The sequence below is a fragment of the Elephas maximus genome, chromosome 3 (genome assembly GCF_024166365.1).
Source record: "Elephas maximus indicus isolate mEleMax1 chromosome 3, mEleMax1 primary haplotype, whole genome shotgun sequence".
In the NCBI taxonomy this organism is placed as follows: Eukaryota; Metazoa; Chordata; class Mammalia; order Proboscidea; family Elephantidae; genus Elephas; species Elephas maximus.
In genome coordinates this window covers 106826674-106948569 of record NC_064821.1, presented here as the reverse complement: position 1 = coordinate 106948569, position 121896 = coordinate 106826674, and the positions used below count along the sequence as shown (strand labels likewise).

The 121896-nt window shown below is 39.7% G+C and overlaps 1 protein-coding gene across 5 annotated transcripts; it reads left to right on the top strand.

The window, feature by feature from the left end:
- Positions 1-5129: 5129 nt before the first annotated feature.
- TM2D1 (TM2 domain containing 1) lies at positions 5130-83679 on the top strand. 5 transcript variants are annotated; one of them, XM_049879437.1, is made up of 7 exons: positions 5130-5349; positions 7249-7319; positions 36142-36250; positions 43657-43748; positions 53789-53862; positions 64607-64732; positions 83578-83663. In XM_049879437.1, exons 1-6 carry the CDS (start codon positions 5180-5182, stop codon positions 64715-64717), a joined length of 627 nt encoding a protein of 208 aa, XP_049735394.1. In that variant the 5' UTR covers positions 5130-5179; the 3' UTR covers positions 64718-64732; positions 83578-83663. The 5 variants fall into 5 exon arrangements, with proteins under 5 accessions (XP_049735394.1, XP_049735395.1, XP_049735391.1 ...); XM_049879438.1 differs by lacking the exon at positions 83578-83663 and adding an exon at positions 67751-71984; XM_049879434.1 differs by lacking the exon at positions 83578-83663 and adding an exon at positions 67212-71984.
- Positions 83680-121896: the final 38217 nt, after the last annotated feature.

The following is a 121896-nucleotide window of genomic DNA, read 5'->3' as shown; positions in this document are numbered from 1 at the left end:
AAATAAGTCATCCACAAAAAGACAAATATTGTATGAGACCAGGACTGTAAAAACTCATGAAAAGTTTTACATACAAAAAGAAACAATATTTGATGGTTACGAAGGAGGGCAGGGGTGGGGATGGAAAAATATTTAGTAGACAATAGGTAAGTGGTAACTCTGGTGAAGGGCAAGACAGTACACAATACTGGGGAAGCCAGCACAACCTGCACAAGGCAAGCCCATGGTCGCTCCATAGACACATGGACCTGAGGGACCGAATTGCTGGGCTGAGGACTGTGGGGGCCATGGTCTCCAAGAAACTCTAGCTCAATTGGCATAACAGAGTTTGTAAAGAATATGTTCTACATTCTACTTTGCTGAGTAGCGTCTGGGGTCTTAAAAGCCTGTGAGTGGCCACCTAGGATACTCCACTGGTCTCACTCCTTCGGGAACAAGAAAGAATGAAGAGAACTAAAGACATAAGGGAAAGATTAGTCCAAAGGACTAATGGACCACATCTACAGCAGCCTCCACCAGAATGAGTCCAGTACAACGATATATTGCTCGGCTACCACCACTGGCTGCTCTGACAGGGGTCACAATAGAGCTTCCTGGACAGAGCTGGAGAAAAACGTAGGACACAATTCTAACTCACAAAGAAAGACTAGACTTGCTGGTCTGACACAGACTGGAGAAACCCCGGGAGTATGGCCCCCAGAAACCCTTTCAGCTCAGTTGTGAGGCCACTCCTGAGGTTCGCCCTCCAGCCAAAGACTGAATAGTCCCGTGGAACAAAACAAGACTAAAAGGGCTCACCAGTCCTGGGGCAGGGACTGGAAGGTAAGAGGGAACAGGCAGGTGGTAACAGGGAACCCAGGCCTGAAAAGGGAGAGTGTTGACACGTCGTGGGGTTGTTAACCAACGTCATACAACAATGTGTGTACTGTTTGATGAGAAACTAGTTTGTTCTGTAAACCTTCATCTAAAGTTTAGTTTAAAAAAAAGTTAAAAAAGGAATGTCGATCATAAAAAGACAAATATAGCATGGTTCCACTATTATAATAAATTGAGAATAGATATACATACAGAAAGCAAAGTTTTTTGATAGTTACCAGAGATGGGAGGGAGAAGGAGGAAGAGGCACTTTCTAAATAGTAGACCCTTGATACTTTTGGTGACGGGAAAGACAAGACAAAAAAATGGGTGAAATTAGTACAACTTGACCAAGACAAAGACACTAAGAAGTACAGGAGAAAAGGTGACAATTTCAGTAAATGGGATATATAATATATACAATTTTGCAACAAAAGTAAAAACAACCAAAAAATATGTGTGCGTGTACATGGGTAGATATGGATGCATACGTGTATAGAAAGGCATACGCAAGTAATCGCACAGGCCTATATAGGTATATCTGTGGGTGTGTGTATATACACGTTTGTGTATGCTGCATATTAAAAAAAAAAAAACAAACCCACAGCTGTCAAGTTGATTCCGACTCATAGCGACCCTATAGGACAGAGTAGAGCTGCCCAATAGAGTTTCCAAGGAGCACCTGGCGGATTCAAACTGCCAGCCTCTTGGTTAGCAGCCACAGCACTTAACCACTACGCTGCATGTATACTCACATAAGTAACAAACCACGTACAGAGGCTTCCTAGACATATGCAAACAACTCATGGGATTGGGTTATAGGGTTGGAAGAATTGGGACTATAGTCTTGGGGGACAACGTAGTCAATTGGCATAACATAGTTCACAAACATAATGTTCTTTATCCTAAATTGGTGAGTAGTAGTGTCTGGAGTCTTAAAAGCTTGAGAGCGGCCATCTAAGATACAACTATTGGTCTCTACTCATAAGGAGCTAAAGAGAATGAACGCAATCAAAGGCTCAAAGGAGAAACTAGTTCGTGGAACTGACAGCCCACATGAACCACAGCCTCCTCTAACCTGAGAACAAAAGAAATAGATGGTGCCTGGGTACCACTGTTCACTGTTGTTCTGACCAGGGACAAAATGGAAAGTCCCAGGTAGAATGGGAGAAAAATGTAGAATAAGACTCAAATTCCTAAAAAAGGCCAGGCCTACTTGACTGACAAATATGGCACAAATAACCTTTGAACTTCAATTTGAAGCTATTCCTGCAGGTCACTTTTCAGCCAAACAACAGATTGGCTTACAAAATAAACACTATCACCCGTGAGTAATGTGCTCCCTTAAACAACTAAATGAGATCAAATGGTCAACATTTCCCAAAAGCAAAGATGAGAAGGCAAGGAGGGGAAGCTAGATCAATGGAAACAGAGCTAACAGAAAGAAAATGAGAATGCTGATACATTGTAAAAATTGTAACCAAAGACACAGAACAATTTGTATAAATACTGTTAAATGGAAACCTAATTTGCTGTGTAAACTTTCACCTAAAACACAATAAAATATTATTAAAAAATAAATCAGCCATTGAAAACCATATGGAGCACAGTTCTAGTCTGATATACAGGAGTATCTATGAGAGGGAATCAACTCCAGAGCAACTGTTTTTTGTTTGTTTTTGGAGTTGTCATGGATTGAATTATGTCACCCTCAAAATGTGTGTATTAACTGGTTAGGCCATGATTCCCAGTATTTTGTGGTTGTCCTCCATTTTGTGATTGTAATTAAAGAGGATAAGGGTGGAGTTGTACCACCACCCTTACTCAGGTCACCTCCCTGATCCAAGGTAAAGGGAGTTTCCCTGAGGTGTGGCCTGCACCACCTTTTAGCTCTCAAGAGATAAAAGGAAAGGGAAGCAAGCAGAGAGTTGGGGACCTCATATCACCAAGAAAGCAGCACCGGGAGCAGGGTGTGTCCTTTAGACCTGGGGTCCCTGCACCTGAGAAGCTCTTCAACCAGGGGAAGTTTGAGGACAAGGAATCTTCCTCCAGAGCTGACAGAGAGAGAAAGCCGTCCCCTGGAGGTGACACCCTTAATTTGGACTTCCAGCCTACTTTACTGTGCGGAAATAAATTGCTCTTTGTTAAAGCCATCCACTTGTGGTACTTCTGTTATAGCAGCACTAGATGACTAACACAGGAATGAATAATCAGTGTCATCACAGAAACAGATTTTGTGATGCGATTAATAAGCAAAGCATACCCATTTTCAGAGTTAATTATTCAAAATCTGTATTAACAATGATGCAAATATAAAGATCAGCAATATTCCTGGAGTCAGTAAGAAAATACTTAATTTTATCATAATTTCAATCAACTCAAACTAAAATGTTGCTTCCTTAAATCTTCCCATTTTCTTTACATGGCATTTTCAAAAATCAAACCAAAATCTTTTAAAAGGGAGTCAAAATAGTAGTCAAAATGCAATCACTATTTTTTTTTATTATGAGGTAGAATTCTTGCCTTCCATGTTGGAGCCCTGGTTTCAGTTCCTGGCCAATGCACCTCATGCACAGCTACCACTTATCTACCAATGGAGGCTTGCTTGGTGCTATGATGCTGATCAGATTTCAGCAGAGCTTCCAGACTAATGTGGACTAGGAAGAAAGGCCTGGTGATCTCTTCTGAAAATCAGCCATTGAAAACCCTATGGAGCACAATTCTACTCTGACATGCATGGGATCAACATGAGTCAGAGTCTACTCTGCCGGAACTGGTTTTATATTTTATGAAGACACATCTTTGTTGCTACAGTTTGGCCTGGATTTTTATTTATTCTGATACTAATGACAAAATACGGTTGGAGTCAACTGGATAGCATACAACAATAATGTGGATGAAGGAGCACCAATCAAACTCAAAACATTTTTACAATTTTAGAGGAGGATTAAACTTTGACTTTGAAAATACACTTTTTTTCGTTATAAAAGATAGTTCCACCAAACTTTAGAATATAAAATTTAGAAAGATGATATGGAGGAAAAAACTCAACTTTTCACTTAGTGTAACTGTAAATTCTTTGATCTCTTGTTGTATGCTTTTCCCCATGTAAATTTCCATTATTAAAGAACGTTGTAAATTCTATCTTTGTGATAGAGTTCCTAAGTGATGTTCCTAATAGCCTTCCAGAAATTCTAAGGTAATGCCAAATCCAACCAAAGTCATTACCATGGAGTCCATTCAGACTCATAGAGACCCTATAGGACAGACTAGAACTGCCCCACTGGGTTTTCCAAGGCTGTAATCTTTAAGGACCCGTTCCTGTAGAGTGGATTCCGACTCCTAAGAACCCTATAGGCCTAAGGTTACTTTCCAAGGGGCGGCTGGTGCATTTCAACTGCGGAACTTCTTAGTTAGCAGCCGAGCTCTTAACCATGGCGGTACCAGGCCTGGTGCCATGGTGGTTAAGTGCTACAGCTGCTAACCAAAAGGTCGTAGTTCCAATCCACCAGGCCCTCCTTGGAAACTATGGGGCAGTTCTACTCTGTCCTATAGGGCCGCTATGCGTGGGAATGGACACCACGGCAACGGATTTGGTTTAAGTTTTCAGGAAGCAGATCGCCACATTTTTCTCCCCCACAGGGGCTGGTGAGTTCCAACCATCGACCTTTGGGCCTACCTTTTGGTTAGCAGAGCGCTTTCACCACTGCGCCACAAGGGCGCCTTTTAAGGTAACAAGGAGGCATTGTATCACAATTAGTAAGAGCAGAGATTCTAGAATCTGGCCAACTTGAATTTTATTCCAACTCAGTCACAGTAACAAACGGCAATGTGTTTTTAGCGTCTTTGAGCCTGATTTTTATTTGTAAACCCAAACCCTACCAAGACACTGAGACGAAGTAAGTATAGCGTTTATCACAGCGTCAGGCGCCGATGGCACTTCTGGAGGACGGAAATGCCGCAGCCAGGTTAACTCGGGAATGAGGAGTGGGTGGAGGGCAGCTGATTCCGAGGGTTTTTCCTCCTTCCTGCCCTCAAAAACCAACCTTCCCTTCAGCTCCTTCCAAGGATTAGTAGGGAAATCCCCCCCCGGGGTGGTGGTGGTGGTGGTGGTAAGGGACCCAGAACTCGCATTTTCTTAAAATCTCTTCCAGGTGATTTCACCGGCTGACGTAGATGGGGAACTCGCGAGGTGGTGGAACCGGTCCCTTTAAGAATCTCCCTTCCTGGTCCCTTTAAGAATCTCCCTTCCTCCTCCCTTCTCTCGCCTACGTCTAGACCGAAAGCGGAACCGGAAGCCGTGGGGGACACTCCGGTTCCCAGTATGGCGGCCACCTGGCCCTCAGGGCTTGCGGCTCCGGAGTCTTTAGCCGTCCAGCTCCTGGGTGTGCTGTGGTTCGTGTCAGTCACCACGGGACCTTGGGGGGCTGCTGCCACTACCGCCGCCGGGGGCGAGGAGACGCTTAAGTGCGAGGACCTCAAAGTGGGACAATATCCTGTGTGGGACCTTATGAAGTGGCGAGGTAGATTTGGGTCACGAGTGGATCGCAGACCTCAACACCGGCTAGGGCTGTACTGAAGGGAACGGTGACTCCTGGCCTTTAATGACAGTAGAACCCTGGGAGGGGAAGAGTGATGTGGTGAGAGCGGCAGAAGCCACTCTGTGATTTCCTCAGGATCTCACTGGTCTTAGCCCTTTCCCTTCTGAGCCATCTGTTTTTACTGGTGGGCCTATTCAGCACTTTGTGGGTGTGCCGGGGCCTGTTTCAGGCACTGCTAATACAAAGATTGCTAAGACCGAAGCTGACCCTAGAAAAGTTTGCCAGTTTTAGGGAAGAGAAAGAAGTAATAACGATATAGCCAATGTGTGTCGCCTTTTTATCATTAATTTTACATATATTACCTCAATGTAGGAAACCCTGGTGGCGTAGTGGTTAAGTGGTATAGCTGCTAACCAAGAGGTCGGCAGTTTAAATCTGCCAGGCGCTCCTTGGAAACTCTATGAGGCGGTTCTGCTCTGTCCTGTAGGGTCGCTATGAGTCAGAATCCTCTCGAGGGCAGTGGGTTTGGTTTGGGGTTTTTTACCTCTTATAATCCTCAAAGCCCAGACTTCCAGAGGGGTAATTCCTGCTTCATTTTGTGACTTTGGGCGAATTATTTGAACTCAGTTTTCTCATTGGGAAAATAATGGTACTAATTAAAAGGGCCGTTCTGATGCTAAAAATGAGTTAGTACAGGTAAAGCACTTAGAATAGTGCCTGGCACACAGTATGGGTTGAATGTCTTAGCTATTTATTTGCAGATAAAAATCTAGAAGGTGAAATTGTTAACGGGAACAGCCCACTATCACCCAGCTCTGATAAAGGCAGGAACAAATGCAATGGGAGTTATATTCAAATTAACATAGATATTTTTGTACAAAATAACAAACTGTTACACCAATTCTAGAACAGAAAAACTAATAACAGAAGCCTGAGATTTAAGAAGGATTCTATGAGAGAATTTCTTAAGATTAAGAAAACTATCTCACCGTATTTTTATGTGTATTGGGAAAAGGTAGCCATTATTTGGTTTTCACAGAATAGCTCTAACTTGCCGAACACCATTATGCTAGAAGTTTGAGAACCTATTGAGTTTTTTTTTCTTGGCAAAAAATGCTGGATGATTCTAAGAAACTAACTGAGCAGTATGAAAACCAAACCTGTTGCTGTCCAGTCGATTCTGACTCATAGCGACCCTATAGGACAGAGTAGAATTGCCCTATAAGGTTTCCAGGGGTTTACAGGGGGAGCCCTGGTGGGACAGTGGTTAGGCTCTCTGCTGCTAACCAAAAGGTCAGTGGTTCAAACCTACCAGCTGCTCTGCAGGAGAACAGTGTGGCACTCTGCTTCTGTAAAGATTAACAGCTTCGAAACCCTATGGCAGCAGTTCTGTTCTGTCCTATAGGGTCGCTATAAGTCAGAATCAACTGAAGGTCAGGGGGTTTGGGTTTTGGTTTAATCTTAACGGGAACAAATAGCCAGGTCTTTTCTTCTGCTGAGCTGCTGGTGGATTCAAACCTCCCACAGATTAGCAGCTGATCATTTAATCATTGTGCCACCAGTGCTCCTCTGAGTTAATAAACTTTACCTATAATAAGTTAAAGCAGGTTAGCAGCTGATCATTTAATCACTGTGCTACCAGGGCTCCTCTAAATAGACTTTACCTATAATAAGTTAAAGCTCAGATATTTAGTGACACTAAAGGTGTATTTGCAGTTGTGCTCCTTGACTTGGACAAATTAGCATCCTCTCTTTACATGTAAATGTAAACATGAGTACATAATATGAGTTATTTAAGACAAGATGTTTTGTGTTGAAATGTAGATCATATTTCCTTAACTTTTCTTACATACATTTGTAAAGATCCAAAAATAAATGAAGCCACGCAAGAACCAGTTAACTGTACAAACTACACAGCTCATGGTAAGACTTCCAGAAACATCTTTAAAAATAATATAATAATATAACATAAGCTATTACATATATCAATATATGGTCACTAAAATTAATAAATGTGTTTTTTTCTAAGTTATAAATTATTAGCTCGTTTCCATAACAACTTAAATATGGATAATTGACTGGGAGTTGTCAATATTTAATTTAAAAAAGAATCTTATTATCTTAATTATATAAATTGGGGAGTTTGTATTTCCTTTTTTTTTTTTAAACTTTGGAATTTGTATGGCTGTTTTGATGATCCTTTATCAAGTTATGTTATGCAAAGATGCTTCTTTTGTTAGATTTTTAATTACTCAAGTAGAGTAAGAGACTCTTAGTGTAATAAGGTACAGTGAGAAACTGTATCTCTCCTGTTCTTATAAAATATATTGAGGAACATCTGAAATGTGAAAATAATGTAAGGATTTTAAGTATGCATCACTATTTTCTTGGTGGGGTGTTTTGATAATGGATAACAATTTACTGATTTGGAGGAGCTTCTAAAATGTGTATTATACTAGATAAAAAGTAATAAATTGTTCCCTGTTTAGCCTTTTCTTCTAAAGGGGTATACGTTGCTGTGGGGGAGGTAAGGAATAGATTTAGGTTGGGGCTAATTAGCATCATATTTGTCATGGTTCCTAATGATGGCAATTAAATAGTATTATTTTGAGAAAGAAATAGCCATTGAATATATTATTGCTTTACCTATTAGACAAGAAATAAGCTTATATTGATATGTTCTTTATTTGTAAGTAAAAGCTATTTTTGAAGAGATTCACTGTGTAAATGAATTAAAGAAAGTGTTAGAGAACTTTTTCAGGGATGGCGTATATATGTGATGTATATTCAAGTAATTGATTTCTCAATTATGAATTTGTATATAAAAAGCAGATGTCCTTCTATCTTTTTATATTTCGGCATACTATCAGCCTAATTCTAGTCAACAGAAATATTTGAAAGTAAGTTGTGTTAAAATTTTGTATTTTAGACTTTTTGTCGTGGTCCTAAAATAGTTTTTCAACAGTAAGTTTATATATGTGATTTATGTAGCAGATATTATGTAATATGTACACATCTATGTATTTTATATGTATTAAGCTTAATTAAAATAACTGCAAGGAATCTTTTAGTTAATTAATAAATATGTTTTGCCTGTTTTACAGTTCAAAGTCTTTTATATCGTGCTTTCAGAAAACAGGGAGTAGAATTAACACAAATAAAGAAGAATCAGCTTTCAAATGTAGTCAAGTTCCAACCATTCATTTGAGAGATAATGGAAATCTGTGAATACAATTATGACTCAGGTATCTAACCTCAAACTAGGAGGCAGGAGCTAGCTATCCCAAAAAAAGCATTTCCTAACCTGCAGAGTTCTTAGCAGTTACAGAAATTTTGAAGGAAACTGTACAACTAAAAAGAATAATTTCTGCTGGAAAAGTGCTCTGCCCTCCAGTTAGATAGTTCTTTTGTATAAAATAAATTTGAATCCACTTAAGGATAATAAGTTTTTAAACATACACAAAATCAATAAGTGATCAAGTTGCTAGTAAGTGTAAAGGACTTGGAGGTGTTTTGATGGTTAAGAGCTTGGCTGCTAACCAAAAGGTCAGCAGTTCAAATCCACCATCTGCTCCTTGGAAACCCTATGGGGCAGTTCTACTCTGTCCTATAGGGTCATTGTAAGTCAAAATCGACTCAGTAGCGGTGGGTTTGTTTTTTTTTTTGTTTCAGGGCCTATCAAGGTAAGTATTCCTAGATGAGCGGAGAGCTACAAGAAAATAAAAGGAAAGCGTTCCATAAAAGAGAATGATAGGTTTACTTGTTTGGAGAGAGTAAATCGGTTCCTGTAAAGTATAAATATATTTGCCTGATTGAATCTGGGGATGTATATAAAGTTTGTAGATAAATAAATAAATGACTTTAAATCATTATCCTGATTTTTAAAAAAATTTCTGAGACAAATGTGACTCGCAAGGCTTCTGTAAATGGATGTGCAGCTTACTGCACAAAGGTGCCCACCTGAAAGTTGGAATGGGTTCCACCTTCCTAACATAACACCCATGAGGCTGTGGCCCTCCGGAGGTAGTGCCTTTTCTATGTTCCACTTTTCAAACATACAAAGACTAATGGGGTGGTGTTGGTGAGTCACTTCTAAGTCCTGATCAGAGAGGGACATCAAAATGATGCATGAAAAATTCTGGTCCTAGCATAGAATGATAGAAGAAAAATATGAGAGTTGTGAAAAGTGTGAGCTATGTAATCTCCAGCCAAAATGATTCTTCCTTTACTTTTTTCACTGAGGACATGCAGGACTATAGCAGAATCCTCAAACTAAGTTTCATTTTCTTGAACTATATGGGTAGGGATGAATGGGGGTAGTTTTTTGAAAGAGAGGAACGTTGGGGGTGGGTGGCAAGGAATTGAGACCAAAAAAAAAAAAAAAAGGCAAAGGAAATTCAACTAAGATAGATATCATTTAAAACTGTTGCAGTTAAGCCCAATGTCAGTTGACATATACATTACTTATTTAGAATTTATTATGTGGCAGGCTTCTGCCAGGTGTATGGTTGATATATAAAAGAAGACATAATCCATGCTCTCAAAGTGTTCTTTCTAGATTATGTAACATATATAAGGAAAAGTGTTTTCCATTTTTCTATCCATGCAATGCAAAAGCATTTAGATTCCAGTTCTAGAAGATTTTGCTGCGATCTTTTGGCAAATGGTCTTTTTTAAAACTTTTTATTGAAGTACATATACAGAAAAGTACATAAAATGAATTTTCACAAACTGAACATACCTCAAGAAACAATATTACCATCATGCTAGAAACCAGTTGTTGTGGAGTCAGTTCCAACTCATGGCAACCCCATGCGTGTCAGAGTAGAGTTGTGCTCCATCAGGTTTTCATTGGCTGATTTCTCAGAAGTAGATTCCCGGGCCTTTCTTCCAAGGTACCTTTGGGTGGACTTAAATCTCCAACATTTCTTTTAGTGTCGTAGCCTTTTGCACTACCCAGAGACTTCAGCGTGCCAGAGGCCCCCCTCGTTCTCTCTTACCACTATCCTGCCCCAAAGGGTAGCCACTATTCTAATTTCTAACAGTGTAAATTAGTTTCGTAAAGGATATTTTGTTAACTTGTTATTTGGAGGTAATTCCAAGGTTACAGAAAAGTTGCAAGAATAATAGTAGTATAAAGAACATCCAGATTCACCAATAGTTAACATTTTCTCTCTTGCTTTATCATTGTCCACTTTTGCATGCCTCTGCCTGTCTGTTTTTATGTATATATACATAATACATATACACTGGTCCTTTACCCCTAAATACTTCCGTGTGTTTTTTCTAAGAGTAGAGATACTCTGTTAACATAAGCACAGTTCAGTTTTAAACTTCAGTAACTTTAATATTGATATACATACTTCAATCTATGGTCCATAATCTAGTTTTCTCAAATGACCCAGATAAAGTACTTTATTTTCTCCTAGTACAGGATCCCAGGATCAGGTTTTGCATTTAGTCTTTAAACTTGAACATTTCCACAGCTTTCTCTGTCTTTGAAAACTACAACTACCTGCCCCCCCCCCTTATTTTAGTAGACTGTTCCTCATTTGGGATTGTCTGATTTTTTTTATGATTAGATTTAGGTTATACATTCCAGACTGGAAAATTACATAATTGATAGTGTCTCCGTATCTCAAATCTGGGGATACAGAATGTCCGCTATACAGTTAATATCTTTTCCTTTGCAACTAATAAGCAGTCTGTGGGGAAACACTTTAAGACCATATAGATATCCTGTTCCTCATCAAAAATTTTCCCATAGGTTTATCATCCTCTGATGATTCTGGCTTGAACCATTCTGTAAAAATGGCGTGGGGGCAGTGTCTGATCTCCTCCAACCCCACAAGGGAGGAGAACCAAGATCAACAGCGCAAGGCTGACTCCCATGAGGTGGAAGCTAGACAAGCCTCCTCTTTCCCCCATCTTTACTAATTCTTACACCAACCGTTCCCCCCACAGCACTCTACTTCTCTGCTGGGTTTGATAATTCATTTCAATGGCCATACAGAACTCACAGACCGTACTCACAATTATGGGGTTTATTAGGGAAGTACCAGTTATGATTCAGGCTCAAGAATACTCAGGATATAGTTCTTCCACCAGGATAACCTCTCCCAAGCTGTGCTCACAGGCAGGCCTCTCCCTGGCCCTCAGTCTCTGCCCAAAGGCACTTAGCTTTCTCTTTCTGTGAGCCAGGAAGCCCACCGTGCAGTCTCCTTTGCTGGATCTCTCTTGCTGGTCTTTCCTTCCTTGATGGTGGTGGGCTCCTCTTCTCTGCTCTGGAATTGGCTATCTTTAAGGCAAAACTGACCAATCCTCTTGGTAGGCCACAATTACCCTATCACACAATCACTTGTGTGGGAGTTACAAGCCCATGGCTAGAAAGACCATGCACAAAAGTAATTAATCGCACTGCACATTCTTTGATGGTTGCAAAATGGAGATTTTCCAATTCAGCATTCCCAGAGGAGAGCTATTTTAATGGTGGAAATAGGAAGATGGGGTTGTCTCTTGCTAACTATTTCTCCAGCTTTTGCTTTCACCCAAATTCTAGATTGGCATATTAATAATACAATGTGTTTTAGAGATCTTATCTAGATTGATACTTATTTTGTGAATCAAGACTGAGGTCCAAAGGCATGATGTTAACTGGAATAGGATCCCAGACCACCTACTTCGTAGGTCAGTCTTCACTATGAAATATCATTGGTTTTCTGATTAGTTTAGCATTTTCACATTAAAAAAAAGTAGTGCTGCTTTTTATAATTGAGAAATAGTGGGAAGTTATTTGCTTGAATTGATGCCAACTAAATAGTAAACATTGGCCAGAACGAAACCTTTTACAAGAGAGCTGCAAATTGAACAGTTTTCAGGCTCATAACATGCTGCTTAATTTTGTCTACTAGTTGATATTTATTTGGTAACTGGCTTCTTTAATCTCATCATATTGATTTTTTTTGTGTGTGTGTGCTTTAGATGAAGGTTTACAGAGCAAATCAGTTTCTCATTAAACAATTAATATATGTACTGTTTTGTGACACTGGTTGCCAACACCATCATGTGTCAATACTCTCCCTTTCTCGACCTTGGCTTCCCCATAATCACTTTTTCTGTCTCCTCCTGCCTTCCCTTCCTTGCCCTTGGCTTGGTGTGCCCATTTAGTCTCATTTTGTTTTATGGGCCTGTCTCATCTTTGGCTAAAGGGTGAACCTTGGGAGTGACTTCATTACCGAGCTAAAAAGGTGTCTGGGGGCCATACTCTCAGGGTTTCTCCAGTCTGTCAGGCCAGTAAGTCTGGTGTTTTTCTGTGAGTTAGTTTTGTTCTACATTTATCTTCAACTCTGTTCGGGACCCTGTATTGTGATCCCTGTCAGAGCAGTCACTGGTGGTAGCTGGGCACCATCTAGTTGTGCTGGACTCAGTCTGGTGGAGGCTGTGGTAGTTGTGGTCCATTAGTCCTTTGGACTAATCTTTCCCTTTGTCTTTGGTTTTCTTCATTCTTTCTTTCTTCAGATAAGGTGAGACCAGTGGATTATCTTAGATGGCAGCTTACAGGCTTTTAAGACACCAGACGCTACTTACCGAAGTAGAATGTAGAACATTTTCTTTATAAACTGTGTTATGTCAGTTGAGCTAGATGTCACTTAAGACCACGGCCCCCAGCCCTCAGCCCAGTAATTCAGTCCCTCAAAGAGTTTGGATGTTTCTATGAGGTGTCCATAACCTAGGCTTGGTCAAGTTGTGCTGACTTTCCCTGTATGGTATATTGTCTTAACCTTCAGCAAAGTTACAGCTTATCTGTTGTCTGTTTGGTGTTTTTCCATCCCATCCCTCCCCTACCTCATAACTATCCGGCTGTTTTCTTTTTGTGTGTAAATCTTTTCATGCGTTTTATAGTAGTGGTCTCATATAATACTTGTCCTTTTGTGATTGACTTATTTCACTCAGCATAATGCCTTTCGTATTCATCCATGTTGTGAGATGTTTCACAGATTCATCATTGTTCTTGATCGTTGCATAGTATTCCATCGTGTGTATGTACCATAGTTTGTTTATCCATTCGTCTGTTGATAGGTACTTAGGTTGTTCCTGTCTTTTTGCTATCGTAAATAATGCTGCAGTGAACGTGAGTGTGCCATATTGATTTATTTTTGCTTTCTCCTGAAATCATTGTAAGTGTGGAATTATCATGGTATAATGGAAAGAATACTGATTAGGAATAATGAGCGTTGGTCTAGGACCTCCTATAAGACTTTGATTAACTCATTTAATTTATTGAAATCTGTTTTCCTGTTTATAAAGGGGGAAAAAAGGATATTACTAGCCCTGCTTACTTGACAGTTTTTTTTGTTTGCTTTTTAAATAAGGATCAAATGAAATTATAATTCAGACTCATAGCAACCCCATGTGTGCCAGAGTAGAACTGTGCTCCATAGGGTTTTCAATGACTGTGATCTTTCAGAAGGCCTTTCTTCTGAGACACCTCTGGGTGGATTTAAACCGCCAACTTTTCGGTTACAGGCAGAGTGCTTAAACATTTGGGCTACCCATTGTCTTAGTCACCTGGTCCTATCATAACAGAAATACCACAAGTGGATGGCTTTAATTTATTAAAGAGAAATTTATTTCCTTACATTAAAGTAGGCTAAAAGTCCAAATTCAAGGTGTCAGCTCCAGGAGAAGGCTTTCTCTCTCTGTTGGCTCTGGAGGAAGGTCCTTGTCCTCAATTTTCCCAAGGTCGAGGAGCTTCTCAGGTGCAGGAACCCCAGGTCCAAAGGGCACACTCTACTCCCAGTGCTGCTTTTTTAGTGGTATGAGGTCCCCAACTTTCTGCTTGCTTCCCTTTCCTTTTATCTTTTGAGAGAGTAAAGGTGATACAGGCCACACCCCAGGGAAACTCCCTTTATCTTGGATCAGGGAGGTGACCTGAGTAAGGGTGGTGTTACAATCCCAACCTAACCCTTTCAACATAAAATTACAATCACAAAATGGAGGACAACCACACAATATTGGGAATCATGACCTAACCAAGTTGATACACGTATTTTTAGGGGGACATGATTCAATCCATGACACCCATGGACTCCAAAATTATAATAAAATGTGTAAAAATAAATAAATTCTAATGTCATAGCCTTTCTTTTGAATTGGTTTCTTTCATTTTACAAAAATCTTTGGTTAATTTTAATCACTCTCAGTGTTGTACCCTGATGGCGTAGTTGTTAATACGTCTGCTAACCAAAAGGTCGGTAGTTCAAATCCACCAGGTGCTCCTTGGAAACCCTATGGGGCAGTTGTACTCTGTTCTTTATGGTCACTATGAGTCAGAATCGACTCAATGGCTGTGGGTTTCTTTTTAATGTTATACAATCAGTCCCCTGGCTACAAACAAGTTACGTTTCTAAGTCTGTCTTTAAGTCAAATTTGTACATAAGTTGGAACAGTTAGGTATGGTTTGTGTCTAACGTCAGTTAGTCAAATGTTTGTCTTAGTGTGTAGTATATAATGTACCTTTCTATGCATAAAAAACATTAAAGAAACAGTTCCAAATACACTAAAACATCAGTAACATAATACAGTAGTAATAATAATAATAATAATGTTTTGGTGTGTGTCGCAAAGTAGCACCCGTTTGTACCTCAAATTTTAATATAATAGGCTTTATGATGGTTGATTCATAACTAGGATTGTACTTAAGTTGAATGTTCATAACCGGGGACTGCCTGTATTCGTTCTCTTGTCAGATTTATTCTTTTAATCTTCTTGCTGTTGAAGTTTTCTAATTTCTTGGAGTAGGAACCTAACACTTTTTGAATACTTACTAATCAACACCATGCTTTATATACCGTATTGTTTTATATATACATATGTATACACACACACACACTCATATATATGTAGGAGCAATATAAAGGTAAGGAGCTCTGGTGATGCAGTGGTTAAGTGCTTGGTTGCTAGAAAAGTCAGTGGCTCGAGCCCACCAGCCACTCTGTAGAAGAAAGATGTGGCAGTTTGGTTCCATAAAGATTTACAGCCTTTGAAACTCTATGGGGCAGCTCTACTCGCTCCTCTAGGGTCTCTGTGAGTCAGAATCACCTCGGAGGCAAAGGGTAATATAAGGGTATCATCCCCATTTTACAGATTATGAAATGAGATTCTGAAAGGTTTTACAACTTGCCCAAAGGAATACAGTAGTTAACTCAGGTTTAATACTCAATCCCAACTTGGTTCATGTCTAAAGTTCTGCTCTTTAAGAGTAATTTATTGTCACAGTGATTAGAGTTCAACAGATGGGAGTTAAATCTGATCACTCTCAATGCTCCTTTTATTTATTACTTTCCTAGGTAATCTCTCTATAGACTTGGAGTAGCAGCTTATTTTTTACTCTGAAGTACATAATTTTCATTGCTTAAAATAAGTAGCTCATACTTTTGTTCAAATTTCTCTAGAATAGTTGTAGCAATGTGGTTTCCCCTTCACTCTGGTTCCTCTTTCCTACTATCTTTTTTTTTTTTTGAGGTTTTACACCTGTAGCATTGGGCATTTGTCTATGGCTTATCTGTCTCATATTGAATACAAAGCAGCTAGTAGAAATGATAAAATGTTATTGAAAAATAAAACTCTTCCATCCAAATTGGTAATGAAGAATTAAGAGTATCCTTATTTGTGGATGATATGATATTGTACATAGAAAACCCAAAGGACTTGAAGAGAAAATTCCTGAAACTAATAGATTCAGCAGAGCAGCAGGATACAAGATAAACATAAAAAAATCAGTTGGATTCCTATACACCAATAAAGAGAACAATGAAAAGGAAATCAGGAAAACAAAACCATTTATAATAGTCCCTAAAAAAATAAAATACTTAGGAGTAAATCTAACCAAGGATGTAAAAGACCTATACAAAGAAAACTGTAAAACGCTACTGTAAGAAACCAAAAAAGATCTACATAAATGGAAAAACATACCATGCTCATGGATAGGTAGACTCAACATTGTTAAAATGACAATTCTACCCAAAGCAATTTACAGATACAATGCAATCCCGATCCAAATACCAACAGCATTCTTTAAACAGATGGAAAAACTAATCATTAACTTTATATGCAAAGGGAAGAAGCCCTGGATAAGGAAAGCACTGTTGAAGAAGAAGAATAAAGTAGGTGGACTCACACTACCTGACCTCAGAACCTACTATACAGCTACTGTAGTCAAAATAGCATGGTACTGGTACAACAGATGCATTGACCAATGGAATGGAATTGGGAACCCAGATGTAAATCCAACCGCCTGTGGTCACCTGATCTTCAACAAGGGCCCAAAGTCCATCAAATGGGGAAAAGACATCTTTTTGACAAATGGTGCTGGCAAAACTGGATGTCCATCTGCAAAAAAATGAAACAGGACCCATACCTCACACCATACACAAAAACTAATTCAAAATAGATCAAAGACCTAAATATAAAGCCAAAAACTATAAAGATCATAGAAGAAAAAATATGATCAATGCTAGAGACCCTAATACATGGCATTAACAGAATATAAACCATAACTAACAACACACAAACTCCAGAAGATAAGCTAGATAACTGGGATCTTCTAAAAATTAAACGCTTTTGCTTGTCACAGAACTTCACCAAAAGAGTAAAAAGAGAATCTACAGACTGGGAAAAACTTTTTGGCTGTTACAAATCTGACAAAGGTCTAATCTCTAAAATCTACAAGAAAATCCAACACCTCTATAACAAAAAAATAATCCAATTAAAAAATGGGAAAAGGAAATGAACAGACACTTCACCAAAGAAGACATTCAAGCAGCTAACAGCTATTATAGAAATGCAAATCAGAACTACAGTGAGATACTATCTTAGTTATCTAGTGCTGCTATAATAGAAATACAACTGGATGGCTTTAACAAAGAGTAATTTAACCTCTCTCTGTATAATAGGCTACAAGTCCAAATTCAGGGTGTCAGCTCCGGGGGAAGGCTTTCTCTCTCTGTCAGCTCTGGAGGAAGGTCCTTGTCATCTGTCCTCCCTTGGTCTGGGAGCATCTCAGCGCAGGAACCTGAGATCCAAAGGATGTGCTTTGCTCCTGGCGCTGCTTTCTTGGTGGTATGAGGGTCCCCCCTTCTCTCTGCTTGCCTCTCTCTTTTATATCTCAAAAGAGATTGGCTTAAGACACTATCTCATCTTGTAGATCTCATCAGTATAACTGCCACTAATCCATCTTATTACATCATAGTGATAGGATTTACAACATATAGGAAAATCACACAAAATGGTGGACAGTCACACAATACTGGGAGTCATGGCCCAGCTAAGTTGACAGATATTTTGGGGGCACACAATTCAATCCATGACAGATACCATCTCACCCCAAATTTACTTCAAAAAAACAGAAAATAACAAATGTTGGAGAGGCTGTGGGGAGATTGGAACTCTTGTGCACTGCTGGTGGGAATGAAAAATGATAAAACCATTTTGGAAAACGATATAGCACTTCCTTAGACAGCTAGAAATAGAAATACCGTATGATCCAGCAATCCCACTCCTAGGAATATATCCTAGAGAAATAAAGGTTGTCATAAGAATAGACATATGCACAGCCATGTTCATTGCAGCATTGTTCACAACAGGCAAAAGATGGAAAGAACCTAGATGCCCATCAACAGATGAATGAGTAAACTGTAGTACCTGTACACAGTGGAGTACTAGACAACGATAAAAAACAATGATGAATCTGTGAAGCATCTCACAACATGGATGAATCTGGAGGGCATCATCTGAGTGAAATAAGTCAATCACAAAAGGACAAATACTATATGAGACCACCACTATAAAAATTCATGAAAAGGTTTACACACTAAAAGGAACAATCTTTTTTTTTTTTAATTAACTTTTATTAAGCTTCAAGTGAACATTTACAATTCCAATCAGTCTGTCACATGTAAGTTTACATACATCTTACTCCCTTCTCCCACTTGCTCTCCCCCTATTGAGTCAGCCCTTTCAGTCTCTCGTTTCGTGCCAATTTTGCCGTCTTCCCTCTCTCTCTATCTTCCCATCCCCCCTCCAGTCAAGAGTTGCCAACACACTCTCCAGTGTCCACCTGATTTAATTAGCTCTCTCTTCATCAGCATCCCTCTCCCCCCCGCTGACCAGTCTCTTTCACGTCTGATGAGTTGTCTTCGGTGATGGTTCCTGTCCTATGCCAACAGAAGGTCTGGGGAGCATTGCCTCCGGGATTCCTCTAGTCACAGTCAGACCATTAAGTATGGTCTTTTTATGAGAATTTGGGGTCTGTATCCCATTGATCTCCTGCTCCCTCAGGAGTTCTCTGTTGTGCTCCCTGACAGGGCAGTCATCGATTGTGGCCGGGCACCAACTAGTTCTTCTGGTCTTAGGATGATGTAGGTCTCTGGTTCATGTGGCCCTTTCTGTCTCTTGGGTTCTTAGTTGTTGTGTGACCTTGGTGTTCTTCATTTTCCTTTGCTCCAGGTGCGTTGAGACCAATTGATGTATCTTAGATGGCCGCTTGTTAGCATTTAGGACCCCAGACTTCACATTTCAAAGTGGGATGCAGAATGTTTTCATAATAGAATTATTTTGCCCATTGACTTAGAAGTCCCCTCAAACCATGTTCCCCAGACCCCAGCCCCTGCTCCGCTGACCTTTGAAGCATTCATTTTATCCCGGAAACCTCTTTGCTTTTAGTCCAGTCCAATTGGGCTGACCTTCCTTGTATTGAGTGTTGTCTTTCCCTTCACCCAAAGCAGTTCTTATCTACTGATTGATCAATAAAAAACTCTCTCCCTCCCTCCCTCCCTCCCCCCTTCGTAACCACAAAAGTATGTGTTCTTCTCCGTTTTTCATATTTCTCAAGATCTTATAATAGTGGTCTTATACAATATTTGTCCTTTTGCCTCTGACTCATTTCGCTCAGCATAAAGCCTTCCAGATTCCTCCAAGTTATGAAATGTTTCAGAGATTCATCACTGTTCTTTATCGATGCGTAGTATTCCATTGTGTGAATATACCACAATTTATTTACCCATTCATCCGTTGATGGACACCTTGGTTGCTTCCAGCTTTTTGCTATTGTAAACAGAGCTGCAGTAAACATGGGTGTGCATATATCTGTTTGTGTGAAGGCTCTTGTATCTCTAGGGTATATTCCGAGGAGTGGGATTTCTGGGTTGTATGGTAGTTCTGTTTCTAACTGTTTAAGATAACGCCAGATGGATTTCCAAAGTGGTTGTACCATTTTACATTCCCATCAGCAGTGTATGAGAGTTGCAGTCTCTCCGCAGCCTCTCCAACATTTATTATTTTGTGTTTTTTTGATTAATGCCAGTCTAGTTGGTGTGAGATGGAATCTCATCGTAGTTTTAATTTGCATTTCTCTAATGGCTAATGATCGGGAGCATTTTCTCATGTATCTGTTGGCTGCCTGAATATCTTCTTTAGTGAAATGTGTGTTCATATCCTTTGCCCACTTCTTGATTGGGTTGTTTGTCTTTTTGTGGTTAAGTTTTGACAGAATCATGTAGATTTTAGAGATCAGGCGCTGGTCTGAGATGTCATAGCTGAATATTCTTTCCCAGTCTGTAGGTGGTCTTTTTACTCTTTTGGTGAAGTCTTTAGATGAGCATAGGTGTTTGATTTTTAGGAGCTCCCAGTTATCTGGTTTCTCTTCATCATTTTTGGTAATGTTTTGCATTCTGTTTATGCCCTGTATTAGGGCTCCTAACGTTGTCCCTATTTTTTCTTCCATGATCTTTATCATTTTAGTCTTTATGTTTAGGTCTTTGATCCACTTGGAGTTAGTTTTTGTGCATGGTGTGAGGTATGGGTCCTGTTTCATTCTTTTGCAAATGGATATCCAGTTAAGCCAGCACCATTTGTTAAAAAGACTATCTTTTCCCCAGTTAACTGACACTGGTCCTTTGTTAAATATCAGCTGCTCATACATGGATGAATTTATATCTGGGTTCTCAATTCTGTTCCATTGGTCTGTGTGCCTGTTGTTGTACCAGTACCAGGCTGTTTTGACTACTGTAGCTGTATAATAGGTTCTGAAATCAGGTAGAGTGAGGCCTCCCACTTCTTCTTTTTCAGTAATGCTTTGCTTATCTGGGGGTTCTTTCCCTTGCATATGAAATTGGTGATTTGTTTCTCTATCCCCTTAAAATATGACATTGGAATTTGGATCGGAAGTGCGTTATATGTATAGATGGCTTTTGGTAGAATAGACATTTTTACTATGTTAAGTCTTCCTATCCATGAGCAGGGTATGTTTTTCCACTTAAGTATGTCCTGTTGAATTTCTTGTAGTAGAGCTTTGTAGTTTTCTTTGTATAGGTCTTTTACATCCTTGGTAAGATTTATTCCTAAGTATTTTATCTTCTTGGGGGCTACTGTGAATGGTATTGATTTGGTTATTTCCTCTTCGGTGTTCTTTTTGTTGATGTAGAGGAATCCAAGTGATTTTTGTATGTTTATTTTATAACCTGAGACTCTGCCAAACTCTTCTATTAGTTTCAGTAGTTTTCTGGAGGATTCCTTAGGGTTTTCCGTGTATACGATCATGTCATCTGCAAATAGTGATAGCTTTACTTCCTCCTTGCCAATCCGGATACCCTTTATTTCTTTGTCTAGCCTAATTGCCCTGGCTAGGACTTCAAGCATGATGTTGAATAAGAGCGGTGATAAAGGGCATCCTTGTCTGGTTCCCGTTCTCAAGGGAAATGCTTTCAGGTTCTCTCCATTTAGAGTGATATTGGCTGTTGGCTTTGCATAGATGCCCTTTATTATGTTGAGGAATTTTCCTTCAATTCCTATTTTGGTAAGAGTTTTTATCATAAATGGGTGTTGAACTTTGTCAAATGCCTTTTCTGCATCTATTGATAAGATCATGTGGTTTTTATCTTTTGTTTTATTTATGTGATGGATTACATTAATGGTTTTTCTGATATTAAACCAGCCTTGCATACCTGGTATAAATCCCACTTGATCAGGGTGAATTATTTTTTTGATGTGTTGTTGGATTCTATTGGCTAGAATTTTGTTCAGGATTTTTGCATCTGTGTTCATGGGGGATATAGGTGTATGATTTTCTTTTTTTGTGGTGTCTTTACCTGGTTTTGGTATCAGGGAGATGGTAGCTTCATAGAATGAGTTGGGCAGTATTCCATCTTTTTCTATGCTTTGAAATACCTTCAGTAGTAGTGGTGTTAAGTCTTCTCTGAAGGTTTGGTAGAACTCTGCAGTGAAGCCGTCCGGGCCAGGACTTTTTTTTGTTGGAAGTTTTTTGATTACCGTTTCAATCTCTTTTTTTGTTATGGGTCTATTTAGTTGTTCTACTTCTGAATGTGTTAGTTTAGGTAGGTAGTGTTTTTCCAAGAATTTATCCATTTCTTCTAGGTTTTCAAATTTGTTAGAGTACAATTTTACGTAGTAATCTGAAATGATTCTTTTAATTTCATTTGGCTCTGTTGTGATGTGGTCCTTCTCATTTCTTATTCGGGTTATTTGTTTCCTTTCCTGTTTTTCTTTAGTCAGTCTAGCCAATGGTTTATCAATTTTGTTAATTTTTTCAAAGAACCAGCTTTTGGCTTTGTTAATTCTTTCAATTGTTTTTCTGTTCTCTAATTCATTTAGCTCAGCTCTAATTTTTATTATTTTTCTTCTGGTGCCTGATGGGTTCTTTTGTTGCTCACTTTCTATTTGTTCAAGTTGTCGGGATAGTTCTCTGCGTTTGGCTCTTTCTTCTTTTTGTATGTGTGCATTTATCGATATAAGTTGGCCTCTGAGCACTGCTTTTGCTGTGTCCCAGAGGTTTTGATAGGAAGTATTTTCATTCTCGTTGCTTTCTAAGAATTTCCTTATTCCCTCCTTGATGTCTTCTATAACCCAGTCTTTTTTCAGGAGGGTATTGTTCATTTTCCAAGTATTTGATTTCTTTTCCCTAGTTTTTCTGTTATTGATTTCTAGTTTCATTGCCTTATGGTCTGAGAAGATGCTTTGTAATATTTCGATGTTTTGGACTCTGCAAAGATTTGTTTTATGACCTAATATGTGGTCTATTCTAGAGAATGTTCCATGTGCACTAGAAAAAAAAAGTATATTTTGCAGCAGTTGGGTGGAGAGTTCTGTATAAGTCAATGAGGTCAAGTTGGTTGATTGTTCTAAGTAGGTCTTCCGTGTCTCTATTGAGCTTCTTACTGAATGTCCTGTCCTTCTCCGAAAGTGACGTGTTGACGTCGCCTACTATAAATGTGGAGGTGTCTATCTCACTTTTCAATTCTGTTAAAATTTGATTTATGTATCTTGCAGCCCTGTCATTGGGTGCTTAAATATTTAATATGGTTATGTCTTCCTGATCAATTGTCCCTTTTATCATTATATAGTGTCCTTCTTTATCCTTTGTGGTGGATTTAAGTCTAAAGTCTATTTTGTCAGAAATTAATATTGCTACTCCTCTTCTTTTTTGCTTATTGTTTGCTTGATATATTTTTTTCCATCCTTTGAGTTTTAGTTTGTTTGTGTCTCTAAGTCTAAGGTGTGTCTCTTGTAGGCAGCATATAGATGGATCGTGTTTCTTTATCCAGTCTGTGACTCTCTGTGTCTTTATTGGTGCATTTAGTCCATCTACATTCAACGTAATTATAGATAAATAAGTTTTTAGTGCTGTCATTTTGATGCCTTTTCATGTGTGTTGTTGGTCATTTCATTTTTCCACATACTTTTTTTGTGCTGAGACGTTTTTCTTAGTAGATTGTGAGATCCTCATTTTCATAATGTTTAACTTTATGTTAGTTGAGTCGTTACGTTTTTCTTGACTTTTTTCTTGAGTTATGGAGTTGATATTCCTTTTTGTGGTTACCTTATTATTTACCCCTATTTTTCTAAGTAAAAACCTAACTTGTATCGTTCTATATCGCCTTGTATCACTCTCCATCTGGCAGTTCAATGCCTCCTATATTTAGTCCCTCTTTTTGATTATTGTGATCTTTTATCTATTGATTTCCATGATTCCCTGTTATGTGTATTATTTTATTTATTTAGAATTAATCTTAATTTGTTTGTTTTTGTGCTTTCTGTATTTGAGTTGATATCAGGACGTTCTGTTTTGTGACCTTGTATTGTGCTGGTATCTGATATTATTGGTCATCTGACCAAACAATCTCCTTTAGCATTTCTTGTAGCCTTGGTTTGGTTTTTGCAAATTCTCTAAACTTGTGTTTATCTGTAAATATCTTAATTTCTCCTTCATATTTCAGAGAGAGTTTTGCTGGATATATGATCCTTGGTTGGCAGTTTTTCTCCTTCAGTACTCTGTATACGTCGTCCCATTCCCTTCTTGCCTGCAGGGTTTCTGCTGAGTAGTCTGAACTTATTGATTCTCCCTTGAAGGAAACCTTTCTTTTCTCCCTGGCTGCTTTTAAAATTTTCTGTTTATCTTTGGTTTTGGTGAGTTTGATGATAATATGTCTTGGTGTTTTTCTTTTTGGATCAATCTTAAATGGGGTTCGATGAGCATCTTGGATAGATATCCTTTCGTCTTTCATGATGTCAGGGAAGTTTTCTGTCAGGAGTTCTTCAACTATTTTCTCTGTGTTTTCTATCCCCCCTCCCTGTTCTGGGACTCCAATTACTCGCAAGTTATCCTTCTTGATAGAGTCCCACATGATTGTTAGGGTTTCTTCATTTTTTTAAATTCTTTTATCTGATTTTTTTTCAGCTATGTTGGTGTTGATTCCCTAGTCCTCCAGATGTCCCAGTCTACATTCTAATTGCTCGAGTCTGCTCCTCTGACTTCCTATTGCGTTGTCTAATTCTGTAATTTTATTGTTAATCTTTTGGATTTCTACATGCTGTCTCTCTATGGATTCTTGCAACTTATTAATTTTTCCAGTATGTTCTTGAATAATCTTTTTGAGTTCTTCAACAGTTTTATCAGTGTGTTCCTTGGCTTTTTCTGCAGTTAGCCTAATTTCATTTGTGATGTCTTGAAGCATTCTGTAAATTAGTTTTTTATATTCTGTATCTGATAATTCCAGGATTGTATCTTCATTTGGGAAAGATTTTGATTCTTTTGTTTGGGGGGTTGGAGAAGCTGTCATGGTCTGCTTCTTTATGTGGTTTGATATGGACTGCTGTCTCCGAGCCATCACTGGGAAACTAGTTTTTCCAGAAAATCCGCTAAAAAAAATTGCAGTCAGATCCCTATCAGAGTTCTCCCTCTGGCTCAGGCTATTCAGATGTTAATGGAGCCGCCTGGGGAGGGTGGGGGAGGGATCAGAGAGCTAGGAGAGTAACACCTCAGAATATAGCCAGAGTTGTTTGTCTTACTTGGAATGACTCTTACATCTGAGATTTCCGTGGGGCGCGTCGCCTATATGTACTGGCCGTGTGGAGATTGCCCCCCGGGGGTTCTGGCCCGCTGGCGTCACGGTCGGATCCTCTGCTGTCAGCCCTACCCCCAAGGTTAAGGCTCCCCTACTGGGATGGTGCACTCCCGTCTCCAAAATCAGTCGCTGCCTCCCGGGGACTCCCCGTCCCGCCAGCCATGTCGCGCGCCGCTTCAGCGAACCGGGTGGGCTCCCCCGCCCCGGGGTCAGCTCAGGAGAGCGGAGCAGGTCCCCGTGCCTGAGTCGCGACTGCGCGTCCTGGCTGGGGCGCCGCTTTCCCCGCTCTAAGTGCAACCACTGCCTCCCGGGGACTTCTTCCACTGGCTGCTCCGCCACACTGCCCGCGCGAACCGGCTGGGCCCATGCGAACCGGCTGGGCCCGCGCGACCTGGTTGGGACCACCCTGGGGTCAATTCAGGGGAATGTAGCTGATCCCCGTGCTCACGCCCCGCCCGCACCCGCCAAAATCCCGGCAGGACGGCTCCCCGCCTGGGACCCTGCTCTCCCCGCTCCAAGACTGGTCACTTCCTCCTGGGGACTTCTCCCTCCGGCGCACCTTGCCGCTCGCGCGAACTGGGTGGGCGCCGCCCACACGAACTGCTGGCTTCCCCCCCCCCGGTGTCAATTCAGGGGAATGTAGCTGGTCCCCACGCTCACGCCCCGCCCATGCCCCCCAAAATCCCGGCGGGACGGCTCCCCGGCTGGGACGCCGCTCTCCCCGCTCCAAGACCCGTCACTTCCTCCCGGGGACTTCTCCCTCCGGTGCGCCGCGCTGCTTGCGCAAACTGGGTGGGCGCCGCCCGCACGAACGACTGGGCCCCCCCCGGGGTCAATTTGGGGAAATGTAGCTGGTCGCCGCGGTCGTGCCACGCCCGTTCCCTGCCAAACTCCCGGCGGGATGGTTCCCCGGGTGGGACGCTGCTCTCCCCGCTCCAAGACCAGTCACTGCCTCCCGGTGACTTCTCCCACCGGCTGCGCCGCCACTCCGCCCGCGCTAACCGGCGGGGCTCTCTTCCGGGATGAGTTCGGGGGCTAGGGCTGGGCCCCTTGTCTGTGCCGTCTGCCCCCCTGGGCTCTGCCCCGAATCGGGCTCCGAAGGTCACCTGCCTGGTACGCTGGCTCCTGGCTCTGAAAGCAATCGCTGTCTCCCCATATTTGTTCGTTCTCCATCTCTAAATCTGTGTTTGTTGTTCAGAGTTCGTAGGTTGTTATGTATGTGATCGATTCACTTGTTCTTCCGAGTCTTTGTTGCAAGAGGGATCTGCAGTAGCATCCACCTAGTCTGCCTTCTTGGCCCTGCCTTTCAAAAGGAACAATCTTTGATGGATATGAGGGAGGGTAAAGGTGGGGATGGAATAATACTAAATAGGCAACAGATAAGTGGCAATTTGGTGAAGAGTAAGACAGTACATAATAATGGGGAAGCCAGCACAGTTTGTACAAGGGAAAGTCATGGAAGTCTCATAGACACATCCAAACTCACTGAGGGCCTGAATTGCTGGCCTGAGGGGTGTGGACACCATGGTCTCAGGGAATATCTAACTCAACTGGCCTAACATAGTTTATAAAGAAAACATTCTACATTCTACTTGGTGAGTAGCGTCTGGGGTCTTAAAAGCCTATGAGCGGCCGTCTAAGATACTTCACTGGTCTCACCCCTTTGGGAGCAAGAGAGAATGAAGAAAACTAAATATGCAAGGGAAGGATTAGTCCAGAGAAGTAACTGACCACAACTACCATGGCCTCCACCAGACTGAGTCCAGTACAACTAGATGGTGCCTGGCTACCACCACTGACTGTTCTGACAGGGATCACAATAGACCATCCTGGACAGAGCTGGAGTAAAATGTAGAACAAAATTCTAACTCACAAAAAAAGACCGGACTTACTGGCCTGACAAAGACTGGGGAAACCCCAAGAGTATGACCCCCCAGACACCCTTTTGGCTCAGTAATGAAGTCGCTACCGAGGTTTACCCTTCAGCCAAAGATGAGGCAGGCCTGTAAAACAAAAAGAGTTTAAGTGGGCCCACCAGCCCAGGGGCAAGGACTAGAATGCCAGAGGGGCCAGGAAAGCTGGTAATAGGGAACCTAGGGTCAAGAAGGGAGAGTGTTGACATGTCGTGGAGTTGTGAACCAGTGTCATAAAACAATGTGTGTACTGACTGTTTAATGAGAAGCTAGTTTGTTTTGCAAACCATCTAAAGTATAATTACCAAAAAAAAAAAAAAAACTGTCAAAATATGGTGATTTGAACAATTAATAGTATGTAATTTAAAAAAATGGAAGGATATGATTCCTTGGTTTTTAATATCTTTACAAGATATTTTTAATATCTTTACAAAATATTTTTTAATATCTTTCCAAGATATTTTTTAATATCTTTACAAGACTTTTTACAGCTTACCTATGAATGTTTGTTTTTTAAAAAATCGTGTACCGGAACTTAACTTCTCAAAGAACAGTACATTTCTATTAGGCAAGGTTGATTGGGTAATAGCCCCGACTGTTATTACAGTGTTTTGTATTGCAACCATCTCTTTAAGACCTGATTTTAGATAGTCTGAAGGAAGATCTGACAAGTTTGTATGACAGCTCCATACTGAGCAAGTGCAAGGTAATACTCTTAAAGAAAAATTATTCAAACTTCAGTAATGTAATTCTATGTTTATAGCATAGATTTCTAACCCAGAACTTGCTGGTTTGATAATTTAAAAAGATTTAAAGCTGCTTTTTGAGGAAAAATCTGTATTTACCTATAGATATTATGTAGCTCACTTCTTTTTATGGATGTGGGGTTGTCCTCATCAAGGCAAAAATTTTAACTTTCTTAGACAGACATTTCTTTGACTTACTTGCCTGATACGTAAACCGTTGATATTCAACCTGGGGTACATGTGCCTGTGGCGGCAGACAAGTTTTCTAAGAGGTAAACAGTTACAGATGTCTTTAAGGAAATTAATTTTTAGACATGTACTCTTTCTGATAATTGATCTCCTGAGAAAAATGTGAAGTTTCTGAATTTTAAAGAAGAGCTTGTTCGTATATTTTCTCAAATGGGTGATGGTTACTGTCAAATTGTTGTAGTATTTAGATTGCATTGAACACATTTAGTAAAGTGCTATAAGCTTTTTAATATAATGGCAATATTTATAATATGCTGGAAATTACATTTTTTACAACTGTTGAAATCCATGGTGAAAATTTTTAGATGTTGGGTTCTCCAGAGAAGCAAAACCAGTAAAGTGTATAAATATCTATAGAGAGAGATTTATATCAAAGGAACGGCTCACGCATTTGTAGAGACTGGAATATCCCAAGTCTGTGGATTAGGATAGTGGCTTCTCCCAATTCACATAGCCGCAGGGGCTGGCGAGCCCAAGATTGGTAGGTTGAAAAGCAGGGCTCTTGCTCACAGGCTGTGAATATCCATGAATACCAGGATTGGCAGATAAGCTTATATAGCTCAAGTCCCAAGAACCAGAGGTCAGACAAACAGGAGGCAGCCACAGGATCCAGAGTGAGCAAAAAGCCAGAACGTCTGCTTATATTTGGATGCACACCCCCAAGAAAACTCCCTTTCGACTGACGGGCTGCTCACAGCAGATGCCATCATGGGGTAATCACATATAAACACTGAGAATCATGGCCCAGCCACATTGACACACAATCTTAGCCATCACTGTCCACCCCTTGTCAACTTGGCACATGTACACATCTCCTTAAACCATACATAATCTCTGAATAAAGACAATTATAAAGTCAAACTTGCTGCAAACATGATACAGCTAACGTGTATAACCAAAAACACACTACTCCCATTTACATCTTGTATTTTATAAATGAAGAAAACGAAAGTATTTGATGCACACATACAAAGCAGAAATACTCATAACAGTTGTAGTCCTTGTTGCTGCAACTGGTCATGTGGCCCTAACTGGTGTTTAGAACTCCCTTCTATCACATATTCCGTATTCCCTTTGCCCTCAGCAAATACCTCAGCTGGTCATGGTTCTTTGCCTGGTGGAATGACCCAAACCATTCCTGAAGGGTCTGGGTCATTAGTAGTCATGTCAGAATTGGGTTGCTGTAGTTTTCCATTGACTTTAGTCACAGGGCATGGTAGTACTAAGAGATGCCCTAAGGGATCTCCTGCATTCCAGACATACGCTTCTTTACCTCCATTATGTAATATCAATCCGATTTCCTCTTGGTAGTCAGGATCAATCACACCAGCCAGTAACCCAGTGCTGCCGAGTCGATTCTGACTCATAGCGACCCTATAGGACAGAGTAGAACTGCCCCATAGAGTTTCCAAGGAGCGCCTGGCGGATTCAGACTGCCAACCCTTTGGTTAGCAGCCGTAGCACTTAACCACTATGCCACCAGGGTTTCCCACCAGCCAATATGGTGTGTTAATCCAGAGGCATGAGGAGCCCAGAGTGGCCAGGTGTCATTCTTAGCTTCCAGTTTAACGGAATCAGTGATATGTCTCCAGACGGGAGCATTCCTTCTTTTGAAATGAAGACCTCTAGACCTGCAGAGCGTAAGGTTGCAGGGACAGGAAGCAAGAATCTTGCAAGTGGGTGGCTAGGGGTAATAGTCAGTGGTGCCACTCCCATTTACACCCCTTAATTCCTAGACTCATGAATCCTGCCTATGGGAGAAACAGCACCATATACTGGATGCTGGTTTAGAGCATATACAGCCTCCTGGAGAACATTGCCCCAACCCTGTAAGGTATTGACACCTAGCTGGCCCTGTAATTGTGTCTTTAGAAGGCCATTCCATTGTTCTCTCTAGCCAGCTGCTTCAGGATGATGGGGAACATGGTAAGACCAGTGAATTCCTTGAGCATGGGCCCACTGTCACTCTTCATTTGCTGTGAAGTGAGTCCCTTGATCCAAGGCAATGCTGTGTGGGATACTTTGACGGTGGGTAGGTCATTCTGTAAGTCCACGGATGGTAGTTTTGGCAGAAGCATTGCATGTAGGGAAGGCAAATCATATCTGGAGTGTCTGTTCCAGTAAGGACAAAACACTGCACTTTCCATGATGGAAGTGGTCCGACGTAATCAACTTGGCACGAGGTTGCTGGCTGATCACCTTGAGGGATGGTGCCATATCAAGGACTCAGTGTTGGTCTCTGGAGACTGGATGCTCAGCAGTGGCTGTAGACAAGTCAGCCTTGCTGAGTGGAAGTCCGTGTTTCTGGGCCCACGCATAACCTCAATCTCTGCCACCATGGCCACTGTGTTCATGAGCCCATTGAGTGATGATGGGAGTTTTCCATAGAAATGTCATCCTATCCAGCTGATTGTTAAAATCATCCTCTACTGAGGTCACCCTTTGGTGAGCATTCACATGAGACACAAATGTCTTCACTTCTTTGGCTCATTCAGAGAGGTCTATCCATATACCTCTTCCCCATAAATGCTTGCCTCCAGTTTTCCAATTGTGTTCCTTCCACGTCCGTGACCATCCAACCAAACCATTGACCACAGCCCATGAATCAGTATAAATCACATATCTGACCATATCTCTTTCCAAGCAGAGTGAACAGCTAGGTGCACTGCTTGAAGTTCTGCCCATTGAGAGGATTTCCCTTCACCACTGTCCTTCAGGGAGGTCCCACAGAGGGGCTGTAGTGCTGCCACTGTCCAATTTCAAGTGGTTCCTGCATATTGCATAGAACTGTCTGTAAACCAGGCACCAGTTTTGTCTTCTACAGTCAACAGATCATGAGGAACTCCATGAGGCTGTAGGTGCACACTGGGAGATGGAAGGTAATTCAACAGGAGTGGAGGCCATAGACGTTTGGGCTACTTCCTCATGCAACTTACTTGTGTCTTCAGGTCCTGCTCAGGCCTGATCTTGTATTTAATGATGGAGTGCTGCTGTGCATGTCCAACTTTATGAGTCTGTGAGTCAGAAAATACCCAGTTCACCATAGGCAGCTTAGGCTGCATGGTGACTTGGTGTCCCATGGTTAAGTGTTCAGTCTCTACTAAGGTGCAGTAACAAGTCAAAAGCAGTTTCTGAAAATGAGAGTAGTTATCTGCAGAGGGTGGCAATGCCTTGCTCTAAAATCCTAAGTGTCTGTACAGTGATTAATCAGTAGGGTCCTGTCAAAGACTCCAGACAGCATCCCTATCTGTCACTGACACATCAAGTACCATTGGATTAGCAGGTTCATATGTTCCAAGTGGCAGAGTGGCCTACACAGCAGCCTGAATGTGTTGCAGAGCTTTCTCTTGTTCTGGGCAGCATTCAAAACCAGCAGCTTTTCAAGTCACTTGATAAATAGGCCAGAGTAGCACACCCAGATGATGGATATGTTGCCTCCAAAATCCAAAGAGTCCCACTAGGCTTTGTGCCTTCTTTTTAGTTGTGGGTGTAGCCAGATGCAATAACTTATCATTCACTTTAGAAGGAATATTTTGATACGCCACACACCTCGGGACCCCTAGAAATTTCACTGTGGTGGAATTTTTGTGGGATTAATTTCCCACCCTCTAGCATGCAAATGTTTTACCAATAAGTCCAGAGTCATGGACACTTCTTCCTTACTTGTTTTAATCAGCATAGTGTCATCAATGTAATGGATTAGTGTGACATCTTGTGGAAGGAAAAGGCGATCAAGGTCCCTGTGGACTAAATTATGACATAGGGCTGCAGACTTGATGTAGCCCTGAGATAGGCAAGTGAAGGTGTATTGCTGGCCTTGCCAGAAGAAGGCAAACTGTTTCTGATGGTCCTTCGAAACAGTTATGGAGAAAAAGGCATTAGACAGATCAATAGCTGCATATCAGGTACCTGGAGATGCATTAATTTGCTCAAGCAGCGAAACTACATCTGGAACAGCAGCTGCAGTTGGAGTCAGTGCCTGGTTAAGTTTTTGATAATCTACTGTCATTCTTCAAAATCCCATCTGTGTTTTGCACAGGCTGGATAGGCGAGTTGAATAGGGATGTGGTGGGAATCACCACCCCTATATCCTTCAAGTCCTCTATGGTGACATTAATCTCTGCAGTCCCTCCAGGAACATGGTATTGCTTTTGGTTGACTATTTTCCTAGGTAAGGGCAGTTCTAATGGCTTCCACTTGGCTTTTCCTACCATAGTAGCCCTTACTCCACTTGTCAGGGATCCAATGTGGGGGTTCTGCCAGTTGCTGAATATATCTATTCCAATTATGCATTCTGGAACTGGGGAAATGACTACAGGATGGGTTTGGGAACCCACTGGACCTACTGTGAGATGGACATGAGCCAAGACTCCATTAATAACTTGACCTCCATATGCCCCGTTCTGACTGGTGGCCCACAGTGACGTTTTGGGTCTCTTGGAATTAGCGTCAGTTCAGAGCCAGTATCCAGTAATCCCTGGAGAGTTTGATTATTTCCATTTCTCCAGTGAATAGTCAGTCTTGAAAAAAGCAATAGATCCTTTTGGGAAAGGCTGGGAGAGAAATTAACAATATAAATTTTTGGCAGTGTATTGGAGTCCTTCCTCAAGGGGACCTGGCCTACTCTTCATTCGGAGAGTTGTGGATCTTTAAACTCGCTCAAGCCTGGGAATTGATTGAGGGACCATGACTATTCTGTTGATTGAAGTTAGACTGCTGATCACCTGACCTAGAATTCGTCCATTCGTACAGATCAAGTGAATAGTAGATTTCCTATCTATTTCATTCCTAGGGACACCATGACTAAGTAGCCAATTACTGCTTTGACTCCACTGTCCATTACTGTAACCACACCCACCTTGTCTTTGTTAATTGAGTGCAGCCACTTGGCCCTTACTACCACAGGGTCCAATCATCCCCATTGTAGTTAGGTGTCTTAATTCAGTTAGGGTAGTTCCCGCTGTTCAAATCTGATTTACATAAAATAGCAATCACAGCAGCCTTCAAGGATGCTGGGGCTCCCTTCACAAATTTGCTTTTCACGGTTGTGGTAAAATATGTTTTCTTTGGGCATTCCATGTATGGGTCTGTGGGTTTAACCTAATAAGTTTCCCTAAGCCTTTGGATACTTTCTTCTACAGTGTACCAACGCACGTCTGGTACTTCAACTTGATTTAGTGTAGGCCACCTCATCATCCATGCTTCAGCAACCCAACCAAATAAAATATTAGATCCTAACTTCTTGAGCTGAAACACTGAATGAAGAATCTGTGCTTAGTGGATCCATATCAATGAACTCAGACTGATACATCTTTACGTTCCTTCCACCATTATCCCACACCCTTAATAGCCATTCCCACACATATTTCCCAGGTTTCTGTTTGTACATATTAGAAAAGTCAAGCAGTTCTTTTGGAGTGTAGCATACCTCCTCCTGGGTCCTACTTTATACTTTACTTTTTGGGGCTCACTGGGGCTTAAGTCTAGTTATAGGTCTAGAAGCCAGAATTGGTAGTATGGAATTGTTTTGAGAACATTCAGCATTGTCTTGTAAAGCGTCTGCCTCAGGCAATGCCCCAGGCAATGACTCCAAGCAAGGGTTCTTTAGAGTCAGCTGAGCTAGGACTAATCTCATTAGATGGAAGTGGAGGGCCTAATGGTTTTTCTGGGCAGGGTGGTTTAGCAGACAAACATTCTGACAAAACTGTAGGAAGATACCACACATGTGTTCACCCAGAGCCTCGCCTTTCACCAGTACCTCATCTTTTGGTGGTGTTATTTTATGTATTTGCATTGTCACCTCATGCCATGGATCAGCAGTGTCCTCTTTATTGCTGGAAGCAGAGTTATCAACATCTTTAAGACTAGCCAGACTTGAGAACCGATTTAGAAAACTCACCCTTACAATTTTATTTCTCTAGAACCACTCTCTGTACCAAATGTCTTTGGCTGAGTTCTCTAGAGAAGCAAAACCAGTAAAGAGTGTAAATATATATAGAGATTTATATCAAAGAAATGGCTCACACAATTGTAGAGGCCGGAACGTTCCAAGTCCACGGGTTAGGATAGAGGCTTCTCCTGTTTGGCGTAGCTGTAGGGGCTGGTGAACCCAAGATCAGCAGGTCAGAAAGCAGAGCTCTTGCTCACAGACTATGAAGATCGATGAATCCCAAGATCGGCAGATAAGCGGATAGCTCAAGTCCCAAGAACTAGAGGTCAGATGAACAGGAGGCAGCTGTAGGATCCAGAATGAGCAAAAAGCCAGAATGTCTGCTTATATGCGGATGCAGGCCACACTTCCAAGGAAACGCACTTTCAGCTGCTTGGCTACTCACAGCAGATCCCATCATGGGAGTGATCACACATGAACACTGAGAATCATGGCGCAGCCAAGCTGACATATCATCTTAACCATCACAGATGTCAATTTAAATGTGTAAGAGAATACATAGTTTCATAAAAAATATTTTAAAGGGAAGTGTGAACAAAATGTTTGAAGACTGATAATCTAGAGCAAGGTTCCTCAACCTTGGCACTATTGACATTTTGATGTGGATAATTTTGTTGTTGTGGGAGGCTGTCTTGTGCATTATAGAATGTTTAGCATCATCCCTGGCCTCTACTCCCCTAGATGCAGTAGCATTCCCCGGTGTTGACAGCTGAAAATGTCTCCAGATACTACCAAATGTTCCCTGAGGAGCAAAATAATTTCTGCATTCTCTCAAAACAAAACAAAAACTGAGATTGTTGATGCTAAACAAAGGGATAAGCATATGCTGAAACTCACCTAAAAACATTAGCGTCTTTCAGTGTGAAATGGTAAAGGCGGAAAAGGCACTGTCTGGGTCTGAGTTGTCTAGAGGAGCAAAGCCAGTGAAGGGTATATAGATGTCTATATATAGAGAGAGAGAAATTTACTTCAAGGAAGTGGCTCACATAATTGTGAGGAAATGGTTCATCCCAAATCCAAGGGTTAGGCAACAGGCTGAAGACCTCTGCTGGTTCACATGGTTACACGGGCTGAGGAACCAAAATCTGCAGATCAGGTCACGGGATTGCTGGGGTTGGCAAATCCAAAATCTGCAGGTCAGGTGGCAAGCCAGAGACTGCTGTAGACTTGTGTCCCGAGAACCAGAGGTCAGGTGATGAGAAGAGTGCAGAGATGAGAAAGAGTGAGCTTTGCCAGAACATCCATCTATATACTGGACCAGGCCACATCCCCAAGGAAGCTCTCCTTTCACCTAATTGGTTGCTCACATCAGATCACAAAGTGGAAGGTGATTTGCCAAACCACTGAGTATCATAGCCTAGCCAAGTTGACACAGCATTAACCGTCACAGGCTCTACCATTTACTGAATACCTACTATATGCTATGCCCTGTACTAGATACATTATACCTTATTTAATCCCCACAATGGTCCTGTGAGATAGGTGATTTTAGTGCCATTTTTACCTATAAGGAATCCAGGGTTCTGAAAGGGGCAGTGCCCAGATAAGAAACTAGATCATTCTCATTCCAAACTTCTGGCTCTTTACATCGTGAGGCTGTAAGTTCTTTAGGATAGTGTTTGCCTGGCACATAGTAAGTTCTATAAGTTTTACTTCCTCTTATTATCATGTCACCAGAGGTCTGAATAAAGATCAGAATTGCTAAATGCTGAAATGATATACTACATCAAATCTTGGAGAAAATCTAGAAACAAATACATTTAGAGTAAATAAAAAGAGCCTTAATTTATGACAGCCGTTATCTATAAGAGTTGATAGAAACTGGAAATACAAATTCAGATAAAGTTAAAATAATGGATAAATTACCCAGTGAGTTACCAATAAAAACTCAGCAAACATTCTTTATCCTTGAGGTGAAGTAGAAAGCCAGTTGCCATTGAATCGATTCTGCCTCATGGCATTCCTGTTTGTGTCAGAGTAGAACCGTGCTCCATGTGGTTTTCAGTGGCTGATTTTTCGGAAGTAGATGGCCAGACCTTTCTTCCATGGTGCCTCTGGGTGGACTCGAACCCCCAGCCTTTGATTATCATCTGAGCACTTTAACCATTTGTACCACAGACTCCTGAGATGAAGCAAAGGGCAGTAAGATTGTACAGTGCTTCCCTCGCCACCTTTGCCAGAGGCAGAAGGTAGGACTAGGTAGGCCATGCAGTCTAACCCACTGTGGCAATTCTTATATTTAGTGTTAAGAGACCAGCATAAAATATTACCTCTATCTTGTATGTGAATATACCTATACCATAGTTGTTCCTGTGTAAATTTAAGTCTCATGTCAGATGCTGTGTGGGGAGGTGGTTTGTCCTAACACTTATTTCCTTACGTATTTTGCTAGTCTTAGATAAAACATAGTTGCATATCCTTTATACAGAAAAAAAAAATAATAATGATTTCTTGACTTTCTGCCTTCAGTTCTGTGTTTTCCAGCACCGAACATAACTTGTAAGGATTTCAGTGGCAATGAAACACATTTTACCGGAAACGAAGTTGGTTTTCTTAAGCCCATATCTTGCCGAAATGTGTAAGTATATTGCTGTAGTTTAAATTTTCAGATTATTTGCCTATGTGATATCTTGATTGCATGGAGAGAAGAGATAAAGAGTTAACTTGTGGGGAACATCCTGCACTAATAGAACTTCCTGCTTATGTCAGAAACCTTCTATTTTAAGTGTGCGTATTTTTTTGTTAATAAATGTGATTCCCCAACCAAGTAGAGCTGAGATGAATAAAGACTGTAAACGGCCACATGTTTTGTCAGTTCAGATCAGTTTATGTCACCAAGCGAATCATTAAAAATTCTGTTCTCAGAGTTTGGGGGATTTCTAGAGTGCGGATAAGGAATTGTGTAGTTGTAGTATTAGAGGAGTGCCAACTATTGTTAATCATTCACTCATTAAGGTCATTTTGCAAACTCCATTTCATACTTTGTAATAGATGCAGATGATGAGTGGCAATGTTAAACAGAATTCAAAAGTTACCAGTTTGGAATATTCTAACAAATGGCTCTGTCTTGTTAGGAATGTTCTTGTTTAAAGGACTTTTGCGTTTGCTTTATTTTTGCTACAGTAAAATTTCTACTTTGTACTAAAAATATGATTTAGTTTTATCCATTCTTATTAATTGCTAGAGCCATATTTTTATCTTATTACTGTATATTGTTACATTTTATTTGATGGTACTTTTTTAATCACTATTTGTATCATTGCTGTTTCTACTAGAATTCTTAGAAAGAGCCCTTAGAGTCCTTTTTTTTTTTGGATGCTACTTAATTGAGTTAGTGAGGGATTTTAGATTGTATCTTGCTGTGTAATCCTAAACCAATCACTTAAGCTTTTTGGGTCCAAGATTTCTCATTAGTAAAGTAAAAATTGTTAAAAGGAATTATTTTCAAAGTACTTAGATGATTTGGTTAATTTTTAAATTTATGGATTGATATTTCTACCTTCAATATTCCAAACTACAAGTAATAATTAAGTGCTGGTCCAAGATACCAGAGGTCATAATATAACATTTAAGAAAATCATGTGTTGAGAATAGCTAGCCATTCAGGTTGGACCTTTATAGGTTCATATTGCATTTGTTGGGTCACTGCAATTCAATTGTCTGTTACTTAATTTCCAAGGTAACTCTGATTTTTCTTACACTGTCTCAGGGTAGATTAAGCTTAGTGCTACTGAATTGTACTAATCATAATCATGCTTATAAGACATTGATGTCAATTATGATAAGAAATATAACCATCAAGGAAACCAGATACTCCCCGTCTACTGGTCAGCTTTTTCTCCTTCTATTTTGAAATCTACAATTCCAGAGTAGAATTTGCTTGATACGAGTTGAATCAGAACAAGGGGAATTAGACTCATGGATAATTTTAATGGGAAGAGTCACAAAACTAAGATGATCTGATACATCCTTTTCCTTTATCAGGATATTCAGTGCATGGCCACCAAAGGGCCAGCTGCTGGCCAGTGATCTAGTCTCCTATAAACACTACTGAATAAAGATCCGCTGACAAATGATTATTCTTTGGGTGTCCCCTTTCCAGTTTACATATTATCCTTCTACTCCTGTTAGTATATTCTTTTTCAAATTGTATATAATATTAATACTTAATTAAAACTCCATCTTTAATATTGCAAGTATGGCCATCCTATAATGCATTCTTTGGAAATTGTGGCCTGGTAACCATATCTGATTACCAAGGCACCCACTTATTTATTTGAGTAAGCTAACTGCAATAACAGATGTCTCCAGAATTTTAGTGACTTAACATAAGTTATTTCTCACATATATCACAGTTTAATTTGGCTTGATTCAGGAGTCAGGATAGGGTGATAGGATGATAGTTACTCCGTACAGTCTTGCAGGAACCTGCTCTTTTCATTGGGTGGCTTTCCTTCCTCTATTCCTTGGAGTCCTTTCCATTCAGCAGCAGGTGGGAAAACCTCTTACAGGAAGATTTCTTGGGCCAGACATGGAAATGGCATACATCGCTTCTATCTTTATTCCATTGGGCAAAACTTGGCCATGGCCGCACTTAACTGCAAGATGGGCTGGGGAATGTAGTCTAGCTGTATTCCAGAAGAAAAATTGAGATGGTTTGATGAGTAACTAGATGGTCTCCTCCACACTAATTTTCAGATTATTCATCAGACTGATTTTGTAGATAATTGCTTTTCTAATTTCATTCCCCTCTCCAGCCAGGATTCTTGAAAGAGTTGCTTCTGTAATACTTACCTTTCATGAATTTCTTTGTTGAGTGCAGTATGTGTGGGTTTTGGTTATACTGAGATTTACCAGTGATCTTTGTTATAAGTTACTATAATTAAATGGATATTTACAGTGCATGTCTTCATCTTTCTAAAGCATTTGGCTATTCTCTTCTCAAAATACTTTCTTTCCTGGACTGATAAACATGTAACACTCCTGTATTTCCCTTGATTCCTATTGCTTTGCTTGTTCCTTAACTCTTGATATCCCCAAGACTATATCCTTGGTTGTTTTCACTTTCTCATGCATCTACCAGTTTGGTTTCTCTCACAGTCTTTATATATTTTAAGGTCCAAAACTGAATCCATCATTTTTTCCTTCAAATCATTTTCTCTGTTATCTTAGTGAATGGCATCTGTTTTTTTTCTTTCAATTGTTGTAAATATGTATATAACACATTTGCCAATTCAGTGGTTTTCACATGTATAATTTAGTGACACCTGTTACCTTAGTCATGTTGTGCCACACCATTACCAACATCTCCCTTGCCAAATTTTCCATCACCATGAAAGAAACTCAGTGCTTCCTAAATAAGCTCTCCCCCACCCCCATTCCCTCTCCTTCCTGCTCTTGGTAACCACTAATAAGCTTTGGTTTCTATACATTTCCCTATTCTAGATATATAAGTAAGATCATATGAAATTTTTCCATTTGTTATTGACTTACTTCATTCAGCACGTTTTCAAGGTTCATCCTTGTTCCCACCCAGTTTTGTAAGCCAGAAATTTTAGAATCATTCTTGGCTTCTCCTTTTCTTTCATTCCCCATGTTTATTCTGGTTTCCTCTACTTTTTTAATATTTCCCAATTTGGTCCTCTCTGCCACTGTTTCTGTCCATCAGATTAGAGCATGAGTTTCTATAAAGCCCCCTAAGTTATTTCTCTACATCCAGTCTGCTGCCCCGCTTCAAGGTAAATGGGGCACCACTCTGCATAAATTATGACATCCTTATAATATTAGACACAAAAACAGTATCTCTGGCCTATGTTTCAGTTTATTAATCATTTATTGTAGGTTCCAAGCTCTTTCTTATCTCTGGGCCATTTGCTACTTCCACCAAATCCCCCCAAACCAAAAAACCCATTGCCGTGGAGTCGATTCTGACTCGTAGTGACCCTATAGGACAGAGTAGAACTGCTGCATAGGGTTTCCAAGAAGTGGCTGGTGGATTTGAACTGCCAACCTTTTGGTTAGCAGCTGAGCCCTTGACCACTGTGCCACCAGGGCTCCCAAATCCCTCCAAACATCTTATTTGTAAGTACAATGCAAAAGTATTAAAAGATTGTAAGCAGGGACTAACGTGATCAAATTTGACTTTAGAATGGTAACTTTGCCTAACTATTTTTTTACTCATCTTTGCAACAAAGCTGCTTGAAAGAGTTGTCTAATACTTCTTTTCTTTAATTCATCTCCTCCCATTCTTTCTTAAATCTACTCTGTTCTATCTTTTTGTCCTCACCACATCACCAAAATTGCTCTTGTTGAGGTCGTCAGTAATCTCCTCTTGGTTAAACTTAGTTGTAAGCTCTCAGCCATTATCCATCAACCACATTGGACACGGTCACTCTGCATTGTCTTCACTTGATTTCCAGGATACTACACTCTTCTAATTTTACTTCTTCCTTACCATTACCTTCTTCTTAGTCTCCTTTCTGATTTCTTCCTTCTCCCTGTCCTCTTAATATTGGAATACCTCAGGGCTCAGTCCTTAGATCTTTTCTTTTTTTCTATCTAGCCTCACATGGCAATCTTGTGGCTTTAGATACTATCACTATGTCTATAACTCCCTAATTTATATCCCTAGCCCAGAACTCTCTCCCTAACTCCAAACTTGTCAGCAACTCTATATGGATGTCTAATAAGCATCTCAAACTCAACAAGTCCAAAACTGAAATCCCAGTCTTCCTTTCAAGATCTAACCTACCCTTAGCCTGCCCCAACTCAGTCGATGCTAGCTTCATCCTTCTAGTTGCTTCAGCTAAAGAGTTTAGCATTATTCTTACTCCTTTCTCTTTTTCATACCCTATGTCTAATATATCGGGAAATTCAGTTGGCTGTACTTCAGAATATATCCAGAATCTGATCACCTCTCACTACTTCCTTTGCTATTACTCTGGACCAAGCCACTACTATTTCTCACCTGGGTTGTTATAATAGCCTCCTAACTCTCTTGTCCCCTGTGGTAGTTTGAATTTGTTTGGCAGTAATTTATCTCTTCCTCCCACCGACTGGGCAGTGTATACCTCCCTACTCCATTGATTTGGACATGACCATGTGACTTAATTTGGCCTATATGCTGTTAACAGGTGTGAGACAAACACAAGTAAAAGCTTAAATGTGTTTGTGGGCTTTGGCTTTCTTCTTGTACTTTAATGATGTGACCTGAAAAGAACTTGCTCCAAGTAGCTGTGCTTCTTTAGCCTGGGCCCTAGAAATACTTAGGTGGAGCTGACTTGAACTGAATATGCAGCCTAGATTCAAGCTCAGCCAAACCTCAACCTGAAGCAGAATCTCTTAGCCAAACCTGGCCTAAATGAGCTATTCTGTAATCTACAAGTGTGAGAATAAATTTTGTTCTAAGCCACAAAGTTTTGGGATATTTGTTACATAGCATTATTGTGGCAATAGCTGACAAATTGTCTATTTTCAGTGCAAGAGTCAGAGTGATTCTTTTAAAGTCTAAATCAATTCATATCATACCTCTACTTAAAATTATGCAATAGCTTCACATTTCTGTCCACTTAAAAGCCTTAGCTTTTCCTCTGCATAATCTGCCCTTCTTTCTCTCTGTTACCTCTCCAACCTCATCTCCTAATCGTCTTCCCTTCACCTACTACACTTGCCTCCTGAATAGTTCTCAAATATGCCTCCTGAACATGGAATAGCTGAAACAAATGGAAGAAACGATGAAGAGCTGAACAGAAGATTTCAAAGGGTAGTTCGAGAAGACAAAGTAAAGCATTATAACAAAATATGCAAAGACTTGGAGTTAGAAAACCAAAAGGGAAGAACATAGTGGCATTTCTCAAGCTGAAAGAACTGAAGAAAAGATTCAGCCTCAAGTTGCAATATTGAAGGATTCTATGGGCAAAATATTGAATGACGCAGGGACCATCAAAAAAAGTGGTGGGAATAGGCATAGTCACTGTGCGAAAAAGAACTGGTCGATGTCCAGCCATTTCAGAAGGTAACATGTGATCAAGAACCAATGGTGTTGAAGGAAGAAGTCTAAGCCGCACTGAAGATATTAGTGAAAAACAAAGCTCCAGGAATTGACAGAATACCAACTGAGATGTTTCAACAAATAGATGCAACACTGAAGTGTTCACTCATCTATGCCAAGGAATTTGGAAGACAGCTGCCTGGCCAATTCACTGGGAGAGATCTATATTTATACCTATTCCAAAGAAAGGTGATCCAGCAGAATGTGGAAATTATGGAACAATATCATTAATATCACACATAAGTAAACTTTTGCGAAAATCACTCAAAAGCGGCTGCAGCAGTACATCAACAGGGAACTGCCAGAAATTCAGGCTGGTTTCAGAAGAGGACATGGAACCAGGGATATCACAGTTGGTGTCAGATAGATCTTGGCTGAAAGTAGGAAATATCAGAAAAGTGTTTACTGTGTTTTATTGACTATGCAAAGACATTTGACTGTGTGGATCATAACAAATTATGGACAACATTGTGAAGAATGGGAATTCCATGAGGAACCTGTATATAGAACAAGAGACAGTTGCTCAAACAGAACAAGGGGATACTCTGTGGTTTAAAATCAAGAAAGGTAGGGGTCAGGGTTGTATGCTTTCACCATATTTATTCAGTATATATGCTGAGCAAATAATCCTAGAAGCTGGATGATATGCTTGCTGAAAGTGAAGAGGACTTGAAGTACTTATTAATGAGGATCAAAGACTACAGCCTTCAGTATGGATTACATCTCAACATAAAGAAAACAAAAATCCTCACAACTGGACCAATAAGCAACATCATGAAGAAGAGAAAAGATTAAAGTTTTCAAGAATTTCATTTTACTTGAATTCATAGTCAACATCCATGGAAGCAGCAGTCAAGAAATCAAACAACGTATTGCGTTGGGCAAATCTGCTGCAAAAGACCTCTTTAAAGTGCTAAAAAGCAAAGATGTCACTTAGAGGACTAAGGTGAGCCTGACTCAAGCCATTATATTTTCAATTACCTCATATGCGTGTGAAAGCTAGACAGTGAATAAGGAAGACCAAAGAAGAATTGATGCCTTTGAATTATGGTGATGATGAGGAATATTGAATATACCGTGGAATGCCAGAATGAACAAATCTGTCTTGGAAGAAGTACAGCCAGAATGCTCCTTGAAAGTGAGGATGACGAGATTTCATCTCACATACTTTGGACATGATATCAAGAGGGACCATCATGCTTGGTAAAGTAGGGGGCCAGCAAAAAGGTAGAAGACCCTCTATGAGGTGGATTGACACAGTGACTACAACAATGGCCTTAAATATAGCAACAATTGTGAGGATGGTACAGGACTACACAGTGTTTTGTTCAGTTGTACATAGGGTTGCTATGAGTCAGAACCAACTCAATGGCACCTAACAACAACAGCAATAGTACCAGTTACGCTGCCTTTGCATTGCTTTTTCTTTTGATTGGGACACTCTTCCCTCAGTGGCTAGGCATAACTAACTCATCTTATTTCTTTGCTCAGATATCACCTCAATGAGGCCTACCCTTACCACCCATTTAAAATTACAACCTGTCCCTTATCTCTTCCGCTGATACTCTGGATCTCCTGTACAACCTGCTTCATTTTTTGTTTTTTCCTTAGCTTATGACTTACTAACATAGGAAGTGATTTACTTTTTTTAATATGTTTATGTTTATTGCTTGCCTCATCTAGATTATAAACTCCACAAAGGCAGGGATCTTTGTCTCTCTTGTTCGTTAATATATCCCGAGAGTCTAGAACAGTGCCTGACACATATATCCCGAGAGTCTAGAACAGTGCCTGACACATAGTAGGCACCTAAAAAACATTAATCGAATGAATGAATGAATAAACAAATAAATAATAATTAACTATTTTGTTTTCTAAAATGTTCACATGTTGGAAATTTATGACTTTGACACTCAGGTTTTAATTTTGTACAGAAATGGATATTCATACAAAGTGGCAGTTGCTCTGTCTCTTTTTCTTGGATGGTTGGGAGCAGATCGATTTTACCTTGGGTACCCAGCCTTGGGTGAGTATTTTTTTATTAAAAGAAAAAAAAAATCCTTGTAAAACTTGTGTTCCAGGTAAATGTGTGTATTCTTACAGATTAGATCTCTGCATATTATTAACATTTAGAAGTTCTATGTAACTGGGGTCGAATGGCTGACATTCTTCTGTGAGTACAGAGGTAGTAGTTAGCTCTACAATTCAACTTCGGTAAGAAATACTGACTTTGCTTTCCTAGATTTTTACTTATATGAAAACATACTCCATGTAGGTAGGCATTCACTTAAGATAATAATCTTGAGCTGTTATGGCTAGTGCTAGGCACATAGTGGGTACTCAAATATTTTATGAATAAATGTATATCCCTTCAAAATTAATGTTTTTTTCTACCTGAACCTCTATCATTGTAACCTTGTGAATAGAAACTACTATTTTCAGGACAAGCTGGGATTGGAACTATGACTGCCAGGACGAGCAGGTGTGGGAACCTGTATTTTATCCCTTTAGCATCACTCCCACATACCTTCCTCCTAGCTGTAATCTTCACATTTACCACAGTTACTAATGATTATAAAAACTATTTACATTTAGCTATAGCCTTTGTTTAAACAATACCTTCACATGCCTAACCTTATTTAGACCTTACAACTGAGTTTTATCATCCTCTTTAATAGGTAGGGAAATTGTCACTGAAGAAGTTAAGTGATTTACTCACCCTAGAGGCCTTGCTTTATTCTGTGACATATTTGTTGTTATGCTTGTTTTATGGGATAGGGAAATGGTCACGAGATTAAGAGATTTACCCAAGGACACTCAGCTAGTGACCTGAATTTGAACCCACATTTTCTGGTTCCAGAGATCATGCTTTATTTACTGTAATCCCCTGCCTCTGTATTAGCCCTCACTGAGCAAATTTAAAGTTTATAGATCCTCTCCTTTCTAGCTAGGAGACAGCTAACCTTATTTCTCCCATATTGCTACCCACCCCAGGAATCCAAAAGGAATCTTCACTCGGGGTTGGTGGGAGGTGTGCTTCTGACATCCTTACCTGGAACTCAATGTTGTAATGTCAAATATGTATACTGATTTATTCAATCAATGGTTTCTTTAATGTTTACTGCATGCTAAATAAGTAACTAAATTACATATTAATGACTAATGTGAAAATGATCATGAAGATCACTGTGCACATTGGCTAAGAAGAAAATAAATATGAAATAAAATATGTTGCTAGGCCAGTTTATGGCCTAGCACTATAACGGAAGCATAACTAAGTGGTACGAGAACACAGAAAAGGGACTAATTCAGTCTCTCTGGGGTTGTGAGGGAGGACTTCTCAGATCAGACGACATTTGAGCTAGATTTTGAAGGATGAAGAGATTGTTACAGGGAACAGCATGTACAAAGGCACAGGAGTATGAAGAAAGAGAATGTGTGTGTGTTGAAAGAATAGTGGATAAAAATTTGGCCGCTAGGTAGCCCAAATGGTTTGTGCTCAGCTACTAACTTAAAGGTTGGCTGTTTGAACCTACCCAGCCGTGTTGCCGAAGAAAGGCCTGGGGGTCTGGTTCTGTAAAGATTGCAGCCAAGAAAATCCTATGGAGCACTTCTACTGTGTAGTACATGGGGTCACTATGAGTCAGAATCAACTCAATGGTAAAGGGTTTGTTTCTTTGTTTGTTTCTTTTATAGGGAGGACAATCTTAGGAAATGAAGCTGTCTGGACAGGGAGGCAATGGTCAGATGTGAAAGAGTTTGACTGTCTTTCCATGGAATTTAGGCCTAACCCTTTACACGAGAGTTTTTAAGCAGAGGAATGTCATGGTCAGATTTATATTTCAAGAAGATAACATTGAGGAATTGTGGAAAATGACTTAGAATGGAGAAAGGCTGGTGGCAGAGTAAGCTGAAAGGTTGATGCCACAGTCCTCATACGAATGATAGTGTTACTGCACTTTCATGCTATTCATTATAGCAACCATAACAGAGCCAAACCCATAGTATGCTCAAAAGGCCTCTGAGCTGCCAAAATGAAAATGATATAGTCTGACACAATTTTGTTTTTTTTAAATACACTTTATTTTTTAGAGCAGTTTTAGGTATACAAAAAAATTGCACAGAAAGTACAGAGTTCTGAAACTCTTTTCAGATAATGGATGGGTGGGTGGGAGGGAGGGAGGGAGGAAGGAAAGGAGGAAGGGAGGAAGAGAGGGAGGAAGGTTAGGGAGGAAAGGAGGGAGGAAGGGAGGAAGGAAGGAAGGAAGGGGAAACTAAGTTCATAATGAGAATGTAACATAGCTTGGTGATGGGTAGAATACATCCTAAGCTTTCTGACTTAGTCCTTGCCTTTTCTTGTATGTTCTCTTTAAGCCAACAGGACCATATATAATTTTTAGAAAGATTTCTGATTTTTTAAAAGTTTTTAAAAGGTTGGGAGGGGAGGGAGAAACATTATTATTTAGGACAGTTTATTCAGTGATGAATAGTAGATTTTTTTTTAAATTTTTTGTTGTGCTTTAAGTGAAAGTTAACAAATCAAGTCAGTCTCTCATACAAAAATTTGTATACACCTTGCTATATACTCCTAATTGCCCTTCCCCTAATGGGACAGCACACTCCTTCCCTCCACTCTCTCTTTTCCTGTCCATTCTGCCAGCTTCTGACCCCTCTGGCCCTCTCATCCCACCTCCAGACAGGAGATGCCAACGTAGTGCCATGTGTCTACTTGATCCAAGAAGCTCATTCTTCACCAGCATCATTTTCTATTCCATTGTCCGGTCCAATCCCTGTCTGAAGAGTTGGCTTTGGGAATGGTACCTGTCTTGGGCTAATGGAAGGTCTGGGGACCATGACCACTGGGGTCCTTCTAGTCTCAGCCAGACCATTAAGTCTGGTCTTTTTACAAGAATTTGGGGTCTGCATCCCCCTGCTCTCCTGCTCCCTCAGGTCTTTTGTGTTCCCTGTCAGGGCATTCATTGGTTGGAGCCAGGCACCATCTAGTTCTTCTGGTCTCAGGCTGATGTAGTCTCTGTTTTATGTGGCTGTTAATTACCTTGTGTATTTGGTGTTCTTCAGTCTCCTTTGCTCCAGGTGGGTTGAGACCAATTGATGCATCTTAGATGGCTGCTTGCTAGCATTTAATACCCCGGACACCACGTAGATATTTTTTAAATATTTACTTAGTGAGAGACTTTTTATCTTGTTTACCGGAGATGTGTGCCAGATGGGCTGTCATGTTGTATAAAGTTAATGTTTTTGACTTACTGTAGCACGTGATAATATGTTGGTGCATTTTTTTCCCCTGCAAAATAAAACTCTAGGTAATGAAAACCTGTAAAGGTGTAGTGGCTCTGGTTATAAATGTTAGTTTCCTGCCAGGAGCTACCATTCCCTGACACTGCTTCTCCAATCTGTTATCAGCATGGGTCAAAGAGAATCTTTTGGTTTGAGGTTGAGGTTTCACAAATTTACACATTTAATTTTTTCATATTTGACTTTATGCTTCAGTGTAAATTAAAAAAGAAAACTTTTACATATTTTATTCCTACAGCAACCTTGAGGTGTTCATTAATTCAACAAATATTTTGACTAATGATTTCGGATTCAGTTTTCTCAGAGTTGTGAATTCTGTTACCTCTTATCCATCTGCTTTATAGCTTCCAAATTTTTGTTCCTATTGTCTTATCTTCCATTCTCTTTATTGGGTTTATGGCTTTTTAAAAATCCCTTTGCTGTGTTTTAGTGGACTCCTGGAGTAAGAGGAGCTTTGGGGGCATGTTAATTATGTTAACTTTAATTGAAAATCCTCTTATCTTTCTAAGCATTCAGATATTTTTTTTTTGAACACCTTACTTGCATTTAAACTACTTTAGTATTAAGAATTTTAGTATGTTTTATCAGCTAAACTAGTCCAATATGTAAAAATTACACTGTTAATTAAAACTCAAAAAGGGTTTTTAATTTAATTTTTAAATTCTGCTAAGAAGTCAAGGTTAAGAAATTTTGATATTTTCAATTAAAATGATTACTGTCATTAAAAAAATTTGAACTGGATAATGTAATGTTTGAAGTAGTCACAGATAGGGTCAAAAATTCCGTTTTTCTAATAACTTTTAAAGTTTTTCTTCATGTTTATGAAAAGCAGTGGTAGTATTTGTGTACAGCTTTTTTTATGTTTATTTCCTTAATAGTGTTTTTAGTCATGGGAATTTCATAAGAACAGTATAAATAATGTAAATCATGCAGGTGTGCAACTTACTGTGTTTCAGGAATTTTGTGTTTAATGTAATACTTCCTTATACCGATTCTCCTTCTCGATTAAACAAGGGAAAGCAGGGGAAGGAGTGTAGGGTGAATAAAATTCGATAAGATCTAAAAATTGCTTTTAGAAAAATTTCCTTTCTAGATATTTCAAATTCCTTTTTAGCACGTACCTACTATATAAAACATGTATATGCACACACATATGTATTTATTTATTTCCTTTAATTGATTTATTCCTTAATATACTAATGCTGTTCTATCTGGAAGCTTTTTTTCATTGTAAAATCTCATTCTAATAATATTCTGTTTTTGTGTTTTAACTCTGTGTTAACATGTGTTTTTTTGATATATAATAATTAGCATATTTTGTTTGCCCATCTGTAGTATTGAAAGATTATGGATTCTCAAAGATAATAGCTCTTTTGGAGGAGGCAGTTAACAGGAAAGATACCCCTTTTTCCTAGTGGTATTCATTTTAAAAAGTAAAATTTTTTTATTGTGAGAATAACAAAAGTGTTGTGTGTTTTTAAGCCCAAATCTTAAAAACCTTTGGTTATATTAGTCTCTTTAGGTTTGAAGGTACCAGTTTGAACTGGTATACGATATCCATATAAAACTAAAAAAAAACTAAACCCAGTGCCGTCAAGTCGATTCCAACTCATAGCGACCCTATAGGACAGAGTAGAACTGCCCCATAGAGTTTCCAAGGAGCGCCTGGCGGATTTGAACTGCCGACCCTTGGGTTAGCGCCTGTAGCACTTAACCACTACGCCACCAGGGTTTCCATATTCATATATTGTAGGACAAATAGAGGGATTTGCAGGTTCAACTTTTCTAAGATTTGAAAGCTCTCCTTAATACAGGTATAGACACAATAGGAATAGTAATAAATAATTACAAAATTATTGTAGAACACTTGTGGCTTGGTGAACAACAGCCTCAATATTAAATAGTCCTCATTCTTTTAAGCAGTTATCCAGACAGAAAAATGTTTGCAAGACCCAACCTGTAGTGAAGCAAGAAATATAAAAAATTAATCCGTTCTTTGTATTTTATACCTATATAAATCCTACTATTAATGTGTTTTTAAAATGTAAAGTTTAAGTTACTCAGATATAAAATAAAGTACACACAAAATATGAGCCTTATTAATGTAGCCATTTGGCAGTATAATTTTTTTTTAAAGAAAATATAATAATAGTGGTTCAGAATAAAAATGGGTATTTCTTGATCAATGTCTGAGTTATCTAGTGCTGCTGTAACAGAAATACCACAAGTAGATGGCTTCAACAATCAGAAATTTATTCTCTCACAGTCTAGGAAGTTACAAGTCCGAGGGTGCCAGCTCCAGGCGAAGGTTTTCTGTCTCTGTTGGTCCTGGGGGAAGTCCCTGTTGTAAGTTTTCCCTTGGTCTAGGAGCTTCTCAGTGCAGGGACCCTGGGTTCAAAGAATGCACTCCCTGTATTTTTTTTTTTTTTTTTGGTGGCATGAGGTCCCTTCTCTCTGCTAGCTTCTCTCTCCTTTTATCTCTTGCAGGCCACACCTCAGGGAAACCTCTCCTTACATGGGATCTGGGCTATGACCTGAGTAAGGGTGTTACATCCCACCCTAATCCTTTTTAACATAACCTAATCTTGCCTCATTAACCACAGGCAGAGATTAGGATTTATAAAACATAGGAAAATTACATCAGATCACAAAATGGAGGACAGCTACACAATACTGAGAATCATGGCCTAGCCTCGTTGACACACATGTTTGGGATACACAGTTCAATCCATGAGAATTAGTAACATTGTTTTTGGAACTTTAATTTTTTTTTTTTTTTGAATCTGTAGCTGATTCTCTTTTCCACAATAAGAAGTTAGTAAATGGGGTCTGTACAAAGAGATTAATACTTTTTTATTAAAAAGAAAAAAAAAGTCTACTTTTAGTAGTTCACAAATCTATACTTTTCAAAAACTAGTATTGATGCTCAAAACAATAAAACCCACAAGAATAGTGGTTGGTGTTGGTTTTGATAGAGGCTGTATAGAATGTGTGCTACTTTGTGTTATTCAAGTTGATTAGTGTTTGTTTACAAATAAGGTGGTTTCCTGTTGATGTAATTTTTTCCCTTTGGTAGTCAAATTGAGTGCGTATTTTATACGAGGTATTATATTAGCCGTGAGAATGAGACAGCCCTGACTTTAGTTGGCTCACAGAAGGTTAGGGGGAGACAGACAAATAAATATATAATAAGTCATGTATGGGATATGTGCTATTCTGAGAATTAAGGGCAGGATGCTTCTCCAGCATCTAGGAATAACAGCGAATTCGTCTTGGGGATATCAGAGAAAGTTTTCCAGAAGTGAGAACATCTAAGCTAAGTTTTAAAAGGTGATTGGGAGTTAGCAAGGAAAGAGCAGAGGGCAGAGGAGGAGTTCAGGCAGAGAATAGTGTAGTTTAAGTTCAGAGATGGATGAAGGAGACAGGAGAGGATGGCCCAGTGGAAGAGAACTTCAGGTAGTTTGTTTGACCCTACAGGGAAAAGGAAGTAGCAGGAGATGAGGCTAGGTTAGATGATGCTACATTAAGGAATTTGAATTTATACTGTCTAAATTTCTCGATAATAAAAATAATTGGAATAGGAGAAGCAAAAGTAGCAGCAGGGCTGTTGTTTATCAAATGCTTACCAGGTCCCATGCACTGTTCTTTACTTTCTCTCTTTTATATTAACTTTTATATTTGAAAAGTTAGAACAAGTATAAGATAACATTATTAGAAATGTCATCAGAGAAGTCATCCTTTACCTTAATTTGATAGAAATAGATAGACCATAGTTGACATCATAGGTTTGGAGTAAGACAGGATGTATATCACAGAAATGAGCTTAGACATTCAAGTTTTTGTTTGTTTTTTAACAGTTAACTAATCAGTTCCTTAAGTAGCTTTGCCGAGGTATACATGACATAGATTAAAGTGCACATATTTCAAATTTGAAATGTAAAATTGAGCAGTAACCTGTTGACCCATTGCCGTCGAGTTGATTCCGACTTATAGAGACCCTATAGGAAAGAGTAGAACTCCCCAGTAGGGCTTCCAAGGAGTACCTGGTGGATTCGAACTGCTGACCTTTTGGTTAGCAGCCGTAGCACTTAACCACTTCGCCATCAGGGTTTTCAAAATTTAGATGTACAATATGTTTATGCCTGTGAAGCCATCACCACAATCAAGATAATCACCATACCCATCACTCTCAGAAGTTTCCTTCTAGCTCTTTGTGATCTTCCTCTCTGTCCTCCGCACTTCCTTTTTCTGAAGTACTGTCACTATAGAGTAGTTTGCAAGTTCCTTAAATTTTGAAATATTATCTTGGATCTGTTTTATAGTTTCTTTATTAAAAATATATACTCTAGAATCAGGTAGCATTAGCCAACATTCCAAACATACTATTCCTTATCTAATATTTTATCTTAATAGGAATCTCTAATGTTCATTTTTCTGAAGAACCCTCAAAAACGGGTTCATCAGCAGAATATCTAGATTGTAATGAACTCTTTATTTTTATCTTTGTTTTGGGTGTGATCACATTACTTTGCCAAAATATACTTCTGTGTCGTGGTTTTAAATGTCTGCGTAGTGTTCTATCCTATTGCTAGATGTACCTTAATTTTTCAAGGCAGTTCCTCCCCGTTGGACATGTAAATTGTTTTCGGTTTTTTTGTGTTCATCCAACAAATATTTATTAAATTCTTTCTGTCTGTCAGATACTGTTCAGGGCATCAACTTGAACAAGACAGATAAAGGCCCCTGCCTTTAGGAATTTACATTTCAGAGGAAGATAGAGTCAATGAACAAATGAATGAGACTTCCAGATTTACAGTGAGCACTATAAAGGAAATAGGGGAGATGTACTAGAGTAGCTGAGCTGTGGGGGGAGCAGCATGTTGCTTTAGATAGGCACATTAGGGACAACGTCTCTGAAGAGGTAGTCTGAAAAATGAGGCGAGCTACGAGAAGAACATCCTTGAGAGAGGGCACAGCAGCCTCAAAGGCCCTCACATGGTTCCTTTTTCTTCACAGACCAAAAGTTAATTAGACCATTCTTAACATTCTTTTGATAAACAAATTGAAGGAAAGGATACTCATTGATGTTTCCAAATTTACACTAAAGTACTATGTGAAGGGGGATACATTTCGGAAATATATACAGGGAGTGGATAAAATCTCAGGAAACTTTCCTTGGGTAACTATAATAAAATGAGCCTAATGAAAAACAAAACAAAACAAAAAACAAAGGAGTTATTGTATAACATAATGGATAAAATATGAATAAAAAGGTTCTTTAGGAAACACAAAAGCTGAGAAAATCCATCCATTCATTCAACAAATATTGAACATCTGCTATGTGCCGGCCACTATTCAAAGCACTTAGTACACAGCAGTAAATACAGCAGATAAAATTTTCTGCCCTCATGGGGCTTCCATCAGACAGGTAATAAATAAATGTAAAATGTTAGGTAGGTAATGGAGTCCCTGAGTAGTGCATACAGTTAACATGTTCAACAGCTGACACAAAGGTTGGAGGTTTGAATCTACCCAGAGGCACCTCAGAAGAAAGGCCTGGCAATCTAATTCCAAAAAGTCAGCCATTGAAAACTTTGTGGACCACAGTTCTATCTGATACACATGGGGTTGCCATGAGTCAGGATCTGGTCAATGACAACTGGTCTTAGGATAGATAATAACTGTTTTGAAGAAAACTAAAAGCAAAACTTCATATCTGTATTTTAGTAATTATTCCCAACGTGTGCTATGCCAGTACTTATTATTCTGCTCTATATTTAATACTAAGAAGAGAAAAAATCATCTAATTGACCTACATATTTCAGTCTCATTTGTGTATTTCCAAGTTGTATGCAGGAGGTGATCTTATCTACTCTTTGTCATTTCAGCTGGCATCTGTTTGTAGTTGATACTCAGGGCTACCCTTTCACGAAGAATCTAGTTTTGTACCATTTCTTTATTTTAAGTGGGATTCTTGAAAGCATCTCAAGTTTAAATATAGAAGAGAGATTACTCATCCTTCTCCCCCCAAATCTGCCTATTCTAATTCCATCATCATGTTTTGGGGTTATATTTTTGCATAAGTCCTGGATTCTATGTTCTGTTATCCATTTTAGTATCTTAGGTCTTGGGTTAGCACCAAGGACAGAGGTGTGTATAGTACCCAGTACAGAATTGTTGATTTTGATTAAAGAGCTGAAAAACATGGGACGCTTTAGAAAAAAAGGTATAGAATAAATTCAAGGTAATTGGGTTACTACTAAGATTTTATAATTTTACTGCAAAATCAGTGTTTTTCCCTGATTAATTTCCTGTGGGGATGACAATCTTTCTTTATTTGAACTTTCTACTGTAAATGTATGTTAAAATTGGATTCTTAGTGTATTAAGTCTTAAGTAAATAAATAAGGATATTAGCACTAAAAGATGTTCTCTAACTCTGGTGTGCTGAGATTTAAAGATTTCTTTCTTTAAGCCTTTTCTTTTAAAATTTGTAAGATTACATTGAGTTTCCTTTTGTTTCCTAATATTTATTAAGTGAATTAGGAAGTTATTTTGTGATTTTTCTATATAGAAGTTTCTTTAAATTTTTATCATATTTTTAAATGAACATTTGATTTTTAAAAGTGTTAATTTTAAAATTTATATTAAAATTTTGTAGTAGATACAATGGTTTATTGGAAAACTGAAAGATTTTTGTTACTATTTGTAAGACTTTCCAAATTGTAAGTAACGTTATCTTCTTTTGTAGGTTTGTTAAAGTTTTGCACTGTAGGGTTTTGTGGAATTGGAAGCCTAATTGATTTCATTCTTATTTCAATGCAGGTAAGTTAGTAGTTTCTGTCTAGAAGGTGAACTAATTTTACTTTAATCTTCTCCTGGTGCATTTTAAATTTTAATTAGAAAGTAGATAGGAATGCAGGTTTCACATTTTTATTCAGGTGCTAGATCTAACTGATCAAAGCCATGTTTTCAAGTAACATTCCCCAAACTGTGTTCTATCAATTAGTGGTTCTAAAAGACATAAATTCCTAAAGAAGGATTCCATACACAAATATGATTTGTAAACATGAGTTCAACTGAATTAGAAAAGTTTTTTTACTGGATAAATACTCAGAACATTTATTATATGTATTACAAATTTCTAAGGATACTGTGGTTATATTATTTCCCAAACTTGTTTTTTTTCCTGATAATCACAGCCACTTTGTTGATTACTATGACAAGGTAGTGATGAGACTCTGATATACATCTAAGCATTGTTGTTAGGTGCCATGTGAGTTGATTTTGACTCATAGTGACCCCATGTGACATGGGGTATTCTAGGCTGTAATTTTTACAGGAGCAGATCACCAGATCTCTCTCCCACGAAACGGCTAGGTGGGTTCAAACTACCAACCTTTCAGTTAGCAGCTGAGCACTTAACTGTTGTGCCACCACTGTTCCTTATATAAACATTATGGAGGCTGAAATAAAGTTTTCCTTTGTGCGGGACAGAAACCCTTTGTTAGTATTCTCTTGGTTGCAAACTACAGAAACTGAAATCCAACTAGCTTAAGCCAAAAAGAGAAAAAAGGAATGTGTGGGTTCTCTGTAGAAAATCTAGGAGTGGGGCTGGCCTTGGGCAAGACCGAATCTATTATCAGATGGTGTGTTCAGGACTCATCTCATATGAAGCTCTGCTGCTCTGTCTGCATCAGTCTCATTCTCCCCTGCTGCAGTGGATGTAGGGCAGGCACAGTTTGTGAAATGCTGTCCTAAGCATTTAAAAGTGTCATCAGATGTTTTCCATTTGATTATACTGAACTTCTGGTGGTTAACTCATGAAGATTCTTAAATTAGAGAAAGGGACGAATTTATTACTTCAAGTTGCAAAATAGCGTTTTCAGTGAGCATTTACAGAGCACCTAATGTCTTCAAGTTTGTCTGTATTCATTTAAATTGTCATCAGTTTTGCTCTGCTTTCCCATACTGCATTTCCACTCAGTTCTGTCTGCTTGATATTATCTGTATACTTTAAAAGAAAGTCAAAACTAGGATGATAAATGTGCAGGGTACCATACTGTGAGGAGGAGGCAGCATATGGGCCAATGAGATACCAGAATTAAACAAGGAAAATATTTAGTTTTAAAGTTGGAATTTTCCTGTCTTCATTCGCAAACATATGCCTAACTAAATACCCTGCCTTCTCTGTGGGACAGGCAAGCAGGCATGAAGAGGCTAAGGTACATATGCACATATGCTTAGAAATGGGTTTCTCACTTTAAATGAAGATACAAGGAATTTCATGTGTTACTGAGATTCTTCAAGTTAAGATATCAAGAATTCAGTATCCTGAATACAACCAAACGCTTCGAAGGCCAGAGTAGCAGGGACGGGGGTCTGGGGACCATGGTTTTAGGAGACATTTAGGTCAGTTGGCATGACAATGTACTAAAATGTTCTGCATCCCACTTTGGTGAGTGGTTTCTGGGGTCTTAAACGCTAGCAAGTGGCCATCTAAGATACAGCAATTGGTCTCAACCCACCTGTAACAAAGGAGAATGAAGAACACAAAAGACACAAGGTAAATATGAGCCCAGGAGACAGAAAGGGCCACATAAACCAGAGACTACATCAGCCTGAGATCAGAAGAACTGGATGGTGCCTGGCTGTCACCTATGACTGCCCTGACAGGGAACACAACAGAGAATTCCTGCTGGAGCAGGAGAACAGTGGGATGCAGACCTAAGATTCTTGTAAAAAGATCAGACTTAATGGTCTGACTGAGACTGGAGGGACCCTGGAGGTCATGGTCCTCGGACCCTCTGTTAGCCCAAAACTGGAACCATTCCCGAAGCCAACTCTACAGACAGGGATTGGACTGGACTATAAGACAGAAGATGATACTGCTGAGAAGTGAGTTTCTTGACTCAAGTAGACACATGAGACTATGTGGGCAGCTCCTGTCTGGAGGCAAGATGAAAAAGCAGAGGGGGACAGGAGCTGACTGAACGGACATGGGTAATACAGGGTAGAGAGGAGGAGTGTGCTGTCACGTTAGGGGGAGAGCAGCTAGGGTTACATAGCGAGGTGTGTATAATAAGTTTTTGTATAAGAGACTGACTTGATTTGTAAACTTTCACTTAAATCAAAATAAATTAAAAAAAGGATTCAGTATCTTTGAAACCCAGCCTTTTAGTTAATATCTTGAGGCTAGGTTCTTTTTTGGGGAGGTATTTTAATTGCTTTGTAGCTTTATTTATATAAAATTATAGAACTGATTTGATTCAGTCACTGCCTTCTGGTACAAGAATGCCTGAACTTTTCAGAGCAGATAGTTCTTTTCTTAAAGGTCTCCTGGGATTGAGATTCTACCATGTTTTGAACTTATTGCGATAGAACGAACTAGAGTGTTTAAATCTCTGTAGTAAATTTTCCTAAATAAGCATTTTAGTAGGTATTGCTTGTCTTAGATTGCTTTCAAACTGGAGGAAAAATAGAAGTTTTCAAAAGTCACCAAATACGACATGTAGCCTTACCCTAATGTCATTTAATATACTTGGATTTGCATTTAAATATATTAAATGACATTAGGATGTTGATTATATCAGTTTTAGAGGTGAATTATTTTTTCAGAAAATCTAATGTTTCTACTATAAATATCACAAGCTATACTAATATTTATGTCCTGAATGTATATTTTTTAACTTCTCATAAACCCTGCATGTTTTATCCATCATCTTTTTTATGTATTCCTCTTTCCTTTCCCATTCTCTCAAGGCGGGTTTTCTCTTCTTTTTCTTCTGCTGCTTTTTTTTTTGCTACTGCTAGTACTGCTGCTGCTTCTTTTTCTCTTTTGCCATTAAGTATTACTTTCTGGTGACTTGCAATAGCAATGTATTCTGTTGGGCTGTGATGCCGGAAGCATATTGTACATGGGCTTGTGACCTGTAGAAACATACTTTGCTTCACAGTGTTTATAACAAAAATTCAAGAAAATCCTCTTGGAGAAAAAATAGATCTAATTACTTCATCTTTGGACCAAAACAATATAAAGTCTAATTGTGTACATTTCTAAAGTACTTAATATATGTTGTTGTTTTATATGAAAATACTTTCATGAATTTTATCTATTTGCTAATAAACTTTGAAAGTTTCCTCTGTTGCTTTGTACTTAAAAGTATATGATACAACATAAAAAAGTGATTATAAAAAGAAAAATATATGAAAATAACATGAATGATGAATGGTAAGAAACAAAACTTAGAATTAATTCAGTTCTTCCGTGCATTCAAAAAAATCTAAGCCAATGATACATGTGTAGCATATAGTCTCTTTCAACTGTTTATATCTATGGTATATAACTCATAAATGTAGTTATCATATGGTAGTTCTGAAGATTTTATAACACTCATTCTTTTGTGCTAGTACAATTTTATGTACATCATGGACAGATTAGACCATGTAAGTTCCTTTTTTATCAGAAAAATATTTAAGAGTATTTTGAATTCCTTTAAACCTCCTTCCTTGGTCATACAATCTGAACATTTTTAATTGTACCGAAACCTATGATGTGTAATCTGCATAACAAAAAGAAAAGAAAGTTTCTTCTGTTAAGTGGAGATAAGACAACTACAAACCAGAAAGATGAGGATGCACAGTGGGACAACAGACATATGAGTTGGAATGTAGAAAGTTGACAGAAGGAAGTATGTTGGATTTTTCATTTGTTTACATAGATTCTGTGCACCATGAAGATATTACTTTCTTTTTCATTCCTATTAAATTTACAGAGTGGATTTCCTTAAAGGACTAATAACTATATAAGCAGCAGAAATTTACAAAAGCTGCACAACCTCCAAGACATTTAGGAATATTATTATTAGTACATTTATCAAATTTATAAAATGTCTCATTTATGTTGCCACTTTTTAGATGCCATTCATTTTAGCACTGTTATGTACTGTTTTTTAATTATTTTTTAACTTTTGCATACATGGGCTTGACTTTCCAGACATAAATGTCTTGAGGAAAAAGAGATTTTTATTAATCCCCTATGGCACCAGTAATGTGCTAAAAGAGCATCCCTTCAAAAATTTTTGCTGAGTTGAACTGAATATAGTATACCTTGTGAAAAATGTGGCTGTGTGCCAATTAAGGGAAGAGGAGAGGCTAAAAATGATAGTTTTTGAAAAATCATCACTTTTATTTAGGACCTCAGATGAAGTTCTAAATTTTACAGGGTCACTTGAGAGGTAATGAATAAAAATGCAAGTTGGTTGTTAAATTACATATAAAAAAAAAACCAAAACTCATTGCCATCGAGCCAATTCTAACCCTATAGAACAGAGTAGAACTGCTCCATACATAGGGTTTCCAAGAAGCGGCTGGTGGGTTTGAACTGCCAGCCTTTTTTGTCAGTAGCCGTAGCTCGTAACAATTGGAACACCAGGACTCCAGTTGTAGGAGGAAAACCCACTGCTGTTGAGTTGATTCTGACTCATAGTGACCCCATAGGGTTTCTAGGGCTGTAAATCTCTGCAGAACCCAACTGCCACATCTTCCTCCCGTGGAGCCACTGGTGGTTTCCAACCACCAACCTTTCGGTTAGCAGTCCAGTGCTTTAACCACTGGGGCACCAGGGCGCCTTCATGTAGGATTGCAATATATAAAAACTAGTGAACGTTTTATAGATATCAAATCTTTCAAAGACCAATTGCTAGAAAAGAATATCACGTTTGGTAAAATAGAGGGTCAGTAAAAAAGAGAGGAACTGAATGAAGTAGATTGACACTGTGGCTGTAACAGTGGACTCAAACATACCAAATGATTGTGAGGATGGTACAGGACCAGGCAGTGTTTCGTTCTGTTACACATAAGGTTGCTATGAATTGGAGCAGACTGGCAGCAACTACCTTCATTTATTTGATCCTGGTGTGATTTATCAGTGAATAAACAACCTGGAAAACCGAAGTAGCTGCTAATTTGGGTAGCCTCTGCTCTGTCATGTCACCTTAATTGGTAGACTTCACTTAGTTCACTTACCCTGTGGGCAGATGGTTATTTTGTGAATTAAAGAAATTTGTAAAACAGTAATTATCTTAATCTGGCTCTGAGATTAATCCCAAACTATATTTTCCTCAGAAGACTTAAAGGTGAATCTTAGTAATTTCTTTAGGATTGAGGTTTATATTGGTCTTTTAAGGTTAATACTAACCAATCTTTAAATCAAATGAAGTCAGAGGCTCTGAACGCATAACTTTTTGCACTGTGTAGGAATTTTGATGCTTAATTAAAGTGTGACCAATCAGGAGGTTTTAATAGCCTCATCTTAAAATTAACCACTCACAAAAGTCAACTATGGACACGAAAACGTGATATGACTTTTAAGAGACTGTAAGTGCTAAATTTACTTCTTTGGGGATATTGGGATGAACAGAGGTTACATTACCAACCAACCACTGCCGTCAAGTCGATTCCGACTCATAGCAACCCTAAAGGACAGAGTAGAACTGCCCCATAGAGTTTCCAAGGAGTGCCTGGTGGATTCAAACTGTCGACCTTTGCTTAGCAGCCATAGGTCTTAACCACTACGCCACCAGGGTTTCCCAGGTTGAGTTGTTATCCTCTAATTACAGAAAGCTGAGTCATTTTACTTTTGTCACAAGGTTAGGTAGGTCTTCAGGAAATGATTTAATCTTGCCAGTGTTAATATTTGCGTTCTTTAGATGAAGAAACTCAGAAGTGGATTAGATAGAAAAAGGTGCATGGATAGAGTTGTATAAGGTGTTCTTATTTTTTCTTTTTACTCGCTTATTACATTTTAAATTTATAAAATGCTTACTGAGTTACCTATTAGTGTGATTTCAAAGATAATGCAGAGCCATTAATGAGGGCTTATATCTATTTGCTGAATTTTAGGTGTTAAAGTACTTACTGGGAACCACTTGTTTTTCTTTTAGTTCTATTAGAATACTTCTTAAATATGTATAAACAAAAATACACTTTACAGTAACAAAGTCAAAATTAGCCTATGAATTATAGACAAAACCACAACATTAATAAAATTCACTAAGGTAACACTTTTATATAAAGCTTATAGGAGGGATTATCTTCATGACCTTGAATGGATCAAGGCTTAAAGAAGATTCCAAAAGCGTAAACTATAAAGTAAAAAAAAATCAATGGATTTGACTACATTGAAATTTTTAAATTTTGTTTTAAAAGGATAAATAGACAAAATTAAGAGTTAACAGACTGAGTAAAAAGACACTAGAAACATTAAAAAACAGCGGGAGTTGATATCTAGAATATACAAGTAATTCCTGCAAATCAACAAGAAAATTGTGTTGTTGTTCTTATTAGGTGCCATCTAGTTGGTTCCGGCTCATAGCAACTCTGTGTACAACAGAACGAAACACTGCTGGTCCTGCGCCATCCTCACAATTGTTGCTGTGTTTGAGCCCATTGTTGCAGCCACCATGTCAATCCATCTCATTTAGGGTCTGCCCCTTTTTTGCTGACCCTCTGCTTAACCAAGCATGATGTCCTTCTCCAGGGACTGGTCGCTCCTGGTAACATGTCCAAAGTATATGAGACAAAGCCTTGCCATTCTCGCTTCTAAGAAGCATTCTGGCTGTACTTCTTCCAAGGCAGAAAATTGTAGGCGGCCTAATAGTTAAAACGGGCAAAGCAAACCAATAGGTTATCCAGATAAGTAATAAATAAATTAAAAGGTACTCTGGACATTTACCCCAGAAAAATCATGGTCCTGTCTATAAGAGGACATGTACAAAGATGGTAGCAGTTAGTTGGAATCAACCTAGACGTATACTAGGGTAATTGATACATCCTCTGTAACACTAGGCAGCAATTAGAAGTACTTAACCTAGATATACATACAGCGACATGGAAACATCTTAAAATACAGTGTGATGTGAAAATAGTTTACAGCTGAACAAGATCTACAACACTATTCATATTAATTAAAAATAATTTTTTAAACAATTTACATGTTTTAAAAAAAAATATATATATATATATCCAAGTCATATACCAAATTAAGTATATGCCCATTATTTTTGTGGATACCTATTGGGGACCAAGGATAAAGGACAGAAAAACAACAGTAAATTTGGTGACCACTTAACATTCTTGATTTTAATATGTGTTTTTGTCTGTTTTCTGATTTACTCTTCTTGCTATAAACAAGTCAAGATTTTTTTTTTTTTTTTGCATTCAGACTGCGAATACAGTTTCATGATGCAAACAATCAGGAATGACATGAAAGAAGAAACTGAATGCCACTCAATCCCTCCAAACCACCATCCCATAGGAGGGTATGGTAGGCCAAAAATTGTCCCCCAAAAGATATCCACATTAAACCCCTGGAACCTGTGAAAATTAGTTTATTTGGAAAAATGGTTTTTTGTAGATGTGATTAAGAATCTTGAAATGTGATCATCCTGGATCATCCAAGTGGGCCCTAAATTCAATGACATGTGCCTTTATAAAACAGACAGAGAAGGCAGTTGTGAAGATGGAGGCAGAGACTGGAGTAATGGGACCGCAAGCCAAAATATTTCTTTGAGTCTAACGCTTTATCACCCTGAGCAATTTGGTCATCTTCGGGGCAGCTCTTCAAATCATTTTAGAAGAGAATAGCAACCAGTGTTGTGCGTTGGTGGTCTGACAGTGGTGTGTAGGAAACACTGGACAAGTGCATTGTCAGGAGTTTTTGCTTACAAGTAACAAAAACTGCAACTTAAGTTGGCTTTAGTAATATGGTAGTTCATTATATCATATCGGAATAATCTGGAGATAGGGTAGTTCTAAGATTTGTTAACTTAGGGCTAAATGAAGAACCCTTTCTCCCTCCCTTTCTCCCTCCCTCCCTCCCTTACCATTTTCAAGTCCTTAGCTTAGCATCACTTCTTTAATAGTGACTTTCAGAGGCAGAAAAAGATCTGGTTTCCTTTCAAACATATCATAAGAGTAAACAAGTCCCCTAATAAACTTTTCTCATAGCTGATTGGCCAAAATTCTATTATGAGTAGACCTAAACAAATTCTGGGAAAGGGGAATGGAATTACCATTACAGAACTTGTTGAGAAACCAGAATTATATAGTTAGAGGGGAAAAGAAATATTGTAATAAGATTGCTAATTTAAATACAAAACTGAATCGTGTATTACCAGGCAGTTAGACCCTAACCTTTGGGTCTGTCTTCTCTACAATACAGGAAAATTAAAAGCCCCTTATCGTTTTTCTAAGTTAACTCCTAACTTGACATAATTGTAAAACGCCTACGTTCTAACCAGTTATTAAACAGTTACGTTTCCTGAGTCAGGTGATCTTATAAGAAATGCTCAAGCATGATATTAAAAGATCATCTAATCATATACTTTTCTTATTTCCAACTTCTGGAATTTTTCTCATCAGAAATAAAGAGATGGTGTGGGAAGAAAAAAATAATAGGACAAAAGGCCCAGGTCTAGTCTATACACATATGTCAAATTAGGGAACTTTTTACCATACTATTTGTCCTATTACTGCTGGATGGACTTAACCTTTTCTTTGTTTCCTCCATATAGTCTCAAAATATGTAATTTCTAGCCATCAATCTTTTTCTTGGTCTTTATGCTCATTGTAGTTTCCTTTGTGATCTTGGCCACTAAAAAGGTAAATAAATATTCATAAACCTCAAATCAATTTCATCTTTAGAAAATAAGTCAAAGTACTTGACAGCACCCAGTGTAGTGTCTGGCACATAGTGCTTTATAGGTATTATTCGAGTATTTAACATTTGTAGTTCACTAGAATAAGCTCTCTGATGGCCTAGATTGTATAATGCCTAGTACAGTGCCTGGACTATTGTAGAAATTAAATATTTGTTGGATAGTTTTTAAAATAAAATTCATTTTCTAAATCAGGAATGCTCTGAAACACTACTCTTCACACTCTTGATTACATCACCCCTAATATATATATTTTTTAAAGCCTATATATTTTATACCTTCTATACATTTTTAAATTGACATTTGTTTTCTGTCATAAGTTTAAATAGTTGAAAGAATGTAATTCTGGTTTGCCAATATTGACGTATTTAACTAAAACTGTTGCATCAGTTTTTAAATGTATCCAAAAGAATATAAATATTGTAAATACTAGTAAATATTGTAGCATTTTAAATAGTATCCACTTAAAAGGATGTGAATGAAAACTTTAATCATTATAAATTTTACATTGTTTATTTTTCTCCTTGAAGTTTTATTTCTATTCCCCTTCTCCCACAGATTTTATCCTAATGTAATATATTTTTATGCTTGAAAATCTTCTACTGAGCATCTTATTCATTAAAATTAAAATATTAAAAAAATTTCTGATTTCTGAATTGAATTATCATAATGATACACAATTGATCAAAACAGCATAAATGTTAAAATTTTCAGCAAATTATTTTTAAACAAAAATAAGTAAGATGTTATTGAGAATGAATCTTTTAAACAAGATGTGGAGGGAGCATACTTTTTGAGCCATTATTAAAGGAGATTTCCTAAAGCCAGTGTTTTGAATTATCCCTTTGTTTGGGACTTCAGAAGTTTTTACACCTCAGGGCAATGTTCCATCATAAAACTCAAGATATTGTTTGATGGCAGATGTGTTTTACCTTTTCAATTTGGAGAAAGGACCACAGTGAAGGTGAAGTGGGAAGACAAATTAGCAGGATGCCTCCACCATGTAAATTTGATGTCAGGAAAACCAAATTTACAAAGAGTGTTACTGGGAATTAAGGATCTCAAAATTGATTTCCTTAAAATTCTCTAGGCTAACATAACCTTGATAAATCTTTGTTCACCCCATGGCTACAGTTTAAAGATTGCTACCTTAAAGGTAGTTTGTAGAGATCATGTTAACTGGGCTGTCACAAATGTGATTAAGTGAATAAGTTATTGTAGTGAACTTTTTTTTTTTTTCCTGTCTCTTCCTTTTCCATTCCGCATGGTTCTGGTAGGGCTTTCCACCCTATTACTCCATCTCCCACAAGGACAGATGGATACATTAACCAAGCCTGGCCAATCATATCAACCCTATTCCCTTAGATACAGTAATTTGCCCAGCAATAGGCATAAAAACCAAGCAAATCAGTCAGAGTCCTTCCCTGGAATTGGTGAATAAACAATGGTTACGAAAATTTTGCTTTCTTTCTCCTGGGGACTGCTAAGCTTGGAAGATGGGAATCTGGAGTTGTTCACAACCATCGTCATGATACCAGTGGAGAGTGCGTATCTGCAGAATTAAGACAAACAGAGCTAAGGAAAAAGGTCAGACCAAGGGCCTCATGGGGCAGCCTTTCAGCCCGTGAGGCGTTGGTTTCTGCAGTTCTTCTTTTGATCCTGTGAGCTATGCCAGCATCCTCTCCAGCTACAGGACCCACTAAATTACTTTTTTTTTCCTTAAATTGGTTTGAGTTGGATTTTTATTGCTACTGAAATAATGTAGTTAACAGCTAAGAAAGGTAGACTCAAAGTATTGGGAATATACCATCTTTTATGAAATGAGTAATTTTGAAATTTTTCTGTTCTAGATTGTTGGACCTTCAGATGGAAGTAGTTACATTATAGATTACTATGGAACCAGACTTACAAGATTGAGTATTACTAATGAAACATTTAGAAAAACACAGTTGTATCCCTAAATATTTTTTAAAAAAGTAAGTGATATTTATATCCAATCTTATTTTTGCATGTTATTCTGTATAAAATTATAAGAATTTTAGAACTATAGGAAATTTTAAGAGATTATTTAGTGTAAATCTCTGATTTTGCTTGTCAGGAGACTTGGGTCTACATATGCCTAAGAAAGATCTCTAATCCTTTGAAAGGTGTTTTTATGTCTGCTTATTGCTCCTGCCATTCTCAATTCAGAATCTCTTTCTTTGCAGTGAATATGGTTATAGGACAAAGTTCACAAGAAAAAAATAACACCAAAAGAATATTCTGTATTATTATGATGGTTACGATGAAAGTATATGTTGTAGGTAGTTCAATACAGCAGATACTTTTTGCTGTCCCTCTCTCCTAGAGTCAGTATGATCTTTAAGCCATGCTTTTTCTTCTCTTCTCCTTTTCTAACCTGAAAGTCGATAGAGTCCAAACCCTGAACTACCTGTACTTGTTCTAACCTGAAGTTTGGCCGTGCTTTTAAGAATTCTTGATGTACCTTAGCTTTAAATAGGTAATGAGCATGGATAAGTCAAAGATACCATCAGTCTTCCCAAATCAACTCCCTGGTTGACTAGGACTCTGCCACTATAGTACAACCTACTAAAGCTGGAACCTGTGTAAGGCAGAAACTTGTCAGAGAAAGAAAACTCAAATATTTTCCACTAAAACAAGCAGTAGAAAAATGATAAGACCGCACACTGTTAAAGGCAGAAAACTTGTGAGACTCAGAAAAACAAGGCACTCCTGTCGAGCTCCAGCACTCACAGGTTTCACTGTACAAGCATTTTATTTTCATTACTTTATTCTAATAATCTCCAATAATGCTAGATTTTTCTTAGAAAGAATTTTGGTGAGCTGTTAGGAAAACAATTTCTTGATATAATCATTCTTTATAGTAGAGAAGTGTTATATAACATGTTTAGATATTGAGTGCAGAGTACTTCTTAGGTGAAAGTTCAACTGGAACTAACCTACCAGGTTTTGGAGCGAGGAAGAGAGAGAGAGACAGGCTAGATGTCTTGGGCATTATCATGTTGTTGTCTGCTGTCCGTTGACTTGATTCGGACACATACCACTACCAAAACCAAACCCAGTGCCGTCGAGCGATTCCGACTCATAGCAACCCTATAGGACAGAGTAGAACTGCCCCATAGAGTTTCCAAGGAGCACCTGGTGGATTCGAACTGCCGACCCTTTGGTTAGCAGCCGTAGCACTTAACTACCGTGCCACCAGGGTTTCCGATTCCGACTCATATATGACAGTAGAGCTGCCCCATAGAGTTTTCTAGGCTGGGAGCAGATCTCCAGGTCTTTTCTCCTGCAGAGCAGCTGGTGGGTTTGAACTGTTGACCTTTTCGTTAGCAGCTGAGCGCTTAGGTTTTCAGTTGACTTTATTTCAGATAGTGCTTCTAGAGGCCAGTAAGGGAATAGACATTTGTTTTCTATGTTGCAGGGGGTAAGTAGGATATGAAGTAGAATTTTGCCCTTATTTTCTCTTGTCGTACAGTAAAATTCTGGGATATGCCTTGATAATTATTATCATGGTTGTTGAGCAGTGACAGACCTTGTCAAGATGTAAGGAATTTATTCAACTGATTGTCCAAAATGTTTTTCAGATTTTTTTCTTATAAACTGTAGAGAGTCATTGAGTTTTAAAGTTGAAATGAAGCTTAGACATCCATCTGCTTCTTCTTACCAGAGAACAAATTGAGACCTAAGAAAGTTGTGACTAAGTCACTTAACTAATTAGTGCAGAACTGAAACTAAAATCCACGTCTCTGCATAGTCCACTAGTTGTTCTCTATTTCCCACCCACCCTGCTCACTCCCCAGACTATACCATTTTGTAGTAGGCATCTTCATGTTAGAATTTGTTAGCCCTACTTTGTGAGAAAGGAGCCCTGGTGGAGCAATGGTTAAGTGCTTGGTTTCTCACCAAACTCGGTTTCTCACCAGGTGCACCAAAGGAGAATGATGTGGCAGTCTGCTTCTGTAAAGATTACAGCCTTGGAAACCCTATGGAGCAGTTATACTCTCTCCTGTAAGGTTGCTGAGTCGGAATTGACTCCAAGGCAATGGGTTTGGTCATTTACTTTGTAAGAAGAGTTGTATAGTTTTACATAACTTTATTACTCATATTGTAAACTATTGTGTCTCTTTCAAAAATAGAGTTTTAAAACAATAAATGTGTAAAAAAGGAAATACAATAAAAAAAAAATTCCATTCTCTGTAGCCTATTATACAAACATTTAAATGGTATTCCACACTGATATTTGAATTTTAAAACTTGAAGGAAGGGCCCATTGATAAGGAAGATATTCACATTGTCATCCATATGACTTCTCTGTGGTAGATAGAAGGGCTCCAAGAGTAAGAAAAAAAGTCTTGAGTAAATGAGGTGTTAAAATGTGCATCTGCGGTTGAAGTCTTAAAATATCGTATTTTAACTTTTTTTTTTCTGTTTTAGGATTTGAGCCTCCTTGATTATAATAGAGAACTCCTTCCCAGTGTGTGAATTTCCAAATTTGTCTTTTTTCCTTCTTTACATACCACTTTGAGTTCTCCATAATTTTCTGCTGTTGATAATTTTGTTTTATTGTTTTAGTTAAAAACGTATTTTTCTGAGATTTATTTAATAGGACTTTCTTTGAGAGCTGTATGATAATAAAGTCTTTCTAAGTCTACTATCTCTGTGAGATAGATAGCTTATTACCCTGATATGCTTTAATGTCTTTTCCAAAGACAAGTTGCCACTTGTCATTTTTGCTTCTGAAAAATAAAAGTATGACTTACTCACATTTTTAGTGCTTTATTATTATAAAAACAGTCTTAAATGTTGAATGTAGTTATACAGACACTTAAATGGTATTCTGCACTTATATTTGAATTTATACAAATTTATGCATTTTGATCTTTCGAAGCCATTAATCCATGGTGTGAGCAAATACCATTTATATTGCCTGGGCCTGCAGTCTTGTGTATGACAGCCCACCTGTTTTTCTGCAGCTTTCGGATCTGTCTTTGCCTTAGCATCCAGAGAGCTAAAGATCATCAGTCATGAGTCTGGACAACCTTGAGGCAACTTAGAATCTTCTGGCATTGATTCAGGCCTGCGAATTATGAACTTTTTCCTTTTTACTTTGGGAGTGATACACTAGCTTTTGGAAGACCAGATGCTGACTCATCTAGCTCAGTGCAGTTATATTCGAAGCTAGATGGAGATGATGGGAACACCAAACAGATGATTAATGTCTTATATTTGTTAGCACTCCCAGGCAGATTCCAGCACAAGTGCCTTAAGTGATGTACCAGTGCCTGAAGGAAGCAGCACCTGTACAGTCATCCCTGTTTTTTGCGTACGGTCTTATGAGATTTAAGATAATGGAAATACATGAAATGTTACGTCCCCATAATACTATCATGGTCTTTCCTTAGTAACAGTAATTTTAAAATCAGTAGAGCCTGAACTCCCCAAAAGTAAAAAACATAATTTCTTTATCATTCATTTTACTCGCATGTGTACATTGTAGTACAATTAGCTTCATATTTTAGTAGTCATTCAGTAACAGCTTCTCTAATTGGTAGGAGATTAAGTACTACTATATGAAGTGAGTTTGGCTTGGCTCCTAATGTACACCAGGAACAGCCTCTTTGATTCGTTTGTTAATTAAAATATTTATTGAATGTCTACCATGTGTAGACTGGAAGAGATTCATATTAATGCCTATTCCCAAGAAAGGCAATCTCACTGTATGCGGAAGTTATTGAACAATATCGTCAATAGCACATGCAAGTAAAATTTTGTTGAAGATCATTCAAAAGTGGCTGTAGCAGTTTATCAACAGGGAACTTCCAGAAATTAAAGACAGATTCACAAGAGGACGTGGAACCAGGGATATCATTGCTGATGTCAGATGGATCCTAGCTGAAAGCAGAAAATACCAGAAAGATGTTTACTTGTGTTTTATTGACTATGCAAGGTCATCCGACTGTGTGGATCACAACAAATTACGGATAACATTGCAAAGAATGGGAATCCCTGAAAGTTAATTGTGCTTATGAGGAACCTGTACATAGATCAAGAGGCAGTTGTTTGAACAGAACAAGAAGATACTGCATGGTTTAAAGTCAGGAAAGGTGTGGGTCAGGGCTGTGTCCTTTCACCATACTTACTCAATCTGTATGTTGAGCAAATAGCCCGAGAATATGGACTATTTGAAGAAGAACGGGGCATCAGGATTAGAGGAAGACTCATTAACAACCTGCAATATGCAGATAACAACCTTGCTTGCTGAGAGTGCAGAGGACTTGAAGTACTTACTAATGAAGATCAAAGACCACAGCCTTCAGTATGGATTACAGCTCAACATAAAGAAATAAAGAAAACAAAAATTCTCAACTGGACCAATAAACAACATCATGAGAAGCAGAGAAAAGATTGAAGTTGTTAAGGATTTCATTTTACTTGGAACCCCAGTCCACATCCATGGAAGCAGCAGTCAAGAAACTAAATGATGCATTGCATTGGGCAAATTTGCTGCAGACGACCTCTTTAAAGTGTTAAAAAGCAAAGGTGTCAACTTGAAGACTAAGGTGCACCTGACCCAAGCCATGCTGTTTTCAGTTACCTCATGTGCATGCAAAAACTGGATGGTGAATAAGAGCACCTAAGAAGAGTTGATTCCTTTGAATTATGGTGTTGGCAAAGGATGTTGAATATACAATGGACTGCCAAAAGAACAAACAAATCTGTCTCGGAAGAAGTAAAACTAGAATGCTCCTTAGAAGCAAGGATGCGAGACTACGTCTCACATACTTTAGACATGTTATCAGGAGGGATCAGTCCTTGGAGACGGACATCATGCTTGGTAAAGTAGAGGGTCAGTGAAAAAGAGAAAGACCTTCAACGAGATGTATTGACACAGTGGCTGCAACAATGGGCTCAAGCATAACGACGACTGTGAGGATGCACAGGACTGGGCAGTGTTTCATTCTGTTGTACACAGGGTCGTTATAAGTCGGAACTGACTCGATGGTACCTAACAACAACACCAACCATGTGTAAGGCACTACTCTAGATGCTGGGGCAAACAAAGGGTAAAAATCCCTGACCTTGGGGAGCTTATATTCTCATGGATTCTTCTTTCTCACGGTGAGAATATTTTTGGCCACAGTTACACTAACTGATAGATTCCCACTCTCTAGCATTTTTTTTTAGCATTCCTTAGTTCCTTTTGATTGCAGACAGCACCTTGACGTTTACTTCAGTATCATCTAAGCCCAGATTTTAAAAGTCATGTTTTCATAGTCACGTAAGTTCAGTTAAATAATACGTGCAGTCAAATCTTGAAAAGTAATTTTGATTCTTGCATAATTGTTACAGTTATTAACTTGGCAAGGTGGGAAGTTTGTTTCAAAGCAGGTGCTTCTCAAAGTATTTATTCAAATGAGCTATACTTCAGAAAGGATGCTGATAAAGCCTGGAAATAAAGTCTCTTTACAATAACTTTTAGGCTTTATTTTCACTATAGTTTCTTAAACTTACACGAAAAGAACACTTCGGTTTTTCCTTTTTTGCCTAGTTCCCTGTTACCTAACATACATAATACTTTAACAAATGATTTTTTTTGCATGTGTTTTATTTATTTTCTAACAAACCTATGTGAATGCATTTAAGTTCTGTTTAAGTTTGTCAGTTTTTTTCATTTCATGGTGCACTATTTCATTACAGCTCTTTGTTCATAGTGTGAGTACTAATTATATGTTAAGGCCTTTGTATAAAAAAAAAAATTTTTTTTTTTAGTAGTTATCTTGCTTTTACTTCATAGATACATCCGAACTTCCTGAGGGACTGAATTACTGGGCTGAGGGCTAGGGACCATGGTCTTAGGGAATACCTAACTCAATTGGCATAACATAGTTTATAAAGAAAATGTTCTACCTTCTATTTTGGTGAGTAGTGTCTGGTGTCTTAAAAGCTTGTGAGCGGCCATCTAAGACACTCCGCTGGTCTTACCCCTTCTGGAACAAGAGAGAATGAAGAAAACCAAAGACACAAGGAAAAGATTAGTCTAAAGGACTAATGGATCACATCTTCCACAGCCTCCACCAGACTGCGTCCAGCACAACTAGACGGTTCTCAGCTACCACCACTGACTGCTCTGACAGGGATCACAAGAGAGGGTGCTGGACAGAGCTGGAGAAAAATATAGAACAAATTCTAACTCAAAAAAAAAAAAAAAAGACCAGACTTACTGGTCTGACAGAGACTGGAGAAACCTTGAGAGTATGGCCCCTGGACATCCTTTTAAACTCAGTACTGAAGTCATTCCTGAGGTTCACCCTTCAGCCACAGATTAGACAGGCCCGTAAAACAAAACTCTGTGAAAAAGAGGAAGACCCTCAACGAGATGGCCTGACACAGTGGCTGCAACAATGGGCTCAAGCATAACAACAATTGTGAGGATGGCGCAGGACTGGGCAGTGATTCATTCTGTTGTACATAGGGTCGCTATGAGTCAGAATCGACTCGACAGCACCTAACAACAACATAAAACAAAATGAGACTAAATGGGCACACTGGCCCAGGGGCAAGGATGAGAAGGCAGGAGGGGACAGGAAAGCTGGTAAGGGAGAACCCAAGGCTGAGAAGGGGAGAGTGTTGACATGTCACGGTGCTGGACACCAATGTCACAAAACAATGTGTAGTAATTGTTTAATGAGAAACTAATTGCTGTGTAAATCTTCCTCTAAAGCACAAAAAAAAAAAAAAAAATTGTCCTTTTACAGCAGTGGCCAAAATTGTAAAATGTACTAGCTCAGTCATTCCTTGGGTTCCTCTTAATCCCTTTTAGGGTAAAATGGAATGTCCTTTCAATTCTGCCAACACATTCAGTGCCTGCAACAGCCATTTACCAATGGTACTTATTTTAGCCTAAAAAGATTAATGCAGTTTCAGAAGTACTTCCTTAGACTCAGGCAGATTTCTTACCTAAACTGTATTAAACTAAAGGACTTCTTTAAGTCTTCAAAAATTCTGTTATGTCTACAGCCAGCATTTGTTCATGCAACAGCTAGATCTGTAAGAAGTAGTAGTTTTGATTTACAAAAAAAAATTCAGTTGTGTCTTTCCCCCTTTTTTTTAACCTAGATGCTTAAGGCTAAGTAATTACTATAGTATCAAGAGGTAGTGAGGAAGCTAAACAGATCTAAAAACATGGAACTAGTGAGAGGGAATATTAGTTCTTAAAAAATTCAATCTGAGTTATTGATCCCTCTTTCAGACACTTAAATGCAGCAATTTCCCAGGGTTCTGGCTTCTTCTCTTTCCTCTTCCCTCTTTAAAGGTGCTTTTTTGCATTTATAAATTAATACAAGCTTAATGCATAAATTTTGGGAAAATAGCAAAAAATGCAAAGGAAAAAATAATCTCATTCCACCACACAAAGATAACATTCTTAATGTTTTTATATATGTCTTACTAGTATTTTGTCTGTGCTTGTATATACATTTTCTCTACAAAAATAATATCCATACTATTTTGTAGCCTGCCTTTTCTATTGTAAAGATATCTATATTTCAATAAATATTCATTTACAAAATCATTTTTAATGGCTGGAGAGTATTCCATGCCTGTATCATAATTTATGCAATTCCTGTTACTTGTTGTTTAAATTGTTCCAATGAATAAATATTGTACATTTCTGATTTTTTCTCTAGAAGTATCATTCTTAGTCCAAGAATAATCATATATTAATGTTTTTGGTACATAATACTGCTTTAGTTAGGCAGGGTGATGGAGAAGAAATGAAGTCAAATAACCCAGACGCAAATTTAAACAAAGCCGTGGTCAGTTCTCAGTTATCCTCTTGCAAATTAATTGAGGATAAGGCACTGCAGGGACCTGAGACTATCCCTTGCTGGGTAATTAGGCTACTTGCTGATTAGTGCTAATGACTGCCCTCACTTTCTAGGAGCTAGAGGAAAAGAGCAAAACTTTGAGGCCGGGATAGCTGTTGGGAAGGGAATACGGCCGTGGGTATTGGGGAAGGTGCAAATCTATTTGGCACGGGATATCAAATTATTGACTACGTCATTAAATTGTCCTCCAGAAAACTTCAAGACAAGGGAGGAGGAGAGTTGAAAGGAGTAAGTAGGAAGCTCATCTGTAATGGTCTTTATTCTCCCATATTGAGAGGTGTCTTAGGCTGGGTTCTCTAGAAAAGCAAAATCAGTAAAGTACATATATATATATATAGAGAGAGAGATTTATATCAAGGAAATGGCTCACGCAGTGTTTAGAGGCTATAGCCTCCCAAGTCCATGGGACAGGAAAGAGGCTTCTCTGGATTCATGTAGCTGCAGGGGCTGGTGAACCCAAGACAGGAGAGCAGTGCTGTTGCAGGCTGTCAAGATCTGCGAATCTCAAGACTGGCAGGCAAGACCATTGGTAAGCTGCTAGCCCAAGTCCCAAGAACTGGAGGTCAGAGGAACAGGAACCAGCTGCAGGATCTGGAACAAGCAAAAGCCCCAGCAAAGAGAACAAGAAGGACTAGTTGACAGAGGACAGAGAGATGAAGGCTGAGGGGGCAGTGAGCCGCCACAGACCCTACTCCTGCCAGTACCACTCGGCAGATCCCATCATGGGGGTGATCGCCACAGGAAGTGATCACAACATTATACAACTGCCAAAACACAGAGTCATGGCCCAGCCAAATTGACACACAAGAGGGAAAGAGAAGTGCATAAATTTGGAAAATGGAAGTTACTAATTAGGAATGAATAAGAGAATTTTGAACAGCATTTGAGTACCCAACTGAAGCCAGCTGTTAGTTACCCTTGAGTCTGTTCTGACTCGTGGTAACCCCATGTGTACAGAGTAGAACTGCTCCACAGGCTTTCCAAGGCTGTGACCTTTCAAAAGCAGATCGCCTGGCCTGTCTTCTGAGGCACCTGTGGTTGGATTTAAACCTCTGCCCAGGTACTTCTAGAATAATTCATTTCTGGTTGAGGTAATGAGTATGGTAAGAGTCATTCCTGTATCTTTTTAAAAAGGGCCTAATATCTTAATTCTTAGTAAATGTGGCAATGACTCCTAAAAAAAAAAAAAGACTCCTAAAGCTAAGTCATTATTAGATGGAGGAAGAATATAATTTACTTTCCTAGAAAAGATATTTTTAATAAAAAAAACTTGTAAATAATATTGAGGCTTTAAAATCTTAAAACTTCAAGATGGTTTAACTGTTAGAAGTTCCTGGTACATACTACGTGCTCTCCAGTATGCAAGGCCTTGTGCTAAACTCTTCATATACTTTAAATTATTTAATCCTCACAACATTTCTGAAGCGTCTTCTGGAAGAATTATGTTGCAGATGAGAAAATTGAGTTCAAGAAAGGTTGAGTGACTTACCCAAGGTCAAAAAGTAAGTTTTAAAACCGGGATTTAAACCCAGGTGCACTAACTTGAAGAACTCTGAAGTGTTGCAGATTCTGTTTTTGTTCCTTTTGAATCTGAAGTTCTCTGGAGATATTTATCTAATAAATTTAGAAATGTTGCTGTGATGGCAGCTGATCAGTCTCCTTTCAGCCTAAATTAAGGTTAATTGCAAGCAATCACTATGCATACAACGGAATGTTGCTTTTAACCTGTCAGTGTTATCAGAATATGCCAAGCATGTGGAGATTAAAACTTGAAAAATGATCAAGGTTAGAGCTATTTGGACTGCATATGCCAAAGAAAAATGTTTTACCAGTAACACTTTAAAGCATGTGATGTTTGGAACTTTTAATCATGTGAGCTAATTTTTTTTTTTTAAATGTGAGCTAATTTTATGTTTAAGAGGTTATGATGATGAAGGCTCAAGGTTTCAACTTTGATTTTCAGAACCTCAAAATTTGATTAATTATATGAATGGACTATGAAATTCATTTATTACTGCAACATAAGAAACTTCAGGAAGAAAACCATGTCTTCTCTGTATGGTACATGATTAAGGCAAATTGGTGGAGGGAAATGGTCTGAGACATACAAATTGCTTTTAGTAAGTACGGCAAACCTTTAAAACTGCATTAGGAAAGTATTAATTATTAATTCTCAACTGTTTACTGACCTACTATGTACCCCTTCTGCTCTTGCCCTCCTAGAATATATTCTCCACACAGCAGCCAGCATAATGTTTCAAAAGTAAATCAGAACTTTTCACTTCTCTGCCAGAAACTGTCCAATGGCTTCCAGTCATGCTTTAAACATGCCAAATTGGTGCCCACCTCAGAATTTTTATATTTGCTCTTTCCCTTGCCTGAAATGCTCTTTCCCCAGTTCTTTGCATGGCTTGCTTCCTCATTCTTTCAGGTCTCTACTCAAATATCCCTGACCATCCTTTCTAAAATATTGCTCCGGCCTCTCACTGGTCACTCTGAATCCTTATCTTGCATCATTTCTCTTCACAAGTCTTACTGCTGCCTGAAATTATATGTTTATTCTCTATTTGCCACCTCTACTAGAATATAAATTTTGTGAGGGCAGGGACTTTGTCTTGGGTATTGCTGTATCCCCAGTGCTTGGAACAGTTCCTAGAACACAATAGGTGCTCAAAAAATATTTGTTGATGGGAACAGTAGAATGAGTTAATAGGAATATGAATTCATCTGAGGTTAAATAACCTTTTGCTTTGGATAATATAGTTTAGGAGTTGGCATCCTTTCAAACATGGTTCAGACCCCAATTGTTGCCTAGTAGGGGTAGGTGAGGGACTGAGCCTATGCTGATTCATTCAAGCCCTTGACAGTCCCCAGCACCTAGAACTCCAGTGCCTGGCACAGCCTGGGAACTTTATAAACACTGAGTCCTTACCCTGGAGTGGGTGATTGCTACAGGTCATTCTTGAAAAAAGACCAGCAAGTGGATTATTAGAAACAATAGGTAGAGGAGGAAGAAGGACTGTGAATTTATCTATTATGTATCATGTACTTTTCTGACCTGTTTACCTCATTTAATCCTCAAAATCGTGTTGTAAGGCAAGGCAATTATCTTGTTTCAGTGATAAAGGTTTTTTATGCTATAGATAGAAACTGCAAGCCTTTAAGATGTAACACGAAGCTTTAGCTAAATCTTGTGCTCCTCTGCAGGACTCAAGCAAGTTTCTCATTCAGCCTTTCACTGTCCACCCCCCTGTTCATCCAATTATTACCAATGGCTATAAAGAGTAATATGTAAGCTCATGGATTTGAGAATCAGACACACCTGCAACTTTTTATGGGCAAGCTATTTAACCTCTTTAAACCTTAGTTTCCTTGTTCTCAAAATGGAAATATTAACACTTTCCTCATACAATTACTGTAAGGGTTAAATAAAATAGCGTATATGTTATGCTTAGCATAGTGTGTGGGACATACAAAAACAAACAAAAAGAAACCCACGCCCATTGCCACTGAGTTGATTCCGGTTCATAACGACCCTATAGGACAGAGTAGAACTGCCCCTTAGGGTTTCTAAGGAGCGCCTGTTGGATTTGAACTGCTGACCTTTTGGTTAGTAGCTGAACGTTTAACCACTGCACCACCAGGGGTCCATGTGGCAATACATATTAAATAGATGAAAGATGGTTGTTTTTAAGTTTTAGTTTTTGCATTTCTTATGTTAACACTCCTGTAAGGTCAGTACTATCATTTATCCCCATTTTATGCATAATGAGTCTGAGGGTAACAGAGATCAAATAACCCAACTAAGCTTACACAGGTAACAACTGGTGAACTCAGAGCTTGAAATTAGGTCTGTGACTCCTAAGTCTGTTTTCCAAACCACTACACTATACTGCCTCCCCTATTAAATCCTGACTGCGTGTACAACCAGGAGTCCCTGGGTGGTGCAAACAGTTAATCACTGAGTACTAATCAGAAGGTTATCAGTTTGAATCCAGCCAGAGGCATTTCAGAAGAAAGGCCTGATGATCTATTTTAGAAATGTCACAGACGTGAGAATCCTATGGATGGCAGGTCTACTTTGAAACGCATGTGGTTGCCATAAGTTGGAATCAACTCAATGGCAAGTGGTACTGGTTCTAGGTGTACAACTAGCCATATATTAACTTCTTTAGAGCTGCCACATTGGAGTTGTTTATCCAGAAGGAAAGACAAACTTGCGAGGGCTTAATGACTCTTTTTTAAAAATGCTCTACTAAGGTATAAGGAGTCCTGGTGGCACAGTGGTTAAGTGCCCTTCTGCTAACCGAGAGGTTGACAGTTTGAACCCACCAGCACCAGGAGACCAGTGTGACACAGCGCTGGAGGCGGCACACGGAGCAAGAGAGCTGAGTGCCTGTGCGCAGGAGGCTTCCTGGCAGAGTGGGGTGCCTCTGGGCACTTACTGGCGGAGCCGGGCTTGCCGACCCACGGAGTAAGAGAGCTGAGTGCCTTCTGGCTGAGGTTTACTGGCAGAGAGGAATGCCTCCACGCACTTATCCGTGGTGCTACAGGGCTTTGGAATACTTACGCCAGCAGGGCAGAGGCAAGTGGTGAGGCCTGAGGGGCCAAGAGACCAAGAAACCAGGAAGCGGAAGCTGAAGAGACAAGGAACAAGGGAAGCCGAGCTGCCTCAGTCCCCAGGGGTATGGCCACGACCTCTGGGCTCTCAAAGGGTGGAGCCATGGCCTCTGGAATTTCTAAGGGTGGAGTCACTACTCATATGGACTGGGAGAATGGTGCACCTAAAGCCACTGGAGCCAAGTTGCCATTCCAGTGGGCCTGGAAGGTGGGGTTGAAGCCCAGGGCTGAGGGGCCTACACTCAAAATCCAGAGAGTGTGGCCAACACCCAGAGTCTTGAGGGCAGGGCCATTGTGTGAATGGTCTCAGAGAACTGAGGATTATATTCAAGCCTTGAGTGGTAATGTAATGTGTTCTGCTGACTTGCTTGATGCCTGTTATCCCTTCTTTCCCTCCAATTTCTCCTATTTGTAATGGGAATGCCTAGCTTGTGCCTGTTTTCACCATTGTACTTTGGAAGCATATAACTTATATTCTAGATTTCACATATGAGGAAGAAGTTTTGGATTTTAAACTTGGAGTTGATTTAAGACTTTTGCTGTAATATGATGGGGTGAATAGGTTTTATGTGTGGCAAGGACATGAATTTTGGGGGGGCCAAAGGGTGGCATGTCGTGAATTGAATTGTGTCCCCCCAAAAATGTGTATCATTTTGATTATGCCATGATTCCCAGTATTGTGTGATTGTCCACTGTTTTGTCATCTTATGTGATTTTCCTATGTGTTGTAAATCCTATCTCTGTGATGTTGAAAAAATGGAATTAGCAGCAGTTATGTTAATGTTAATGAGGTAGGACTCAATCTACAAGACTGGATTGTGTCTTTAGCCAATTTCTTCTTTTTTTTTTTTTAATAATTTTTATTGAGCTTTAAGTGAACGTTTACAAATCAAGTCAGTCTTACACACATAAGCTTATGTACACCTTACTCCATACTCCCACTTACTCTCCCCCTAATGAGTAAGCCCTTCCAGTCCCTCCTTTCTTGACAATTTTGCCTGTTTCTAACCCTCTCTACCCTCCCATCTCCCCTCCAGACAGGAGATGCCAACACAGTCTCAAGTGTCCACCTGATACAAGTAGCTCACTCTTCATCAGCATCTCTCTCCTACCCATTGTCCAGTCCCTTCCATATCTGATGAGTTGTCTTCGGGAATGGTTCCTGTCCTGGGCCAACAGAAGGTTTGGGGACCATGACCGCCGGGATTCCTCTAGTCTCAGTCAGACCATTAAGTCTGGTCTTTTTATGAGAATTTGGGGTCTGCATCCCACTGATCTCCTGCTCCCTCATGGATTCTCTGTTGTGCTCCCTGTCAGGGCAGTCATCGGTTGTGGCCGGGCACCATCTAGTTCTTCTGGTCTCAGGATGATATAAGTCTCTGGTTCCTGTGGCCCTTTCTGTCTCTTGGGCTCATAGTTATTGTGTGACCTTGGTGTTCTTCATTCTCCTTTGATCCAGGTGGGTTGAGACCAACTGATGCATCTTAGATGGCCACTTGTTAGCATTTAAGACCCCAGACGCCACACTTCAAAGTGGGATGCAGAATGTTTTCTTAATAGAATTTATTTTGCCAATTGACTTAGAAGTCCCCTTAAGCCATAGTCCCCAAACCCCCGCCCTTCCTCCTCTGACCTTTGAAGCATTCAGTTTATCCCGGAAACTTCTTTGCTTTTGGTCCAGTCCAGTTGAGCTGAACTTCCGTGTATTGAGTATTGTCTTTCCCTTCACCTAAAGTAGTTCTTACCTACTAACTAATCAGTAAATAACCCTCTCCCACCCTCCCTCCCTCCCCCGCTCATAACCACAAAAGTATGTGTTCTTCTCAGTTTATACTATTTCTCAAGATCTTATAATAGTGGTCTTATACAATATTTGTCCTTTTGCCTCTGACTAATTTTGCTCAACATAATGCCTTCCAGGTTCCTCCATGTTATGAAATGTTTCACAGATTCGTCACTGTTCTTTATCGATGCGTAGTATTCCATTGTGTGAATATACCACAATTTATTTACCCATTCATCCGTTGATGGACACCTTGGTTGCTTCCAGCTTTTTGCTATTGTAAACAGAGCTGCAATAAACATGGGTGTGCATATATCTGTTCTTGCGAAGGCTCTTATTTCTCTAGGGTGTATACCGAGGATTGGGATTTCTGGGTTGTATGATAGTTCTATCTCTAACTTTTTAAGAAAACACCAGATGGATTTCCAAAGTGGTTGTATCATTTTACATTCCCACCGGCAGTGTATAAGAGTTCCAATCTCTCCGCAGCCTCTCCAACATTTATTATTTTGTGTTTTTTAGATTAATACCAGCCTTGTTGGAGTGAGATGGAATCTCATCGTAGTTTTAATTTGCATTTCTCTAATGGCTAATGATCGGGAGCATTTTCTCATGTATCTGTTAGCTGCCTGAATATCTTCTTTAGTGAAGTGCATGTTCATATCCTTTGTCCACTTTTTGATTGGGTTGTTTGTCTTTTTGTGGTTGAGTTTTAACAGAATCATATAGATTTTAGAGATCAGGCGCTGGTCAGAGATGTCATAGCTGAAAATTCTTTCCTAGTCTATAGGGTCTTTTTACTCTTTTGGTGAAGTCTTTAGATGAGCATAGGTGTTGATTTTTAGGAGCTCCCAGTTATCTGGTTTCTTCTCTTCATCATTTTTGGTAATGTTTTGTATTCTGTTTACGCCTTGTATTAGGGCTCCTAACGTTGTCCCTATTTTTTCTTCCATGATCTTTATCGTTTTAGTCTTTATGTTTAGGCCTTTGATCCACTTGGAGTTAGTTTTTGTGCATGGTGTGAGGTATGGGTCCTGTTTCATTTCTTTGCAAATGGATATCCAGTTATGCCAGCACCGTTTGTTAAAAAGACTATCTTTTCCCCAATTAACTGACACTGGGCCTTTGTCAAATATCAGCTGCTCATATATGGATGGATTTATATCTGGGTTCTCAATTCTGTTCCATTGGTCTATGTGCCTGTTGTTGTACCAGTACCAGGCTGTTTTGACTACTGTGGCTGTATAATAGGTTCTAAAATCAGGTACAGTGAGGCTTCCCACTTCCTTCTTCTTTTTCAGTAATGCTTTACTTATCCGAGCCTTCTTTCCCTTCCATATGAAGTTGGTGATTTGTTTGTCCATCACATTAAAAAATGTCTTTGGAATTTGGATCGGAAGTGCGTTGTATGTATAGATGGCTTTTGGTAGAATAGACATTTTTAGTATATTAAATCTTCCTATCCACGAGCAAGCTATGTTTTTCCACTTAAGTAGGTCCTTTTTAGTTTCTTGTAGTAGTACTTTGTAGTTTTCTTTATATAGGTCTTTTACATCTTTGGTAAGATTTATTCCTAAGTATTTTATCTTCTTGGGGGCTACTGTGAATGGTATTGATTTGGTGATTTCCTCTTCGATGTTCTTTTTGTTGATGTAGAGGAATCCAAGTGATTTTTGTACGTTTATCTTATAACCTGAGACTCTGCCAAACTCTTCTATTAGTTTCAGTAGTTTTCTGGAGGATTCCTTAGGGTTTTCTGTGTATAACATCATGTCATCTGCAAATGGAGATAATTTTACTACCTCCTTGCCAATCCAGATGCCCTTTATTTCTTTGTCTAGCCTAATTGCTCTGGCTAGGACCTCTAGCACAATGTTGAATAAGAGCGGTGATAAAGGGCATCCTTGTCTGGTTCCCGTTCTCAAGGGAAATGCTTTCAGGCTCTCTCCATTTAGAGTGATGTTGGCTGTTGCCTTTGTATAGATGCCCTTTATTATGTTGAGGAGTTTTCCTTCAATTCCTATTTTGGTAAGAGTTTTTATCATAAATGGGTGTTGGACTTTGTCAAATGCCTTTTCTGCATCAAGTGATAAGATCATGTGGTTTTTGTCTTTTGTTTTATTTATGTGGTGGATTACATTGATGGTTTTTCTAATATTATACCAGCCTTGCAACCTGGTATAAATCCCACTTTGTCGTGGTGGATTATTTTTTTTATATGTTGTTGAATTCTATTGGCTAGAATTTTGTTGAGGATTTTTGCATCTATGTTCTTGAGGGATATAGGTCTGTAATTTTCTTTTTTTGTGATGTCTTTACCTGGTTTTGGTATCAGGGATATGGTGGCTAGCCAATTTCTTTTGAGATATAAAAGAGAAGTGAGCAGAGAGACACAGGGACCTCATACCACCAAGAAAGCAGTGCCAGGAGCAGAGCACATCCTTTGGACCTGAAGTTCCTGCACTGAAATGCTCCCAGACCAAGGGAAGACTGATGAGAAGAACCTTCCCCCAGAACTGACAGAGGAAGCCTTCCCCTAGAGCTGGTGACCTGAATTTGGACTCCTAGCCTCCTAGACCATGAGAGAATAAATTTATCTTTGTTAAAGCCATCCACTTGTGGTATTTCTGTTATAGCAGCACTAGACAACTAAGATACCTTCCTAGTCAGTGCTATCCCCGCCCCATATAGATAACCATTCTTTCATCCATGATTCAATGTCCATATATTAGTTTTGCCTGATTTTGAACTTCATATGAATGGATACATGGTATGCTCTCTTGTGTGTTTGGCTTCTTTATCCAACATTATTTTGGGGTAGCCCATTGTATGAACATAAAAAGTATTTATCTGTGATACTGTTGTATGACATTTAGCTTGTTTCTATTTGGGGACTGTTATGATTAAAACTGCTGTGAACATTTGTGTTATGTCTTTTGTTAAACACGTGCACTTATTTTCTTGGATATATGTGCAGGAGTGGAATTTTCATATCATAGGGTAAGCATACGTTTAGCTTTTGTAGCTAAACGTATAACACTTTTCCAAAGTGGTTTTGCAGTTGACACTCCCATCAGCAAAATATGAGAGCTCCAGTTGCTCCACATACTCACCAACATTTGATAGTATCAGTCTTTTTTGTACTAACTGGCTTTCATATTTGAGAAAGATGGATCTATCAGTGTGGTTGAAAAAGGAAAATTAAACTAATGGGTGGAAGATGGAGAGAAGTTTTAGCTCAGCATAAAGAAGAGCTCTGAGTTTATCACTTGCTACCTGTGTGTAAGTTTAGCTAGTTATTTACTCTCTCTAATCCTGAGCTAGGAGCCCTGGTGGTGCAGTGATTAAAGCACTCAGCTGATAACCAAAAGGTTGGTGGTTCAAACCCACCAGCTGCTCTGTGCGAGAAAGATGTGGCAGTCTGCTTCTGTAAAGATTATAGCCTTGGAAACCCTATTGGGGCAGTTCTTTCCTGTCCTATAGGATTGCTATGAGTTGGAATTGACTCAGCAGCAACAGGTTTGGTTTTGGGTTTTTTAATTCTCAGTTGTCTTATGTATTAAATGATGATAAATGATACTACTGACTTCATAGGAGTGTTGTAAGCACTACATGAATTGAGAAATGTAAAAAGCCTTAAAAGCTCTTGCCATTTTTTTAAGGCATACTATATGGAATTGACATAACAGCAGGGGTTTTAGTTTTTTTTTTTGTTTATGTGCCATACACTGTGCTAAGTATAACAAATAACTATCTTATGTAATCTGTACAACACCATGTGAGGAAGGTGTTAATATTTTCATTTTAAGAATGAGAAAACTAAAGCTTAAAATTACCACTAAAAGTCCCGTAAAATAGAATAGGTTCTCTCCCCACCACTAGAACTTAAGTAGAGGCTGGAGGCCCGTTTGTCAAGAACAATTTAGAGGGGATTCCCTGGCATCAACGAAGTTTGTTTTATAAAACTTCCGTGGATGCAATGTTTACTATTTTGATTCTGAGTTTGGACTAGCAATACTCATGACCTGGAAGAAACTTCTAAGTTGGCTTTCTTCCTCATTTTGTAGAAGTTATTGATGCCTGTCCCTGTGCTCTTTTCGTAACACCTCCTACTAGCTATTTATTTTTTTCTATGTAAACAATGTCAAGGGTTTCCTTTAAGAAGTTAGAGTGGCCTGCCTTACTTACCTGAGTCCCAGACTAACCTCATGTGGAAAGGTTAGTTTTTGGTTTCCTAAAATGAGTAATTTCATGTTCTGCTTTGTGTATATATGGTTTTACTTATTTGTTGTTTAAATTTAGAGTCTTTTTTTTTTAATAATTTTTATTGTGCTTTAAGTGAAAGATTACAAATCAAGTCAGTCTCTCACACAAACACCCGTATACACCTTGCTACACACTCCCGATTACTCTCCCCCTAATGAGATGGCCCACTAGTTCCCTCCGCTCTCTCTTTTCGTGTCCATTTCGCCAGCTTCTAACCCCCTCCACCCTGTCATCTCCCCTCCAGGCAGAAGATGCCAACATAGTCTCAAGTGTCCACCTGATCCAAGAAGCTCACTCCTCACCAGCATCCCTCTCCAACCCATTCTCCAGTGCAATCCATGTCTGAAGAGTTGGCTTCGGGAGTGGTTCCTGTCCTGGGTCAAGAGAAAGCTTCCACACTGGGCTTTTCCATAGGGCCTGTAAAAATATCTGACAGGTATTCCTTTCAGGTTTTCCCCCCACGTGTCTGTCAGTTTGTCATACTGGGGGGGCTTGTGTTTTGCTGTGATGCTGGAAGCTATGCCACCGATATGCAGATACCAGCAGGGTCACCCATGGAGGACAGGTTTCAGCTGAGCCTCCAGACTAAGACAGACGAGGAAGAAGGACCGGGCAGTCTACTTCTGAAAAGCCTTGGCCAGTGAAAACCTTATGAATAGCAGCGGAAAATTGTCTGATATAGTGCTGGAAGAGGAGCCCTCCAGGTTGGAAGGCACTCAAAAAATGACTGGGGAAGAGCTGCCTGCTCAAAGTAGAGTCGATCTTAATGACATGGATGGAGTAAAGCTTTCAGGACCTTCATTTGCTGATGTGGCATGACTCAAAATGAGAAGAAACAGCTGCAAACATCCGTTAATAATTGGGACCTGGAGTGTATGAAGTATGAATCTAGGAAAATTGGAAATTGTCAAAAATGAAATGGAATGCATAAACATCAATATCCTAGGCATTAGTGAACTGAAATGGACTGGTATTGGCCATTTTGAATCGGATAATCATATAGTCTACTATGCTGGAAAGGACAACTCGAAGAGGAATGGTGTCGCATTCATCATCAAAAAGGACATTTCAAGATATATCCTGAAGTACAACACTGTCAGTGATAGGATAATATCCATACGCCTACAAGGAAGACCAGTTAATATGACTATTATTCAAATTTATGCACCAACCACTAGGGCCAAAGATGAAGAAATAGAAGATTTTTATCAGCTGCTGCAGTCTGAAATTTATTGAACATACAATCAAGATGCATTGATAATTACTGGTGATTGGAATGTGAAAGTTGGAAACAAAGAAGGATCCGTAGTTGGAAAATATGGCCTTGGTGATAGAAACGATGTCGGAGATCGAATAATAGAATTTTGCAAGACCAACGACTTCTTCATTGCAAATACCTTCTTTCACCAACATAAACAGCGACTGTACACATGGACCTCGCCAGACGGAACACACAGAAATCAAATTGACTACATCTGTGGAAAGAGACGATGGAAAAGCTCAATATCATCAGTCAAAACAAGGCCAGGGACCGACTGTGGAACAGACCATCAATTGCTCATATGCAAGTTCAAGCTGAAACTGAAGAAAATCAGAGCAAGTCCACAAGAACAAAATATGACCTTGAGTATATCCCACCTGAATTTAGAGACCATCTGAAGAACAGATTTGATGCATTGAACACTGATGACCGAAGACCAGACAAGTTGTGGAATGACATCAAGGACATCATCCATGAAGAAAGCAAGAGGTCACTGAAAAGACAGGAAAGAAAGAAAAGACCAAGATGGATGTCAGAGGAGACTCTGAAACTTGCTTTTGAGCGTCAAGCAGCTAAAGCAAAAGGAAGAATTGATGAAGTAAAAGAACTGAAGAGAAGATTTCAAAGGGCCTCTCGAGAAGACAAAGTAAAGTATCATAATGACATGTGCAAACAGCTGGAGATGGAAAACCAAAAGGGACGAACACACTCGGTGTTTCTCAAGCTGAAAGAACCGAAGAAAAAATTCAAGCCTCATGTTGCAATAGTGAAGGATTCCATGGGGAAAATATTAAACAATGCAGGAAGCATCAAAAGAAAATGGAAGGAATACACAGAGTCATTATACCAAAAAGAATTAGTCGATATTCAACCATTTCAAGAGGTGGGATATGATCAGGAACCGATGGTACTGAAGGAAGAAGTCCAAGCTGTTCTGAAGGCACTGGCGAAAAACAAGGCTCCAGGAATTGATGGAATATCAACTGAGATGTTTCAACAAACAGATGCAGTGCTGGAGGTGCTCACTTGTCTATGCGAAGAAATATGGAAGATACGTTCCTGGCCAACTGATTGGAAGAGATCCATATTTATGCCTATCCCCAAGAAAGGTGATCCAACCGAATGTGGAAATTATAGAACAATATCATTAATATCACATACAAGCAAAATTTTGCTGAAGATCATTCAAAAACAGCTGCAGCAGTATATCAACAGAGAACTGCCAGAAATTCAGGCCAGTTTCAGAAGAGGACGTGGAATCAGGGATATCATTGCTGATGTCAGATGGATCCTGGCTGAAAGCAGAGAACACCAGAAGGATGTTTACCTGTGTTTTATTGACTATGCAAAGGCATTCGAGTGTGTGGATCATAACAAACTATGGATAACACTGCGAAGAATGGGAATTCCAGAACACTTAATTGTGCTCATGAGGAACCTTTGCATAGATCAAGAGGCAGTCGTTCGGACAGAACAAGGGGATACTGATTGGTTTAAAGTCAGGAAAGGTGTGCATCAGGGTTGTATTCTTTCACCATACCTACGTAATCTGTATGCTGAACAAGTAATACGAGAAGCTGAACTATATGAAGAAGAACGGGGCATCAGGATTGGAGAAAGACTCATTAACAACCTGCATTATGCAGATGACACAACCTTGCTTGCTGAAAGTGAAGAGGACCTGAAGATCAAAGACCACAGCCTTCAGTACGGATTGCACCTCGACATAAAGAAAACAAAAATCCTCACAACTGGACCAATGAGCAACATCATGATAAACGGAGAAAAGATTGAAATTGTCAAGGATTTCGTTTTACTTGGATCCACAATCAACAGCCATGGAAGCAGAAGTCAAGAAATCAAAAGATGCATTGCATTGGGCACATCTGCTGCAAAGGACCTCTTCAACGTGTTGAAGAGCAAAGATGTCACCCTGAAGACTAAGGTACGCCTGACCCAAGCCATGGTATTTTCAATCACATCCTATGCATGTGAAAGCTGGACAATGAATAAGGAAGACCAAAGAAGAGTTGACGCTTTTGAATTGTGGTGTTGGTGAAGAATGTTGAATATACCATGGACTGCCAAAAGAACGAACAAATCTGTCTTGGAAGAAGGGCGGCCAGAATGCTCCTTAGAGGCAAGGATGGCGAGACTGCGTCTTAAATACTTTGGACATGTTGTCAGGAGGGATCAGTCCCTGGAGAAGGACATCATGCTTGGCAGAGTACAGGGTCAGCGGAAAAGAGGAAGACCCTCAACGAGGTGGATCGACACAGTGGCTGCAACAATGAGCTCAAGCATAACAATGATTGTAAGGATGGTGCAGGACTGGGCAGTGTTTCGTTCTGTTGTGCATAGGGTCGCTATGAGTTGGAACCGACTTGATGGCACCTAACAACAACAACAACAACAACAACAACAACAATTCCTTTCAGGTTTTTCCCATCTCTGCCCAGTCACTTGGAATCTAACTTTGGGAGTATCGGCTCCTGCCTGCCTGTGCTGCCTGTAATAAAATCTGCCATTTGCAGGTCCAGCTCTACCCAAACAAACCAGACCTGGAAGGGATTAGGGACCTCTCCCCAAGAAACAGTCGTATCTGTTATCCCCATGGAACACTGATCCTTAGGAAGGATTTAGTCCCATGAGTGCCTGATGCAACATCAGACTACAGCCTTCATACTGAGTTTATGTTTGTGCAAGAACCATTGGTCTGCCTAGTATGTCTGCATAACATCTTGGGCTAGGCAAAATAATGGCCCCTCAAAGATATCCATGTCCTAATACCCAGGACATTTGAATATATTACCTTACATGGCAAAAGGGACTTTGCAGATGTAATTAAAGTAAGGATTTTGAGATTATCCTAGATTATGCAGGTGGACCCAATGTAATTGCAAGGGTCCTTGTAAGTGAAGAGGAAGGCAGGAGAATCAATCAGAGAAGGAGCAGAGGTCAGAAGCAGAGGTCAGAGTGATGTGATTGCTGACTTTGAAGACAGAAGGGGGCCAGGAGCCAAGGAATGTGGGTGGCCTCTAGGAGCTGGAAAAGACAACGAAATAGATTCTCCCTGGAGCTTCCAGAAGACACAGCCCTGTTAACACTTTCGTTTCAGCCCAGTAAGACCCATTTTAGACTTCAGACCTCGAGAACTTTAAGGTAATGAATTTGTGTTCTTTTAAGCCACTAAATCTGTGGCAATTTGTTACAGCAGCAGTAAGAAACTAATATTGACCTCAGAATCTCACTTTGCACATGGCTACCTGTGTGGGCTTGGGAGTCAAACTTCCTGGATTCAAATTCTACCCTCTGCCACTTAATGTGCTGTGTGGCCTTGGGCAAGATAATTCACCTTTCTGAGCTTTAGTTTCCTCATCTATAAATTGCACATGAAGTAGTAACACCAAATTACCCGTTAAAATATTTCTGCTTATATTTCTCCAGGACCTCATACACAACCTTTTCAAAATTGTTCTCATCTTTATTTTTAAACTTATTCTTCATGCATGAACATGACAGTAAATCCATGGCAGAAAATGACAGTAAATCCATCAAGAAAGAAACCGAGAAGTTATCTTTGATGTCACATTCTCCCTTTTCTTGGCTTAAAAGGTTTTTTTCTGATTGAATCCTAGCCACCGTGGATCACTTCCCCTGTACATACTTGGTGAAATGACCCCGTAAGACTACTGAAATATTCCCTGATCTCTCTTACCCTGAGAATTCTGCTCACTGCTGCTTCTTTTTCTAAAATACTACTTATTCACTCCTAAATATCTCCTGCAGATTCTTGAAGATGTGGCTTCATTTCTCTAGGTTGGATGAGATGCCCCTCCTCTTACGCTTTCCTCTAGCATGGCACAGATTTTGTTATTATAATTATTTCTTTTAAAAAATAGCAACAATACTTCTGAAATTTATTGATTTATGCCTTATTGTGATACCTTAGGAGGCTCCGAGTGTCTCCAACAGTTAAGAGCTCAGCTACGAACCAAAAGGTTGGTGGTTCAGAACCACTCAGAGGCGCCTTGGAAGGCAGGACTGGCGATCTGCTTCTGAAAGGTCACAGCTTTGAAAATCCCATGGGGTCTTTCTTCTCTGCACACATGAGGTCACCATGAGTCGGAATGAACTTGACGGCACACATTTCTTCTTTTCTTTGAAGATACTTTACAAACAACTAAAATGTACAAAAATAATGTAATAGACACCTGTATTGTCAAAATGAAGATTAAACATGTTAGTGATTTGTCACATTTCTTTCAGATTTCTTTTTTTCTCTTAAGAAATAAAAGGTTATGGATATAACTAAAGCTCCACCCTCCCAAATATTTTTCAGGCTTCCCTCCCTAAAGGTAAACACTAACCAGAAGTTGTGCTGAAAAGTCTTTTCTCACATGTCTCCCTCACAATACTGTGGACGCATTATGAGGCTGGCAGGGTCATTTTGTTTTGATCTCTCTATTAAGTAGAACTGCCCCATAGAGTTTCCAAGGAACACCTGGTGGATTTGAACTGCCAACCTTTTAGTTAGCAGCCATAGCATTAACCACTAGGCCACCAGGGTTTCCATTCACAGTGCTCAGCACAGGACTTGTTAATAAATGTTTGTTGAACAACTGGTTGACTAAATCTAGCCTCCCTTTGATTGCCTTTAACTTGCCACCTCCGTGAAGCAGACATTTCCACTTTTTTTAGACAGCTCTGCCTGTCATTCTTACTTTAATGGAAATTTGCTCCTTTTCAGAGAAGGGCTGAGATGATTGTGGGGCAAAAACAAATCAAGGCAAGAGCATGAGTTCTACATCAAACTAACTATCCATGTGCCTTTCAGCAATTACTTGATCTCTCTGGATGTTAATTTCCTCTTTTGTAAAAATGAGGCTAATAATATTTATTTGGCAGGTTTGTGTGTGTGTGTGTGTGGATTAAAGAAAATAACAAATGAGAACGTGTCCTGTTTGGTGGAATAGGTGCTCAATAAATGTTATCATATTAAGTAGTTTATCTTCTTCTTTTTTTTTTTTTTAACATCACTGGCTTTGTTGATGATCTTCTTTCTACATTTCTGTGCTTATTTTCACCTTCATTCTTTTGCTTATTTCCTTCTCCCGGCCTGGAAGGGAGCTCCACTATGCACTGTCTACTTATATCCCAAATTCCCTTCAAGGTCCAGCTCCATCCAGTCCTGAGTATTCCAGCTTTCTCATACTCTTCTTACTATATGTAGGTCACATGTCATCTGGAATTTGTGATGTACTCTCTTATGTTAGACTGGTCTTTCTCATTCTATTGTAAGGACTGTGCCTTATAGCTCTCCATTACTTTCCATATTTTTAGCACTGGCATGGGCAGCAGTATGGCATGGAGTCAGATTGTTATTGTTAGGTGCCATCGAGTCAATTTCAACTCATAGCAACCCCATGTGACAGAGCAGAACTGCCCCATAGGGTTTTCTCGGTTGTAATCTTTACGGGAGCAGATCACCAGCTCTTTTTCTCTTGGAGCCGCTTGGTGGGTTCCATTGCACCAGAAGGACTTCTAGGAGTCAGGTTAAAAAGAAAAGTTACCTAAGTTCAAATCCTTGCTCTGCCACGTGCTAATTGTGGGACCTTGATCATGTAATTTAGCTTTTCCAAGGCCCAGTTTCCGTAATTGTAAATTGGGAATAATAATAATATCTGCCTGCGATAAGCGATATAGTTCTGAGAATTAATGAGCTAGATCTATAAAGTATCTTGTACCAAGCTTCTTCCTATGTGCTCAATAAATGTCAACTATTATTATGATTACATACGTTAAAAATTACATGTTTTAATGACTTGTTAATGCTAATTGTATTAGTTTCCTATTGGCTCTGTAACAAATTAACAACAACAACAACACAAATTCATTATCTTACAGGTCTGGAGGTCAGACATTCAAATTGTGTCTCATTGGGCAAAAATAGACAAGCCTTGTTGGCACAGTGCTTAAGTGCCTAGCTGCTAATCGAAAGGTTGGCCGTTTGAACCCACCAGCCACTCCATGGGAGAAAGATATGGCAGTCTGCTTCCATAAAGATTACAGCCTTGGAAAGCCTATGGGGCAGTACTACTCTGTCCTATAGGGTTGCTATGGGTTGGAATTGACTCAACTACAATGGGTTTGGGTTTTTTTTTTTTGGTTTGGGCAAAAATGAAAGTATCAGCAGGGCTATGTCCTCTGGGGGCTCTAGGGAAGAATCTGTGTCCTTGTCTTATCCAGTTTCTAGAGGCCACATGCATACCTTGGTCATGGCCCTTTATCACTCGAAACTCTGCTTCTGTTGTCATCTCTTTCTCTGACTCTCCTGCCTCCCTCTTTTACTTATAAGGACGGCTGTGATTACATTAGGTCCACCTGCATAATCTAGGATAATCTTTCATTTTAAGATCTTTAATCACATCTGCAAAGTCACTGTTACCACAAAAAGTAATTATTCAAAGGTTCTGGAAACTAAGACATGGGCATCATTATTCTGTCTACTACACTAATACGGAGCCCTGGTGGCCAGTGATTAAGAGCTTGGCTGCTAACCAAAAGGTTGGCAGTTCGGATCCACCAGCCAGCTCCTTGGAAACCCTATGAGGCAGTTCTTCTCTGTCCTATAGGGTCACAATGAATTGGAATCGACAGCAACAGGTTTGGGTTTTTGTACACTAATGTAGTAAAATGCATCCATTAATTCAACAAGCATTTACTGATCACCCACTCTGCTCCAGGCATTGTTTCAGTCCCAGGGTTGCAAACACGGATAAAAATAGTATTCTGTCCTCATGTTGCTTTCAGTCTAGTGGAGAAACCATGTTTACAGTGGATCTATTTTATGATAGTATTTTCCAAAATGTGAAGGGGAAATGAAAGTATCTCACATTTAACAGTTGCCCAAATTTGTGTGCCATTTTGGCTGATGGAGAGGCAGAAATAGTTGCAAAATACTGCTTGTTAGTTTATGCAGGCCCTGGACTTGAATGTGTGAATACATGCCAATTAAATTGAGCTATTCTTGAAATTGCTCTCCCAATGAGAAACAAATAGACACTAGACACACAATTTTCAAACGAGAAAGACCTCATGGAAAGAAAGTATTGCCCTTTATTTGCTGTTCAGCACCAAAGCTGCATGCATGTGCTTCGAGGACAGGGAGAAGGATTTTCTTTGGACATTATCTACGCAATAGAGTAAGTTTATTTCATTTATCCCCTCAGCTATAAGAGTGTTTTTTTTTTTTTAATTTATTTCATCAGCAAACACATATTTTTTGGCTTTGTTTTTCTCACATCTACATGTTTGTTTATAAGGTCCCTGGGTGACACAAATTTTTTGTGGCTGACTACTAACTGAATCTACTCTGTCACGTGGGGTGGTTATGAGTCAAAACTGATTCAACGGCACCCAACAACAAGAACACTAACTGAATCTACCCAGTAGTGCTGGGGAACAAAAGCCTGGCAATCTACTTCCATAAGATTACAGCCATTGAAAACCCTGTTCAGTTCTATTCTGACACACATGGGATCGCCACGAGTTGAAGTCAACTTGATGGCAATGGGTTTGGTTTTTTTGGTTTATGCTTTTGATTATTGGTTGCCAGGATCATGAGTGGCATCTTCATCCTGAGCACATTTACAAGAGTGGACCAAAGGCAGAATGGGCAATAGGAGTGAGAGTGGGCATGAAGAAGGGAACAGGAACAGGAAATGGGAGAAAGAGCACAGGAATGGGAAGTGTCTGCCAGAATTCTTAGAGATATGGGCCTTACTTGGCAAGACAAAGAGAATAAACCAAAAATAATATTTCTAAGTGTTAAATCAATCATGTCTCTGTTCTTGTTCTCTTTTCAGAAATGAATAAAAAGTGTTCCTCACTAGACTCTGTATTTCCTATCTAATAATCGTACCTGATTCTTTTAAACCCAAACCTTTCCTCCAAACTTCTTTTCTCTTTCCCAATCTTCCTCGTATATGACTGCCAAGATGTGGGCTAATACACGGGAAGAAGAGAAGCTAGAAAGATTTTCCTTCTTTCAAGTACTTGGCAATATGTCACGTATTTGTTGTTGTTGTTGGATGGGGCCTGGGCTTGTTTGTACTTTGTCTTCTTTAGCTCATCAAGGACCATTAACAGCTGGAGTGGCCTTCTTAAAATACAGAAGGTTCACTCTTGCCGCCCTATTGTTTATTCATTATTTTAAAAGGGGGGGCTTTTTGGTTTGTAGAATTCAAAAGCTCATTTTGTGAAGGTTGCGCTGACATTCTGTCACTCAACAAATATTTATTGAGTAACTACTGTGTGAAACTTAAGTGCAATAGGGTGGGAAGTAGAGAAAGGAATTAACATCTGTTGAGCTTCAGAATGCGCATGTACTGTGAACATCTACTGTTTACTGAGGAAGTCTAAGTCGTTATACTCAGAGGTTTTCAGTACGGCAAGTAGATTTCTCCTTCCATGTCTGCTCCAATTTCCTGTCTATAACACTATGTTGAGAATGATTGTGAGGCTTAGCTCAAGCTTGATGGGAAAGAGTTCTGGGATCAATAATGTTTGTTTTAAGTATGAAAGGGGAGAATGATGACACATACTTACCAACGCTGGTAGCATGATAAGCATAAACTTTTATTTTCACATTGAACTCTTACCGAATCCCAACCATGTACTGAGCACTGTGAAGGCATATGCGGATGCAAGTGTGATACAAGACGGTATGTGACCAATGTGCATAAAAAATCCCACTGCCTTCCAGTCGATTCTGACTCATCGTGACTGTATAGGACAGAGTAGAACTGCCTCATAGGGTTTCCAAGGAGCGGCTGGTAGATTCAAACTACCGACCTTTTGGGTAGCAGGCAAGTTCTTAACCACTGTATCATTAATCTGTATAGAGGATCACAAACACATTATACCAAAGAAGGAAAGAAATTGTTCTAGATTGGTCAGAGAAGCCTTCAAGGAATAGGTGATACTTGAACTGAGCTATGTGTATCAGTCAGGGTTTGGCCAGGGAAGCAGAACTATAAATAGTATTATGGAATATTATTTATTATAGGAATTAGATGTTACATTATTGTGGAAGAATATGGAGAAGTGAGGTCCAGAAAGTGGAGATGGAGGATGAGGAAAAAAAAAAAAAAATCACTCTCTAGCCCTTTTAAACTCTGGCAAAGGTGTATAAATAGAAGCTTGCAAAGAAATCTGGGAAGCCAGATATATCCAGGTGCTGGGTGGGACCCCAAAGGGGAACTGATGGAGAAGCTCATGGGAGGTTGTTGACTCAGTGTATGGTTGTTCACCTAGGCCAGTTAACTGGGATATCTCGTGAAAACATGACCCTAAACCTCGAAACCAAGGAACCAAACCCCATGAGGTGTTTGGTTGTACATAAGCAGCCACAGCAGCTGCTTTTTTTTTTTATTTGGTCGTTGGTTTAAATATGTTTGTCTCAGCTTTTGCCAATTCAGCTTTTTACAGGTGTACAACTTACTGACAGCAATTACAATATCATATTTTTATGCAAATAACACGGGCCTTCTATATTTGCCAACTGCATTCTCCCCCCATGAGATATTTTCATAAGTGCTGCTGGGCTGGGGGAGTTGATGGTCATCATGGCCAGCAGTTGGGAAGAAGAGCTGGTCAAGGAGCAGAGGAGAGCAAGGGGAAGTTCAAAACCTGCCAGTATCTCTACTTTTGTCTCTTACCCTATTTAATCAATAAGGGCTTTAGAGGGTAATGACTGCTGCTTCGCATTAATCTACCAGAACTCTTGGAAATTTCTCTTTGGTTCAACTCTAACCTAGAATAATGCAGGAAAAGAGGTTCTGGGAAATGTAGGTGCACACTTAGCCAAGTCAACATAGTTCAAAACATCACACCTTCAAAAGTGGGACAAATTTTAATACAAGAAGAAAGAGTGAACATAGCATGTGGGGCGTCTTGCAAGCAGAGGTTTAAAGGTAAGAATAAGTTAGTGTTTACAAAACCATGCATAGATCAACCTGGATGCAGTGAAGGGCTCATGTTGGAAGATAGCGAAAGATAAGGCTGAAGACAATGGTTGAAATTACTAGTTAATTCATTAACTTAGTATTTCTTGAGCACGTACTATCTACCAGGCACTACGCTAGGTGCTAGGGATATAGTGATGAATAAAAGAGCCATATAATGGAAAGCTTTGAGTGAAATGTTTATTCAGTTTTTTTTAAATTGTGCTTTAGGTGAAAGTTTACAACTCAAGTTAATTTCTCGTATAAAAATTTATACACATATCTTTATGCGACCCTAGATGCAATCCCTACAATGTGACAGCGTACTCCGCTTTTCCACCCCAGGTTTCCCAAGTCCGTTCAACCAGCTCCTATCCCTTTCTGCCTTCCCATACCGCCTCCAGACAGAAGCTGCCCATTTAGTCTCATGTATCTACTTGAACTAAGAAGCATACCCTCCACAAGTATTATTTTATGTTTTATAGTCCAGTCTAACCTTTGAAGAGTTGGCTTCAGGAATGGTATTAGTTCTGGGTTAACAGAGAGTCCAGAGGCCATGTCTCTGAGGGTTCTTCTAGTCTCAGTCAGACCATTAAGTCTGATCTTTTTACTAGAATTTGAGTTCTGCACCCCACTTTTCTCCTGCTCTGTCAGGGACTGTCTATTTTGTTCCCTGTCAGGGTGGTCATTGGTGCTAGCCAGGCACCATCTAGTTCTGCTGGTGGGCTGATGGAGTCTGTGGTTTATGTGGCCCTTTTGTCTCTGGCTGATATTTTCCTTGCATCTTTGGTGTTCTTCATTCCCCGTTGTTCCAGGTGGGTTGAGACCAACTGATGCATCTTAGATGGCCACTTGCAAGCTTTTAAAACCCCAGACACCACTCGCCAAAGTGGGGTGCAGAACATTTTCTTAATAAACTTTTTTTTATGCCAATTGACCTAGGCCAATTAACTGGGATGTCTCATGAAATCATGACCCTAAACCTCTGAACAAAGGAACCAAATCCCATGTTGTAGTGTTTGGTTATACATAAGCAGCCTCAGCAGCTACTTTTTTTTTTTTTGTCATTGTTGTGAATATATTTGTCTCAACTTTTGCCAATTCAACTTTTCACAGGTGTACAACTTATTGACAGCAATTACTATATCATATTTTTACGCAAATAACACGGGCCTTCTATGTTTGCCAACTGCTCTCCCTGCATGAGGTATTTTCATAAGTGCTGCTATGCTAATTTTTTTTGCCTGTTGCCATAAAAAAAGAATTAGCATAGCACATTTACAAAAATACTTCTTAGGGGGAGGGCACAGTTGGCAAACAAACATAGTAGTAGCGGTTTATTTGTGTAAAAATAGAGTAATCAGCTGTACAACCCTACCCTTAAGGCGATTTTTCCATCGCCAAAAACCCCTATTTCTCCCCTTCCTCCCACCCCTGGTAACCATTGATAAACTTTGGTCTCTATACATTTGCCTTTTTTTTTTATGTAAGTTAAGTCATAAAATATTTGACCTTTTATGATTGGCTTATTTCGCTGAGCATAATGTCTTCAAGCTCCATCCATACTGTAGCATGTATCAAAACTTCTTATCCTTACCCTACTGCATCTATTCATGGATTTCTACATTACTTTGTAGGAGCCCTGGTGGCACAGTGGTTAAAGTGCTCAGCTGCTAACCAAAAGGTTGGCAGTTCGAACCCACCAGCTGCTCCGCAGGAGAAAGATGTGGCAGTCTGCTTCCATAAAGATTTATAACCTTGGAAACTCAATGGGGCAGTTCTACTCTGTCCTATAAGTTGCTATGAGTCAGAATCAACTCCACGGCAATGGGTTTGGTTTGGTTTTTTGGTGCATTACTTTGTAGGTTACCAAGCATATCGCATTTAACCCTCATATCAGCTTAGTGCGTTACACAAGGCTGGTGATACTACCCCTGTCTTACAGAAGAGGAAACTGAGCCCAGAAGAAATGAAGAGACATGCCCAGCTAGTCAATGGCAGAGCCAAGATTAGTCTGTGCTTTCTGTACTCTGCCACACAGAAGTAATGGTATCCTGGGAAGAATACCATCACGGTTCTGAGTCAGATTTTTTATTTTTTTAATCAGATTTTCACATGCTGACATCCTGTTTTCTTTCTGATGCATTTCAATTAACTTTGGAGTGGGGACTACATGAGGTTGTGTTGTTGGTGGGGGGAAATCCAAAAAGCACACAGGCCTGAGACCAAGGGGCTGCCTTCTTTACAACACACACTTTCTAAACCAAATGTGACAAATGGTCAGCATCTCATAAGTATTCCGGCTCTCCACTTACTTCCCTAGTTTGATTACATTGTACCGGATGGCATTTGGAACTCGGTTCAGGGTGCATATAGCTGAATTATGCAATTTGCCGATATGCAATTAACTGGAGTAGCAACACATTCAATCTAATGGGGGCCAGACAGAGACTGCATAATTCTTGGGAGCACTAGCTGATTATGCAGCTAAGTGATATGCACTTAGGAGAAGTGCATCACATATATCTGATCCCATTTCTTCCAATAGATTTCTCATGGCACTTTAGCCCAGCCTTTCTGCTTTTATGGTCAAACATATCCTAACCTGTATCCACTTGAAATGAAGACCTTACAGTTCATATGTAGATTTGGGATTCATTTCTTTTAAAAATCAGACTTTTACAATCTTAACTATGGGATATGCAAATGATAGGCAGATGGGAAAGGGAAGAGGCAAATTTGGGGTTCAGTATGTCTGGATCTGAGGGGTAAGGAGCAACACCTGAATTGTTAGATTTAGGATTCTGCTTCTTTTTTTAGTTTCTCTCTTTTGCTTGGTTAGGAAGTTGTGTTTTAAATGCAGACGTGAGGTGCATAGAAATATGTCTTTTTAAAAGCAAAGGCATTTGCAGTCAGTATTTTTTTTTTTAAGTTGAAAATGGATATTGTAGAAAGGGGGCCCTTTTACGAGAAATTCCAATTAAATGACAGTTCATTGAGTATAGCCAGTTTTAAGTTACTCTGATGATGATGGATCGTTAATTTAATTTGGCAGGTTTTACTGAATGCTTGCTGTGTGCCCTGGATTGACTGAAATCCTTTGGGGGACCCCACGAAGTATAAAATATGGCTGCCTGTCCTCAGCCTCCTTGGGAGGTCATGACCCATGCATACAAGTAATTGAAGAACAATAAAACATAGGATATGATTAGATGTCAAAATTGTTGTTAAAGAGAGAGAGAACTCAGAGAAGGGAGACAATCATCACTAGAGGGCGACAGAGAGAGAAACGGGCCAAGTGCATCACATATGTTAACAAAAAAACAACCAGTTGCCCTTGAGTCGATTCTGACTCATAGTGACCCCAAGTGTGTCAGAGTAGAACTGTGCTCGATAGAGCTTTCAGTGGCTGATTTTTCTGAAGTAGATCACCAGGCCTTTCTTATGAGGTACATCTGGGTAGACCTGAATCACCTAACTTCTGGTTAGTAGCTGAGTGCTTAATCATTTGCTTCACCCAGGGACTCCTTTCATATATGCCAAATCACTCAAAACAACTCTCAAGTAAACCAAAAACCAAATCCGCTGCCGTCGAGTTGATTCTGACTCGTGGTGACCCTACAGGACAGGGTAGAACTGCCCCATAGGATTTCCAAGGAGCACCTGGTAGGTTTGAACAGCCAACCTTTTGGTTAGCAGCCAAACCCTTAACCACTATGCCACCAGGGTTTGTATTACTGTGTTCAGTTTACAGATGAAGAAACCGAGGCTCGGGGAAGTTAAGAAAGTTGCCCGTGATCCACAGGTAGTAGGAAACAGAGCCAGGATTTAGAATCAGTTCTGTCTGTCTCCATGCTTGCTCCTTGGACGTGTTCAAGCAGGAGGACATGGCAGTCTGTGAGGGGTTCAGGCATCTGCAGGGGGAACTGAACGGCATGACTGTCACACTTTCTCCCAACCTCGAGGTTCTTAAGTCTGGAAAGGTTTCAAGGAGCAGGTGGGAGTTGTGGTCTCAGTTTTGAGGGCTTCTTATATTTTGAGGAACTACTTACCCTTTGAGAAGTGATGCTGGCTTTATAGACATAATTTTTTTTTTTAACTTTATTGTGCTTTAGATGAAGGTTTACAGAGCAAATTAGTTTCTCATTAAACAATTAATATACGTATTGTTTTGTGACATTTGTTGCCAACCCTGAGATGTGTCAACACTCTCCCCTTCTTCACCTTGGGTTCCCCATTTCCATTCGTCCAGCTTTTTTTACTGCAACAACCCCTCACTGTGCCCCCTGCTTCCTCTCTGTTGTTGTTGGATGGTGTCGAGTTGATTCCTATTCATAGAAATCCCACGTGACAGAGTAGAGCTGCCCCATAGGGTTTTCTTGGTTGTAATCTTTACGAAAGCAGATCACCAGGTCTTTCTTTCGAACCACCAACCTTTCGGTTAGCAGCCAAGAGCTTAACCATTGAGCCACCAGAGCTCTGTTACTTCCCCTCTAGAACCCCAACCCAATCCTATTGCTGCCAGGTCGATTCCGACTCCATTCTCCAGAGAGAAGCCAGAATGATCTGTAAAAGATTAAAAGCAAATCATGTCACTTCCTTACTCAAAATCTTCCTATGGCTTCTCATTTGAATAACAAGAAAATCCAAATTCCAAATTCCTCCATGATCTTTCTGCTGACCCTTTGGTTAGCAGCCATAGCACTTAACCACTATGCAACCAGGGTTTCCTTTGGTTTGGTTTGGGCCATGATCTTTCCCTTGCTTAATTCTCTGATTTCATCTCTTATCACTCTCCCCTTTGGTTACCATGTGTCTTGGTCATCTACCGCTGTTGTAACAGAAATAAGTGGATGGCTTTAACAAAGAGAAGTTTATTCTCTCCAAGTCCACTAGGATAGAAGTCCAAATTCAGGGCACTGGCTCCAGGGGAAGGCTTTTTCTCTCTGTCAGCTCTGAAGGAAGGTCCTTGTGATACATCAGTGGTCCCTCGGTCTGGGAGAATCTCAGCACAGGAACCTCAGGTCCAAAGGACACACTCTGCTCCCGGTACTGCTTACTTGGTGATATAAGGCCCCCATGTTTCTCTGCTCGCTTGCTTCTCTCTTTTATATCTCAAAAGGTATTGGCTTAAGACACTATCTAATCTTATAGATCTCATCAACGTAACTGCCACTAATCCATCTGATTACATCATAGTGATAGGATTTACAACACATAAGAAAATCACATCAAGTGACAAAATGGTAGACAATCATATATAATACTGGGAATCATGACCTATCCAAGTTGACAGGTATTTTGGGGGAACACAATTCAATCCATGACACCATGTTTTGGCCACCCTGGATTCCTTGCTGTTCCTCAAATGTGCCATGACCTTTTCTGTCTCATAGTCTTTGCACTTGCTGTTTCCTCTCCTGAACTCTCTAACTCTAGGCCTGCACATGGCCAGCTACTTCTCATTATTCAGATCTTAGTCAGTTGTCATCCCTTTACATAGAACATCTCTGACCACCTTTTCTAAAGTAACTACCACTTCTCAACCTAAAGTCACACTTTATCCCATTATCTAATTTCCTTTCTCTCATAGCATTTATTACTATCCAAAACATCAATCTCTGTCATAAATTGAATTGTGTCCCCCCAAAATATCTGTCAACTTGGCTAGTAGCAGAGCATGTCCTTTGGACCCAGGGTCCCTGTGCTGAGAAGCTCCTTGACCAGGGGAAGACTGATGACAAGGACCTTCCTCCAGAGCCGACAGAGAGAAAGCCTTCCCCTGGAGCTGACGCCCTGAATTTGGACTTGTAGCCTACTAGACTGTGAGAGAATAAATATCTCTTTGTTAAAGGCATCCACTTGTGGTATTTTTATTATAGGAGCACTAGATGACCAAGACAATCTCCTTCCTGCCTCCTCCATCCCTCCCCCTTCCTTTCTTTCTTCCATATTGTTATGGCTTGAATTGTGTCCCCCCAAAATACGTGTCAAACTGATTAGGACATGATTTCCAGTATTGTGTGGTTGTCCTCCATTTTGTGATTGTAATTTTATGTTAAAGAGTATTAGGGTGGGATTGTAACACCCTTACCCAAATCACATCCCTGATCCAATGTAAAAGGAGTTTCCCTGGGGCGTGGCCTGCACCACTTTTTATCTTACAAGAGATAAAAGGAAAGGAGGTGATTAAGACACATATATATCTATTTTTCACAAGATTATTGCCTTTTCTTCCTTCTTGAATATATAGACTCCAAGAGGGACTTTCAGCACTTTGCCTGGAACATAATATGTGTTCAGTAAGAATTTGTGGAATGAATAAATGATCCTTGTAAGGAGGGTAAGAAAAAGGCTATTAATTCTCACTTTATTTAGGAATTTTAAATCACTTGCCCAAAGTGAAGTATTGTTCACTGTTAACCTATGAGCTTCCCAAAGGTTGGGACTATGTTTTATATATTTTGATTCCCCCACCACAGTCCCAACATGTAGCACCTAGGAACAGGATAGAGTAATGGTTAGTGCAGTGGACTCCTGACTCTCTGTCATTTATTCTGGGTGGGTTATTTAACCTCTCTGAAGACCTACATATATATGTATATATATATATGAATACAAAAGTTACTTGCCCATAGGATTATGAAGATCAACTCAGTATAGGTAAAACTCTTAGCTCAGTGCTTGATACACATTGAGCAAACAGATTTTCTTTTTTTTTTTTGCTTTTGCCTCCTTTTTCTCTTTCTAGGCATTCAATTATTTTTGAGTTAAACTTTTTTAACTTCCTGTAGTTTTCAAGAGGGAGCCCTGGTGGTACAGTGGTTAAAATGCTCAACTGCTAACCAAAAGCTCGGTGATTCGAACCCACCAGCCGCTCTAAGGGAGAAGAATGTATCAGTTTGCTTCCATAAAGATTTACAGTCTTAGAAACCCTATGGGGCAGTTCTACTCTGTCCTATAGGGTCAATATGAGTCAGAATTGACTCGACGGCAGTGAGTTTTTTGGTTTATAGTTTTCGAATTGTTTCAAAGAACTATTTTATCTCTTTTCTATTTTTCTAATCCCAAACAGTACTTCTTTCTTGACCTCAAACACAAATGTGAGTGGCATTGACTCCATGCAAAACAGCAGTGTTGTCCAACTGAAACGTGTCCCCCTCTCCCTTCTAGCATCCTGTGAGCTATGTGGTAGTGATCTAGGACTGTGATAAAAAGGCTGGATGAGGTTTTCCCACAATGGTGAACAGAAGTATTTCAGGCCTTAGGCCATTTCCAGGGAGCCTAGTTCCTTGCCTGATTTTTAGAATCCTTCTTACTGTGCTTTCTTTAGAGATGGGGAGGTGTTCCCTTTTTCCTACCTTTGTGCCCTCTTTTCTCCAGTCGCTGTCCTCTTCCCCCTTCAGTGTTCTCCCTTTATGGCATCACAATGCCCCTAGTCACGATCCTGCTGCCTTTGAAGCTTTCTTTACCAAGCCTTCTATGAGAAATGCAGCAATCAGCAGCAGTGTGGCAGAGGGTCAAGCAGGAGGTAGACTGACATGTTTTCAAATTCCTGTCTTTACTACTTACTAGTTTTGTGACTTAGGGCAAGTTCCTTAACTTCTTGGTGCTGTTATTTCCTCATCAGTAAAATAAAAATAATACCCACCTCACGGTTTAGTGTTCTTGTGAAGATTTACTGTGATAATATATTTATATTGATGAGCACTTAGTAGGTGGGTAAAAATGTTAGTTTTATCTCCCATCTCCATGTCCCAACCAAATGGACAGTTTTGAATTTCACTTCAAGAATGATTCAAACAAATGTTCCTAGCAGCTTTATTCAAAATACCCAAAGATTAAAAGAAACCCAAATGTCCACATGGGGTGAGTAGCGGAATGGATAAGCTGCGGGTATACCCCTACGATAGAGTACTAGTCAGCAGTGAAAAGGAATGAACTATCAATGCACACAGCCACATGGATGAATCTCAGAAACGTTATGCTGAGTGAAAGAAGCCAGACACAAAGGGTACATACTGCATGATTCTATTTATACGAAGTATTAGAAAAGACAAACCAGATCTATAGTGACAAAAAAGCAGATTGGTTGTTACCTGGGCCTAGGGATGGAAAGGGGCATTGGCTGGCACAAAGGAACTTTTCTGGGTGATGGAATGTTCTATATCTTGGTCGTGGTGGTGGTTACATGGTTGCATCACTTTCTCAAAACTCCATAGATACGCACAATTACAAGGGGTGCATTTTATCATATGTCAATTGTACCTCAATGAAGTTAAGTTAGGAAAAAATAAGAGCCAAGAGAAATGGACAATTTGGATAATCTAAACTCGACAGCACCTGGTAACAGTGATTTTTCTTTCAATACTCATACTCCAAGGAAACAGAAAAAAATTTCTTTGTTGGCCCAGATATCCAAGTAAAAGGTATTAGCCGCTCCTCGGAGTGAGGAGGAATTTTGGGTGTAGAATGTTATGTTTTCATTGTTTGGGAAGGAGAACATCTGTTGTCTTCCATCAACTTTGTTCCTTTGTTCCCAGATGGCATGGGTGTGTTATATTACTTTATAAAGCCTTCTCAGGTTTTGCACATCTTCTTTCCTTCCCCCACTTTCCCCTTGCATTCCCCCCCACCTTTCTTTATATTCCTTTGCCTGCCAAGTTCTATGAGGTTCTGAATCACAAGAAAACAGATCACCTCACATTAATCTAAAAAGCCAGGTTCAAACAGGAAAAGTAAGCAGGGCATTTGTAGGCAATTGTTTTGAGATAATCCAAGCCAGAGTTCTGCTTTTTACCTTGTTTTTGTAATGATCTGGGTTTCTTTGCCTTCATAATTAACACGATTCTTCAACACTCTCCTTCTCTGTGCCAGTGGAGAACCATGGGTAAGTTCCTGGGAGTTTAGAGAGCAGAAAAAAATGTTTACAAAACGTAAAAATGCATTAAAAGCAGTTGTAGCAAATAATTTTAAAAGAGAAATTGCACAAAAATTTTCATTATAAAAAAAGCAAACAGTACAGAACTATATAGAGTAAAATATGAGAACCAGGGTTTGTTGTTTTTGTTTTTAGAATACAAACGACAAAACATACACCAATTCAACAATTTCTACATGTACAATTCAGTGACATTGATTACATTCTTCGAATTGTGCAACCATTCTCACCCTCCTTATCTGAGCTTTTCCTCCCCCATTAACATAAACTCACTGCTCCCTAAGGTTCCTATCTAATATTTCAAGTTGCTGTTGTCAATTTGATCCCATATAGATTGTTTTATTTTACTAATACAAACAGAACTATAATGAGGGTGCATGTGTATCTTTGTATATATGTATCAATATTTCTGTAGAATAATTAAAAAAAAAAAAAAAAACCGCTGCTGTTGAGTCGATTCCAACTCATAGCGATTCTGTAGGGTAGAGCAGAACAGCCCCATAGGGTTTCCAAGTGGCGGATGGTGGTTTTGAACTGCCAGCATTTTGGTTAGCAGCTGTAGCTCTTAACCACTGCACTACCGATAGATTGAATCAATTTCTGGAAGTACAAGTGAATGAACATTTCACATTTTGGTAATTATTGCCGAAGTGTCCCACAAGACAGATCTAACAATTCATACTCTGAGAGTGTCCTCCCCACCCCACCCACACGCATTCTCAGTAATCTGATGAATGAGTTGGTTTTTGAAACATTTTGAAATTAGTTATTTTATTCAGTGAAAGATGTAAAGAAGACCTGCCTTAGCCCAACTCGGTGCCAGGGCTGCAAAGTAAATACGTGCATAATCAATGTGACCACCGCCTTCAGACAGTGTGTGCTCTGACTGGTGAGATGAGACTAAACCAGATACACACACAATCACACACACAATCACACACACACATGCATACACACTAACGGGGCAATGATTTCCATGCCATAATAATTAATCATTTATTGCAAGAATAATTGAAAACACCCTGGATTTCACATCTTAGTACAAAGAAGAGGATGAAAAATATATCACTCATAATTTTTATATTATGTGTTGAAATTATAATATTTTGAATGTAGTTGGCTAAATAAAATATATTATTAAAAAAAAAAACTGACAATACACCAAATTCCTACACTAAGGGGCCTTTGGAGTCAGACAGAGCTGAGATTTATTCCCAGTTCCTCCACTTACTATCTGTGTGACCCTGAGTTTCTTTATGTGTGAAATGGGGATAATAAGACAGCGCCTTTCATAGGGTAGTTGCGAAGATTAAATATAAGGTGCCTAGTACAGTGCACAAGGTTTAGTGAGGACCCCATGAATGTAAGCAATTACCATTTTGCCTTCATTTTAAGACCACTTACCAACTTCACGTACCTACTATTATCCCTCTTACGATGTGGATCAAGTGAAAAAAAAGGATCAAGTAGTGAGTAAAAAAGTATTTTTTTGTGTTGTGTCTAGTTCTGAGGAAACAGGGACTATCAGCTACCTCATCTGAACATTGTATTTCTGTTTGCACAACCTGGTTGCTAAGGTTTCTGCTTTGAAATTATTTTATTCTAAAAACTTTAAACGTTGCCTGTGCCCTCATATACGAGGATAGGTCATCGTTATTTCTCAGATTCCTGAGATGGGGCCATTTCAGTTATCACCAGTACACCTTAGAAGGAAGGTGGTAAGGGGTAGTACTGTAGACGTTTTAAACCAAAATAGAATAGTGCAAAGTTAAGCCATGGCAATGTCTATCCACAATAGACAAAATTCTTGCATTTATTATTAATGTTTCAGAAACTAGTGTTTTCTTCCAAGTATGTAAATTTTGTGTTCACTGTGGTAGCATAAGCAGGTGGGTGGAAAAGTGCCTGGTCCATTACGCATGGCCATGAAAGCACTGTAGTCCGTAAACATACAGTTTTCTTCTTCAGTACATTTATTAAATCTGTTCCAATTAATCGCCCATTCAATGCTCAGGTGGCTGCAGCAACTGCTGCTCAATGGAAACTGTGAGAAAAGATCAAAGAAATGTAAACAATTGACATTCTAACAGGAGGGCATCGTCCCCACTGGAAAGTCATTAGGAGGAAGGACTTTGGAGCATATAAATAGCTTTGGAAGGAGGTATTTCCATCAGCTGCTAAGGATACCCTGACAACATAGACAGATTCTGACTGTTCGGCAAGGCAAGGAAATGCTAAACTGCCACTTAAAGACAGGGCTGAAACCATTCCAGCTACTCAAACCCAAGATTTTCTGTGTTGGGATTCCATTGGCATAATTATTTGTCATCGGTAAGTGATTCATAAGGTACCTGTCCTCCCCCTGAGGGTCTAAACCTATTATGGGTCATTGGACCCCTTTGAGAATCTGATGAAAGCTCTAGTTCCTTACCTAGAAAAATGGCCCTACACACACACACACAGGATTTTGCATATAGCCTCAGGAGCTTCATAGATGCTCCAGAAATTCCGTGGCTCCTAGGTAAAGAAACCTTGCTTTGTGCTCGTTTCCTGTTTTCTCCCCGCTTCACTCCTAGCAGTGACACTGGTAGTCTTTCCTCTTCGGGATGGATGTCAGGGATCTCCCTTACATTCCACAAATTCTACGCTTTCTTCAAGCTCAGTTCAGGTTCCACCCTTTTGGAGCTCTTTTTTCTCTCTGAACTCCTAGGGCACTCGAAGTTGGTGCCACTCGATTTAGTACTCAGTTATATCTTTGACATCTTACGCCTAGCACTAGCATAAAAGCCAGTCGCTGTTGAGTTGGTTGTGACTCATGGAGCCCCCATGTGTGTCAGAGTAGAACTGTGCTCCATAGGGTTTTCCGTGGCTGATTTTTCAGAAGTAGAACACCTGGCTGTTCTTCCAAGGCACCTCTGCAGGACTCAAATCCCCAACATTTCAGTTAGCAGCCAAGCAGGTTAACTGTTTGCATCACCCAGGGACTTCACCACCAGCATAGCATTTATGTATTCATTCATTCAACACATATTTAGTGAGTACATACTATGTGCCAGGTACTGTTCATAGACACTTATCATACCGTATTATGATACAGTATAACTTCCCCATTAGACTATGTTTCCTCAGAGTACCAGGGCTTCCAGCTTGCCACATCTTTTTCTCTTGCCTATTTCCCAGTCAACTATCAAAACTCAGCTCAGATGTTGTCTCTCCCAGGCTGGATTAGGTAGTCCTCTTCAGTACTTGTCTCACATCCTGTGCTTACCACTTACTATTAGAACTCTTACCACATTATTTTGAAGTCATTTCTTTATATGTTTGTCTCCTCTACTGCACTGTCCTTCAGGACATTCATTATCTTATACCCAGCATAGATCTTGGCAATAGTAAAAAAAAGTATTTGTTGACTGTCTTAAGCTTTCTTTCGCCTCTAGGCCTTCAAACCAGGGCTTCAAACCTGCTCAGGTTCAAACCTCTGCTGAGAATTTGCTTTTCTAACAAGTTCCCAAGGGATGCTAATGCTGCTGGTTAGGGACGGATTCTGAGAACCACTAGTAGAGCAGTGGTTCTCAAAATTTATTATACATAAGAATCACATGGGGATCTTGTTAAACTGTAGATTCAGATTCAGTAAATATATGCTGAGAGAATAATAAGGGTTGAACTGAACAAAATGGAACCAATTCAGCTCAGAATCCCCATGGTCTAGCACAGGGCCTAACTCAAAGTAGACACTCAGTGTTAGAGGAATGAATATTGTTTTCCATTGTTCTATATTCGCTGCGTTTCTTCTTCAACTTGCTGATAAGCCAAACTTTGGGGGCCAGAGTCGTATCTTGCCCCCCCTTTCTCTTTAACCCCCATAACTTCTAACTCTGCATTGAGTGCATAGTATGTGCTCCACAAAGACATGGGGATTGATGAAGCCAGCCTGGTCCTTTGATGCTTCAATGTTAAGTAATATATTGTACACCAGATTGGGTTCAAGCAACAGAGTTTGAAGCGTGGGGTGTGTGTGAAGCGACCAGGGATTTTTTTGAGTTGTCTGGAGACCCTCAAGCCCTGATGTCTGTGCCTCAGTACCAAACCTCATTTCCATAAGGATTTTCCCAGTTAGGGCAATAAACTGAGGGAGCCAGTGCAATGGGAAGTTTGATTTTTGGTTTTCATTTTTTTCCAGGACACTGTTTGGTTTAAAAGGAGCCCCGGTAGTGCAGTGGTTAAAGCACTTGGCTGGTAACCAGAAAGGCTGGTGGTTTGAACCCACAAGCTGCTCTGCAAGAGAAAGATGTGGCAGTCTGCTTCTGTAAAGATTTACTGCCTTGGAAACCTTATAGGGTTGCTGTGAGTCGGAATCTACGGCACTGGGTTTAGTTTTGGTTTGGTTTGGTTTAAAGAGGCCTAATTATGCCATTTACACAAGCAAAAGCAGTGAAACAGATCCTTCTGAGTGGTATGTTTTAGTTTAACTGCCTCTTCCAGATTTTCTCAAGGATAAAACATTTGCTCTTGGCATTGGTCTTAGTATTAGGACAACTTACAGACTGTGGGCAAAGGCTTTGTGAAAACAGGCATATTGATGCATAAGGTTAGGCTTTTTTTTGGCTTTTTTTTTTTAACTAGGTGAAAAGCAAATTTGTATTTTAAAGCTATATTAATGCATTTAATGAATACTCTTGATGTTTTGGGCAAAAGTTACACTGAGTTTAACCCAGCAGACATTTCTCAAGAATCTTCTGAGCTTGGTGCTGCAGATTCAGACTTTGAGGAGCTCAAGTGTAGAGAGGAAGATTGTATACTGATTAAAAAAAAAATTCTTTTTATTAGAATGTCAAAATCTAAGAGGCCACAGCAAAAATTTATGTTTCTTTAAAGCTGTAGGATTTTAGAAAGAAGAGTGGCTATATCCTGAGCCTTTGACCTTTAAATTATAAATCACAGACTCTCCAAGATAGTTTAAAGATTATCCTGCAATGGAGTGTCACAACTGGCCATCAAACACTGTCCCTCTGACTCTTCCCCTGCCTGCTCTGTGAGAATCTCCCTGCTCTCGATTCCTTGCAGATAGTCCTGGAAGTATTCCAGGAGGTTCTTTCCTGTACTACACCTACTAGTCCTTGGCTACTCGGCGGTGGCCACCATTTTGACCATTTCCTTCTCTAGGTCTTTGCAATGATACCTTGCTTTCACGACAAAAGCTGGCAAGCTGGTCACCAAAAACAGTCTAGTTTCAGGTCCATGCCAAATATATGCCAGCTGGAGTGTATGCCCATTCCTCTGTCAGCACCTCCACCAATTCTAGTGCTGCCATCCAATCTCTCTAACGATGTGGTTGATGCCTGGCTTAAGTGCCACCTCCCCCACCAAGCCTTCACCAACCCATAATAACCCCCCACAGCTCTTTATGGACTTACTCCTTGGGAACTTATCCCTTGCTGTCACATGGGCATCTGTGTAAAATTTGTGCTTAAAATCTATACATAAAACCAGTAGCCATTGAGCTGATTCTGACTCATGACAACCCCAAGTGTGTCAGCGTAGAACTGTGCTCCACAGGGTTTTCGATGGCTGATTTTTTGGAAGTGGATTGCCAACCCTTTCTTCTCCTTCCTTGCCTGTGGCCAAAAGTCTCGAAAGAAAACCAGAATACACAGCTGGATCCAGTTAGCAATTTCTGAATCACAGACTTTCTATGCCCTACTTCATATCTTTTGCTTGCTACCTCATCAGGCAGGAAAGACCTCAAACAAGGAGCCCAGTCTTTGGCTTAGATGTCCTAGACTGTGCCCCATATTTGCTATCATTTACCATTTATCGATGTGACTTAACTTCAAGTAGATTTAGGGAAACTAGTCTGCAGGTGAAGGACAACGATGGTTCAGTTGTAGAATTCTCCCTTCCCACGGCAGGCAGCCAGGGTCCATTCCCAGCCAATGCACCTCGTGTGTAGTCACCACCCGTTTGTCAGTGGAGGCTTGTGTGTTGCTCTGATGCTGAATAGGTTCCAGCAGAGGTTCCAGACTAAGAAGGATTAGGAAGAAAGGCCTGGCAACCTACATCCTCAAATCAGCCAATGAAAACCCTGTGGATCACAATGCTCCAATCTACAACCAATCATGGGGACGGCACACAACCAGGTAGCATTTTGTTCCATTGTGCATGGGGTGGCCACGAGGTGACAGCTGACTCTGCAGCCACTAACAGCAACAATAAAGTCTGTAGGTGACTTTGTAGTAGAGCATATGCCTCTGCTCCCCACACTCCCAAGATTAGTTTGGCAGTGCAGTGGGATAAACATCCCTCTGTCCTTCCAGCCTGCCAAGGAGAGACAAGTTTCCTGAGATCATTTTTCCTAGACACTCCCACTCCAACAGGAGATCTGGGCTGCTTGGTGCTGTGCCTACCTTAGAAATGAGAACAGTCTGGTCTGGTCAGATTAAGAATCCCACCCACGTACCCAGCACCAAAGCAACTAGGGGCAAAGGCTTTGGTAGCCAGAGGTGGGCTCCAACTCTGATTCTGACACTTACTATCCACATTAACCATTCTAAGACTCTATCTCCTTATGTGTAAAATGAGGAAATCCTTATAATAGTGGAGGTCATTAAGTAAGGTTATATATATTAAGTGTTTAGCTTAATATACATAAGTATCACTCAATTATTGTTTGCTACTACTAATAGCAAAATTAGCTAAGTGGTTTTTTACAAAAAAAAATAGTAAAATATATGGCAATAGGGTTATGTCTTCCTCTCTCTAAACTCTTACTCTTTCTAATCCATTTTTCATTTAGTTGCTAGATTCATCTTCCCAGAACATTTTGGTCATATTACTCCCCTATGGGAACATGTTAAATGGTTTCTTATTACTTGCAATTAAAGTCTGAAGTCCTTCTCTTTGCACTCAAGGCACTTTGATCTGGCCCCAACAAAACATTGCCCCTTTTCTCTGTCACTCCATGTCTCACCTCCTCCATTCCAATTAAAATAAGCCGACCTCCTAACGTATATCCGCACCCTGCACACTGTTTGTTCCTCTCTCTGGAATCCAGATTGTATTTCTTCTTTGATGCCTGGCTCAAGTGCCACCTCCTCCACCAAGCCTTCGCCAGCCCATAACAACCCCCCACAGCTCTTTATGGACTTACCCTTGCTGTCACATGGGCATCTGTGTAAAATTTGTGCTTAAAATCTATACATAAAACCAGTTGCCATTGAGCTGATTCCGACTCATGACGACCCCAAGTGTGTCAGCGTAGAACTGTGCTCCACAGGGTTTTCAGTGCCTGATTTTTTGGAAGTAGATTACCAGTCCTTTCTTCTGAGGCACCTCCAGGTGGACTCAAACCTCTAACCTTTTGGTTAACCATTTGCACCACCCAGAGACTGCCTGAAATCTATACATACATCTCCATTTCAGATGATTGATGATAGTGATGTCTGAACACATTCATATTTCTAAGTCAGGATTTCTCAACCTCAGCACTATTGACATTTTGAACCAAATAATTCTTTGGCCTGCCCTGTGCTGTCCTGTGCATTGTAGAATGTTATCATCATCCTTGGCCTACACTCACTGGATGTCAGGAGTACCACCTCCAACCCCAGTCATGAGAACCAAAAATGTCTCCAGATATTGCCAAATTTCCTCTGGGGTGCAAAATCGCCCCCAGTAAGGACCACTACCCTAGACCAAATTTGGAGGTTTGAACATGGGTGGTTCTCAGTAAATGCTTGTAGAAGGAAGGAAGGGAAGGAGGGAGGAAGGAAGGGAGGAAAGAGTTTGGCTTAGGCCATTTTAAGTTTGAGCTAACAGTGGAATATGTAATTAACGCTTTCAGAAATTGGAAGTAGAAGTATAGAGTTCCAGTGAGAGCTCAGAACTGGAGATAAAGATTTGGATGCCACCGGCATAGAATCATAAAACCAAACCAAAACCAAACCCAGTGCCATCGAGTCGATTCTGACTCATATCGACCCTGTAGGACAGAGTAGAACTGCCCCATAGCGTTTCCAAGGAGCGCCTGGCAGATTTGAACTGCCGACCCTTTGGTTAGCAGCCATAGCAGTTAACCACTATGCCACCAGGGTTTCCAGAGAATCAATGAACAGGTATTTATTGTGTAGCATAATGTTTAGTAGTTCTGGAGCCAGAAGGGGGCCCTGGTAGTGCAGTGGTTAAGTGTTTGGCTGTCAACCAAAAGGTAGGCAGTTTGAGTCCATCAGTCCCTCCTTGGAAACCCTATGGGGCAGTTCTACTGTGTTTTATAAGGTCGCTATGAGTTGGAATAGACTTGACGGCAACAGTTTTTTTTTTTTTTGAAGTTGGACAGGAGTGGGTTCTAATAGTGGTCTCACCATAGCAAGCTGTCACCACAGGTAAGTGTCTTAATCTCTCTGAGCTTCAGTTCTCTCATTTTGTAAAACGGAGATAATAATTATAACCCACATCATGGGGTTGTTGTGAGGCTACAGTTGATGATGCACATGAAGTAGTTAGTAGAGAGCCTGGAGTGCAGTAAGCACTTAATTACAGCTCAAAGCTACTATTAATATCATGATTAATAATAATAAGGCTTCAGTTCTATCCCTTTCAAAGGTCATGAAAGTGTTATTTCCATTTTATAGATGAGTTGTGATTAGAATCTAGTCCTCTGATTCTCAGCTTCTCACTGGATCATATTCATCTGACATAATGCCAGTGGTGTCTCATTTATGAGAAAGATCACTTTTTTATTAGAAAACTGAGTGCTAAGTGCCTACAGCAAAAATTCCTTTTCAATTGGTAAATATCATCTTCATAGTTACTATCATTAGGAAACTCAATAACTACTTATTAGGCACTTTGTGTAAGTACATGTCCTAGATATTGGATATAAGACACCTGTGTTGCTAAAACAAAGCACCTGCCTGTTTGTAGCTCACCAACCCACAAGTTCAAAGATTCTCTCCTTTAGGCTCTAAGACATGAATTAATAAAGTTTAGCAACCAGGTGGCATCAGCTACAAGCCTCATTTGATTTTTGGAGCAAAGCAGCAGGAGCAGCTGCCTTGGCCCAGAGCAGAAGCTGGGGCAGAAGCTCAGGAACAGGACAACAGGTAGGTGGGAAGCCAAGTTCCACTTGGAGAGTCAGTCACCTAAGGGTATCTGTGTGAACAATTCATACTAAGGCAAAATGATCCTTTTGCCTTAGAAAATAAACACCAGAAAGAAGCTTGGGAAAATTTAGCCCCAAATGAGTTTTATCACCAATAGACTAGTGGACCCAAGAAAAGGAATTTAACCTCTCCAATCCTCTCTTTGCTCATCTGCAAAATGAGGATGTTGGATGAAATTAATGGTTCTCAATGTTCTACACACATTGGAAGTGGAACACTGGACAAGCCTAGATGGTGCAAGATTGTTGTAGCAATTACTAACCATGAACAACATGCCTGACAGTGCATAGATACACTTGGTGGGTGTCTGTGTACTTGAAAAAAAGGAAAAAGAGTAGGCTTTGTTTGTCTGATTTTATCACACTGTCTCAGTGGTTTGATAGAGTGGACTCTTCAGTGGGCTACGTTCTTCATTCATTCATTCATTCATAATTTGTTGAGCTGTGTGATACTGTGTGATGGAACTCTGCTGGGATCAGACACTGTCTTTGCCATCAAGCATGGAGCTTAGCCTTACCCACTTACACAAATTCATAGGCTGTTTCATAAAAAAAAAAAAAGAAAATTTTTTCTTTTTTTTTAGGAGGCATGGTATCTTTTCTCCCCCAAATATGAATCACAGTGCTGAATCTGATATGCCTCTCTTGATCTGGTGATGAGATCCCTACTTCCAACTCTTCACCACTCTCCCCCTGCCTCCCCTACAGGCCGCTCAGATTCCTGTTCACTTGGAAATTTCTTTAGGCCATTGTCAAAATCCCCCTTGTTTCTGCAGATGCAGAGATATCTAATTTGTTTGCCTTTTGATTCCTGTAGGTGGAGCCAAACCCCCTGGCTGAAAGGCTGTGGGCCTGCTCTCTCTGTAGCCACCCAGGAGTCGCTTCCTCTCTCCCTCTTTTTCCTCCCTTCCTCCTTCTCTCTTGTGCGGTCTCCCTCACATCCAAACCAACCAAGTGCGTCTGAGGTGAAATCGTGCCAGACTTGGAGGCTGCTGCCAGGTTTTTCTCAAATCTTGGCTTAACAAAGGAAAGCAAATTACAAAAATGGAAATTTTCAAACTAGCGTTCAGTGGTATTCAAATTGACGTTTGGGTAGCACGAAGGCAGAGACCGCATTCGTGCTATTTTGTGATTAAAATGATACCGAAAATACCTCCTTGCTTTGGTTTTCATCTTCTAAAACGGCTGGTGTTTTTCCCTCCTCTAATTTCCCCTTGCTTTTGGGAGCGGCAAACCCCTGACCACTCTAGAATTGCTAACATTTGGATCAGGGTCTGTTGAAATCTTGCCTCTGCTGACTTTTAAAGAGTTGAACTTTAAAAATGTGTGCACTTTTCAGCCTGGAGAACGACAGAGACAGAAGTTTCTAGGCACATTACCAGGAAGTTCTGTGTTTTGTGTAAGGAACTACAAGTTCTATGACAGTGCATAAATTGTCTTTATATTTCATCTTGATGCAAGGAAAAAACTTGAATGTGGGCCTTGCCAGGAATGCATGTTACCTAGTTCTCCCCTGAGCTGGAACCGTGTGCTGTCTCATCCCTTTAAAAAACGGTTTTAAAGTAGTCATCAAGTTGGGTCTTGAATGATTTTACTTCACATGAACTTTTATAAAAAGCCTGACCATGTCCTTCTTGCTTATTTTTTGCAGTTGCTAGACAGACCCCATCCCAAGCGGGTTTGTAAGAAAGGCAGTCCCATCTCCACCCTCACTTCAACCTCCTCTCCTTCCCAGACTGCACCATCTCTTTCCTTGGAAGCTCTGACTGTCTGTCTCCTTCTTACACAGCTGTGTTTGCAGTGCCTGGAGACAGGTGGGGAAGCCTCGAAGGCAAGGCCAGAGCAGCCAATTCTCTCTCTAAGGACTGTCTGAATAGCTATTATAATTTAAAGATCACACACACTTTTTTTTGGTGGCAGTCACTCACTGTGCCTGTTTGTTGTACACGGGCAGCTGTACCAATTTGCCAGACTGAGATTAAATGTCACGGTCATTCTGTTGTCTGCATTCTCCAGCCCACAGAAGCATTACCTTGGGCTACTGTCTCACCTTTCTAGGGATCTTAGAAAGCTGGGTCCTGTAGCCTTGGCCAAGTTGTAAGACCAATTATGAATCTTGGGAGATAGGACCTTCTAACTCAATAGTTGGCCCTTCCAAAGCTCATATGAACATGGGCAGGGATAGTTCAATGGCAGAATTCTCACCAGGCCTGTTTGTTCAGGTTTGAACCCCTGCTGAGGATTTCTAACAAGTTCCCAGGTGATGCTAATGCTGTTGGTTAGGGACCAGTTCTGAGAACCATTGTTGTTAGGTGCCGTTGAGTCGGTTCTGACCCATAGCGACCCTGTGCACAACAGAACGAAACACTGCCCAGTCCTGAGCCATCCTTACAATTGTTGTTATGCCTGAGCTCACTGTTGCAGCCACTGTGTCAATCCACCTCATTGAGGGTCTTCCTCTTTTCCGCTGACCCTGTACTCTGCCAAGCATGACGTCCTTCTCCAGGGACTGATCCCTCTTGACAACATGTCCAAAGTATGTAAGACACAGTCTTGCCATCCTTGCCTTTAAGGAGCATTCTGATTGCACTTCTAAGACAGATTTGTTTGTTCTTCTGGCAGTCCATGGTATATTCAATATTCTTCGCCAACGCCACAATTCAAAAGTGTCAACTCTTCTTCGGTCTTCCTTATTCATTGTCAAGCTTTCACATGCATATGATGCAATTGAAAATACCATGGCTTAGGTCAGGTGCACCTTAGTCTTCAAGGTGACATCTTTGCTCTTCAACATTTTAAAGAGGTCCTTTGCAGCAGATTTACTTAATGCAATGCATCTTTTGATATCTTAACTGCTGCTTCCATGGCTATTGATTGTGGATCCAAGTAAAATGAAATCCTTGACAACTTCAATCTTTTCTCCGTTTATCATGATGTTGCTCATTGGTCCAGTTGTGAGGATTTTTGTTTTCTTCATGTTGAGGTGCAATCCATACTGAAGACTGTGGTCTTTGATCTTCCTTAGTAAGTTCTTCCAGTCTTCTTCACTTTCAGCAAGCAAGGTTGTGTCATCTGCATAGCGCAGGTTGTTAATGAGTCTTTCTCCAATCCTGATGCCCCGTTCTTCTTCATATAGTTCAGCTTCTCCAATTATTTGCTCAGCATATGGATTGAATAGGTATGGTGAAAGAATACAACCCTGACGCACACCTTTCCTGACTTTAAACCAATCAGTATCCCCTTGTTCTGTCCAAATGACTGCCTCTTGATCTATGTAAAGGTTCCTCATGAGCATAATTAAGTGTTCTGGAATTCCCATTCTTCTCAATGTTATCCATAATTTGTTATGATCCACACAGTTGAATGCCTTTGCATAGTCCATAAAACACAGGTAAACATCCTTCCGGTATTCTCTGCTTTCAGCCAGGATCCATCTGACATCAGCAATGATATCCCTGGTTCCATGTCCTCTTCTGAAACCAGCCTGAATTTCTGGCAGTTCCCTGTCAATGTACTGCTGCAGCCGTCTTTGAATGATCTTCAGCAGAATTTTGCTTACGTGTGATATTAATGATATTGTTCTATAATTTCCACATTCAGTTGGATCACCTTTCTTGGGGATAGGCATAAATATGGATCTTTTCCAGTCAGTTGGCCAGGAAGCTATCTTCCATATTTCTTGGCGTAGGCGAGTGAGCACCTCCAGCACTGCATCTATTTCTTGAAACATCTCAATGTATATTCCATCAATTCCTGGAGCCTTGTGTTTCGCCAATGGCTTCAGAGCAGCTTGGACTTCTTCCTCAGTACCATCAGTTCCTTATCATATGCCACCTCTTGAAATGGTTGAACATTGACTAATTCTTTTTGGTGTAATGACTCTGTGTATTCCTTCCATCTTCTTTTGATGCTTCCTGTGTTGTTTAATATTTTCCCCATGGAAAATATTGCAACTCGGGGCTTGAATTTTTTCTTCAGTTCTTTCACCTTGAGAAATGACAAGTGTGTTGTCCTCTTTTGGTTTTCCATCGCCATCTCTTTGCACATGTCATTATAATGCTTTACTTTTTCTTTTCGAGATGCCCTTTGAAATCTTCTGTTCAGTTCTTTTACTTCATCAATTCTTCCTTTTGATTTAGCTCTTTGACGTTCGAGAACAAGTTTCAGAGTCTCCTCCGACATCCATCTTGGTCTTTTCTTTCTTTCCTGTCCTTTCAATAACCTCTTGCTTTCTTCATGTATGATGTTCTTGATGTCATTCCACAACTCATCTGGTCTTCAGTCACTAGTGTTCAATGAGTCTAATCTATTCTTGAGATGATCACTAAATTCAGGTGGGATATACTCAAGGTCATATTTTGGCTCTCGTGGACTTGCTCTGATTTTCTTCAGTTTCAGCTTGAACTTGCATATGAGCAATTGATGGTCTGTTCCACAGTCAGCCCCTGGCCTTGTTCTGACTGATGATATTGAGCTTTCCATTGTCTCTTTCCACGGACGTAGTCAGTTTGATTTCTGTGTGTTCTGTCTGGCGAGGTCCATGTGTATATTTGCTGTTTATGTTGGTGAAAGAAGGTATTTGCAATGAAGAAGTCGTTGATCTTGCAAAATTCTATCATTCAATCTCCAGCATTGTTTCTATCACCAAGGCCATATTTTCCAACTACTGATCCTTCTTCTTTGTTTCCAACTTTTGCATTAAAATCACCAGTAATTATCAATGTATCTTGATTGCATATTCGATCAATTTCAGACTGCAGCAGCTGATAAAAATCTTCTATTTCTTCATCTTTGGCCCTAGTGGTTGGTGTGTAAATTTGAACAATAGTCGTATTAACTGGTCTTCCTTGTAGGCATGTGGATATTATCCTATCACTGATAGCGTTGTACTTCAGGATAGATCTTGAAATGTTCTTTTTGAGGATGAATGCAACACCATTCGTCTTCAAGCTGTGCTTCCCAGCATAGTAGACTATATGATTGTCCAATTCAGAATGGCCAATACCAGTCCACTTCAGTTCACTAATGCCTAGGATATCGATGTTTATGTGTTCCATCTCATTTTTTACAATTTCTAGTTTTCCTAGATTCATACGTCATACATTCCAGGTTCCGATAACTAATGGATGTTTGCAGCTGTTTCTTCTCATTTTGAGTCATGCCACATCAGCAAATGAAGGTCCCAAAAGCTTTACTCCATCCACATCATTAAGATCGACTCTACTTTGAGGAGGCAGCTCTTTCCCGCTCATCTTTTGAGTGCCTTCCAACCTGGTGGGCTCATCTTCCAGCACTATATCAGACAATGTTCCACTGCTATTCATAAGGTTTTCACTGGCTAATGCTTTTCAGAAGTAGACTGCCTGGTCCTTTTTCCTAGCCTGTCTCAGTCTGGAAGCTCAGCTGAAACCTGTCCTCTGTGGGTGACCCTGTTAGTATCTGAATATTGGTGGCATAGCTTCCAGCATCGCAGCAACACGCAAGCCCCTGCAGTATGACAAACTGCCAGACACATGGGGGAGAACCATTAGTTAAAAAAAAAAAACCTGCTGCCGAGTTGATTCTAACTCATAGCAACCCTATGGGACAGGGTAGAACTGTCCCATAGGGTTTTCAAGGAGCACCTGGTGGGTTGAAACTGCCGACCTTTTGCTTAGCAGCTGTAGCTCTTAACCACTAAGCCACCAGGGTTTCCACTAGTAGAACAGTGGCTCTCAAAATTTATTACACGTAAGAATTACCTGAGGATTTTTTAAAAATGTAGATTCTGATTCAGTGTATCTGGGGTGAAAATGCAAATTCTCAGCAGGGCTTGAACCAGAATGAACTGGTTCAAAGCTGTGATTCTCAGCTTCCACAAGAGAGACCTGGGTTTGATTTCTGGTCAATGTACCAGATATGCAGCTACCATCTGTCTGTCAGGGGAGACTTGTGTGTTTCTGTGATACTGAAGAGGTTTCAGCAGAGCTTCCAGAATAAGACAGAGTAGGTAGAAAGGCCTGGTAATCTACTTCCAAAAATCAGCCAATGAAAACCCTATGTGTCACAATGATCTGATCTGCAAACGGACCAGGCAGTGTTTTGTTACATTGTGTCTGGGATCCCTATGAGTCAGGGCTGACTTGACGGCAGCTAACAACAACCAGGTCCTTTTTGGTTTAGGTTTACCAAGTTAGAATTCTCTACCTGGGTCAAGAGATAGATAAATCAGGTTGGTTGTGTTTTCAGATTTCAGAATAGAAGGATGACTTTCCCAATCTGGAATTAGACACCCTACTATTTCACCCAGAGGGCTTCAACCTCAAATACCTAGTGATCTTTCAGAAACTCATGCCTTTGCTTGTGCTGTTTCCTTCTCTTGGAAGTTCTCCCCCACCCCTCTTCTCTGCTTAGCCAACGCCAGTATGTCTACAATCTCTCTGAAGTCTTTCACAGCAGTGCCCCCATGCCAATCCCCCCTAGCCCCTGCAGAATTGAGACCTGTCTTCGTTAAAGGTAGCTCTATTGCTTGATCTATGTGATTTATTACACTGTACTATGCATATTTTTATGCTTTTCTAATAGGATATACTCTTTGCCAAGACAGAGAAGACATCTTATTTACCTCATACCCCCCATACTAAAGACACTCAGTAAAATCTGTTGAGTGAATGCTTGGGTTTTAAGCATTTTTAAAGGGGCAATTTGTTTTCTTTCAGGTTCTCCTAGTTCAATTGCCAAGCATCTATGACTGTGTCTACAGAGCTGAGAGTAAAATTTTAAAGTTTATTTTAAAGCCTGAATTTCATAGCTTAGAGACGTTCTTCTGGTTTATGGTAAGGAAAGTTTGATGAGCATGTGCAGTGGAAAATTTCTGTATCCCAGAACCTGATTAATGTATCTGTTCCTACACAATCCAAAGAGAGCAGAACAGGAACTTGTGAGAGTGATACAGCTCTCATACTGCTTTGGTGTAGGCTTAAGAGTTATAGTAATGACTTATTATTCTCTACACTTTATTCATTAAGTTGTTCAAGCTGGAAACCTGGAAATGTTTTTGGAAACTTCTCTCTCTTCACTTCCCATATCCAGTTTTCACCAAGTCATGTCAATTCTACTCCAAAATACCTGTCAGATTTGTCCACTTCTCCTTTCCTACCATTGCCCTATTCCAAGCCACTATCACTTCCCACTTGGCAACTGCCAAGGCCTTCTAGTTAGTCTTTCTGCTTCTAATCTTATCTCCCATCATGCTGCTCCCTGGCTTAACACACTTCATGGACTGCATTTAGAATAATCTTTTACATGGCCTTGTTTCGTCTTGTCCCAAGCTACCTTTTTAGCCTTTCTCTATTCTAAAAAAAAAAAAAATTTTTTTTTTTTTTCTATTCTAGTCTCTAGCCCTTCTTCAGAGTTCCTAGGTGGTACAACCAGTTAACACATTTGGCTGCTAACCAAAAGGTTGGAGGTCGAAGTCCACCCAGAGGTGCTTCAGAAGGAAGGCTTGGAGATCTACTTCCAAAAATTCGGCCATTGAAAAACCTATAGAGCACAGTTCTACTCTGACACACATGGGGTTGCCATGAGTCAGAATAGACTCAACAGCAACTGGTTGGCTAATTCAGATTTAAACTGCTCGAGTGTTTTTTTGATTAACTGTCATGTTGGCTAAGTAAATCACAGTACCAGTTCTTCAATTTTCTACCCTGTAAAGTGGGATTCTCAGAAGAAAGGTCTGGCAATCTACGGAAAAATCAGCCATTGAAAACTCTATGGGACACATTTCTACTCTGACACACATGGGGTCGCCATGAGTCAGAACTGACTCCATGGCAACTGATACTGGTAGTCTTGCTTCAGGTCCTTAAATTTGTCAAACTCTTGCCTACTTTAGGGCTTATTGACATACCTGTTTTTCCTGGGAATATTCTTTCTCCCAGTGCTCGCTCTCTTGGATCACTCCTCCTCTTTCAGAAATCAATTTAAATGGCACTTCCTTAGAGATGTGTTCCCTGCTTCTTCTCTGCACTTCACCACTCCTAGATGAATTAGATTCCCATTATTGTTTCTTCTGATGCCTTATTTTTCATTCATGTTACTTAGCACCTTAGCCTTAGATGGGATTTACCACCCACTGTGGGCTGCATTCCCAAGCAACCCAACTATGGGAAGACTAGGCCCACACACTGGGGCCGCTACCGGCCTCACACTATCCACAGGCTGGGCCTGGATCAGAAGGGCGTGGACCCCCCACAGGCAGCACTGGGGAGCCGGTCTTCCCTAAGCCACATTTCCCACCCACCTTGGGGCGGGATTCTGCACTGGGGTCTTCCGTGTTCACCCGTCATTATTGAGAGAATCCTGGCTAGTTTCTTTTCCTCCATGACTAATATGCTTAAATTTAGCGGGTCTCTACAATAAAAAAAAAAAAAAAAATTTTTTTTTTTTACACCTGGTCTGAGCTCACATCATAAAGTTATGATGTTTTTATTCATTTTATGTCATCTCCTCAGTCACAGTAGGTTGAATGAAGACAGGGGTCATGTTTTTTTTGTTGTTGTTCAAAGGAGTTTGCTTGTATACCCGGTGTCTAGCACATAGTAGGTCCTCAAGATATATTTTTTGAACATACAAGTGTTGTGATGAGAAATGCTAGCAGGTCATGCGTAACAGGCCCAAGACATGAAAATAGTTTCATGTAAAAAAAAAAAATGGTAATCTGAAATGAGACTCAAAGATGTTTATGCACATGGAACAAGCAAGGGGAAGACTTGAGTTATGATATGATATCCCACGGCCTTTCTCCACTGCTATTTGAAAAATAAGAAGAGAAAAAGAACAAAAATATTTGTTTTACAGCTCTACCAAGATTCAGCCCTCCCTTTTCTTTCCCCCTTGCCTCAAGTACATCCTGTACTTTTGGCAACATGTTGACTGGATATTTAAAAGCTGTGAACTGTTCTGAAAATTTCACATACTGGGTTATGGGCCATGTGTGTTTGATCAAAATTCAATTACTACACTGTACCATACTTGGAAACCTATCATCCCAAGTTATGAAGTATGACGAAATAGGCGAACCTAATTGGTTCAGTATGGGAACAGTATCAACCAAGCTTGTTATGATAAATAGCTTCCTGTGTTAAAGGTTCTCTAGAGCTTATAAGTATCTTGGCTCACCTCCTTCAGTGGAATAGGAATATTGCTCCCAGGGA

Coding starts and splice junctions, on each gene's coding strand:
- TM2D1 (XM_049879437.1), top strand. CDS start 5,180: ATGGCGGCCACCTGGCCCTCAGGGCTTGCGGCTCCGGAGTCTTTAGCC. Junction 36,251..43,656: donor CCCATATCTTGCCGAAATGT/GTAAGTATATTG, acceptor AATTTTGTACAG/AAATGGATATTCATACAAAG. Junction 43,749..53,788: donor CCTTGGGTACCCAGCCTTGG/GTGAGTATTTTT, acceptor CTTCTTTTGTAG/GTTTGTTAAAGTTTTGCACT.